Raw genomic sequence first — 110,050 nt, 5'->3', positions numbered from 1 at the left:
ATTTTTAAATTTAATCTCTAAATTCAAATTTTATTACAGTGTGATGATATGACACTTTAAGGTTCTGTCACATCATCACCTATTTTATAAAAAATATATACATTATTTATAATTTTATAATTTTTAGATTTTATGTAATTTTTAAAACAAAATAAGGTCATCATCACACCATATGTAATTCAAATTTAGGGATCAAATTGAAAAAATTATAATGTTTCAAGACTAATATGGATGAAAAATTTACAACCAAGTAAAAATAATATTAAATTTAAAGACTAAATGTTATTTTATCATACCAATATAAAATAAATGGAAGGGTTTTTTCTTAAAATTTTCATCAATATTTTAATTAAAATAATTAATTATATATAATTAAATTAACTAATAAAATTATAAATTAAATGATTAAATTATTTGAATTAAACTATAATGAGGAAAAACCAAAATTTGACTAAAAACAAATTTATATGTTAATTTTTTTCTAACATTTCTTTTACAGTAATATCAAATATTTTACTTTTCATCTTTTAACTTTAATCTCAAACTTTTTTGCTTTTATAGGCAATTCTAAATTAACACAAAAGTGAATAAATTTATTTGTAAAAATAGAAAGGAAAAAATGGAGAAGAGGTTAAAAATGTCAGACAGACAGACATTTTTTCATTATTGGGATTTGCATCATTATTTAAAAAAAAAAAGAACTGTGGTGAGATTCTTGCAATTATATATAAAAGACTTTCTTTTTCCTTTTCTTCTGGGTGTGGTTAAAAGATGAGCTGCTTACACTGTTTTGCCTGTGACTTGATGAGATAATACGGATAGGTATTTATAAGTCGGATTAGATAAATTTTAATTTTAAATTTAATTATAAAACAATTTTTTATTAAATTTAAATAATAAAATAAGTTGATTTAAATAAGTGGAAAGTAAATATCGAGCAAATTGTTCTACCCATAAATATTTTTAAATAATAATTTCACCTTTTATTTTTATATTTTTTATGTTAAATGGTTTAGGGTTTAATAAAATAAAATAAAATTAATATTTGATGCATTATAATTTATCATAGAATAAAATAAAAACATTTAAATATTAATATAATTGTTTCTTTTTGGTTTTTAAATTTAGGGTTTAAAATTTTACGATAATATCTTGAAAGAGAATAAAAAGTAATAAGTATAATTAATATTTAATTATATTTAAATAAAAACATTATTTATTTATAAATGCTCTTTTATTAATATTTTCAATATTTAAAATTAAAATAATATATAAATAAAAATAAAAGCAAATACTTTTCGATCTGATTACTACATTTTTGATCGATTTTCTAATTTCTCGAAAATATTTTTTGATTAAAACTCACAAAATCGGTCCTCAAACTATATTATATTTCTTATTTAGGTATCGATATTTTTTATTAAAAATGAATACTTAGTCTATTAATTTTGTCTCGTTTACTTAAACTCACAATACCAGTCAATTTTATTCGATATCGTACATTTTTTTATATAAAATAAGATTAACTTCGAAAAAAATTGGATGCTTAAATGAAAAATAGTATAGTTTGAGGGGCAATTTTGCAGTTAAACCTATTTATTAAATCTATCTTATTTTTAAGTTCATGAAAGACGCACTTTATCAGGATGAGCTCACGCGCTCACGGGTGCGGCTGGGAATTTGCAAGTGGAAGAGTTGAAGACAGCACAGCATGAGGCAGGATGTAATAAAAAGACACAGATACATACATACATAGTGTACCATATCTTTGTCCTAAAAATCTAAGCATAAACCAACTTAAAATATTTTTTTTCCTTCAAAATCTAACTTAAGCTATGTTTTTGGGATTTGGATTTTGGACATTCTCTATGGTTATAAATATGTTAGAAAGACGTGACTTCGAGTGCGCTGAAGTATATTATCTTCTTATTTAAGGGTTGAAAGGAGTTATAAGCAGTTATAAATATTGTATCGAAAAATAAAAATTAAGAATCGTGATGCCTCATATAAAAATAAATATATATATATATATTTATAGAATAATCTTATTTACTAATAAAACTCGCATTTTCAATATATTAAAGAATAGTTTAATTTTTGTACATGAGTTTTATGTATCATCACTAAATAATAACATTAAATAAAATAAAAAATTGTCACTTATAAGTAAATACTAATATTTTTATTTAAACCTAATTAAATACCAATTAATTATAATTATTGTAAATATTTATAACTCTTGGATTCGGTTTAACGTTTTAGTATTTATTTGTAATTAATTATTATTTAATTATACTTGATTAAAGTTATTAGTATTTGTTTAGGTTAAAATATGTAACTAGTTTTCGTAATTTGACAAATTTAATCTATGTATTTAAAAATTTAAAATTAAGTCCAAGTTATTTATTTAAAATCGAGTTCAATTATTAAAATTATAAGTATTTTCATCAAATTTTATCAATTTGATATGGTATTAGGTTGCTCTCATGTGACGTAACATATAATTGATGAAAATAAACATTCTAAGTTAACAAATTTTAATAAAAATATCAACTATGATAATGATTGGATTGGGTTTTAAATTGAAAAAGTTTTGTAAAGTACATGTAACATATCACAAACAAATTTTAACCATTTATTTTATAGGTGAAAGCACCTGCAAAGTCCTTTTATTATATGGACTAAATCAAATTAGTCCCTCTACTATTAAACAGATCAATTTAATCCATGTACTATTAAAAAGAATTAAATATGATCAAATTGGAATAGAATTAACATTTATGGTTTAAAAATGACATGAAAATGATTTTTTTATCTAAAGTTCAACTCCAAATAAAATATTTCATGCACAAAATCATAAAAAGCTTTCAAAATATAAGTACATTGAACACTAAATGTTTAATATTTGAAATTTGAACTTAATTTATTCTTTTTAATAATACAATGACTAAATTGATCAATTTAATAGTAATGGGACTAATTTGATATAATTTCTATAGTAGAAAGACCTATTAAGTACATTCACCTTTATTTATAAATCATTCATTGTTTTTTGTTTTATTCAACGTTTATGTGTAATGATATTAACACAATTAATTTATTTTTATGAAAATAATAATATTTTATTTTCCTCTATTTTTTAATAATATTGGGATTAACTATTATATCCATGATTTTTTTAAATATTTCATTGTCTAATTTGTTGGAGCTAGTATTTTTCATTTGGGATCAATTGCTTTCAAATTCAAACTTTCCTTTTCCTACATTAAAAAAATAATTGTCTAATCAAATAATAATAATAATAATTGGGGACAAACCATCACTTTCATACTAAATAATAATCTTTAATTTAGAAAATATTTTTGAAATGATTATTAAAAATAATAATATTAAATTTGGGTCTAATTATTTTTTGAACAATTTAATTATAGGTTCTCATCATATCTGCTATTTTTAAAATAATGTTTAAAACTGTCTATAGCCCATTCTCAATGCATAGATAGGAGGATAATACGCTTCAGCACACTTAAACTCACATTTTCTATTTTAACAATAATATTCATGTCGATCAATTAAAACTCAATCGAAAATAATTTAATAATCATTATTCATCATAACTAAACACATTAATCTTTTCACATAATAACATAATCATCATATTAATGATTACAAAATCTAATATAGTAATTAGTAATAAATGGAGAAGTTGAATATATTTATTTTTATAGAAAATGCCACTTTATTTGAAATTTGCCAAATACCAACAAAGTATATAAATGCATGCATTGGTTAGTTACCATAAACATGTGATTTCAGGGTATTAAAGGAATTTAAATGTTTTATAAATTAAATTAAGGAAACAAATAAACATAAACATCTCTACATCAAACTAGTCACTAGTCAAGTAGTTTGTTTTAGTTGTTATAAAAATGGTCATTTTACATTTTTAATCTCTTTATTATGTTTACATTTGAAATTTAGTTATTATATTTTAAAATATCATAATTTGGTCCTTTATTATGATTTACTTCCAACCCCAAAACTGCAAATATCTGCAATAGGGTATGCTACTACTATAAAATTATTGGCTTCGCCCTAGTATAGACAATTTTAATTTATCACTAAATAAGCATATAAAAATATTTTATAAAATAAATTATGATTGTTATATTTACATGATTTTATTACACAAATAATACTAGTTTTCAACTTTTAAAATATAAAATTTCAAATAAATTTCAACTTTTTTTCTAAGACCCTTCAGTGTCAAGTTAAAAGAGAGGGTGGACCAAATTTTCCAATAATTAACTCTATAAATTTGCCATTAGCCTTATATCAAGATGGTGTAATATGTTTTGATATGTAGGACCAAATCAAAGAGTAGTAGGAAAATGTCATTATATTTTTGGTTTAATATAATATTTAGTATTTGAATTTGATACTTTTTTTAATTTAGTATTTAAATATTTTTATTTAATTTGGTATCTAGACTTGACATTTTTACCTTTTTTAAACAAAACAACTCTATTGAAAAAACTTTATATATCTAATTACAAACTACACTTGTAATTGCAATTTTCCATTATTTGGTCAACCTTGTTATGGCATATAATGAGAAAAAAAAAAGAGGTACCATTTTGTAGCATTCAAATTAACTAAGTTAATTAGGATGTAATCGAATCGAGTTAAATTTAAATGATAGAAAATTTTCGAATGAATTAACATGAATATTAAAAAAAAATTTAAATTTATTGAACTAAACTGAACCCACACCCCTAAATTTTTTTTTTTGGTAAATAAAATAGCGTTGAGTGATTACAAAAGCAATCAAAAATCAAAAATTCATAAGATTCTTCTGAACCAGCTCCCGCACAGAATGTGGGGGTTCTATAAATATTGGAGTACCTACAAAACTTATAACAGTATGCTTGGCCATGAAATCGGCAACTATGTTAAGAGTTCTAAAAATATGACAGATACAAATCCTCTAATTCTTTTGGTTCAACTTATGAATAGCTCATAGTTCCATAAAATGATTATCAATACATTAATCCAGTCAAATTCTTTATCACAAGAAACTCATTATTACATTTAAGTTCAACATAACAATATCTTTTATCATATAATAAACGTGACCCTTTTAACTTTGACCTCCTGAGCACTTCGTCCTTCTTTAATACTATCGAATAGTCACGTATAAATTTTCATCAGCATCTCTAATGACTCTTCTAATTGTAGCTAAGTAAAAATTAAATGAATCTGCGTCATCATTATTGAACTTAACCCAACCACTTTTGAACTATTATCATTCTACATTTACTATTATTAAAAAATAAAAATTATATTTATTTTTAAAATATTAACAATAAATTTATTATAAAATTTACCGCTTGATTTAAATAAATCCAACATAAAATTACAAAAACTAGTCGGTGGGAATAGACCCATCCGAGCACATCAGATATTCGGGTACGATTTTTTGAAAAGGGCAAGAAAACCCGTGATTCGCGTGGGAAACGACACCTGTCAGTTTTCGTTCCTCGTGCCTCACTGTTCCACCGGCTATTGTCCGTCACCCTTCAAAGAGATGATGTTGTAATTACCTGTGAATATAAATTTATCCAATCCACTTCTGCTTTTACGGAATTACCCCTAAATTTTTATTTTTAATTTTTTTTCTCTGTAGCAAAAAAAGGGGCAGAATATTCATTGATCTATTTTCTTTTTTAAGAAAATAAAGAGAAAAAGGCACCAAAGAAAAGGGGTTTACCAATATTTTATTCTATTTTAAAAAATATTTTTTAGAATAAAAAAGTGTATTAATTCTCTTTTTTGTCGCCAAAAAGAACGTGAAAGGTAAAACCTTTATGCTCCCACCTACCCAAAAGAAAGGTCAAATATGTAATAGGCCCTTGTATTCTCCGAAAATTTAGAATTTAGTCTTATTATTTTTATTTTCAGAAGTTTAATCTATCTGTTTTTCAGATTTGAAATTTTAGGTGAAATTGTTGATACTATTAACATTAGGGGCAATTCCAGAGTTTTTGTCTGAATTGAAATATAACTTTTTTGTGAACCTAAAATAAAATTTTACCTTATATTCACGTACGATTTCATCACTTTTGAAAGGACTACATATTTTTCCTCATAATAACTTTTAATTCTAGCATTTATTAGGTGCCTCAAAATAATTTTTCCATCCGAGAGGGGGCCAAGCCCTAGCCTTGTGCCTACCCCTCTAAATTCATCCCTAGCTAACATTCTTCTATTGGTAGTATAATATTTTGAAATTAAAAAAAAAAACTCCTTCAGTAGTAATGTAATTGATCTAAATTTAATAAAAAATTAATAGTTTTAATTCAAATATAGAGGGATTAACTTCTTAGAAATAAAAGTGAAGTGACTAAATTTCAAACTTACAGAAAGTACAGGGACATTTAACAAACTTAACCAAACAAATCAAAAGACAAATAAGCACTAACCGAGCAAGTAATGGTGGTGGCTGAGTGGTGGATTTATCCTCTTTCTCTCTCTCTTTTTTCTCCCTTTAATTCAAATATTGCGTCAATAGGGAAAACTAAGAGCTACTTTAATTATTTTTTTTATTTTTTTATTTTTTTAAATAATAATATCCACAATTTGATTGAATTTTGAATTCAACAATAGGGCTCACGTGTATTACATAATTATATTTTTTTTATTTTATATCATTATTAAAACATAATTAAATCACACTAAATTATTACGACACCTTGTTGGTTAACGTGGAGGCCTCGGACCTTAAACAATACAAGTTCAAATCACATTATACATAATTACAGCGTGTGAATCTTTAATCTCATCGTGTATGTATATTATGTATGAGGTTTTTATGTGAATATTTGTTTTGATTTGATTCTATACTGTAGTTGCTCGAACATGTACAAAACGTACGAATTTATATATATTTATATTTATAATAATAAAACTTTCAAGAAAAATAAGGGTTAAAACACTTTTTGAAACCGAACCTTTTTTTTTTCCAACTTTCTCATACTGGAGGTTGAATATTTTTTCGAAAATTTTAAAGTTTTGGTCTCAACGTAACAACAATTGTTAAGTTGAAGCCTCGATAACAAATTCATGATCAATTTAGATAAGAAAATTCAAACTCTAATATAAAAAATAATTATCAATTTGATATATTAATTTAAACAAATACAAGAGTTAAACCCCAAATAATAATTAGACATAGCAAGTCATCCTGGATGAACATCCAGCTCATCCAGTTGTCAATCATGAAGTCAAATCACCTAGAACGGCAAGTATTTGTCAAGATCGAAAAATATTGCCAAGAGTGACCTTAAGCAACTTAGGTTATGGGAGTTAACAAACTGACTATTAAGTGACTTGGACAACCCAAAGTATTCCCGTGCCTCAAATTCATACAATATTTTCTCATTAGAATACAGGGAAAGAATTGTATTAATGTTGTAATAATTTAATGTCATGTCAATAATTTTATCCTGAATTTTAGAATTTTTATTTAGATTTAATTTTTTTCTAATATAAAAATACTGATATAACATTAAACTATTAGACAAGAGATATAAATGACAGGACATTCCTATTTCATACAATCATTTTTCGATACAATTATTATCTTATTTATGTTTAAAATTAGGTTGTTTTTTCATTTATTTTCATCTTTTATTGACTTAAATGTTAAAATAGTCCTCGTAATTCAATGTCGGTCCGTAAGCAACAAGGCATGAACATATTTTAAATGTATATATATATATGTATATTATTTCTCAAATTCTTTTTTACCTTGTATTCTTGTGAACACTAAAGTAGTAAAGGAGCATGTTTTTCTTATGGCTCTCCTTTATTTTTTTATTAAAAGAAAATAAATAAATAAATATAAATTGGTTTAAAAATTGTGAAGGTTAGGTGAGCCAACAAAATTGGAATGTTTGTTTGCAAATTAAAATTATTATATATATTTTTCATAATTTTATATGTTAAAAAGATATTTTAGAAAAGTGTCTTTTAAAGTATCAATTCAATATCTTTTAGTTAATGCTTTTAATTTAAAATATAATGTTTATGGGTATTTTTATTTAAACTTAATTAAATATTTTTGATAGATTTATTAGGTAAATTCAATATTTCAAAAGAGGTTGTAAAAATATTAAATTTGAAAAATAAGTTAAAAATATTATGTTAACTTCAATTTTGATAATTAAGATTTAATTTGATTCAATCCGATCCGATTCGATCTAATTTGGTTCATAAATTTAGTAATTACGTTTCACTTTGAGATTATACTACATCATCGCTTGAACATGTCAGACCGTCGACCCTTGATTCAACTAGTTTAATTTATTCGACCAGCAGACCAACAATAGCTTTATATGATAATAAAAACTTGATGAAATTTTTGTGAATATTAGGTAAGCCAACCAAATTGGACCGTTTGTTTGCGAACTCAAATTTAATAATGATAATAAAAATTTTAGAAAAGTTGTTCAAAAATGCAAAATTTTGAAAATTATATTTTCTAATTATTATTATAAAATCTCTTCTAATTAATGCTTTTAATTCAACTTTTTGACGTTTAATTTATTCATTTTAATAAAAATAGTTAATTACTTAATATTTTTAAGTGAAATTTAAATAAAATAAAAATATACTATTTATTAAATATTAATTAATTAATTTTATAGTCTTTATTTTTCATTCAATAATTTTCAATTAAAATATAAAATTATTTATTTATATTCTTTTAACAATTTATGTTCGGGTTTATCTATTGGCTCTATCAACAATGATTTATTAAAATATTTTAATTAATATTAAATTAAATTAATAATTATTTATATTCAAATATTCAAATATATTTTATGTAATATTTTAAGTTAATATATGTAATAAAATGCTTTGTATGATAATTATATTTTTGTCCACTCTTTTATTTTTATTATCTTTTTATGCAACATATGTTAAATGTTTCAAACTTAATTTTAATTAATTTATTATCAACATTTTTATATAAAAATAATAATTAACATTACTATGATTCTTTTATATTTTAATCAATTTATTTGCCATTAAAATCTTCTACATAAATGCAATTAGTTTATTTTAAAAATAATGATTTAATCTAACATTAATATATAATTAAACTAAACATAAAAAATAAATATAATTTAATTTTTATAGTGCTTTAATACGATCTTGCAATAATCGGCTCGACTCAAACTCGATTCTAAATCGTGAAAATTTATTTATTTTTGTGTCAAAATCCAAAGGTTAAAATTTTCTATTAGTCTTTTTAGTTTGCAAAAGTTGCGGATTTAATTTTTGTTATTTTAATTTGATCAACTTTGGTAGTTGCACTTTTTAAAATTTAAATTTCAGTCATCACTAAACATTAATCATTAAATTAATTAAGTTATGCTATTTTTGAAATTTAACGCGCCAAACATATTATTATATATGTAATATCATATCAACTTGTTATTTTCACATATTATTACTGGAAAATCTAGATAGAAGGTTAACAATTGTCATTTGTGTCATATTTGAAACTTCACAATTCAAAAAATACAGTGACTTAGAATGATCTAATTGGAAAACATAGAGTCAATGTACAATTGTACATATAGTACACGACTAATAATTAAATTTGACCATACGAATCCAGCTTCTACTATTTGGGTTAAAATTAAATTTTAAAAATTTAAAAATATCATGATTAAAATTGACCAATCTGAAAATATAAGAACAAAATTGATAAAATCAATGTACAAAAACTAGATCCAAAACTTTCATAAAATATAAAACTAATAGCAAAATTTAACCCAAAGTTAAAATATTATCAATTTAGCCCTTTCATATTGCAACTTTTTTTAAATATGCAAAAATAATAAATTAATATTTCCAAAGTTATTTGACATCCGCCCATTTGTAAAAGTAAAGACCAAGCAAATTAGTCAGAAATTATTAACAATCTATGAGGCTCATCCCTCTTTATTGTCCCTACATGCTTTATCAAATTCAAAGCTACCATTCATCATGCAAAAGGACTTAAAAGAATATATATATATATATATATATAATGGGTTACTTCAATTTTTACCTTTACCTTTCATTTTGGCTTTTAAAATTTAAAATTTTTACTTTTACCTTTCATTTTGGCTTTTAGAATAAGTAAAAAAAAAAATTAGCTTAATATATTATTTAGTATTCTGAGTTTAACATTTTTTAATATAGTAATTATATTATTTTTTGTTCAATCTAGTACCTATATTTGGTACCCAAAGACAACTATTTTAATTTTTCAGTGCTTAATTTGAGTTTTAAAATTAATTTGATGAAGGTTACTTGCTAATATGATTAGGTTTGGATTTTTCATGATATTATTAGTAGAATAAATTTAGTGTTAATTGTGAATTTGTTTAATTTTGTGTTTAACTTGTCAAATATCATCCAATATATTATATTTAATTACGGTTTTAGGATTAATTTAATAAAATTAATTACTAATATTATTAGATAATTATGATTTTTATCAAATCAATTCTAAAACTCAAATTAAACATTAAAAATTTAATATTGTTACTTTCAAGTACCAAAATGTATAACTTTTGTTAATATATATGTATCACATTGGATTAAAAATAACACAAGTATGTACTAAATTATATTATTAATTTTTATTTCTCAACTCATAAATAGGAGGATAATGCACTTCAATACGCTCAAATCTACATCTTCCTGCATTGACAACAACGTTCATACCAATCGAGCTAAACTCAATTGATAATTTTGAGTTTTAAAAAAAGAAAAAATTAGAATGGTATACAACATTGTGCCTTCCAATGTATTGCAATTTTATAGTAATTATATTAATAAATATTGTGATTGCTTTGAGAGATGAGAATGTTGGTTTGTATTTAATCCAATTTGGTGGGCTCCCTTTTATTATTCTTTCACCTATTGTTTTCTAAATTTATAAGTATAATTATATATATATATATATATATTTATATATTTATTTTTTAAGTTCCTTTCATTCTCTTAAGAAAAATAAGGTTAAAATTTTAAATATATATTATTATATTTAAATAAATTTATAATCTTTTAATTTGCATTGAATTGATTATAATAGAAATCAACTTCTTATTTAAAATATTTTTCACAATAAATATTACACATTTGAATAACAATTATTAAAATTATTAAAATGGTGAGACTTAAGTTAGAATAAATTTCTAGATCGAAGATCCACGTATAGTTTACATAGGGTGAGACTCGAACTTGAAAACTTTTAATCTCAACCTTGCCTTTAAGCCAAGACCTCCAAAGGTGGTAGAGCTTTGATCTCCTAAAATAAAAAGAACGAACTTTAAACTCTCTAAAATTTATAAAATTATACATTAGTTAATCATGGTAAAATTACAGTTTAAGTTCTTAAAATGATAAAATTTTAATTTAATCTTTTTAAAAACTGTACAATATAAGCTAATGCAATAATGAATTTACACTTTTACTCTCACATAAACATATTTTTTAATTTTACTCCTAAAGACCTCATTAGTTATTTAAAATAAAATTTTATTTTAACCCAAATATTTATTTTGTTCAATACATTATTTTTATTTTAGGAAAAACAAATTATTTAATATAAAAATAACATTTATTTCATTTGTAAAATAAAGCAAAGAACTTCATCCTATAAACTCATAAAGCTATAGATTTTTTAAGACATATTCTGTATGTCTAAACATAGGAAATTGTCGCCACTAATATCTTGTCTTATTTCATGTTAGACGGTCATATAATATGCTTTTATTCTTTCCTATTATCATCAATAATTGAAGGTTTCACATTTTTAATATATATTTTTATATAAAAATAAAATTATAAGCTTTAAATTGTTGAAAAGGATCAATCACTATAAAGTTTACACTAAAAAGAATCATATTTAAATGATATAATTTTGGACTGACTTCTTTTGTTGATTCTCATGTAATGTAAATTTACGTTAATTGAATTTTAATTTGATTGGTATAAATATTATTGTCAATGCAAGAGGTCGTCGGTTTAAGTGCGCTGAAGCATATTATCTTTCTATTTATAGGTTGGGAGGGGTTATGGGTAATTTTATGTATTGTGTTAAAAAATAGCATATACGATCAGAACCTATAATGAAATTGTTCAAAAAAAAATCTATAAAATTTGTTTATATGATAACACATATTTTTTATTTTTAAATAAAATTATATCATAATTGTTATAAACATTGAATTGAATAACTAGATAGAGAATAATCCATACATTATTTTATGTATAAATATGGACATTATAAGCAATGGAGGTAAAAATATCATAGAGATCTTTGTATTAGAATTAGATTGCATTGTGTTCCTCTACTAAAAAAAAGGGTAAAATAGTTTCTATCGTTAAATTAAAAAACAAATTGGTCATTTTATTAAAATTTTTATCTATTTTTACTATTAAAATTGATCATTGTATGTCAATATAAAATGGGTAAAATTTTTAATGCTAAAAACGGGTGAAATTTTTAATAGAAACAACTAGTTTGCTCATTTTTTGAGTAAAATGAGCAAAACGAGCAAGAAAATAAATAATTAAAGTAAATATAGAGAAGAATCTATGCATAATTTATATACAGTGAGATTCAAATTTAAATACTCAAAATCTCAATACATCAATGTTTACCGATGCAAGTAAAGCCTTATTAGCAATATATAAATATATAATTTAGTACCTGTGTTCGACATTTTTTTTTAATACACTTGTGTGATTTTTGGTTTAATGTGACACTCTTTGTAAAAAGTTATACATTCTGGTAGTACTTACTTCAGATTTTAGAGTTGTTTTGATGAAAATTCACTACCAATTAACATTCATTAAATAAACTCTAAAACCGAAATTAAATCGCATCTATCGAACTGTATTTGATAAATTAAGCGCAAAATTAAATAAATTTACAATTAACACTAAATTTATTCTATTAACAAAATTATGAAAATGTTTCAAACCTAATAATATTAGCAATTAACTTTTATCAACATAACTTTAAAAATCGAACAAAATACTACTAAAAAGTTACCATTGTTACCTTTTGATACAAAAATATATAACTTTTGTTAAATATAAATACAAAATTAAACCAAAAAATAACGCATATATCACTTTAAAAAACAAATTTAAATACCAAATAATATATTAATCCTATATAGAAAACAAAGTTTTTATTTGGAGAGAGGGTTATTAAAATCAAATTTAATTATCAACATGATTGGTACATCCGTACCTTACTAAAAATATTATATTAATTTATTTGTCTACTCAAATCTAGTTCATATCAATATATTCTTCAAAAATTATTGATGTAATCAACATAGAGGTGTTTATGAGTTAGGGTTTGGAGAGCTCGAGTTTATATTTTTAATTCTAGCTCGATTTGATTTAGCTCGTTTTATTATTTGTAAATAATGAGAATGTAAAAATTGATATTTATATTTTATGATTACATTTAAATAAAAATATATTTTTTTACTTTTAAATAATAAAATGAGTCTTTTGGGTGAGATGGTTTTGAGCTTGAAATTTTTTGGAACCGAGACTTGGTCCAATTCATAAATACCCCCAAGGTGAAGGGATATTTATTAAATTAACATAGATAAAACATGGCATAATTTTAATTTTTTGCAGTTAATTCCACCAAATTTTTTTAAATTATTGTCTAAAATTTAAATTGGTCTTAAGCTTTTGAATACCTGGAGTATTAATATTGTATCAACGAGGTCCTTTCGTCAACCTAGTCATCAATTTAGATGTTTAATGTTATTCGGATTTTATTAGAAGCATATTTAAAACACGTGGATCAGATTGTAAGCTTATATGTATTTTTCGTATTACTAGTGTAGATCTCACATGTTAGGAGAATATTTTTTTTTCCTTAACACATTGGATAAACGTTGTCTGTGCAATATGTACACACACATTTACAAATTGATCCAAATTATTTAAATATATTTCACATCACATTTGAGTGGCTATTTAAAACGCAAGATAATACTACGGTGATGGAAGGATTTAATTCATACAATTCTAATACTTTGAGGGTTTAATTAAAATATTTTAAAGTTTAAAGATTAATTTAAAATTTAGCTATTATTTGAAGACGTTTGATGTTAAGGACTTAATTGATATAATATTGATATTTTAAGAACTTAATTAAAATATTTTGAAATTGAAGGACTGAGGATAATTTAAGTACGGATGGAATTATTATTATTTTCGTACCAAATAGCTTGTTGCAGGTTTCAAATGATATGAATAGAATAAATTCAATATAATATATATATATTTATATTTTTCATAATTTTTCAAAGTTACAAAGAAGTCCAAGTATAGAATTCCATTCCCATGGCCATGGAAAAGCGTGAAGGGGTCCCTCAAAATTCAAACAAAGATGCGTTTGTCTTGTGAAAGTGATTCCCAGGTTGTCTTTTTCAAACACACTGTTTACTTACAATTAAAATTTAACATTAATGTCTTTAAAAAATTGTTGTAATTAAAATTAATTTATAAATTAACAAATATTTGGGGAATTGGAACAATATTTAAAAGGGTCATAGTTCTCTCTAACCAGCTGTATTCAACTCTAAGTATATATTTACGATGATTGTGGTACGATAAAATTTTTTTACTAGTAATTAATTTTATTATTATCATTATTTTTATTTTTTGGAAATAATCGCATCTCTCGTCCAAAGACTCTCTTAGTCAATGTAATAGATAGAAGTTGCTAGTGGTAAATGTCTTTATATTAACCGTTAGATTATATTTTATTATTTTTACTTAAAAAAGAATAAATTAATTTATATATGTTATATCAAAATTGAAGTTGATCTTTTCTTTTAATTTTTTCTTTACCTATTTGTATTGTTAAAACTAATATAATGATAGAACTATCAGAAAATGACACATGGTGTGTCATATGTATCTCATGCTGATGTACAATGGCTATTTTTTTTTACTGTAGAAATTGATAGAATTTTTAACAAAAGGGCCAATTTTTCTTTAATTTAATATACATGGATTAATTTATTTATTTTTTAGTAAGAGAAATGCAATTTGACCTCTAATATAGAGACTTTTATTGTACTTTTACCATTATTAGTTAGCCTTTAATTTAGTCATTTTACTTTTATAGTTTTTGAATTACGAAATTCCAATCCTAATCCAAATAATAATAATTAAGTAAGTTTGAAAATTTCGATTTTAAAAATAACTTATATTTGTAAAATGTCTATTTTTTTGAAATTTCGAAAAAAATATGATTTTAATATGAATTTGTTTAATTTTTGATATAAATTATTTAAAATTATGATAAATTTTTTAATCTTTAATAAGAATATAAATACACTTCAACACGATATCCACAGTGTAAGTTGGATTCTATTTGCTTACATTTATTGATGCACAATTAAAGAGACCATAGGATTGATCACATTTTCAACAAATTAAATATCATATAAATCAACAATATAAATTATGAATCACAAAGTGATAATTCAACAAAAAAAATACAAGAATATGAAATCAAAAAGCAAAAAGCGAAGCTTTTTACAATATTTCAAACACAAATCTCATTTCTTTAAACTTGAACTTTCCCATTCCTTTGATACTGTCCGCCATTAACGACACCTTCACGACCTTCAACAAAAGCATAATACCTCAACACAAATCCCAACCCTAATACCATCCATTCCAAACAAAAAACCGTCACACAAAGCCCACCAACAAGCTTCAATATCACGATCCCATCATCTTCCCTAACATAAGATTTCAAATACCCCAAGAAATCACTACTTCGGGTCAAGATCAAAACCGAAACGGATCCTTGAAATATCGATGTTAACACCATAACCACCATGTGAGCTGCGTAGAATCTGTTTGACCCAGAAACGGCGACGGAACAACCGGTGACGGCACCGGCTATGGTGATGGCGTGGAGAAGGATGAAGAAGAGACCACATAAGGAAGGGAGTAAACGGAGGGAGAGAGTGAGGAAGATACAACCGGAGGCCGTTCCCAAGAGGAAATAGCTGGCTATAAGGAAGGTTTTGTGGGTACGAGTGTGGGATTGGGTTACTGAGTTGTTAATTGAAAACCCCATTGATGAGAGCTTGGATTTGAATCGAAATTTAGGGTTTTGTTGGTGAAGAAAGGGAGGAGATGAAAGAGTGTATATATAGTGTTGGGGGTTTAACGTTCGAATTTAGAGCGCTAATAAAAATTTGAAGTCGAAAGCTTTTGTAACGGCTAGCCTTTTTGCTATTTGCTAAACTATAAAGTGTAATAATGAAGCATTATAAAATTGACAATTTGTCCCTTTTTTTCCTTAAAAAAAGGCCAAAATCATAATTTAAATTTAATTTAGATTCTTGGTTCAATTAATTGATTGGTTAATAATCAGCATTTGAACACGGATTTAGTTTAGAGAATTTAGAAGCTATGTAGGGGACAATAGTAGATAGTCATACAACAGACTTTGGCAACGGTTATGGAGAAATTATGATTAGATGTTTGGCTTAGGCATGACAGCACCAAAATAATTTTGTGATTGGTTCCAATTTTTTTATTTAAAAAAAAATTGAAATGTTAATTTACTTAAATTCATCATAATTTGGTTATCATGCTTTGATATTTGACATAAAAATTAATATTTTAATAATTTATATGTACGTAGTTAACAAAATAAAAGTGAAATCAAGCAATAGATCCATCAATTGACGTGAATGCATCCATGCTCGAGATTAGATTTGATCCATAAGTTTATCTATGTAGTAGTATGATGGGCGTATGAGTTTAAATTGTATAAAAAAATTAGCAAAAAGGTTAAATTATTGTATTAATTATTGTACTATGTGTAAGGTGTGAATTTAGACATTTTAATTAAATTTAATCATTTTTAGTTATATTCGAATTAAAATTTCGTGTGGTGTATAATGCCACGTAAACTTTAAATCTGTTTATCACTGCTACATGAACCGACGATAGGTTCATTAGGATGGAAGATGGTTTCGTTAACAGATCCTGTATGGCCAGGTAGCTTAAACAAGATGCGCCGGGATGTTGTATCCCAAATGTACACCATCCTATCTGAACTACCAGCTGTGACCTTGCTTCCATCGGGTGACCAGCCACATTTCAGCAAGTTCTTTTCGAAATTGTGTTGGTGCCCTTCGAGAATCTGTTCGCAACGATTCTGTGGTGCGTAAGGGCGCATATACCATATTCAGAGTTTGCAATCTATACCATTAGTTAGAAGATAGGAACCATTGGAACTTAAACTCATACCCGTTATCATATCTTGATGACCTTGAAGGTGTCATCGTTACTTCACCTTTACTATCGATCCCGCCTGTAAAGATCTTATCTGATGCATCAGATTTATCAGGAAATGTTTGGATAGCACCTCTTTGGTGCATATCCCAAAGTTTAGCCGTTCCGTCATCGGAACTACTAACGAAACAAGAGGTGGTCCTCTTCGCGATGGAAAGCATGAATTCACAGAAGAAGAGTGTTCCGCCATTTTTTGATTTGTTTTCCCGTTTCTACTCGGGGCTGGCCGATATTATCTAGGATCCATCCAATGAAGATCCAAGACTGCATTCGTGTGTCCTTTTAGAACCATAAGGTTTTTGCAGTCCCCATGGATATTCCAAAGAAAAATTTCTCGTTCATGTGATCCAAATGCGATGATGGTCCTGGCAGGGTTGAACTTCATCGTATATGTAGCACTCTATTTCCGGTTAGCAACGTTATTGGTGATTCCAGATTCGATGTATGCTCATTTCACCATTCCATCGACCTTGGACTCGACAGAGCATTTCCACCCTCCCTTGCTACAATTTCCATACCTCTGCTTAGTATTTAAAGGGTAGAAATATACACTTCTCGGAGCTACAGCCTGAAACGTAACATTATAAGTACAAGATTGTAGCATAGGCACATCGTCTGCCGGCCTAGACTTCACAACCTATACTGCAAATTTAACGAAAATCTAGTCGGAGATCCTATCCTTCTTCCCAGCAAGCCTAAAATAACATCACAACCATACATATCGGAAGCGAATAGGAGCATGAACTGTAAAGCCAAAAACATCTTACATTCAACTAATCGAAACGACATGACACGTCTAGATATGAAACAGACCGATGAACTACACAAATGGGGCAGTAAATAATCTATACTGAATACATGCTAATAAGCAGAAGGGTGAGCTGTAAAAGTACCATGGACGTCTTTATATTAAGAGTCAAATTATATTGTCTCCCTTTATTAAAAAATTGAATAAATTAATCCTTATAAGTTAAATCAAAGAACAAATTAGACCATTGTTCACTTTAAAGGGCCTTAAACAGCCTTTAACTAAAATATTTATGCTAAAAACAATCCTAATTGTCTAAATGGATCAAATTTAGTAGTATGATGCATTTTGGCATACCTGTAAATAAGATGCACCCTTCTCATCATTTGTAACATAGAAGAAAGCATAGTGAGAGCTACTTACGAGTGTGCTATAGTATAAGCTTTGGTGTAGAAATTTAGGCAAGGGATCTTGTCCCCCATGGAGCCTAATAAAGACCAAGGCGAGATGTTTTGTCCTTGATGAAAAATGGCTAATGCGAGGGTTCTAATTACCCTTGAAGCCAAGTGAAGACCAAAGTGAGAGGTGTTGTCTTTTGTGATGAAGAATGGCTAAGGTGAGATGTCTAGCTTCCCCATTAAAGCTTAATGAAGATCGAGATGAGATACTTGTCCCCTTGATGAAAAAATAGCCAAGGTGAGGGGTCTCGTCCCCTCTAGAGCCTAATCAACACCAATATGAGAGATATTGTCCCCTTGATGAAAAATGACCAAGGTGAGGTGTGTTGTCCCCATTGGAGCCCAATGAAGATTAAGGTAATAAGTTTGTCCTACTTGATGAAAAATGGTGATCAAGGTGAGAGATCTCATCTCCCTTTGAAGCCTAAAGAAGACTTAGAGGCATAAGGTTTGATCCCCTTATTTGTAATAAAACTACCTCAAAAAGTTGAACAAATTGTATGAAAAACTATTGTTGCCTATTTGAACTAAGCCAATCAATAAAATGTTTTGATTAAAAAAGACAAAATCATGAAACCAGTAAACAAAAAACAATGAAGAATGCAAAGTAGTTTCAGAAAGTAAGAAACTATTCCATTAATATTAACAAAATTCTTAGTACATAAATGCTATGGACTATAAAAATAGATTGTACTAATATTTTTAGATGCCTTGTCCTGTTCAAGGGAAGATGATTTACCAACTATCATATTTACTTGTGTAATGGTTTGTATCTCCTTAAGCTAGTTCTTCTATTCGAGCCTTAAAAGAAAACAAATTTCAAATAAAATTGGGATATCATACACCACACTCTACTTAATCCCTCGTAAGTAAAAAAGACCACAAATTATCTAAATATTAAACACGACGTTATCTTTAATATAACATATGCTTTAAGAAAAGGCACCCTTAATCTCTACACAGACCTCTTTAGTGCCCATCAGTGATTTGAATTTAATAAAGTAATTTGAATGTCTCGTTTCTCAATGACATTCCTTAAAGACTCCATATCAAGCCTACCACTGGAACAATGATAGTTTAAAATTTTGAAAAATTAATGTCAATTTTAAAGAATAAAATGACAAACACAAAAAGATATAGAATGAAAAAGGAAATCTCCTCGATAAAAAAATGAATGCAAAGAAGAAAATAAATCTTTTGAATTCATGAAGAAGTTTTATTTATAAATATTTAAGCGAGAATTTGAAATAACTTTAAAAAAAACTGTCATAACGAACAATTAGCGCAAAGGCACAACAATTGAAACATTAATCGTAATGCTTTAGAATTTTTTTTTAGCCTCATCAAAGATTTATCTTAATCCATATTTCATCTAAAAGGTAATTTTTATATTCAAGTCAAACACTCGATGTATCACTCAACACTTGAAAATAAAAATTGACGAAGCTTAACTTCATTAGAAGTTTAGTCTTAATCTCGTAAAATGTCATGTCAATGAAGTGAATATATGCAAACACTCAACTTAACCACCTTACATTGACACCGACGGTATTTTTAATTAACAACTCATCCATCTACCATGTATACCTATAAATGGGATGCTTGATGATTGGGATGTCTACAAAGTAAACCCTTTATCAAGGGTAGAGGGAGAGGGCAAGTAATGGCTTTGTCTCCTTTAAATGAAAAATTATTTTGATAATCCTTTTAATTTTAAAAATATAAATTAATATAATAATAAAATTATATTTTAACTCTCAAATTTTTATTATTTATTATTGATCCTTATAAAACAATAAGTTAATTGTTATAATAATAAAAATAAGTAGATTTAAAAAAGTTTTATTTTTAAAAATATTATTGTTTGTATAGGATTCAAACAAACTCACCATCAATCAAAATAGTCTAATTGAAAATTTTGATTATTTTAAAATCTCACAACTAGTCAATAGTGTATTGATAAATTTGGTACCAAAGTAAGACTTCACTATAATTATTTCAAAGAAAATAAAGGAAAGAAAAATCCACAAATTGCAAAAAAAACCCCCAAACATTTCCAATTGTTCTATTCATGTCCCTGGATTCAGCAGAAGCATCTCCTTCCTCCAGCAGGGACTGGTTCTTCCCTTCACCTTCCTTCATCCACTCCACTTCTAATTCTCCACAATCCCCAAATTACCCCCGTAAGTTCTCCACTATTCCAAGACACTCTCGCTCTTCTCATACTGATTGGAAGCCACCCAAAACTTCAACGTTCCGTAGCGTTTCCTCCTCTGGTTCCGCCGCCTATGGAGACCCAAAGTATGGTAGGGTTCGTCGGAGAATTGAACTTCGCAGGAGGGAGAAAATGGCAAAACAAGAAAAGGAGGACCCCGTTTTGGAACAGAAACGGGACGTTTCTAAGGCTGTTTCCGGTGTGAAAACAGCTATCGGCGAAATGGGTATTGGGGATTTCGGTCAACGGGTCAAAATCCGGTGGCAGATGGCCTCCTACATAGCTGTATGTTTTTTGTTTTTTCCCTATTTTGTTCTAGTTGACTTTCTTCTTCTTATTTTTTGGTCGATATTTGATAGTGTTTGTATACTTTGTTTTTACAGATTTTAATTACAGCTTTTGGTTCTTTAGTGCACAAGAATTTCTCTTTACATAATCAAGTCATTGACTTGCAGGTACATTTCCCTATAAAGCTGATCCTATTTTATAATTATGTTGTTTAATTAACTGGAATTATTCTATTTTAGTGCATGAACTTGCTTCAATGGCCAACAAGTTGGTCTTTTTTTTGTTTTTGGTCTTATGATTCAGTTTATTTTTACATGTTTATCATTTTTTTTTGTACTTTAAAGAGTTTTCAGTAACTGATTCTTACTTCTTTTAACTTGCATGAGAAGTTAATGCCTCAATGATTTATTTACTGAGACTATGTTTTGATTTTTACTTTTTGCTTCTGGAAAAATTGCTATGAAACTAACTATGGCAAATATATATAAAATAATGCACATTCAAACATATTTGTCGCATGAACTCGAGTGGTAGGCCCATTAGCTGAAGTGAGTTGATCCATACTTGAGACTAAGGTGAGCGTGTGTGTTTTTGAACTTGTATTGTATAAAAAAAGAACATATTTGTCTCATATAACATAAAAATGCTCCATAGTTTGTAGTCACAAATTTGGTTTCTTACCATGCAAAAGTATTAGTATGTGTTTTTGTATGGAAATGCATTTTTAGCTTCATTTCTTTGAACTAAGGAAAACAGTAATGACAAAATGAAGCCTCTGCTCGCAAATAATTAAGTGATAATTAAGTGAACGTGCATCTGCTCTTATTATAGGATCCATCTACGACTCATTGTCAACTAGTTAATATGAGAAAACTTGCTAAACAAAAGTTGTTTCTTGATTGCAGGACCAAATTTCAACTATGAATATTAGATTACAAGCTTGCAATACGTCAGACACTTTTGATACTATTTCTATATTGCAAGAGGGTGATCATCTTTCCAGTAAAGGATTAAAAATTCTAGCTCTGACTGTCTCGATTGCACTGTTATCCATGCCTCTCTTTGTTTTCAAGTATATTGACTATATCTCTAAGTTTAGATCCTCATACAATTGTTCTGAAAAGGTTTCTCTTAATAAGCAACTTGAATATCGGGTCGATGTCCTTTTATCAGTTCATCCATATGCTAAGGCACTTGCTTTATTGGTTGCAACTCTAATGCTTATTTGCCTTGGAGGATTGGCACTCTTTGGCGTCACTGATGATAGCCTAGCCGATTGCCTTTGGTTATCTTGGACTTATGTTGCTGATTCAGGTAACCATGCCAACTCTGAAGGAATGGGTCCCAGATTAGTTTCTGTTTCAATAAGCTTTGGTGGGATGCTCATATTTGCAATGATGCTTGGGCTTGTTTCTGATGCAATTTCTGAGAAGCTCGATTCGTTGAGAAAAGGAAGAAGTGAGGTTGTTGAGCAAAACCACACTCTAATTCTTGGGTGGAGTGATAAATTGGTAAACTTTTAATCAGACAATTTATCCATGGTTACAAATCTCATTGGGTTTGGTCTATTAAGTTTGTTCACTCTTGGTTGACGTAATTCATTTTCCTCTTGAATAAAGGCCAATCTTTCTAGTATTTGGACCTTTACATATATTTACACCATCTGCATATGTATTATATATTTTTTTAATGTCTGGTGATACAGGATGAAGGAAGTTGATTGAAGAAATATAATTAGTTATCCTTTGGGTTCAATCAGAAATTTTGGACACTTCTGTTTATATTTGACATTTTCCCCTTATGGTTGAGTTATAAGCACTTATGTTGTCGATTTCTGTTGTTGTAAATTACGATATTGAGATTTCTACCGTGTTGACTCTCTTTGTTTCCTTCTTTTTTTCCCCCTTTAAGAAAAAAAATTATTCTCTCTGGTTTTCCATCCCTAGTTCTTTTTATTTCTCCCTAATTTCTTCTCTCTCTCTCTCTGAAGTTTTCCTACAATCTCTACTCCCTAACTCTTTCTAGATTCTTGTTCTACATCATACGAACATATAAATTTGTCTTTGCACATACTATATGCAAGATCCAGGGCTTACCGCCTGATTTAATGTTCAGTATAGAATTACGTTTCTGAATTCAAAGAAGACACTTTGGCATTTTCGTTTAGTATTTTAAAAATTGTTGTATTCCACATTGATGACCTATGATTACCTCTACAAATTTCAGACTCAACTCTTATATATGTGACAGGTTTTATGCTGTTGTTCTCTACATTGTTGATTATTTTGTTGTCACTGCAGGGTTCATTGCTCAATCAACTTGTCATAGCTAATGAGAGTTTGGGTGGAGGGATTGTTGTGGTGATGGCTGAACGGGACAAGGAGGAGATGGAGCTAGATATTGCTAAAATGGAGTTTGATTTCAGAGGGACATCTGTGATATGCAGAAGTGGAAGCCCTCTAATTCTGGCTGACCTTAAAAAAGTACAGTTCCTTTCTTTTTTATTCGTATTTCAAAATAAGTTGGCTAAAAATCACACTATCAGATTTAGCAGGCTCAACCCTCTTTAAAGATAATCTAAAAATATAAAGCTGAATCAGCTAATGTAGTTGAGGAAACCTTACAACACTCCAGTGTGATAGCTGCAGCTTCATTTTGTTTTAATTTCATCCATGCATTTGGTGTTGAAGATATTTAAAGCTTAAAGGATTTGTACATACTGGGGCCACTAATTATTCTGCTAACATGCCAATTCTTTCAGGTTTCTGTGTCCAAGGCCCGTGCAATTGTTGTCCTTGCTGATGACGGAAACGCTGACCAGGTCTTTGCAAACGTGTTAATCTGATGTATCTCTGATGTTGGTTTGATGATGGATGCTGACTCTTGTTCATGGTGTAATGCAGAGTGATGCTCGTGCTTTGAGAACAGTTTTAAGTTTGACTGGAGTAAAAGAAGGTCTAAGAGGACATATTGTAGTGGAACTAAGTGATCTTGACAATGAGGTTCTGGTGAAACTTGTTGGTGGAGAACTTGTTGAAACAGTTGTAGCTCATGATGTTATTGGGCGCTTGATGATTCAATGCGCAAGGCAACCTGGACTTGCACAGGTTAGCTTCTCCAATTTATAGTGTGACATTTCTTGCGGATCTTTTTGGACTATATTTAGCATCCTATCAGTTATACCTTTAGTAATATTGGAGTGATAATGACAGATATGGGAAGATATCCTTGGGTTTGAAAATTGTGAGTTCTACATAAAAAGATGGCCACAATTGGACGGCATGCAATTTGAGGATGTGTTGATTAGTTTTCCTGATGCTATTCCTTGTGGAGTCAAAGTTGCTTCACGAGGCGGTAAAATTATCCTGAATCCTGAAGATTCGTATGTTCTACAAGAAGGAGACGAAGTTCTTGTTATAGCAGAAGATGATGACACCTATGCTCCAGGCGCATTACCTATGGTGATTTCATTTGCTTTTTTCTTTCTCTAAATGCAAAATATATTTTGTGGTTATTCTTGCTAGCCTTATCCATTTTTTCATTTTGTGGTTCTATTTGGCCTATATGTTGCCTTGTTAAAATCAGGCTGCCTTGAGGCTCAGTAGTTGGAGAAATCAATTTAATGAATAAACTAAATACAGAAACAAATAAGTGTAATAAAGAAAACATTCATGGCAAGAACTAGAACATAGTTTTTGTTTTCAGGTCTTCAGTCAGTTTTCAGGTAGTTCTTCTAAATTGTCTCAATCTGAAGTGGTCATTTGTATATTTATGCACACTTTATGAAGGAAACTGTAGATTTATGATAGATTTGTTGTCTGCCTTTAGTCTATTTTAACTAAATTTTGGCCATCACTATGTTCTGTGGTCAACACCATCAACGGTGGCACAAGAAACTAGTGGAAAACTGAACCAAGAACTGGAGAGAATTGCTTATTGATTGTTTCTCTTTCTCTCTCAGTCTAATCTGATAAAGAATCTGTTGTTATGATTCTGGAGTAATCTAGAAAACTGATTAAGAGAATTTAGGAACCAAAAGGGACAGGAAAAGGAGCTGGTATGGCTTGTCACAACAGGGTGGTGCCGATGATGAAATTTAATAAGTGGGGCATACCATAGTTAAAACAACTTACAAAAATATAATCAATTTGGTCATTCAGGTCAATGGAGCATCATTCATGCACATTGCTCGACCAGCAAGAAAGCCCCAGAAGATTCTACTTTGTGGATGGAGGAGAGACGTTGATGATATGATTGTGGTACGTTCTTTTTGTAGCTCCTAATCCTGTTTCTCTTCGGCTGAATGCTGCAGGTATGGAGAGGGAGTTTAGCTGGAGACTTTATTGTCCCAAAGTTGACGGAAAAAATACTTCTTTGTGGTTGGAGACGAGATATGGAAGACATGATTATGGTAATATTATGTGGAATCAAGGATGATACTCCCACTCTGCAAATTGTCACTCAATATCAGCTATTAACTCCAAGAAATCTTCACCAATTTCAAGACTCCCCCTTGTGTTTTTACTTTTGATGCACAAAATAGGAACACATTTTGTTCTTTGTCTTATGACGGATGTGTTCTCGTTAATGTTTGTTTAGGTTTTGGATGCCTTCCTAGCTCCTGGATCAGAGCTCTGGATGTTCAATGAGGTAGTCGAAAGTGAGAGGGAAAGGAAGCTCATTGATGGTGGTCTGGACCTCAGTAGATTGGTTAATATAACACTGGTTCATCGTGAAGGTAATGCAGTGATACGGCGTCACCTAGAAAGTCTTCCATTGGAATCGTTTGATTCAGTAAGTATCTTTATCAATGGTATATTATGATAGAAAATTACAAGGAATTTTCAGTTCATAATAATCTTGGTAATTGTTAGAAGGCGTGGCATTGGCAGCCACCTTACAGATTTGTCGTCATAACATATTTTAGATGAATGTCGGTTAATGAGCATTTTAAGATGAAAAAGGATTTTCCTCACAGCATGATTTTTTTTTTTTTTTGTGCTATTTGACATATAATAGGTCCTTTATACCCTTCTGAATTAGGATATGTCATGATTGAAGAGGTAAGTTTCAGGGATTTTTTTTTTTGGTTTCTAAATATATATTTAATGGTCTGTACAGATACTAATTCTGGCTGATGAATCTGTGGAAGACTCAGCCATTCAAGCTGATTCCAGATCTCTTGCCACATTGCTATTGATTCGCGATATTCAGGTGTTATGAGTTTTGATCTTTAAGTCTAGTTCAAATCAGTGGATTCTTTTCGGTCCATAGTTTTTCTACTTGCTTAGTAGGAAAAGCTTTCCTTGCCGTTGCTACTGCTCGACTCAATTTCTTTGTGAACTATTTGGTTTTCATCAACAAACTTTAAGCATGTTTTTAACTATTTATTATTATCCATGAAAACAGGCATATTAGTGAATCTTGATAGCATATTACATGCTTATACTTCAGATATCGGCTTCCGGTCTTTGTCTTTGTCAGCCATAAATTTGAATATTTTGCTTTTGGCAGGCTAAGCGTCTTCCTTATAGAGAAGCTATGGTAACCCGAGGTCAAAGAGGAAGTTTCTCCCGAGGTTCTTGGATTGGGGAGATGCAGCAAGCTTCCGATAGATCAGTAATAATTAGTGAAATACTTGATCCGAGGACTAAAAATTTATTGTCCATGTCAAAGATTAGTGATTATGTTTTATCAAATGAGCTGGTCAGTATGGCCTTGGCCATGGTTGCAGAGGATCGGCAAATAAATGATGTACTAGAAGAGCTTTTTGCAGAGGAGGTACTCCCGTAACCTTTATGTCGACTTTTAACTTGTGCAGAAGTTGCCCCTGATCTGCTAAATCATGTTATGAGACTTGTCCAAATAGCATTTATAGCATAACACTAAAAGTTTCGCTATTTATTACTGAGATGGGAATAAGAAATGAGTCGATTTGGTTCGAGGCAGAAGTTAATACCTCGTTGAATAAGATTGGATAGGATAAGCTTCCGTAAATCGATATCCTTTTGACTGAAGGACATTTAATGGCCCCAAAAACTGCCGAAGTTGAATAAGATTGGACAGGATAAGCTTCTTCATTTCCTTTTTTTACATATCAGATACAAGAATCGATCACCCTATTGAAAAAGATTTATACCATTGGCATGGTCATTCAAAGGATTAAAAGATAATGATGAAAATCCGTGTTGCTTTGACTCAGATGTGAGTGTATGTTTCTGATATTGGTATTTTCAATTTTTTCCCAATTATTTGGAGGATTTTTTGAGGTTCACATCTCCATACTCATGTTGGACACGGGTTGGAAATGCTAAAAAAGTCACTTAGGCTTATATATATATATATATATATATATATTAGGTTATTCAGTTCCTTGCTTAGGTTTATATGCTCTTACAACATACTTATCATGGGTAAAAGTATCATGGGTGGCCTTGTACTGGGTGCTAGATCGCATTTTGACTCTTCTACTTAAAAATAGGCAAATTAGAGCTTATAAGTTAGATTAAAGAGTAAACTGGCTATTTTATTAAAAATTTCATCCATTTTTACTAATAAAACTAGTATCGTCAGCATGAGTTATACGTGGCACGTCATGTGTTATTGTTTGGTTATTCCATCAATCATGTCAGTTTTTAACCGTACAAATGGATGAAATTTTTAACAGAAAAGACCAATTTACTTTTTATTTTAATGTATAGGGACTAAAGTTAATCATTCATGTAATTTTGGATACTCTGTTTTCAGGGAAATGAGCTGCATATTAGATTAGCAGAGCTTTACCTTCATGAAGGTGAAGAAATGAGTTTCTACGAAATAATCTTACGAGCTCGACAAAAGAGAGAGATTGTTATCGGTTACCGTTTAGAAAATGCCGAGAGAGCCGTTATCAATCCGCCAAACAAAAACGAGAGAAGAAGATGGTCAGTGAAGGATGTGTTTGTGGTAATCACTGAGAAGGAATGAGATTGCTTGTGCTATACGTCATGATACTTCAAGAGTTCATCCATGGCAAAGTAAGATTCAGTTTGAAGTTGTCGAGGAATCGAAGCTCTTACACACCGAGAGCTCACATATTAGATGCAGAACAGATCGAAATTCGGTCTTCCTTACCTCGGAAATCAATGGGAAAAGCACTGATCTTCCAGTTTTTGATTCATGGAAACGGCTCGAGATTCTAAACTGTATATCATCCCTTCTTGATGTATGTATGTTGCGACTGCAATAGCTTCAATAATCTCGAAAATACGAAATGATGTTTTTGTATTTAAACATGATTAATATGATATATTTAATATAAGTTCGAAATTTGACATATTTAATAACTTTCATCATGTTCTAATACAAAAGAGTACAATGTATGACTTGCTTATATGATGATACGAGCCTGAATATCTAGGGTGGGTTAAGCAAATTTATATAGTAAATCCGGTATGTTTGGATTGTTGTAACTTTTTAAATATGAGTGACCAAAATATAAATTTACTAATAATTTAGTTACTTTAGATGTAATTTACTAACTAGACTTTAATTACGGGCTGAGTCACTTGTCCAGGCACGAAGGTTTGCTCGAAAACTGAGAGGGTTTGGGTAAAAATACATATTTAAAAAATATATTTGGACAAAAAATAAAGTTTATTTTCTAAATGGTTTAAACATCGGGTAGGTTTTTTTGGCCCAACTTCGGCCCAATTCTACCTAAATTTTTTTGTTACTGTTTTGTTGTCATTTTACTGTTATATTTTTATTATTTTGTTGTTATTGTTTGGATATTGTATATCTGTTGTTTTATTGTTAATTTTGCTATTATTATAAAGACATTTGTTTGCTAAGCTACAACTATGTTTGTATTATTTAGTCTTACAACTTTACAAAAAAATCATTTTAACAACAAAAATGACGGAGGATTAAGATTTTAAATAAAAAAGAGTATAAGAACTCAATGTCTCAAAATTAAAATATATAGACTAAAATTTGAAGGTATAATGTTTTATTTGGCTTTACAACTTTATAAAAAAGTCATTTTAGTCGTCCTTTTAAATTTTTGCTTCTTTTATCTTTTAAATTTGAATTGTTTGTTAATCACCTTAAAATGGATGGAAAAATAAACTGTATTAACTTTGTTGATGTGATATCTATTGTGCATGTTATATCAGTAATTAATTAATTTTAAAAATTAAAAAGATTAAAAATATCTTTTAATCATTTTAAAATAATTTTATAAAAATTTAAAAATTAATTAATTCCTATGTGACAATCAGATGACAATCTAAAAATCAAAAAATTAAATGAATTATTGAAATGATTTTTTTTTAAAATTAAAGGCTCAAATAAATTTTTATTTAATAATAATAAAAGAGAAAATAGAAATCATTTTTGGGCTTTTGGGGCTTTGTTCAAGAGATGTTTCAAACAAAACAAAGTATCTGAATTTTCAGCCCAAATTTTCCAACCACCAGGATTTTTCTCTCCATCCAAACAGCCACAAATTATCATCATCAAGGTCCTAAAAGAAACCCAACACTTTAGATCATTCTAGAAACTAATCCACGTGTCACCACCTAACCCTCACACACACCGCACGCAAACATTCACACTACTCCCTTTGTTTTCTCTTTTTAAGAAAAAATATAAAATCCTATAAACCCTTACTACGCTTTTTCCCCCTTATCTTCTTCCTAGAAGCCTATCCCCCTTTGACCTTCCCTTTTATTAGTTCACTCTCTCTTTTCCCTTTGGGGTTTTGGGTTTCTCTCAATTTCTCAATCCCAATTGTTTTTAAAATGGCTTCTTCCACTGCTCAAATCCACGTACTCGGTGGCATCGGTTTCGCTTCTTCTCGAAAACCCAACCACCATTCACCCAGAACCGTTTTCTTCGGTCAACGACTTGGTAAACCGTCGCCGTTAAACGCAGCCTTCTTACGGTTAGCGAAAACCAATGGAAAACGGTACAATGTTGGGCCGGTTAGAGTTGTGAACGAGAAAGTGGTCGGAATCGATCTCGGGACTACTAACTCGGCGGTTGCGGCTATGGAAGGAGGGAAACCCACGATTGTTACGAACGCGGAAGGGCAAAGAACGACGCCGTCAGTGGTGGCGTATACAAAGACTGGGGATAGGTTGGTTGGGCAGATTGCTAAACGACAAGCCGTCGTTAACCCTGAGAATACGTTCTTCTCTGTTAAGAGGTTTATTGGGAGGAAGATGTCAGAAGTGGACGAGGAATCTAAACAGGTTTCTTATAAGGTTGTAAGGGATGACAATGGTAATGTTAAGCTTGAGTGTCCTGCCATTGGTAAACAATTCGCCGCCGAGGAAATTTCAGCTCAGGTACAGTTAATATTTAGGTTAAATTCTGCTATCAGTCCCTGTACTTTGCGGAGGTGATTGATTTAGTCCTTGCACTTAAATTTGTTCATTTTAGTCTTGCAACAGATGACAGTCATTAATCCAGTTAACTGGACTTTAGCGAGTAATATCTGACATGATATTATAAATATTATGATATACTTGTCCCTTCAGATTTTAGAAATATCAGAACTTAATGAATTTAACTGTGAGGACTGGAATTTTAAAATTTGAGAACTACAGGACTAAAAATGACTGAATCTACAACTTTTGTAAAGTATAGGGACTAATAGCATAATTTAAACGATAATTTACTTGATGTGTTTATTGTGTTCTATATTTAGTATATTTCTATGTTTCTATCGTTAATGGGTTGTTTTTACTTTTCGATGTAGGTTTTAAGAAAGCTTGTTGATGATGCTTCAAAGTTTTTAAACGATAAAGTGACAAAAGCTGTTGTTACTGTCCCTGCTTACTTCAATGATTCCCAGCGGACAGCAACAAAGGATGCCGGTCGAATCGCTGGGTTAGAAGTTCTTCGGATTATCAATGAACCTACGGCTGCCTCTTTGGCATATGGGTTTGAGAAGAAGAACAATGAAACCATCCTTGTGTTTGATCTTGGAGGTGGTACTTTTGATGTTTCAGGTAACTTTGCCGACTTATATTCGACTTATATCCGAACATGGATTTGGGAATGTGATAATACATTAGTCTTGGAAATATTGAATGTACCTATATTGGACATAATATATGTTAATCGGAATCTCAGTGAATGAGTAAAAGTACTATGGAGGTCTTTATACTAGGAGTCAGATTGTATTTTGCCTATTTACTAAAAAAGGGGTAAATTAGTCCATGTAGGTTAAATTAAAGAGTAAACTGGTCTGTTTTGTTAAAGTTTTTATCTATTTTTGAAAAATTGGTGTGGCTAACAGTAGAAATGTATGGAAACTGAAGGACTAATTTACTTTTTGATATAGCATACAAGGATTAATTTGCCCATTTTTTGAGCGGATTTCAAATTGCATTCCGAATCCTAATACAAGGATCTCTATGGTATTTTTTACCGGGGTGAATGTCAAATAAAGGGACATGGTAAAATTTTTTAAGTTTTTTCATGTGTTTGGAGTTTGTTTCAAGGTTATATCTCAAACTCATGTATTGGACACAAGTGAGAGGATACTAGCAAATGTTTGATTGTTCATGTGTTAATATGTTACAGTGCTTGAAGTTGGTGATGGAGTGTTTGAGGTGCTTTCTACATCTGGGGACACACATTTGGGTGGTGATGACTTTGATAAGGTATATTTATACATGGACCGATGATTTTTTCTTTAATATTAATTGTATTTTTCAGTGCTGAAGTATGTTGTATATGTTATGTTTTTGTGTGCAGAGAATTGTTGACTGGCTTGCTGACAGCTTCAAGAGAGATGAAGGCATTGATCTTTTGAAAGACAAACAAGCTCTTCAGCGGTTAACCGAGACAGCTGAGAAAGCTAAAATGGAGTTATCATCTTTGACTCAGGCAAATATAAGGTAAAATTGTTTGTCTGTATTTTCTTCTTGTGCATACTAGTGATTGTGCATTTTCTACATTGTGTTAATAACGTAACCTTTTCGTTTTCCAGTTTACCTTTCATTACTGCCACGGCAGATGGGCCTAAACACATTGAGACCACCATTACCAGGGTTAAGTTTGAGGAATTGTGCTCAGACCTTCTTGACAGGTAGTTTTTATCATGCTAATCTATATATATATACTGTTTGGTCTCTATCGTGTTAATCATTGAAGGTGTTAAGTTTCGGTATCTAATATATGCTATAGGCTCAAGACACCAGTGGAGAATTCCCTTAGGGATGCAAAATTGTCCTTTCAAGACATAGATGAGGTTATTCTTGTTGGTGGATCAACACGTATCCCGGCTGTTCAGGAACTTGTGAGGAAGATGACCGGCAAGGAACCTAATGTGACTGTCAATCCAGATGAAGTTGTTGCCTTGGGTGCTGCAGTTCAGGTGTGTTTGTTGTTTACTTGCTACAACTCATCTTACTAATGTTAAATTCTTGTTTTGATGTTTACCGTCTGCCCCTATCGGTTGTAGGCTGGTGTTTTATCTGGAGATGTCAGTGATATTGTGCTTTTGGATGTGTCCCCGTTGTCACTTGGTCTCGAAACTCTTGGTGGTGTCATGACCAAAATCATCCCAAGAAACACCACACTTCCCACCTCCAAATCGGAGGTGTTTTCAACAGCTGCTGATGGCCAGACAAGTGTTGAGATCAATGTTCTCCAAGGTGAAAGAGAATTTGTTCGGGACAACAAATCTCTTGGCAGCTTCCGACTCGATGGTATTCCACCAGCACCACGGGGTGTTCCCCAGATTGAAGTTAAATTTGACATTGATGCCAATGGCATCCTTTCTGTAACTGCTGTCGATAAAGGAACCGGGAAGAAGCAGGACATCACTATTACTGGTGCCAGTACTTTGCCAAATGACGAGGTGTGCATTTAAATTTAAATTGCTCTGAAACCCTTTCCGATGTAAGTCTTGATGATAAACTGTTTGCTTGATTCTTCTGTTAAAATATACAGGTTGATAGAATGGTAAAGGAAGCTGAGAAGTTTTCAAAGGAGGATAAGGAGAGAAGGGATGCCATTGACACAAAGAACCAAGCTGATTCCGTTGTCTACCAGACTGAGAAGCAGCTGAAAGAGCTTGGAGACAAGGTTCCTGGTCCAGTCAAAGAGAAAGTTGAGGCAAAGTTACAAGAACTCAAGGATGCAATTGCAGGGGACTCAACACAAGGGATGAAGGATGCCATGGCTGCACTCAACCAAGAAGTTATGCAACTAGGCCAGTCACTTTACAACCAACCTGGTGCCGGAGGCAGCAGTGCAGGACCTGCAGCTGGTGGTGAAACCGGGCCTTCAGATTCATCAAACAAGGGTCCTGAAGGGGATGTAATTGATGCAGATTTCACTGACAGCAAGTGAAAAAGCTCGGTTTTGAATCATTCTGGGTATTGGTGTGAAAGGTGGGGGATTGCATTACCTGTCATTTTTGATCCATGGTGGTGAAAGAAAACAAATGGATTTAGGATTTAATAGAGTATGAAGCAGCATATATATATATATATAGAATGTCCAAATAGTAATTAATATAGGGTGTTAGCCCTTCACTTGAACATTGTTTTGAATTGTTCAATATGCATGCCATTTCTTGAGTTTGACTCCTGGATTTAACCAATGTATGTTAAAATCTTTGGTGAAGAAGGAAGTGATTTTTTTTTTTTTTTATGAATCTCAGATTCATGACAGGATTCAAGTGTTATTGCATTGTATTGTTTTCTTACCGATAACCTACTTGTTGCAGTTGAATTTAAGTATTATTGCCCTGGTGCAGTGAGAAAATTATTAAAAGATCCTTTCATTTAAAAAATTGCAGGAATTTTGATTTAGACTTTACTGGCAGCGAGAACCCTCTATTTTTTTTTCTCTCTAGAACCCTCCTTTCTTCTACCCCTATTTTTGCTGTCTTGGCCGCCTTGTGAGCAGCCAACCTGGCTTTAGGGCTGGCATCGCTCACATCTCCGACTGCTATAGTAAGTTCTTTTCCCTTTGCCTTTATTTTCGATAAAATAACTCAAGCAGAAGTACTTTTTGTGTGGTTTTCCTTCGCCGGTAAAAGGTGGTGGTTTGCTTCTCCAAGGGTTCTTTTTTCGTACTGTTAGGCTGCTTATAGTTTCCTCGACTGCTGTTTTTAACGTTCCAATAATTTAATTTCTAATACAAGTGTTTTCATGGTACTTTTACCATATGTTGATTATCAACATCTGAAGTCTTTAAGTTTTACCTAAAACCTAAATTTTCAGTGTTAAAGAACTAAAGAAGTTCACCTATGGCTGATTTCAAGAAAGATTGCTAGTCCATGTATAGCATGATATTTTCAACTAACATAATCCCATTCCTTTTGAAACTTCTTTGTGGTTCATCAAGCATATCCTTTGGCAACTACCTTCTTCTCCCTTTTAGATATAAGGATGAAAGATGAAAGCTTTGAGAATTCGTTGGTTTTGCCTGTTAAATATTCGTTTAGTTGTATCTGGACAAAGTAACTACTTGAAAAAAAAATAGAGATAGAGATCAGAAAATTGTTTGCACAGTTCAAAAATTTCCGAGATCTTAGAAAGTAATTCACTATATTCACTATAATAATCGCTACAAGTTGTGCTTTTAAGTCCAACACACTCAAGCTAGTTACAGTCTCGCTCAATTCTTCTAACTAAATAATTCCCCCTCTTAGTCTTTCCCTCTTGAAAACTTGGACACAGTTCAGTTTACTTACAATTTTGCATTAAAAAACTAGTTCCTAATTTAACAAAAAAAAAAAATGCTCTAATTTGTACATACCTAAAGTATCAATACTTTTAATCAGGTATCGATGAAATTCACCTATGTTAAAGGGGCTAACAGTCACTAATTGAGGCATTAAATGGCTAAAGTATCCATATTCATGAAAAAATATTATCACCAATAATCCCCACAAGAGCATGAACCATCTTTAAAATGGTGGTATCTGTTGATGTCTCTCAAAATAATTTCCCTGGACACAATTTTACTAATGAATTTGAATGCAGTATGGCAATCCATGCAGACTCTAAGATTCTTTTTAACTCTAATTGGAGCTCCTGCCGGAGTGGCAATCAACCCGAAGGCTACTGCAAGTTTTTCACTGTGGTGGTATAGAAGTTTTTCCTTTTCATCCCGTTCCACATCATGAAGATCAATCTCCACCTTGGGGATGTACCCAGCTTTGCTCAAACGCTCACTTAGCTCATCAAGCTTTGCGTAGATTTCTTCACTCCAAACATGGCTTCGGTCTCCCGCTATGAAAGTGTATATCTTGTCTTTAACCTCAATCCAACTAACCCCGGGTTCTTTCTTCACGTTACAGTCTTTCATGAGTCTTCTCATCTTTGCTACATTATTCCACATGCCAACTGATGCATATATGTTAGCAAGAAGAACATGGGTACCGGATTTCTCTGGCTCAAGAATCAAAAGCATCTCTGCAGCACGTTGGCCAATCTCAACATTCTTGTGGATTCTAGCAGCACCAAGAAGTGCACCCCAAACTGAGCCATCCGCTTGGAAAGGCATGGTATTTACAAGTTCCATTGCCTCATCTAATCTCCCGGCTCGACCAAGTAGGTCAATCATGCAAGCATAATGCTCTTGCATAGGCTCAAATCCAAACAACTCCTTCATTGATCTGAAGTATTTTTGGGCTTCAGTAACCAAACCAGCATGGTTACAAGCACAAAGGACACTGACCAAAGTTATCTGATTAGGAGAAACACCATATTTGAGCATTTGATTAAAAACCCGTAGTGCTTCTTTCCCATGCCCATGTTGAGCTAGTCCTCCTATCATTGCAGACCATGAGACTATTCCTCTCTCAGGAATACTAGAGAATGCACGTTCAGCATCATCTATGCTTCCACATTTGGCATACATGTTCACGAGAGAATTTCCTGCAAAGTTATCATACATAAATCCATGCTTCAAGACATGAACATGCACTTGTTTCCCTTGTTCATATGCTGATAGATTTGCAGATGCATTTAGGAGTGAACTACAAACATATGGATCCGGCTCTATCCCTCTATCTAGCATTTCTAGATACAGCTTAAGAGCTTCTTCACCTTGTCCGGACTGAGAATAAGCTGTGATCATAGATGTGAAACCCACCAGATCTACAATCAAGCACTCTCTGAATATTCTTGTTGCATCTTCAAGAATGGCACATTTTCCATATGCATCAATAAGGCTGTTTACAACATAACGGTCAGACTGAAATCCTGATTTTGCAGAGAGTGCATGAACCTGTTTGCAAACATAGTTCACCTGCAAGCTGGCGATGGATTTGAGGACTGTCGATAATGTTGTTTGATTGAATCCAACTCCTGCCTCATGCATCAAAGGAAACAGCAATAGAGCTTCCATATCTTCCCCATTTTGTGAATGCGCAGAGATAACAGCATTCCATGCAATCAAGTCCTTGTCTGGCATCAAATTAAAAACCATTCTTGCATTATTCATCAAACCACTTTTCGAATACATGTCTATAAGTCCAACATGCACAAAAGGATCTGATCCTACATTCAGCTTTATCAAGTTACAATGCAACTGTCTGCCCAATTCCTTGAGACCAATGCCAGCACAGGCTTTTAGAGCACTCGACAAGGTAAACATATTTGAATGTGTTCCAGACAATGTCATTTGCCCAAAAAACTCTAAAGCAGAATCATGCTTATCATTAAGAACGCAACCAGCAATGAGAGCATTCCAAGAGACAATATCAGGTTTCGTCATCTCTTCAAACACGACAACAGCATCCTCAAGATTCCCTATCTTTGCATACATGTCCACAAGTGCATTCTTCGAGAAAGGATCTGAATCATAACCTAGCTTTATCAAGAACCCGTGAATTTTCCTTCCTTCACCACTATCCTCCAACCCAGTGCAGGCGTTTATCATGCTAGACAAACTAAATTCATTAGGCCTTATTCCACTCAAAATCATTTCACGAAACAACTCCACTGCTTCACCAAAGTAATCACTCTGCACATAACAAGAAAACAATGCATTCCATGAAACAACACTCCTTTCAGGTATATCCTCAAAGAGCCTCCTCGAATCACCAAATTTCCCGCATTTTGAGTACAAGACAACCAAACTGTTACCTACATATTCATCAGACTCGAACCCGTTAACCACCACAATTCCATGAACCTGCCTCCCTAACTCCAAATCCTTTGTAAAAGTACAAGCTTTTAGAACGCTAGGAAAAGTGAACTCGTTGCACTTAAGACCCAACAAATGCATATCATGGAAAGCCAAAATGGCATCTCTAGCAAACCCATTTTGGGCGTATCCAGAAATCAAAGCAGACCAAGAAACCAAGTCTGGTTCAGGACTTTCGTCGACCAGTTTCCTGGCATAGCCAAAAAGTTTACATTTTGCATACAAGCTGATCAAAAAGTTCCTACTTTTGGGGTCATTGGTTGAACCAAATTTGAGTGTATGGGCATGGATTTGCATGCCTGGATACAGAGTCTTGGAGGCATTGCATTTTGAAAAGAGTTTAGAGTAGTAGGGAACAGAGAATGACGTCGGATTGGGATCTTGGGTTAAGCTGAGGAAAGGGTTGGATTTTTTGGCGCGGCTTGAAGTAGCTGAGGTTTGAAAACGGTGAAAAGAAGAAGGGTAAGATCGTTGGAGATGAGATTTTTGGCATTGGAAGGAATTGAAAATACGGATTTTCATCATTCATTTGTTCATTAACCTGGTATGGTTAATCTTCTCAACCGCAACTGAGGCCACTACTCCCGCAACAGCACTAACGAAAGCTTCAGCCATCTTTGCTTCAAAAATAATAAGCTTGACATGTTAGAAAAAACTGTTAACCCTATATCAGAGAAGCGAAGAACAATTGTAAACGAAAAGCAATAGATGATTGAAATGAGTAAATTGCACTCAAGATCCTTATACTATTATTATGTTTACGTTTTATCCATTTAACTTTAAAAAATTTTCTTTTTGTCTTTATTTTTGGGCCCTTTTATAAAATTAACCCCAAAAATTTAATTAATTACATAAATAATGCATTTTTTAATTAAACACTTAAATGACCAAAAATCTACCGTAAAAGTTGGTGAAGCCAAAGCGTTTGGCGCCACCAACATGCCATGTCAGCAACCAGGATAAAAAAAATTAACTTTTCGATAGAGTTGTGTAGAACGACGTTACTTAAATAAATATTAGAGAAATATTACAATTTTAAAAATGAAAGTAATTTTTTTTATTTTTGATGGAGCCAAATAAATTGGGCCACCAGCTTACAAAGTTACCCACCCCTTTTTTCTTTTAAAATTTAAATATATTAATCCTTTTTACCTATTAAAAATATATTAAAATTTTAAAATTTTAAAATTGATTATACTTAAAATTTTTTAATATGTTCAAAATTTTAATATACTTTAATATATTGAGTATATTAAAATTTTAAATTAGTTATACTCAACATTTTCTTTAATATATTTAATTTTTTAAATTTTAAAATTTTAAATATATTAAAAATAATTTCTCTTTACCTATTAAAAATATATTAAAATTTTAATATTAGTTACACTTAACATTTTTAATATATTTAATTTTTAAAAATATATTAAATATATTAAAATTTTAAAATTGGTTATACTTAACATTTTTAATATATTTAATTTTTTAAGTTTTTAAAATTTTAAATATATTTAGAAAATCCCTTTTTCTTTACCTATTAAAATATATATTAATTATATTAAAATTTAAAATTAATTATACTTAACATTTTTAATATATTTAAAATTTTAGAAAAATTGAAAAAAAAAGACATTGCAAACTGGTTGCGCCAATATATCTAGCTCCACCAGAAAATAGAAATTTTTTTAAAGTCCCCTCATTTTTTTAAAATTTATAATATTTCCCTAATATTTATAGGTGGCACTATTTTACATGACTCCATTAAAAAATTAATTTTTTATCCTGATTACTGACATTGGCATGTTGGTGACACTAAATTTTTTGGCTCCACTAACTTTTACAATAGATTTTAATTCATTTAGATATTTAATAAAAAAAAAACCTTATTTTTGATATAATAGCTCGAGCAGTAGTTCTTTTTGTGCGGTTTTCCTTCGTCGATTAAAAGCGGTGGTTTGCTTCTCCGAGGTTCTTTATTTTTTTGTAGTGTTAGGCTGCTTTTAGTTTCCTCGACTTCTGTTTTTAACTTTCCATTTCCTAATACAAGTATTTTCATGGTACTTTAACAATTGATCATCAACATCTGAACTCTAAGCTTTTACCTAAAATCTAAATTTTCAGTGTCAAAGGACTTTGAGAAGAGATTTTGGACTGAAAGAAGTTCAACCATGGCTGATTTCAAGCATATCATTTGGTAATTACCTTCTTCGTCTCGCTTTTGGATGTATGGATGAAAGATGAAAGCTTTTATAATTTGTCGATTTTACTTGTTAAATATTCGTCCAGTTGCAGCTGGACAAGAAACTACTAGAAAAAAAATGGAGATGGAGAACAGAATATTGTTTATGCAGTTCGGAAATTTCCTACATCTACGGGCCTGCCTTGCTCATGTACTAATCCACTATAACAACACCTAAAAGTTGTGATGTCGCACTCCTATACTTCTAACTAAATAACTCCACCTCTAAGTATTTTCCTCTTTGATGAACACAATTTAGTTTACATACAATTTTGCACTAAAAATGTAGTTTCCTGATTTAACAAATAAAATGCTCTCTAATTTGTACACTTAAGCTACACTAACCGTTCACTATATATATAAAAAAGGGGCGTTCAAGCACATTCAATAACAATCACTAATCCCCCTAAAATAGTCATTTAAAAAGATCTTCAATAAAATGTATATTCCACAAACATCTGTCATCGAATTCCTTGAAGATCAATTTAAGAGAACTAGGTACTTGGCTTGATTCTCGCATGTAAAGTCTGCACTGATGTACTACCGTTGAAGCTGATAATTATAATTGGCACCAACAAGCTCTCTTTGATATAAATACACAGATGCTAGCTCCTTTTCCTGGTAAAATCCAAACACAGTATTTATGATAAACTAAGTTACTATTTTTATTTCTAATGGAATCCAATTGGTGAACTCAATAAGTTTTAGCTCCTAGACATTCTACGAAGGAAAAGTACCATTGTGAATAGCTTTTCCATTCATATTTGGTGCTGGTCCTCTCCAGTCATGGCTAAGGCCTTCTAGATTACTTCCCCATCAGATAAAGCAAAATCATAAATCTTTGCATGAAGCAAGAATTTTAACCCTTGGATTTGAATTTTAGTTGTTTTATCACTGACCTATGTGAAGCATGTCCGGATCTCTCATATGAAAGGGACTTCCTCTATGACCTTAAGTAACACCACTTCTCTACAGGGAGACACTTCGCCTGCAAAAATGCACAAGGCATAGGTTAAGAAGAGAATGGTGGTAAAGTGGCAAGATGCTGCAATGAACAAGCATACAATATGTTGTCAAGGACAGGTGAATTGGTAGCCAAGGTTAGTTCCATAACAGGGTGGCAATTGTAAGTGCTTCCGTTAGGACCAAAACAAGAATGGCTTTCAGGAACAGAACTAAATTCTGGTCGGATATCACGAGAAACCTTATTCACAATCCTTGATGCTTCAGACAAGTAGGAAAAACACTTGGGTGATGTTGCATGACTGAAGACAACAAGGCAAAAGAAGTGGTTAAAATACATACACAACTATAATTACCTAGTGAGTTGATATTTGAAAAATTTTCGTAAGCAGTCATCCTGTTTAGTTGACTTACTATAATAGTTGATGCCTTCTGGAAAAATGCAGCTTTTGCATAGCAAATTTGTCAGAAACATTTTATGTACAGCAAAACTAAATCTGTACAAGTAGTCACAGCTGACTTGGATCTTTTCTGTGACTGCAATCAAACACAGCTCAATAGCATCAAGTAGTCACACCATTCATGTATGGTGTATGAGCTTTTCCAATACCCCATGTGTGGTGCTGGGCCTCTCCGGTCTTGGCTGAGGCCTTTTAGCTCACTAGCTCATCTGATAAAGTAAAATCATAAATCTTTACGTAGAGAAAAAAAGTTTAATCCTCAGATTAAAATTTAAGTTGGTCATCACTCATCACTGACCTATCTGAAGCATGCCTGGATCTCTCATATTGAAGATTCATGCAAGAGACTTCCTCTATGATTTTAAAGTAACACCACTTCTCTGCAGGGAGATACTTTGCCTGCCAAAATGCAAAAGGCTAGGTTAAGAAAGAGAATGGTGGCAAAGCAGCAAGATATGATGAACAAGCATATGATATGTTTGTCAAGGACAACTGACTTGGAGAAACATGTAACAGGGTTAGTACCATAACGGGTGGCTATCCTAAGTGCTTCCATCAGGAGCTAAACAATAATGGGACTCAGAAACAAAGCTAAATTCCAGTCGGATGTCATAAGAACCCTTATTCATAACCCTTGATGCTTCAGACAAGTAGGAGATATATTTAGCAAATGTTGCATGACCAAAATGCATAAACAATGATAATTACCTAGTGAGTTGAGTTTTGAAAAAAATTTCGTAAGCAGTATTTTTGTTTAGTTGACCTACTATAATAGTTGATGCCTTCTGGAAAACAGAAAGAAAACGGAGGTAAAGCGGCAAGATAGGCTGGCTGCAATGAACAAGTACGTGATATGTTGTCAAGAACTGCTGATTTGGGTAAAAATGGAACAAGGATGGTAGTACCATAACTTCCATTAGAAGCAAACTAAGAATGGGCTTCAAGAAGACAAGAACGATGATGAATACGTAGTAATCCTTAATGCTTCAGATAAGTTGCGAAACCAAAGACTTCATAAGCAAGGTAAAACAAGTGGTCAAAACACAAAGAATGTTCAATTATATAGTTGGTTAAAATTTGAAAATAAATTTTTAAGTAGTCTTCATCAAAGCAAAATTAAAAGTTAATAAATTGCACAAGTGTCATCAATTACATGGAAAAGAAATTGTGACCAGGACTTACTTTTCGATGGATAAATTTAGTTTCTACGTTCTCTCTATGACTGATGAGTCTTTGAGCTGTACAAACTAATTAGAGAATCCTGCAAAATTAAGCCAAAAAATCTGTCATATGGATTAATCAACCAAATTTGTGAACAAATAACCTTTTATTTTTTAAAAAGAATTAAATAAAAAAGCCTACCAAGTTGAAGGGAAATATCTTGTCTAAATGGAGAAATCGACCAAAAACTTGAAAGAATTGCCAAAATGACTATATATATATACAAAGGGACTTCTCATATCCATGAAATGTTTATCAAAGCAAAATTAAAAGGTTGTCTACTAAAATGCAACGATAATCACAGGAAAAATGAACTGATGTAAATTGCATTGAAAAGAAATGGGGATAAAAAAAGAACTTACTTTTCTATCTATATATTTACTTCTGAGACGATAAGTCTATGAATCATTCATATCCATCCAAATCCTGTAATGGTCTGGCGAAAATGCCCCCCAAAAATGAAAGTTTAGTTTGAAACTAGACAAAGGAGTTTAGGAGGAAAAGAACAAGGAGAATAATTATAAGAAGAATTTAGAGAAAATTACATTCTTTTATCAAAAGCTAAAAGTACAGGTGTTTTGGTTTCAGATATTGAACTTACCGCTTGCACATAATTGAGATTCTACTAATGTGGGAGATCTTGGACCACTCAGGGCCGCTTTCCTTGGAACATCTTGCCTCTAATCGAGGACACGCTGAAATTATAAATGTTGTTAATTTGGAGAGGCTTCGCATAACATGTTCAGAAGGCAGATACATGAGCCTATCACATGAAACGATTCTCAGACACTTTACAGAGGAGAGGTTTCCCAACCAATCAGGCAAGGCTTCTATGCCGTGAAACCTCTGTATCTCCAGTTCTTCAAGGGCAGTGAGGTGTCGGAGTTGGTAAGGAAGAGAACTTAGCTTTTCCCATCCAAGCAATCGCAACTCTTTAAGGGAGGCACTGAGGTGTTGGATGGAATCAAAACCTGGGAATTGTTCTAGCTCTTCTGAGAAACCACCAATATCTAACCTTTTCAAGAAATTAAGGCTGCCAAGGAGGTCATTTGGAATGCTCCTCAATGTTGGACACTTTTTGATTGTTAAAAGAACATAAAACTTGGCCACCATACTTTCTGGAATCGATCTTAGATCAGGCAAATCAGATAGTGTCAGCTTGAGAAGACAAGCGTTGGATTGCAGCAAATCTGGTAACAGACGAATTAAGCCTTCGCCTACACCAGTGAAGTCTAATTCGAAGAGAGAATCGAGAGAACCATTATGTATTCTTGGAATGGGCCTCAAATTCGGGCAGTTCACTATCCTCAAATTTCTGAGACGAGTGAAGGTAATCAGTTCATCTCCTATTTGGCTTAAATTTTCACATGCATTAATTTCAAGCAGTTCGAGAGATGAGTTCCTTTCTGTTATTCGAACAATTTCCAGATTGTTGCAGTTTGATATAATTAAATTATGAAGAGAGGAAAATCCTTTTAAAACTGGAATGGAATTTAAGTTACCACAATGGGATAGCTTTAACTCCTTGAGGCAAGTGGCGGTAGACAACCCGTCTCCTATATTGCTTAATTTAGGACACCGGGAAATGAGAAGCTTCTCAAGAGATACACATCTTCCTCTTATCGGAACAGTTTCCAGTTTGTGGCAGTCTGATATATATAAAATTCGAAGAGAGGAAACTCCTTTCAAATCTGGAATGAAACGTAAATTAGGACAATTGCTTAACTTCAATTCTTTAAAACAAGTGGAGGTAGACAACCAGTCTCCTATCTTGCTTAATTTTGGACACGAGGAAACGTGAAGCTTTTCAAGAGATGAACATATTCCTCTTATCGGAACGGTTTCCAGTTCTTGGCAGTCTGATATATCTAAACTTCGAAGAGAGGAAAGTCCTCGCAATTTTGGAATGGAACTTAAATCAGGACAATTGCTTAACTTCAATTCTTTAAGACAAGTGGAGGTAGACAACCAGTCTCCTATCTTGCTTAATTTTGGACACGAGGAAACGTGAAGCTTTTCAAGAGATGAACATCTTCCTCTAATCGGAACAGTTTCCAGTTCTTGGCAGTCTGATATATTTAAAATTCGAAGAGAGGAAAGTCCTTCCAAATTTGGAATGGAACTTAAATTAGGACAATTGCTTAACTTTAATTCTTCAAGATTCGTGGAGGTAAACAACCAGTCAATTTCCAGTTCGTGGCAGTCTGCTATATCTAAAATTCGAAGAGAGGAAAATCCTTCCAAATCTAGAATGGAACTCAAATTAGGACAATTGTTTAACTTCAATTCTTCAAGACAAGTGGCGGTAGGCAACCAGTCTTCTATCTTGATGATATTTTGACAGGAGGAAATGTGAAGCTTTTCAAGAGATAAACATCTTCCTCTTATCGGAACAGTTTCCAGTTCGTGGCAGTCTGATATATCTAAAACTCGGAGAGAGGAAAATCCTTCCAAATCTGGAATGGAACTTAAATTAGCACAACCACTTAGCTTTAATTCTTCAAGACTAGTGGAGGTAGACAACCAGTCTCCTATCTTGCTTAATTTTGGACACGAGGAAACGTGAAGCTTTTCAAGAGATGAACATCTTTCTCTTATCGGAATGGTTTCCAGTTCGTGGCAGTCTAATATATCTAAAATTCGGAGAGAGGAAAATCCTTCCAAATCTGAAATGGAACTTAAATTAGCACAATCACTTAGCTTTAATTCTTCAAGACTAGTGGAGGTAGACAACCAGTCTCCTATCTTGCTTAATTTTGGACACGAGGAAACGTGAAGCTTTTCAAGAGATAAACATCTTCCTCTTATCGGAATGGTTTCCAGTTCGTGACAGCCTAATATATCTAAAATTCGGAGAGAGGAAAATCCTTCCAAATCTGGAATGGAACTTAAATCAGCACAATCATTTAGCTTTAATTCTTCAAGACTAGTGGAGGTAGACAACCAGTCTCCAATCTTGCTTAATTTTGGACACGAGGAAATGCGAAGCTTTTGAAGAGATGAACATCTTCCTCTTATCGGAACAGTTTCCAGTTCGTTGCAGTCTGATATATCTAAAATTCGGAGAGAGGAAAATCCTTCCAAATCTGGAATGGAACTTAACTTAGCACAATCACTTAGCTTTAATGCTTCAAGACTAGTGGAGGTAGACAACCAGTCTCCTATCTTGCTTAATTTTGGACACGAGGAAACGTGAAGCTTTTCAAGAGATGAACATCTTTCTCTTATCGGAATAGTTTCCAGTTCGTGGCAGTCTGATATATCTAAAATTCGGAGAGAGGAAAATTCTTCCAAATCTGGAATGAAACTTAATTTAGCACAACCACTTAGCTTTAATTCTTTAAGACAAATGGAGGTAGACAACCCCTCTCCAATCTTGCTTAATCTATTGCACTTAGAAATGCAAAATTCTTTAAGAGATGGACATATTCCCGCTATTGGAACAATTTCCAAGATTCCGCAATCAGAAACATAGACACTTTGAAGAGCGGAAAACCCATTTAAATTTGGAATTGAGAACAAACCTCGACACTTTACTATAGTTAGCTCCTCAAGAACCGTGGAAGTAGCTAGTCCATCCCCTATACTGCTTAATCGTGAACAATCCTCAATACAGAACTTTTTAAGAGATAAACATCGTCCCGTCAGGGGAACACTTTTCAATAAGGGGCAGTTAGAAACAAACAACTCTTCTAAGCAAGGAAACATGATTGCTGCTGTCGTTGCTGTCCATTCTTTCAGATTTAGCAGTCGCCGTAGGATGAATGTTTTTAATGCAGGAAACACCTCCTTCTGACCTTGATTACTTCCATCGCAATAAAACTCATTACCGATGCATTTCACCTTATCCATATTCCTCAGTGCAAGAAATTTGAGGCTGTTCAGTTGGCCCAATGGTGGAAGACTCTTACAATTGATGCAATTGTCTAATACCAACTCCATCAAATTGTCAAGAATCAGTGAACCAATATTAGAACCATGAACAGGTCTTGACATCCAAGATGGGAGCTTTTCTCCTCCATAATTCCAAATAATTAAGCTTTGCAAACCTGAGTGGGGTTGGAGACCTTCCAGCACTTCCTCACTGGTATCATTGCTAAAATTTGTCCATTCAAATATTACCTTGGTCAATTTTGTTTTAAGCCGTAAATTTGCTTTGCGAGCCTCTTCCTTGTCTCTAACACTTTGAAGATTGCATATCTTCAATTGGCCACCAAGTTCGTTGAGGCATCCTAGAGCATCAAGATGAAGTTCGTTATCCCTAACAAAAAACATTGGCAATGTTTGGAGAGAAATTAGGTGTCGAAGCTCAATTGGTTGAGAACTTCGCTGGTCAAAATGGATGTGCTTCAAGCTTATCAAATTTCTCAATCCATCTGGAATTGCGAGCTCCTTACTACCCATGAACCTTAATGTTTGTAACATGTAAAGTTTGGTTATGGATTGAGGCAGCACTTTGATAGAAGTCTTCGAGATGTCCATATACCTCAAGTGCTTCAATTCGCCGAGGGAAGCAGGCAACTCAAGAATATCAGCACCGGAAAATTTTAGGACTCGTAAGCTTGTGAAGGTTCTTGACAATTTCTTGAACACATCAATCTCTGAGAACAAAGAGTGCAATTTTGGAGCAATAGCTGTTAAAATTATTGGTAAGGATTCCCCATCATAACCAATACTGAGATGCCGAATATGAGAAACTTCATCTGTGCCGGAACTGGAATTTTCTTGGAAAATCAAAGTCTCAAATTTTGAGACAGACAAAGCCAGGTCATGCACCAAGTCATGCATCTTGCACGTCAAAATATTTCCGCATCTGTCCTTCCCCACATCTTGAAGTAAGGAATTTGATAACAATTCATGGAAATATTTGTTCCCAGTATCCATCATTTCTTTAGAACCGCCAAGAAATCCTTCAGCCATCCAGAGTTGGATTAATTGCTCCTTTCTAAAGCAAAAATCTTTAGGAAACATGGCGCAGTATGCAAAACACTTTTTCAAACATGGAGAAGACAAGTGATCGAAACTTAACCTCAGCACACTATAAACCGAATCCCATACATCACTTTTTTGAATTTTCAACCATGCAGCCCGACTCCTTTCAATTCTGCGCATTGTCCCTCCAATAACTTTTGCTGCTAAAGGCACACCGTGACATTGTTTAGCAATTTCCTCGCCAATTAACACTAAGCTTGGAGATATTGGGGAGTCTCCACATGCTTTTTCTTTAATTATGGACCAGCACTCCTCATCTTTTAATTTTCGAGGCTGATGCCTTTGATTAGGAAGTGTTTCCACTTTTAATGCCACATCTTCAATGCGGGTTGTTACAATAACTTTATTCCCCCGATTCTTATTAACCCCTTCCAAACACCACATTAGTTCATCCCATTGTTCAACATTCCACACATCATCAAGTACAAGAAGATATTTGATCTGTTCATTTCCCCTTTTGGCCTGCTCAATCTTCCCCTTCAGTTTCGCTGTTAAAGCATTCAAGTTTTGAGGTATCGAGGTCTGCTGATAATTCATATCATGCTCCAGCATTTCTCTTAAAATTCTTTTCACATTGAAATCATCCGAGACACACACCCAAAATCTTACATCAAAACGCCTTTCCACATCCACATCATGGTAAACTAGCCTTGCTAAAGTAGTTTTTCCGATACCCGCCATTCCAACTATAGGCACAACAGAGACAGTTCGATCATCTTGGGGACTGACTAACATGTCAACAACTTTTGAGACATCATTTTTCCTTCCAACAATGTTTGAGTCATCCAGGAAGGAGACTGTCTCCACATTTGATGGAATAAAAATTCTTTGATCTATGGCTAACTGTTGGAGACCATAATCTTTGGCTATTTTGTTAAGGTCATCCAAGGAATTAAGGATGTCCTTAACTTTATTAGCCATGTTGTGCTGAAATGTGACAGTAGATGGAGTGTCTCGTAGCTTTCTCCATATCCGATTCCCAATCTCCACTTTCCTTCTGAGAAACTCATAAGCAATCTCATCCAGGACCTCATCAGCCTCATAAGCAACATCTCTGAGCCTCTTCAACCAAAGCTTCACTGAGTTCATTTGCTTTTGGTTTCCCTCTGCATCTTGCAAGAAAGTTCCAATCATTTCTAGTGAGTTACCAAGCGTCTGCATCTCATCCTTGAAGCCCCATCCAAGGCTTATCATCTCAACCGCAACTGACGCCGCTTTTGACGCCACTTCTCCCACAACAGCACTAACGAAAGCTTCAGCCATCTTTGCTTCAAAAATAAAAAGCTTGAAATGTTAGGAGTCTATATTAAAGAAGCGAAGAACATTTGTAAATGAAAACGAATTAAAGCAACAGATAATTGAAATGGGTGAAAGATCATACCGAGTTAAGGAAAGGAAAGTAGAAGAGAACTGAAGATGAATTGCTTTTGGTAATTGTAAACTGAAAGGTTCCCTCTTTGATGAAAAAAAGCAAAAACAAATCAATGAGCTTGTCATCCAAAGTCAAAAAGTAAAGCAAAATAAAGCCATCAGCCGCCCCTTCTGACGAGAATTACGAAAGACACGGCGTGATTAGGTGACCCACATGCTTTTTATTATTGCTCGGCTTTTTACCCAATTAATATAAAATAATGAATCAATTATCGAAGTAGGATATGAAAAAAATTAATTATTAAAATAAGTATTTGATACATTAACTCGACCAAATGATGGCACCTCCTCCGCTTTTCCCTATTATTAATCATGTTTAGTTAGCAAACACATCCTATACTCATCTTCAGTTTTAGTTTCAAATGATGGCCTAAGTCCATACCATTGGGTAGTCAGTTTGACCTGCATCAATGCGAAGTTCCACATGATATCAATTTATGTTTGTAGAAGTGGGGCTTGCTGTATTTTTCCTTTTTTTTCACCTCAATTGTTGAAAATAAAATCCCCACTATTGAATCCCTTAACTCATGCTTTGGTGTGTATGGTGTGTGTTAAAAATAAAATAGAATAAAATAAATAAAAATAAAGAACACATAAATTTTACGTGGAAACCCTTTCGGGAAAAAAACCACGGGCAGAGGAGAAGAAAATTCACTATGTCGAAAAATTTTTTTACTCAAATACAAGAGGAATAGACTATGTCTATTTATAGGCTTGCAAAGCCATATTCTAGTAGGATTGAAACACCTTATCCTAATCAATATAAAATAGATGGAGTTTAATAAGGTTTAAAACCTTATTCTAAAAATAAAATAAAAGAAGTCTAGTTCTATATGGATTTTACTTTTATTTTATTTTCCATCGTATTTTATTTAAATAAGAATTTGGGTCACTTAATTCTAACAATCTCCACCTTGACACAAATTCTCAATGAACAAGTTCTTCATCGCGAACTTTCAATAAACAAGTTCTTCACCTCTTCCAAAAACCCCTTAAGGGTTTAACTTCAACAATGAACACCAACCAAGTCTAAGCAATGCTCAAACTTGGTTATAGGAAGTGACTTAGTCATTATATCTGCAGGATTTTCATGAGTGCTAATTTTGCTCACAACAATATCACCACGAGCAATAATATCACGAACAAAATGATACCGAATATCAATGTGTTTTGTTCTCTCATGAAACATTTGATCTTTTGTAAGAAAGATGGCACTGACCGTCACCCTTTGCAACAAGCCTTGCTTTATATCCGGGTTCTTCAACTCCTGAGTCCCTTCTTTCTTTTTAAACACCCATTTACAACGAATGACCTTTTTACCTTTAGGAAGTTTTACAAGATCCCATGTTCTTTTTTGTGGAGTGATTCCATCTCCTCTTGCATAGCAAACATCCACTTTTTCGAGTCTTCACACTAATCGCCTCGGAATAATTAAATGGCTCTTGATTCGCATCTATATCTTCACCACATTTAAAGCATAAGCAACTAGATCAACCTCGGCATACTTCTTTGGAGGTTTAATTTCTCTTCTTGTCCTGTTTTTGGCGATAGAGTATTGCGGTGAAGAAGCAACTCTATTCTCAATTTTTGTATCGGCTTGAGGAGTTGATTACGTATTAATCGATGCTCCACATGCTTTTGGTTTTCTTTATTGGAAGAGTCTTTAAGAGATAAGTTAGGTAGCATAGCGTTTCATCAAAAACAACATCTCTGCTAATCACAACTTTTCTATTTTCAGGACACCATAACTTATAGCCTTTTACACCACTTTATAACCAAGAAAACGCATTTAATGGATCTTGGTTCCAATTTTCCATTATCAACATGAGCATACGCAGGACACCCAAAAATCTTTAAATCGAATAATTAGCGGGATTACGGACCATACCTCTTGTGGAGTCTTTTTCTCAATGGCAACGGATGGAGATCGGTTGATCAAAAACATGCGAGAGAGGTCGCTTACGCCCAAAATGACTTGGTAAGTTGGCATTTGACAACATACATCGAACCTTCTCCATGATCGTTCGTTCATTCGCTCGCAACGCCGCTTTTGTCAGTAGAGTATGACGAATCGTCAAGTGTCTCATGATCCTTCGACTTGCACAATCTATTAAACTCATCGAGCGAACTCTAAGCCATTGTGCATGCGGAGGTATTTTATCTGCTTTTCCGTCTGCTTTTTCAATCATAATTTTCCAAGACTTAAATGTGGAAAACACATCGCTTTTCGCTTCGTGAAGAACGCCCAAACTTTTCGGAAAAATCATCAATAAAGGTTAGCATATAATTAGCTCCACCTCTCGAAGGCACTGGACGGCCCCACAGATCGAATGGATATACTCCAACGTTTCCTTCGTGTTATGGATTCCTCTAGTGAATCGAACTCTCTTTTGCTTCCCAAAAACACAGTGCTCACAGAAATTCAGTTTGCAAATTCCTTGCCCATTAAGAAGTCCTCTTTGCTTAATTCGCCATGCCATTCTCACTCATATGCCCTAGGCGCATATGCCAAAGTTTAGTAATATCATCATCGACAAGGAAGAGGAAGCGACAATTTGCATCACCGAGAATGAGAGAACCTCAGAAACATATAACTTGGCAATCTTTCTTTGCCCTTTCATCACAACAAGGGACCCTTTGAAATCTTTAAAACCCCACTTTCAGTTGTGTATCTGTACCCTTTTGAATCAAGAGTACTCAACGAAATTAAATTTCTTTTCAATTCTGGAACATGCCGCACGTCACTAAGTGTTCTGACAACTCCATCAAACATCTTAACTTTAATTGTTCCAACACCTGCGATTTTACATGAAGCATTATTTCCCATCAAAACAACACCTTCAGATACTGTTTCATAAGTTGTAAACCAATCCCGATTGGGACTCATGTGGAAGGTGCAGCCTGAATCAAGTATCCACTCTCGCTTACTTTAGAATCATTGATGAAGCAACTAGAAGTTCACCATCATTGTAGTCTTCTACAACATCGCCTTCACCGGAATTTTCATTTGTTTTCCTTTTGATTCGCAGCCTCCTTTTAATCTTATTTTGTAGCTTATAGCACTCAGATTTAATGTGCCCTTTCTTCTTGCGAAGTTGCAAGTTTTACCTCTGTTTGAAGATTTCGATCTACCCTTAGATTTACCACGAGGATTCCGTTCTCGTGTTCTACCACGATCATCATCAACATTCGGTCTTGTCTCCCACGAACAATGAGACCCTCTCCCCGAGAGTTGGGTTTAACCACAAGATGCTTCATCTTATCATACGAGGTTAAAGAATCATAAACCTCATCAACTGTGAGAGACTCGGCTATATAAAATCGTGTCTCTAAAGGTTGAATAAGACGGGCAACGAACAAAGTAGAATCAACCCTAGATCTTCCTTATCATACCGAACCTCCATGGCCTCCAAGTTTGAGAGAATTTCTTTAAACACATTAAGTGTTCGTGTCTGACGCACCTTCCTCCAAACGATGAGCATAAAGACGCCGCTTCATATGCAACTTGCTTGTTAGAGTTTTCGACATACATATTTGTTCTAGCCTCTTCCATAATGCGTGGCAGTTTTTCTTTCATCACATCCCGCAAAATTTCGTTGGACAAATGCGATGTAATTGTGTTAATGCCTTTCGATCCTTACGCTTCTTCTCTTCATCTGTTAATGTCGAAGGCATCTTATCTATCCTAGCAGGGCATCCTCTAGATCCATCTGCAAGAAGCGCTTGCATCTTAATTTGCCACAACGCAAATCGGTGTTGCGATCCAACAATGAATTTCATACTTCAAAGACGCCATTACCGTGATCGAGATGAATAACCGGAAGCTCGATACCAATTTGTTAAAAATAAAATAGAATAAAATAAATAAAATAAAGAACACATAAATTTTACGTGGAAACCCTTTCGGAAAAAAACCACAGGCGAGAGGAGAAGAAAATTCACTATGTCGAAAAATTTTTTACTCAAATACAAGAGGAATAGACTATGTCTATTTATAGGCTTGCAAAGCCATATTCTAGTAGGATTGAAACACCTTATCCTAATCAATATAAAATAGATGGAGTTTAATAAGGTTTAAAAACCTTATTCTAAAAATAAAATAAAAGAAGTCTAGTTCTATATGGATTTTACTTTTATTTTATTTTCCATCGTATTTTATTTAAATAAGAATTTGGGTCACTTAATTCTAACAGTGTGCAGAGGAGAAAGTTGTCAGAAGAATCTTCAAGTAACCCTACAGATGCTTTGACAAAAGCTAGTTTGCCTGATGATTCCAGTAGTAAAGGTATTTGCAGTATACATCATCAATTCATTTTTTTCATATATCCGCATCAGATCTCGATCTAATTGGTTCAAAGCCTAGAACTATTCAAATATCATTGCATTTTATTTAAAACAACACCTTACTAAAATACGTGAGCACCAAGGCTTCACCGTCCCATCAGTGCTTTCTGGCAATCTTGCTAACCACCTAACGCTTGTTATTACACCATCTCTGTTGTTGACTGTAAGTGAATTACTGATGTTCAATCCAAATATTTGCAAAATCTATCATCGTATGTATCTGAAAAGATTCAAAGATCCTTGAAATAAAATTTTGGAAATGACTGACTGACTAATGTTTATAACTGTTTTGAATTAATATATATTGATTTTGTATTACGAATATGATAATGAACGTATTTGTTCGTTAACAGAAGGTCCAAGTGGTTCGGGGAGTCGTCCATTCAAGTTATCGGTGATAATCTCGGCTGTGAAGAAGAAACCAGAGAAGAAAGAAGAAGAAAAAGTTACTAAAGATCATACAAGTATTCGTCTCCAATCCTTATGCCAAAACTACGGTGAAAGCGATGTTGATTAGTGCTACTTTATTTTATTAGAAATGATAACTAAAATATTATTTTTTTTGATGATGTTGGCATGACAATTAGTGTGATACTCAATGTATATTTCATCCTGATACGGCACGATTTATTTTTTATATGTTGACAAATAATTTAAAAATAAAAAAAATTAAGATTATAAAAATTATGAAGAGCATTAAAAAAAAAGAGAGAGAGAGAGCTTGAAGTAAGTGTAGATTGACATGCAAATTGTTATGTTTAAAAACTGTAATGTTTTAATCAATATTTCTATTATAAACAATAAGTCCGGCTTTTTTGAAAAATTGGTGGTGAACTATACCTCTCTTTGAAAAGTTGAGGTTAAATTTAGCTAAAAAAGTAATAATTATATTGATAAAAATATAAATATTAAGTGCTAAATCTATCAATAAGAAAAATAAAATGTCAATTTATGTATTAGTTGTTTGGTTACCTTTCGAATACTGAAATTTCAATCCTAATTTAAAAAGTAATAGTTAAATTTATTTGGTTGAGTTTTATCATTAAACTTGCATTATGTGTAAAGTTATAAATTTAATTCATATTTTCATTTGGATATTTTAATTTTTTACTTCTCAATTTTTCAAAAATTTAATGTGTAAACAAGATCTATTAAATTTATTAATTATTTTTGAATAATAAATGAAAATAATAAAATGTACATATCATTTCATGTGTAATAATACCGAAATTTTACAACTCAAAAGATATAGGAATTAAAATGGACCCAACTAAAGTATAGAAATAAAATCTATAATTTATGGATAATATAAGGACTAATAGCACAATTTAAACCAAATAAAAACAGGTTAAATACATCATGGCGATGTATCACTGGATAAGACTCATAAAAGTTCCTGCATACGACCGCAGAGAATCTTTAATTCATTATTGGTCACTGTTTAAACATTTCTCCAGCATTTTCGAGAAAGAGTTTGGAAATTTCCTACGAATGCAGAGCCTTATTCAGAGGCAATTCACTCAGCAAGTTACAACTTCACTACTATACTTCTAAGTAAATAACTCTCCCTCTAAATCTTTTCCCCTTCAAAGCTTAGATCCAAGCTGATGAACACAATTCAGTTTACTTCCAGTTTTGCACTAAAAAAGTAGTTCCTGATTTAACAAATAAAATGCTCTCCAATTTCTACAATTAACCTCATAAAAGGGGCGTTCAAGTACAACCAATGACATTCACTAATCCCACTAAAAACATCTTACTATCATCAAATTCCTTGAAGATCAAAACTTTTATTTAAGAGAACTTTGATTGTATTGAAACAATCTTTACTTGGCTTGATTCTCGCATGTAAAGTTTGCACTGACGTGCCACCGTTGAAGCTGACAATTATAATCGGCACTAGCAAGCTCTCTTTGATATAAATACAGGGTAGCCAACTTTTTTTTCTGACTATTTTGGATTATGAGATGGAAGCTCAACTCTTCAACTTAGCTCGATACACAGATGCTAGCTCCTTTTCCTGATAAAATCCAAACACAGTACTTATAATAAACTAAGTTACTATTTTTATTTCCAAGGCAATCCAATTGGTGAACTCAATAAGTTTTAGCTCCTAGAAATTCTACGAGGGAAAAGTACCTTTGTGAATAGCTTTTCCAATCAAATCTGGTGCTGGTACTCTCCGGTCGTGGCTAAGGCCTTCTAGCTTACTACCCCATCAGATAAAGCAAAATCATAAATATTTACATGGAGACAAAAATTTTACCCTTGGATTTGAATTTTAGTTGTTTTATCACTGACCTATTTGAAGCATGTCCGGATCTCTCAAATCAAAGAGTCTTGCAAAAGTCTTCCTCTATTTACCTTAAGTAACACCATTTCTCTACAGGGAGACACTTCGCCGGCAAAAATGCAGAAGGCATAGGTTAAGAAAGAGAATGGTGGTAAAGTGGCAAGATGCTGCAATGAACAAGCATACAATATGTTGTCAAGGACAGCTGATTTGGGTAGCCAAGGTTAGTTCCATAACGGGGTGGCAATCGCAAGTGCTTCTGTCAGGAGCAGAACAAGAATGGCTTTCAGGAACAGAACTAAATTCCGGTCGGATATCACGAAAAACCTTATTCACAGTCCTTGATGCTTCAGACAAGTAGGAGAAATACTTGGGTGATGTTGCATGACTGAAGACAAGAAGGCAAAAGAAGTGGTCAAAATGCATAAACAATGATAATTACCTAGTGAGTTGAAATTTGAAAAGTTTTCATAAGCAGTCTTCCTGTTTAGTTGACTTACTATAATAATTGATGCCTTCTGGAAAAATGCAGCTTTTGCCTGTTTGATTTGTCAGAAACATTTATGTACAGCAAAACTAAATCTGTACAAGTAGTCACAGCTGACTTGGACCTTTTCTGTGACTGCAATCAAACACAGCTCAATAGCATCAAGTAGTCACACCATTCATGTATGGTGTATGAGCTTTTCCAATACCCCATGTATGGTGCTGGGCCTCTATGGTCTTGGCTGAGGCCTTTTAGCTCACTAGCTCATCTGATAAAGCAAAATCATAAATCTTTACGTAGAGAAAAAAAGTTTAATCCTCAGATTAAAATTTAAGTTGGTCATCACTCATCACTGACCTATCTGAAGCATGCCTGGATCTCTCATATCGAAGATTCTTGCAAGAGACTTCCTCTATGATCTGAAGTAACACCACTTCTCTGCAGGGAGACACTTTGCCTGCCAAAATGCAAAAGGCTAGGTTAAGAAAGAGAATGGTGGTAAAGCAGCAAGATATGATGAACAAGCAGATGATATGTTTGTCAAGGACAGCCGACTTGGAGAAACATGTAACAAGGTTAGTACCATAACGGGTGGCTATCCTAAGTGCTTCCATCAGGAGCTAAACAAGAATGGGATTCAGGAACAAAGCAAATTCCAGTTGGATCTCATGAGAACCCTTATTCATAATCCTTGATGCTTCAGACAAGTAGGAGATATATTTAGCAAATGTTGCATGACCAAAGACATTACAAACAAGTTAAAATAAGTGATCAAAATGCATAAACAATGATAATTACCTAGTGAGTAGAGTTTTGAAAAATTTTCATCAGCAGTATTCTTGTTTAGTTGACCTACTATAATAGTTGATGCCTTCTGGAAAACAGAGAGAACGGAGGTAAAGCGGCAAGATAGGCTGGCTGCAATGAACAAGTACGTGATATGTTGTGAAGAACTGCTGATTTGGGTAAAAATGGAACAAGGTTGGTAGTACCATAACTTCCATTGGAAGCAAACTAAGAATGGGCTTCAAGAAGACAAGAACGATAATGAATACCTCACAGATGTGACTAGAGCTTTATACGTAGTAATCCTTAATGCTTCAGATAAGTTGCAAAACCAAAGACTTCATAAGCAAGGTAAAATAAGTGGTCAAAACACAAAGAAAGTTAAATTATATAGTTTGTTAAAATTTGAAAATAAATTTTTAAGTAGTCTTCATCAAAACAAAATTAAAAGTTAATAAATTGCACAAGTGTCATCAATTTCATGGAAAAGAAATTGTGACCTGGACTTACTTTTCGGTGGATAAATTTAGTTTCTACGTTCTCTCTATGACTGATGAGTCTTTGAGCTGTACAAGCTAATTAGTGAATCCTGCAAAATTAAGCCAAAAAATCTGTCATATGGATTAATCAATCAAATTTGTGAACAATTAACCTCTTATTTTTAAAAAGAATAAATAAATAAATAAGCCTACCAAGTTGAAGGGAAATATCTTGTCTAAATGGAGAAATCGACCAAATACTTAAAAGAATTGCCAAAATGACTATATACACAAAGGGACTTCTCATATCCATGAAATGTTTATCAAAGCAAAATTAAAAGGTTGTCTACTAAAATGCAAAGATAATCACAGGAAGAATGAACTGATGTAAATTGCATTGAAAAGAAATGGGGAATAAAAAAAGAACTTACTTTTCTATCTATATATTTACTTCTGAGACGATAAGTCTTCATATCCATCCAAATCTTGTAAAGGTCTGGCGAAAATGCCGCAAAAAAAATGAAAGTTTAGTTTGAAACTAGACAAAAGAGTTTAGGAGGAAAAGAACAAGGAGAATAATTATAAGAATTTAGAGAAAAATGACATTCTTTTATCAAAAGCAAAAAGTACAGGTGTTTTGGTTTCAGATATTGAACTTACCGCTTGCATATAATTGAGGTTCTACAAATGTGGGAAATCTTGGACCACTCAAGGCCACTTTCCTTGGAACATCTTGCCTCTAATTGAGGACACGCTGAAATTATAAATGTTGTTAATTTGGAGAGGCTTCGCATTGTTAACATTATGATTAATGGTAGACAATTTTAATGACAAACAATCCAAGTGGTGCAAGTTTAGCACCCTAAAGTTGACTTTGAAAAAGTGGCATGGGATAATTTTTTTTGGTCCTTTAGATAATAGGCTATTTATTGTTTGGTCCTTGAACCTCAACTATAAATAGGCCTTCTCATTTCTCATTTCAATTCATCCCAACCAATCTTTCTCTCTTAGATTTCTCTCTTCTCCCATTTGAGAATTCTTAAGGAATTCTATTTGTTTGTAATACTTTGGAGATAGTAAAGTTATCATCTGGTGTTAGTACCCGAGGACGTAGGTATAATTTACCGAACCTCGTTAAAACTCTTGTGTTCTTTTTTTTTTGTCCTATTTTTCTTTCAATATTTGAGGGTATAATAGTAGTATTTAATTGTGCTATTAAATTACTATAAAAGGGATATTCTGACTAAGGAAAGACTTGGTATTTAAGAGATCCCTGTGATCCACCTCTCTTCCTTGGGAATTGAACTTTGTGTGATTTTTTAGTACAATAATTTACACGCTTCCGACCCTATTGAAACAATAAGTGGTATCAAGAGCCGAAGGTTAATCGTAGTATGCTCTGTGGTTGCAGTTTAAACTGATCTTCCACATCAGAAAAGATTTCCTTAGGTATATTGAAAGATTATGGAAAAAACGGTCGGTTTAGGAGCTTCAACATCATCCATGTGGACAAGACCGACAATTGCAAATGCAAGATTGGCCGTGGAGATCTTTGATGGCACGGGCCATTTTGGTATGTGGCAAAGTGAGGTTCTAGATGCCCTTTTTCAGCAGGGTCTAGACATTTCCATTGATGAAGAGAAACCAGATGATGTACATGTAACGGCCTAATTTTCAGTGGTGTCGGAAATGGTGATTTGAGATCACTAAATTCGACAAATAAGATTGAACAAGATAGTAATTTAATATTTATGAGTCAAGTAAGAATTTAGAAGAATTTGTGAAATGGTGAAATTAGTGAATTAAAAGAATTTATTAGGTCAAACGGGTCAAAAATGGGGTATCGAGACCTCAAAGTTGAAAATCGAGCTATAAATATTTTTATAAATATTTATGGAGTGTCATTGAGTTAGTATTAAAGTTTCAGTTAGAAAATTTTAACGTTTGGATGGCTAATTAATTGAAAAGGATTAAATTGAAAATAGCACAAAATTTGTTAAATTGTGAGTAAATAGCTTAAGTATTTAAAAGATGGATTTAAAGAGCAATTAGACCCAAAGGTTAATGGCTGGACGGTTTGGGTATGAAATAAGCAAGAAAACAATGTGAACAAGGGGCAAAATTGGAAATAGATAAAAGTTAATAGTTAAATAATGATGTAATTGAAAAATCTAGACATTTTCTTCATAATTTCTCAGCAAAACGCCATAGAAGGTCTGGAGAAAGCTGGTTTTCATATTTTTACATCATGTGAGTCTAATTCTTGCTTTTTCTTGATAATTTTATGTTTTTATGACTTTTACAATTAGGTCCACTTGTAGAATTCATTAGTTTTTGATTTTATGGGTGAAATTGGAAGTTACCCTGGATTGATAAGGGAATTTTATGATGAATTATTATGAAATTTAAGTTCTAATTTCATATTAAGGTGGTTTTATTAAGTGATTTTGATAGGAAATGATATTTAGGACCTAATTGTGAAAAAGTTGTGAATTGAAGGTTGCTGTTGAAATTCAGAATATAAAAGATTTTGAAATAGTTTATAATGATAAAATAAAGTGTTAATTGAGAAAAATTAGTTCAATTGATGGGTGAATTGAGTAGGGACTAAATTGTGAAAACTGTAAATTTTGGGGTAAAAGTGCAATTTCGAAATTTGAACAGCATAAATTGTGAAGTGAAATAGAAATCAAATAAATGCTAATGAGTAGAAATATTTTATATTATAGATCAAGAATCCAAAGAAGAACGAGGAAAAGAAAAAGTTATGAATAGTCCCTAAATTTCAATATCTTCTACAAATTAGCGGGTAAGTTTATATGGTTGAATTTAGATGTTTATTTGTGAATGATTGAAGTTTATAATGTGTTATTATATACTAATTTGTTGTGGGATTGTGTAGATTTTGTTAATGAAAGAATAAATGTGGAAATGCAAATTAGGAAAACGCAGGATTGAGTACATTCAGTATCGTGACGTGTGATGAATTGACGGATAAGACCATGGTTGTTCCATGGCAAAGTGTGAAATGTAGGTATGGTATCATCCATACTGAGTTGTGAAATGTGGGTATGGTATTATCCATACTGAGCTGTGAAATGTAGGTATGGTATTATCAAATCCATACCGAGTTAAAAATGTAGGTATGGCATTTCCCATACCGAGTTGAAAATGTAGGTATGGTATTTCAATGAGGAAAACCATACTGAGTTGTGAATCGTGGCATTGAGCAACGACGTACTCAATTTCGTAAGTCGTTTCCTAATTTGATTATAAGAAATAAAGAGAAGTGATCCAAATGGAAGAGATTGAGTAGTTGTTCTTGTTGAGCTTAACTATGTGAATTATTATAACAATGGTTGTGAATCGCAGGAAACTTTAGTAAGTGTTTTGGTATTGTTTGGAAATATTATGTTTGGTAAGCATTACTTTTAACCTATGAACTTACTAAGCTTCAATAAGCTTACTTGTGTGTGTTTAATATTTTTATGTAGATTGACTTGAAGTGAAGTGGGTAGATCGGATCAACACAACAAAGCACACTATCCAGATCAATTCCGGTAGCTTTTGTTTTAAGTTTGAAGATTTATATGGCATGTATAGAGTTTGAATGAATTGAAGTAAAGATGTTATAAACTAGTTAACAATATTTGTACTAAAACAGTTTTCGGTAAGTAGTAGTAGTTTGACTTTGAAAATCACTAAAAATAGTAGAAATGGAATTAAATAATGAATAAATTATGGAATCGAATCTCGATGAGTCTATTTTCATATGGAAGAAGCAAAACAGGTATATGAGCTATATTTTATGAGATGTTTAAATTTTTGTGAAACAGGGCCAGAGCGATTTCTGGATCCCCTGTTCTGACTTTGAAATTCACCATAAATTTTACAAAGATAATTAGAAGTCATACTTTATATGTACAGATTCCTTATTGAGTCTAGTTTTATTAGAGACAAACGGCATAGTCATTGAATTCTGTACAGAGAGATATCTGATTCGTAATACACAAAGGTCAGAGTAGTCAAACCCTGAAACAGGGAGATTTTAAATAATAAACTGTACTAATTGGCTTGACCAAAATTCTAGAAAAAATTGGTAAGTAGATATATGAGTATAAATTCAGAGAAAATTTACGGATTTGGATTTGAGTTTTATAACTCGAGATATGAATTATTTAGCAACTATGACACAGTTGGACAGCTTGTCTGGAAAGTGTGATATAAATTGTTTGAATTTGTTTAAGTGCTCAAATAAGTTTAGTAATGCCTCGTGCTCGACTCCGGCGACGGTCTCGGGTAAAGGGGGCGTTACAGTACAGGAGAAAGATTGGAAGGCGATCAATCGGTTGGCATGTGGCACAATTCGATCATACCTTTCTCGAGAGCAGAGGTATGCCTTTTCAAAGGAGACTTCTGCAAATAAGTTGTGGGTGGCACTTGAAGAAAAATTTTTGAAGAAAAACAGTCAAAATAAGCTCCACTTGAAGAAAAGACTGTTTCGCTTCACTTATGTCCCAGGTACCACAATGAATGATCACATCACCAAATTTAATCAGTTAGTCACTGATTTGCTAAATATGGATGAGACATTCAAAGATGAAGATTTGACTTTGATGCTATTGGGGTCACTTCCTGAGGAGTTTGAGTTCCTAGAAACTACTCTACTTCATGGCAGGAGTGATATATCTCTGAGCGAAGTCTGTGCGGCCTTATACAGTTATGAACAGAGAAAGAAGGACAAACAGAAAAACTCAATCGAGATCTGAAGCTTTAGTAGTCCGAGGTCGTTCATACACTCGGAAGAAAACTCGAAGGGAGATCAAAGTCAAAGTCCGACTCGGGAAAGATGAATGTGCCTTTTGTCATAAGAAAGGCCACTGGAAGAAAAATTGTCCAAAGCTGAAGAATAAGGGAAAAGCTGCTGTAGATGCTTGTGTTGCAAAGCATGATACTAGTGACTCTGAACTATCACTGGTTGCATCATCATCGTCATTTCATTCAGATGAGTGGATTTTGGATTCGGGTTGTACCTATCATATGTCCCCTAATCGGGAGTGGTTCTCTGATTTAGTAGAACTAAATGGAGGAGTTGTTTATATGGGCAATGATAATGCCTATAAAACTGTTGGGATAGGTTCAATCCAATTAAAGAATCAAGATGGATCAACCAGAGTTCTGACTGATGTTCGGTATGTGCCCAGTTTGAAGAAAAATCTCATCTTATTGGGAGCTTTGGAATCCAATGGTTCAGTTGTTACTATGAGAGATGGGGTTTTGAAAGTGACATCTGGCGCACTTGTAATATTGAAGAGCATTAGGAAAAATAACTTGTATTACTACCAAGGTAGTACAGTTATTGGAGTAGTCGCTGCAGCTTTCGGTAACAAAGACTTGGACTCAATACAGTTGTGGCATATGAAGTTGGGACATGCCAGCGAAAAATCCTTGCAAATTCTGGCAAAGCAAGGATTGTTGAAAGGTGCAAAGGCTTGCAAATTAAAATTTTGCGAGCATTGTGTTCGGGAAAGCAAAGAGAGTGAAATTGACACTGCTATCCATAATACAAAAGGTATTTTGGAATATGTTCACTCAGATGTGTGGGGGCCTTCCAAAACACCGTCGTTGGGAGGAAAACACTACTATGTTACTTTTTTTGATGACTTTTCCAGAAGAGTTTGGGTGTATACCATGAAAACTAAGGATGAAGTGCTTGGAGTTTTTCTTAAATGGAAAACTATGATCGAAAACCAGACTGGCAAGAAAATCAAGCGGCTTAGGACAGACAATGGAGGGGAATATAGAAATGATCCGTTCTTCGATGTGTGCCAAGAGTATGGTATTGTTCGACACTTCACAGTTAGGGATACACCACAACAGAATGGAGTGGCAGAGCGTATGAATCGAACATTGCTGGAGAAAGTTCGATGTATGTTGTCCAATGCTGGGTTGGGCAAGTAATTTTGGGCTGAGGTTGTGACATACGCTGGTCATCTTGTTAATCGTTTGCCATCATCTGCATTAGAAAGAAAAACTCATATAGAGGTATGGTCTGGAAAACCGGCTACAGATTATGATTCCTTACATGTGTTTGGATCCACTGCATATTACCATGTGAAGGAGTCAAAGTTAGATCCGAGGGCAAAGAAAGCTCTCTTTATGGGAATCACTTCTGGAGTGAAGGGATTTCGTCTTTGGTGCTTAGGCACAAAGAAAATGATCTGTAGCAGAGATGTTACCTTTGATGAATCTGCCACATTGAAAAAGGTAGCAGATAAAGATATTCAGACGAGCGATACTCCACAACAGGTGGAGTGTACTCCAAAACAGGTGGAGTTTGAGCAGATGGGGATTTGCCCAGTTAATAAGTCTAATTCTCCAGCCACAATGGAGGAATTAGAGGTTGAAGAGGTTCTGACCCAAGAACCATTAAGTACACCAGAACCAGTTGCAGTTGCAAGGCCAAGGAGAGAAATTCGTAAACCTGCTCGATTTACTGATATGGTGGCCTACGCCCTTCCCGTTGTTGATGATGATATTCCTGTCACTTATCAAGAAGCAATGCAAAGCTTAGAAAGTGACAAATGGAAATGCGCCATGGATGAAGAAATGCAGTCTCTCCGGAAGAACAATACTTGGGAGTTGGCGCAATTACCGAAAGGTAAAAGGGTAATCGGATGCAAATGGGTATTCGTAAAGAAAGATGGATCTCCTAGCAAGAAAGATATTCGCTACAAGGCAAGATTGGTAGCTAAAGGCTACGCTCAGAAGGAGGGAATTGACTACAATGATGTATTTTCCCCTGTAGCGAAGCATTCCTCCATTAGAATTTTGTTGGCCTTGGTAGCACAGTTAAATTTGGAGCTAGCTCAACTTGATGTTAAGACGGCTTTCTTGCATGGTGAGTTAGAAGAGAGATCTATATGACTCACCGAAGGATACATAAATGCTGGTGGTAGAAATTGGGTTTGTAAGTTGAACAAATCGCTATATGGATTGAAGCAATCCCCGAGGCAGTGGTACAAGCGATTTGATAGCTTTATGAAAAGGCAGAAGTACACAAGAAGAAAATATGACAATTGTGTGTATTTGCAGAAGCTGCATGACGGATCTTTCATTTATCTACTCTTGTATGTTGATGATATGTTAATCGCTTCGAAGAGCCAAAAAGAGATAGATAAGCTGAAGGCTCAGTTGAATTAAGAGTTCGAGATGAAAGATCTAGGTGAGGCCAAGAAGATTCTCGACATGGAGATAAGTAGAGATAGACAGAGAGGCAAGCTTTGTTTGAATCAGAAGCAATATCTGAAAAAGGTATTACAATGTTTTGGTGTAAATGAAAACACTAAACATGTAAGTACCCCACTTGCTTCTCATTTGAAACTTAGTGCTCAATTATCTCCGAAATCTAAGAGAGAAAGATTGGTTGGGATGAATTGAAATGAGAAATGAGAAGGCCTATTTATAGTTGAGGTTCAAGGACCAAACAATAAATAGCCTATTATCTCAAGGACCAAAAAAAATTATCCCATGCCACTTTTTCAAAGTCAACTTTAGGGTGCTAAACTTGCACCACTTGGATTGTTTGCCATTAAAATTGTCTACCATTAATCATAATGTTAACACGCATAACATGTTCAGAAGGCAGATACATGAGCTTATCACATGAAACGATTCTCAGACACTTTACGGAGGAGAGGTTTCCCAACCAATCAGGCAAGGCTTCTATGCCGTGAAACCTCTGTATCTCCAGTTCTTCAAGGGCAGTGAGGTGTTGAAGTTGGTAAGGAAGAGAACTTAGCTTTTCCCATCCAAGCAAATGCAATTCTTTAAATCTGAGACGTTGGATGAAATCCATACCTGGGAATTGTTCTAGCTCTTCTGAGAAACCACCAATAACCTTCTCAAGAAATTAAGGCTGCCAAGGAGGTCATTTGGAATGCTCCTCAAAGTTGGACACCTTTTGATTGTTAAATGATAAAGAAAACGCATGTCCCCTAGACTTTCTGGAATCGATTTTAGATCAGGCAAATCAGATAGTGTCAGATTGTGAAGGCAAGCGTTGGATTGCCGCAAATCTGGTAACAGACGAATTAAGCCTTCGCCTACACCAGTGAAGTCTAATTCGGCGAGAGAAGCGAGAGAACCATTATGCATTCTTGGAATGGACCTCAAATTCGGGCACTTCACTATCCTCAATTTTCTGAGACGAGTGAAAGTAAGCAGTCCATCTCCTATTTGGCTTAATTTTTTACATGCAATAATTTCAAGCACTTCGAGATCTGAGTTCCTTTCTGTTATTCGAACAATTTCCAGATTGTTGCAGTTTGATATATTTAAAATATGAAGAGAGGAAAATCGTCCTAAATCTGGAATGGAATTTAAGTTACCACAATGGGATAGCTTTAACTCTTTGAGGCAAGGGGCGGTAGACAACCCGTCTCCTATCTTGCTTAATTTAGGACACCAGGAAATGAGAAGCTTCTCAATAGGTGAACATCTTACTATCGGAACAGTTTCCAGTTCGTGGCAGTATGATATATCTAAAATTTGGAGAAAGAAAAATCGTTCCAAATCTGGAATGGAACTTAAATTAGCACAATCACTTAGCTTTAATTCTTCAAGACTAGTGGAGGTAGACAACACATCTCCTATCTTGCTTAATTTTTGACATGAGGAAATGTGAAGCTTTTCAAGAGATGAACATTGTCCTCCTATCGGAACAATTTCCAGATTGTTGCAGATAGATATATCTAAAATTCGAAAAGAGGAAAATCCTTCCAAATCTGGAATGAAACTTAAATTAGGAAAATTGCTTAACTTCAATTCTTTAAGACAAGTGGAGGTAGACAACCAGTCTCCTATCTTGCTTAATTTTGGACACGAGGAAACGTGAAGCTTTTCAAGAGATGAACATCTTCCTCTAATCGGAACAGTTTCCAGTTCTTGGCAGTCTGATATATCTAAAATTCAAAGAGAGGAAAGTCCTTCCAAATTTGGAATGGAACTTAAATTAGGACAATTGCTTAACTTCAATTCTTCAAGATTAATGGAGGTAAACAACCAGTCAATTTCCAGTTCGTGGCAGTCTGATATATCTAAAATTCGAAGAGAGGAAAATCCTTCAAAATATAGAATGGAACTTAAATTAGGAAAATTGCTTAACTTCAATTCTTCAAGACAAGTGGCGGTAGACAACCAGACTTCTATCTTGATGATATTTTGACAGGAGGAAATGTGAAGCTTTTCAAGAGATAAACATCTTCCTCTTATCGGAACAGTTTCCAGTTCGTGGCAGTCTGATATATCTAAAATTCGGAGAGAGGAAAATCCTTCCAAATCTGGAATGAAACTTAAATTAGCACAACCACTTAGCTCTAATTCTTCAAGACTAGTGGACGTAGACAACCAGTCTCCTATCTTGCTTAATTTTGGACACGAGGAAACGTGAAGCTTTTCAAGAGATGAACATCTTCCTCTTATTGAAATGGTTTCCAGTTCGCGGCAGTCTGATATATCTAAAATTCGGAGAGAGGAAAATCCTTCCAAATCTGGAATGGAACTTAAATCAGCACAATCATTTAGCTTTAATTCTTCAAGACTAGTGGAGGTAGACAACCCGTCTCCTATCTTGCTTAATTTTGGACACGAGGAAACGTGAAGCCTTTCAAGAGATGAACATCTTCCTCTTATCGGAACAGTTTCCAGTTCGTGGCAGTCTGATATATCTAAAATTCGGAGGGAGGAAAATCCTTCCAAATCTGGAATGGCACTTAAATAAGCACAATCATTTAGCTTTAATTCTTCAAGACTAGTGCAGGTAGACAAACAGTCTCCTATCTTGCTTAATTTTGGACACGAGGAAACGTGAAGCTTTTCAAGAGATGAACATCTTTCCCTTATCGGAATAGTTTCCAGTTTGTAACAGTTTGATATATCTAAAATTCGGAGAGAGGAAAATCCTTCCAAATCTGGAATGGAACTTAAATTAGCACAAGCACTTAGCTTTAATTCTTCAAGACTAGTGGAGGTAGACAACCAGTCTCCTATCTTGCATAATTTTGGACACGAGGAAACGTGAAGCTTTTCAAGAGATGAACATCTTTCTCTTATCGGAATAGTTTCCAGTTCCTGGCAGTCCGATATATCTAAAATTCGGAGAGAGGAAAATTCTTCCAAATCTGGAATGGAACTTAATTTAGCACAACCACTTAGCTTTAATTCTTCAAGACTAGTGGAGGTAGACAACCCCTCTCCAATCTTGCTTAATCTATTGCACTTAGAAATGCAAAATTCTTTAAGAGATGAACATATTCCTGCTATTGGAATAATTTCCAAGATTCCACAATCAGAAAGATAGACACTTCGAAGAGCGGAAAACCCATTTAAATTTGGAATTGAGCACAAATTTGGACACTTCACTATAGTTAGTTCCTCAAGAAGCGTGGAAGTAGCTAGTCCATCCCCTATACTGCTTAATCGTGAACAATCCTCAATACAGAGCTTTTTAAGAGAAAAACATTGTCCCGTCAGGGGAACATTTTTCAATAAGCCGCAGTTAGAAACAAACAACTCTTCTAAGCAAGGAAACATGATTGCTGCTGCCGTTGCTGTCCATTCTTTCAGATTTTGCAGTCGCCATAGGATGAATGTTTTTAATGCAGGAAACACCTCCTTCTGACCTTGATTACTTCCGTCGCAATAAAACTCATTACCGATGCATTTCACCTTCTCCATATTCCTCAGTGCAAGAAATTTGAGACTATTCAGTTGGCCCAATGGTGGAAGACTCTTACAATTGATGCAATTGTCTAATACCAACTCCATCAAATTGTCAAGAATCAGTGAACCAATATTAGAACCATGAACAGGTCTTGACATCCAAGATGGGAGCTTTTCTCCTCCATAATTCCAAACAATTAAGCTTTGCAAACCTGAGTGGGGTTGGAGACCTTCCAGCACTTCCTCACAGGTATCGTTGCTAAAATTTGTCCATTCAAATATTACCTTGCACAATTTTGTTTTAAGCCGTAGATTTGCTTGTCTCTAACACTTTGAAGATCGCATATCTTCAATTGTCCACAAGTTCGTTGAGGCATTCTAGAGCATCAAGATGAAGTTCGTTATCCCTAACAAAAAATATTGGCAATGTTTGGAGAGAAATTAGGTGTCGAAGCTCTATTGGTTGAGAACTTTGCTGGGCAAAATGGATGTGCTTCAAGCTTATCAAATTTCTCAATCCATCTGGAAATGCGAGCTCCCTACAACCCATGAACCTTAATGTTTGTAACATGTAAAGTTTGGTTATGGATTGAGGCAGCACTTTGATAGAAGTCTTCGAGATGTCCATATACCTCAAGTGCTTCAATTCGCCGAGGGAAGCAGGCAACTCAAGAATATCAGCACCGGAAAATTTCAGGACTCGTAAGCTTGTGAAGGTTCTTGACAATTTCTTGAGCACATCAATCTCTGAGAACAAAGAGTGCAATTTTGGAGCAACAGCTGTTAAAATTATTGGTAAGGATTCCCCATCATAACCAATACTGAGATGCCGAATATGAGAAACTTCATCCGTGCTGCAACTGGAATTTTCTTGGAAAATCAAAGTCTCAAACTTTGAGACAGACAAAGCCAGATCATGCACCAAGTCATGCATCTTGCACGTCAAAATATTTCCGCACCTGTCCTTCCCCACATCTTGGAATAAGGAATTTGATAACAATTCATGGAAATATCTGTTACCAGTATCCATCATTTCTTTAGAACCACCAAGAAATCCTTCAGCCATCCAGAGTTGGATTAATTGCTCCTTTCTAAAGCAAAAATCTTTAGGAAACATGGCGCAGTATGCAAAACACTTCTTCAAACATGGAGACGACAAGTGATCAAAACTTAACCTCAGCACACTATAAACCGAATCCCATACATCACTTTTTTGAATTTTCACTCATGCAGCCCAACTCCTTTCAATTTTGCGCATTGTCCCTCCAATAACTTTTGCTGCTAAAGGCACACCATGACATTGTTTAGCAATTTCCTCGCCAATTAACACTAAGCTTGGAGATATTGGGGAGTCTCCACATGCTTTTTCTTTAATTATGGACCAGCACTCCTCATCTTTTAATTTTCCAGGCTGATGCCTTTGATTAGGAAGTGTTTCCACTTTTAATGCCACATCTTCAATGCGGGTTGTTACAATAACTTTATTCCCCCGATTCTTATTAACCCCTTCCAAACACCACATTAGTTCATCCCATTGTTCAACATTCCACACATCATCAAGTACAAGAAGATATTTGATCTGTTCATTTCCCCTTTTGGCCTGCTCAATCTTCCCCTTCAGTTTTTCCGTTAAAGCATTCAAGTTTTGAGGTATCGAGGTCTGCTGATAATTCATATCATGCTCCAGCATTTCTCTTAAAATTCTTTTCACATTGAAATCATCCGAAACACACACCCAAAATCTTACATCAAAACGCCTTTCCACATCCACATCATGGTAAACTAGCCTTGCTAAAGTAGTTTTCCCGATACCCGCCATTCCAACTATAGGCACAACAAAGACAGTTCGTTCATCTTGGGGACTGACTAACATGTCAATAACTTTTGAGACATCATTTTTCCTTCCAACAATGTTTGAGTCATCCAGAAAGGAGACTGTCTCCACATTTGATGGGATATAAATTCTTTGATCTATGGCTAACTGTTGGAGACCATAGTCTTTGGCTATTTTGTTAAGGTCGTCCAAGGAATTAAGGATGTCCTTAACTTTATTAGCCATGTTGTGCTGAAATGTGACAGTAGATGGAGTGTCTCGTACCTTTCTCCACATCTGATCCCCAATCTCCACTTTCCTTCTGAGAAACTCATAAGCAATCTCATCCAGGACCTCATCAGCCTCATAAGCAACATCTCTGAGCCTCTTCAACCAAAGCTTCACTGAGTTCATTTGCTTTTGGTTTCCCTCTGCATCTCGCAAGAAAGCTCCAATCATTTCTAGTGAGTTACCAAGCCTCTGCATCTCATCCTTGAAGCCCCATCCAAGGTTTATCATCTCAACCGCAGCTGACGCCGCTTTTGACGCCACTTCTCCCACAACAACACTAACGAAAGCTTCAGCCATCTTTGCTTCAAAAATAAAAAGCTTGAAATGTTAGGGAAAGCTCTTAACTCTATATCAAAGAAGCGAAGAACATTTGTAAACGAAAAGCAACAGATAATTGAAATGGGTGAAAGATCATACCGAGTCAAGGAAACGAAATGCAGGAGAGATTTGAAGATGAATTGCTTTTGGTAAATGCAGATTGCATGGTCAATGAGCATTAAACTATCAGCTGCCCCCACTGACGAGAATTACAAGAGACCATTAAACTATTATTTAAGCAATTTTGGATAGGGTAAATTACACTCAGAATCATTATACTATTATTAAGTGTCAGTTTTGTCCATTTAATTTTAATAAGTTCTTAATAGACCATGAAACTATTTGAAAGTTTTCGTTTAAGTCATTAATCTATTTAAAAGTTTTTATTTAAGTCATTAAGTTATGTTCTTTTTATTAAAAGTTTAGTTAGCAAATTTCAAGTGGTGGTCCGATGGTCGACACAATGGATCAATAACTATCGACGAGTAGAAGAAGAAAGTTGTTTGGATTTTGGTTTGTAGATTTATGACATTCAAAGTTATTTCATAAAAAAAATGAATTGTAGAAAAGGAGAATGAGATTTTTTTTTATTAGTGTAGTCGGTGCGAACAGAAAACTCCACACAATAATGATTTTAACAATTCAATGACTTAAATAATATTTTAGTGATCATTTTGTAACTTTTTAAAGTTGAGTGACTAAAACATAATTTACTAATAATTTAGTGACATTTGTGTAGTTTACCTAAAATATTTTCTAATATTATTTAATAAATTTTATTGTAATAAAAACATAAGTTAATTCAAAGTTAATATATATAATAATTATTTAAATATTAGTAGTTAAATTGTGATATTAGTCCCTATACTTTGTGAAAGTTGTGAAACTTAGTTCATGTACTTTAATTTGATCAATTTTAGTCCCTTTACTTTTTAAATTGGTTGGTTTAATCCTATATTTTTCGCACAAAAATAGTAGTTAAATTTAATTGTTTAAATTCAATTACTAATTTTGTATTATGCATACAATTGTAAATTTAGCCCGCTTTCTCCATTTGAACCATTCTAAGTCCTAATACTTTTTAAAATTTTAAATTTCAATATTAATGGAAATTACAATAATTAATTGGATTTTTGTGAGTAATATCTAAAAATAACGAGCAACATAACATTACACATATAATAATAATTTTGACTAATTATATTTTGACAATAGGAAAAACTTAATAAATTTAATAGCTATCATTTTACTAACTTAAATTTTAAAATTCAAAAAGTACATGGACTAAAAATGACGAAATTAAAGTTTGTAGATTAAATCCATAACTTTCATAAAGTACAGGGACTAATAATAGAATTTAACTAATAATAATATATCTAAATCATATTCGTATAAGATTTTATCCAAATAAATAATATTTATATTATACCAATCGACAAAAGACGTTTATCATCCTCCCCTCCCCTCCCCTATTTTCTCTTCTTTCTATTCTCAAAACCCTAAATTTGATTTGAAGATTGAATTTCTCCTTTTTATTTATAAGATTTTTAGTTATCTTCGGCTCTACCTCCGCCTCTGCATCGCTCTGCTATATTTTGATTTGAGATCCCGATCGAAAATCTTTTTGATCTTCAAAGATGGGAGAAAGAAAAGTACTGAACAAATATTACCCGCCGGACTTCGATCCGTCGAAGCTTCCGAGGGTTCGGCGACCGAAGAATCAACAGATGAAGGTTCGTATGATGCTTCCGATGAGCATACGTTGTAATACCTGCGGAAACTATATTTATAAAGGCACCAAGTTCAATTCACGCAAAGAAGATGTTATCGGCGAGGTTTGTTTTGAGCTTTCTTTACACTTTGGCTTCGGTTTACTTGTTTAGTTATATTAGTTTTTTTTTTTCATTCTAATTTTAAATTTAAGAAAGAGTCCATAGAAGCAGCAATAATTAGAAGTTATTTTATGCTTTTGTGAGATTATGTTTGGTTATTATAATGTAATAGTAATTAAAATCATGCTAATTGGTTGAAAGATGAGCAAACAATTGTAATGCAATACTAATTGTAAACTCATTGTTATATATGAAAGTAAAATCTTGCATTTTATTTTAAAAAGGAACTTTCACATGCCTTGTACTATACTCACACATAGTCCAAATAACGTAGTTAAATGCTGTAGTTAGTACAGAACTTTCAGGTTTTCACTTCTCTCTAATTAATGATTGAGAGTTTAATGTTTTAGTGCATTTAGTTACTTTTTTTTCTTATTTGCAGACATATTTGGGAATCCAAATATTTAGGTTTTATTTCAAATGCACCAAGTGCTCTGCAGAGATGACGATAAAGACTGATCCACAAAATTCAGATTATGTTGTTGAATCGGGTGCAACAAGAAATTTTGAACCTTGGCGTGCTGAAGATGAGGTGAGAGCTTTGTGTATCAAGCTAAATGTAGCTATAGTTCTTTTAACATTGCTGGATATGTATAATAATATTCTTTCATCTTTCCTATTGTTAGGAAGCGGAGAAAGAGAGACAGAAAAGGGAATCTGAAGAAATGGGGGATGCGATGAAATCTTTGGAGAACAGAACGTTGGATTCAAAAAGAGAGATGGATATCCTTGCTGCGCTTGATGAAATGAAGTCTATGAAGGTAGCTAAACACTTAAACCAACTTTTGTTTAATATGCAGGAGATAACTGCAACATTACTGTCATAAAAAGAAAATAAAGTTTTTACCTTGTTTTTGATTGTTGTGGATGTCAAATGAACCAGATTTTTGAGTCTTTTATTTTTAGAATCTGAAGCTAGGAAGAGCACATGTTGAGTTTCGATTGATTAGACCAAAATAATCTGTGGTAACGGGTCTACTGTTAGACATTTGTCTATCAAAATGGGAATAGGTACAATTTTCTTTTCTCTGATGCTAATGGTAGTCTATCTTACTATCTTATATTGCAGTCCAGACATGCTACGGTGAGCGTAGATTCAATGCTGGAGGCCTTGCAACGCACTGCTGCAGAAAAGGTAAGATACTTCCTACTTATTTCTTAATAGCTTAAGCGGCTTCTTTGAATAGAAATCTCATGATTGTGTTTCGTTTGTATTCTATTTGAAAATTTCCAATTTCTTCTAAATCAAAGGTGCGTCTTTGGCTGCAATCGCGAACCCGAATGGAATTTATGGTTTCGCTGAGAACACTTTTGTGCTGCATTTCTTTAATTATACATAATCCTAGAAAATAGGGGAAAAAGTTGAATTTGCTTTCTATGGATAAATCCTTCCCTGAAATATGCCAGCTTAATTTTATCATGTCAGGTGTTATTAAGATAGTCTTCTTGAATTATGCTTAATGAACGGAATTTCTCTTAAATCTGAACTCTGATATTAGAATCTTTATGAATGCTTGCATTATTTACCTTAATACTTGATGTGAGAGGGAGATGAGTACGAATACATACAAATGTGGATTGAAGTGATAAGTAGTAATCACGTTGCCTAGCATGCTTATATTTCTTCTCTTTTGTGATTCTGACTACAAGGTTATAATGCTAACAGGAAAAGAAAATAGAAGAAGAAGATGAAGCCCTCATTAAATCGATTTTCCAGGTTAGAATTGGTGTATTGCTTTTAGAATTGGTGTATTGCTTTTAGTATCACCATTTGTGATTGCTTCTTGTTCTAGGCGGGCATGTTTCTAACATTGTTGTCATCTTTAATGCAGAAGCCAAAGGAATTTGTTCGAAGGATTTCAGATGATGTTTTCAACGATGATGAGGATCTGACCCGTTTATTGAGTGGCAATGGTGAAACCTCAAATGATGGCTTAAAGGTATATGGTGTGGATTTAGTTAATAAACACATCCTATACTCATGGTAAAAACTTTTAAATGCATACAAGTTTTAAGTAAATTATCCTTAGAATAATAGTTTTCATGTAATATTGAAGATGGAACAATATTTTCTAAGGTGGGTAAAGGGTTAACAATATTGCATAGACTAAGAGGGTCAAGTGTCAGATATGTTTAATGTTTTACTATACGTGAAGGGTCAAGATCCAAAATACAATGTTTACTTTGAGTTGTTGAAATCAGCAACTATAGGAGCAATTGAGAGTCGGTTTAATATAGAGAAAACCAAGCTGTCCGAATGAATTATTATCTCATGAAAAGATGGATGTGCTTGAACTTTCAGTTTTAGTTTCAAAATGGAATAGGCTTGTTCGAGAATATACCATTGGGTAGTCAGTTTGACCTGCCTCAATGCAAAGTTTCACATGATAACGATTTATGTTTGTAGAACTGGGATTTGCTGTATTTTTCTTTTTTTTTTTTTTACCTCAATTGTTGAAAATAAAATTGCCATTATTGAATCCGTGAACTCATGCTTTGGTGTGTATGGTTTGCAGAGGAGAAAGGTGTCGGAAGAATCTTCAAGTAACCCTACAGATGCTTTGACAAAAGCTAGTTTGCCTGATGATTCCAGCAGTAAAGGTATTTGCAGTATTCATCACCAATTCATTTTTTTTCATACATTCCATAGCACCGGAATTGTAAAGAAAACTAAACATTTTATCAATGATTTTAGAATCGGACTGGGGGTCGAACTCGTCTGGTCATTTGTTTGTGGGTCTGACCAGTCTGATTAAAAATCATTAAATCAAAAATAAAAAAAATACAGTTCAACTGGTTTTTTAGCTGGTTCAACTGGTCCGCACTAGTTCGAAACCTTTCCCTGGACCGGTACTCTGGTCGATTCAAATATCACTGCATTTTATTTGAAACGACACCCTGCTAAAATACGTTAGCACCAAGGCTTCACTGCCTCATTAGTGCTTTCTGTCAATCTTGCTATCCACCTACCGCCTGCTATCACGCACCATAGTTTGTATCTGTAAGGATTCAAAGATCCTTGAAATAAAATTTTGGAAATGATTGACTGGCTAATGTTTATAACTTGTTTGAATTGGTATATATTGATTTTGTATTGCGAATATGATTCATTAACAGAAGGTTCAAATGGCTCGGGGAGTCGTCAAGTTAAAGCTCCGTTCAAGTCATCGGTGATAATCTCGGTTGTGAAGAAGAAACCAGAGAAGAAAGAAGAAGAAAAAGTTGGTAATGACACAAGCAACGGTCTCCTATCCTTGTGCCAAAGCTATGGTGAAAGTGATGATGATTAGTGCTACTACTTTATTTTAGCCAATATTCTTGTAATTTAAAAACCTGATTTTCCAAGTCCGAGTACTTTTTATATTTTTCTACCATTTACCAAACATGTAAACGGGACAATGATTTGAGCATTTGAAGAAGATATAAAAACAAAATGAAATTTAGAAAGATGATACAACCTTCAAATAAATTACAATTTAAAAAGTTGCTAATGATACAAGAACTGGTCTCCTATCTTAGTACCGAAACTATGGTGAAAGTCATGATGATTGGTGCTACTTTATATTTTTGTGACAATGAATTGAGCATTTGAATAAGATATAAAAACAAAATGGAATTTACAAAGATATACAACTTCAAAAAGAAAAATAATTTATTTTTATAATTTATAGAAATGATAATCTAGAAAGCTTGTAATGGAAAAGAATCATAAAAAAATTAATGGTATAGTGAAAATTTTAGCTCTCATTGTTTAATATCAGTTGTTATTGTGATTTTTATTCTTTTTAAGAGCTAAATTTTGGTTATTAATTATCTAAAAAGTCAAATTGTCATTTTATTAAAATGTTGACTAAAATATTATCTTTTAACGATGTTGGTGTGACAAATTGTTTAATAGTATATGTATATTTCATTTTGATACGACATTATTTTATATATCATATAGACAATTAATTTAAAAATTATAAAATATTTTAAAATAAAATTTATATAGAGTTTATAAAAATTCAAAAGGAAAGCTTAAAGTATGCATGGATTGTCGTGTAAGTTGTCATGTTTAAAATTTGTGATGCTTTATTTTGTATTTCCATTAAAAAATAATTCGACTCTTTTTGGAAGATTGATGATTAAATTCCTCTCTTTTTAAAAGATTGAAAGCTAAATTTAATTTAAAAAAAGGAATAATGACCAAATTGACCAAAGTTGTAAAAGTTAAGTGCTAATTTTATCATTAGGCAAAAATAAAATGTCAATTTATGTTATAAATTGTCAGTTTATTTTAGAATTTTGAAATTTCAATCCTAATCTAAATAATAACAGTTAAATCTACTTGGTTGAATTTTATTATCAAACTTGAAAAGTTATAAATTTAATTCATAGTCTTTAATTGAATTATTTTTAATTTCTATACTTTTCAATTTTTGAAAATTTAATCTTAGACTTAAATAATAGCTATTAAATTTATTAATTTTTTGTGCATAATAATAAATAAAAATAGTATGTTGACATGACATTTCATTTATAATAACATGTATGTTATATTAAAATTTGAAAATAATAAAATTTAATGAATTCAACAATTATTGTTTCGTTGACACTGAAATTTTAGAACTCGAAATGTATAGAGGGTTAAAATGGACTCAACAAAAATATAAAAACAAAATCTATAATTTACACATAATATAAGGATTAATAACATAATTTAAACCAAATAAAAACAGGGTTAATAAATCATGGCTATGTATCATTGGATAAGACTCACAAATGTGTCTACATACGACCGCAGAGAATCTTTAATTCTTTATTGGTTACTGTTTAAACATTTCTCCGGCATTTTTTGATTTTCCCCGCGCTTTTTTCTCTGCGATGCTGGATGCTCTAACTTTCCGCTAAGTTCATCTTTTACTTTTCAAATTTTAATTTTATATTTCATTAATTATGAGAAGTAATTTTATTGCATAATTTTTATTGTCAATGCATTCTTTGATTTGAGATTGTTATAGAAGATCATGAATCAAGCGGTCTTAGTTTTAGATAAAGTATTTCCTTGTTTCTTAATCTCATTTTTTTTCCTTTTTTTTTTTGGCATGCTTTTGATGTTAGATTGAGAAATTCTGAATCTTGTGATCTTGATTTAGTGAATTTATTTATTCTTTATATTTAATCAATTTATTGATCGTTGTAATTGATTTTGCATTTTGATGGATTTATTGGTTATTTGACAGAGTTCCACAATTTGTTCACGTAAATAAGAGAAAAGTAGAGAATTTGAATTTTTTTTCTTTTTTATAATTTGTGGCTTAGTGTGGTTTTGAGCAGGCTATTGAATTTCTGCTTTATGGATACTAAAAATTGTGGATTTTCGGGAAGTTTTAAGCTAGTAGTTTCATTTTAAGAACTCATGGAATCACCAGGTGATAACATTTATGTATTTATTGCGCTGATTTAATCGTGTTATTAGTGATTGGTTTAGTTGATTGTGTTTATTTTTACTTGTAGTCGGTGGTTCAAGAAACACATCAGTTGTTGTGGTTGGGGTGGATCCTGGTGAAGTTTATATTGTTGTTAGCTTGTCTACTAGGATTGACACTCAGGTGATTTATGTTGATCCAACAACTGGGGTGCTTCGTTATCATGGGAAATTTGGCTTAGATGTTTTTAAGTCAGAGAAAAAAGCTTTAGATTATCTTACAAATGGATCACCCTGGTTATGTAAGAGTAAAATCCATGCCAAGGCAATATTGGGCTATGCTGCTTTGGGAAGTTATGGGTTACTTCTTGTTGCTACAAGATTAGCTGATACCATTCCCTCTTTGCCTGGTGGGGGATGTGCGTTTACAGTCATAGAGAGTCAATGGATCAAAATACCACTTCATAATCCTCAACCCCAGGGTAGAGGGGAAGTAAAGAATATACAAGAATTGACTGAGCTAGACATTGATGGGAAGCACTACTTTTGTGAGACAAGAGATCTTACTCGACCTTTTCCAAGTCGGATGCCTGTGCTTAGTCCTGATCATGAATTTGTTTGGAATGGATGGCTTTCAATGCCCTTTAAAAACACTGGGTTGAAGCAGCACTGTGTTATTCTTCTACAGGTTTTGCTTCATACTCGTATCTTTATTTTAATGCTAGTTTTCTTAAGAAGTTACAAGCTTATGACTATGTCCTAAAATCCTTTTAAAGTTTTTTTCTCATCTCTAGTTGTTTACACTCCCCTTTTAGTCCTTGTAACCTGTGTTTGGATAGTTTAACTTGTCTTTTCTTACATTCTCTGCCTAATCTACTACTTTAATAATGGTTTATCATTGTTTACGACACAATGCTATGATGTATTAGATTTACTTGATATTTTGATACTTCTTACTTTATATTAATGTATAGGGTTTTGCAGAAAGTCGAATTTTTGGTAGTTCAGGTCAGGTAGGTGTTGTTGCTCTCATAGCTCGTCGAAGCAGGCTGCATCCCGGTACTCGATACTTGGCTAGGGGTATAAATTCATGTTTCAGCACGGGTAAGATAATCTGTCTTAAAACAGATCCATTCTCTTAGAACCTTTCCAGTCGTTGGTTATCATGAGGAATTTTTTTTTTCTTTTATACAAATAGTTAGCTAGGTTAATCAAAGCATTCTCTTATTGTAACTGCTTTCTTTTTCCTTTTCGGTCAGCTTTTTGTATTTCAAACTAGGAGGAGATTGACAATAGCTTACAGTGCATAGCTATATTGTTTCTTTGGGTTACAATGATGATTAGTTTATCTACATAAGTAGCATGCATGAGATGTGGCATGGCACCTTCTGTTAGAGCTTGATTTGTAAATGTTTTCAGCTTTATGCAACATAACTGGTTTTGCAATCTCTTAATGACAATACCCCTGATCTATGTAAGCTATTTTGAGCAACTGGAATGGAAACAAAAAAATGAGTTCAAGATGTGTATAACCTGAACGTAAACCTTCTATTCTAGTTGTTGAAATATGTATATATTTTAAATTTATTTAGTTAGATAAATCTTATTTAGGTAGATAAGTTTTATTCATATTCTAGGAATATTTTATTTTATCTTTTAGTAGTTTATTAGGACAAGGGAACTATTTTCTTTTATATTTTAGTAGTTTATTAGAATAAGGGAACTATTTTCCCAATTAGGATTAGGACTCTTTTCTCTATTTAAGTTCAATTCTTCAATTAATAATATAGAATAGTTTTATTAAAAGCTTTCTTAAAAACTTTCATGGCATCTGAGCTAGGTTAAAATCTCTAGTAACATCATGGTTAAAACAGCTTTCACTAGAGATAAGAAAAAACCTTGGTGCGATCACTGCAAAAAATATTGGCACACTCGAGAAACGTGTTGGAAGCTCCATGGGAAACCGACAAATGGAAAGAAAAAGAGTGGCAATGGTCGTGGTTCACAATTAGGGGATTGCAGAGCTTTCCAAACAACTAATGGAAATTATAAGGGTCAAAGTTCTCTGGAAGGGTCTCCATTCACTAAGGAACAATTAGAGCATCTACACAAGTTTTTCAATCACCACAATTTCGAATGAATTTTTCAATTCCTAACTCATCCAATAATCTTTCTTCCTCTGTTGCCCAATCAGGTACTGATTTTTCTATTTTTTTCAGTGTCAAGCCTTGTAAAACAAACACATGGATCGTTGATTCTGGAGCTAGTGATCACATGACTAGTAGTCATTTTCTTTTTTCAACTTACACACCTTACGCAGGAAACAAAAAGATCAAAGTAGCAGATGGGTCCTTCTCGGCAATAGCCGGGAAAGGCACTGTTAAAATTTCATCTTCCTTGGTTTTACATGATGTTTTACATGTGTCAAATCTAGCTTGTAATCTCATATCGGTCAGTAAATTATCTCAGTCCTCAAATTGTCATGTTATATTTGACTTCTCTATGTGTAAGTTTCAGGACATGGTCTTGGGGAAGATGATTGGAAATGCTAAAGAATTTGGTGAAATTTACTTTCTTGAAGACGACCATCTAAGTCAACCAACAACTACTTTATGTTTAAATTCTGTTTCTGATAAGGTTATGATTTGGCATTATAGGCTTGGACATCCTAATTTTTACTATTTAAGATATTTGTTACCTAATCTTTTTAAAAATAAAAGTTCTTCATATCATTTGAATTTTGTGAATTAGCTAAACATCATCGGTCATTCTTTCCACCTCAAAAATATAAAGCCTCCAAACCTTTTTCGTTAATTCATAGTGATGTTTGGGGACCTTCAAGAGTCTCGACCTTTTCAGGAAAACGTTGGTTTGTCACTTTTATTGATGATCATACTTGACTTTGTTGGGTGTTTTTATTAAAAGATAAGTCTGAAGTTAAAAATGTGTTTCAGTCTTTTTATGCTATGGTGAAAACACAATTTGGTGTGAAAATAGAAGTATTTCGGACTGACAATGGTGGGGAATTTTTTAGCGACCAATTAGGTGTTTTCTTAACTAAACATGGAATAGTCCACCAAAGTTCTTGTACAAATACACCACAACAAAATGGGATTGCAGAAAGAAAAAACCGACATCTTTTGGAAGTAACTAGAGCCTTGATGTTCACTAGTCAGGTACCACGTTATCTTTGGGGCGAAGCCTTGTTAACAGCTACATATTTTATTAATAGAATGGCCAGTAAAACTCTAAACTATAGAACTCCTTTTAATCTTTTTAAAGATAATTTTCCTAACTCTAAATTGATCACAGATTTATCCTTCCGAGTTTTTGGGTGTAGTATTTTTGTTCATCTTCACAACCAAGGTAAACTAGATCCTAGAGCAAAAAAATGTGTCTTTGTTGGTTATGCTTCTACTAAAAAGGGTTACAAATGTTATGATCCAATTGATAGGAAGATTATTATTACTATGGATGTCACATTTGTTGAAACACAATCTTATTTTGATTCTAATCTTCAGGGAGGGAATTATACTAAGGAAGATTCTATAATTGATCAAGAAAAGATTAGGAATATACAACATAGGGATTCTAATAATGGGGAAGGCGAATTTATAATTAACACAGAAATTAATGATGTTAATGTTAATAAAAAGGAGGATGAAGGTGTAGAGTCTAATCATGAGAAAAAAACAAACAAAGGAGTTAATTGTTTATTCAAGAAGAAATCGAAATCAAGAAAGTGGAATCCACCAGATTCATCACCAAGAATCCGACCCGCAAGATCCTATCAAAAGTCCAGGTAAAACTCATAATCTAGTCAATGAATTTTCTGATTTAGATATTCCAATTGCCAAAAGAAAAGGTGTTAGAAATATTGTCAAATATCCTATGTCTAACTTTGTATCCTATAAAGCCTTGTCTTCGACATTCTCAACCTTTGTTTCGTGTCTCGATACTGTACAAATACCCAAAAATGTGAAAGATGCTTTACAGGTTCCTGAGTGGAAGGAGGCTATTTTAGAGGAGATGCGCGCTCTTGAAAAAACAGGTACATGGGAAACAATGGAATTACTTGTAGGGAAAAAAACAGTGGGCTGTAAATGGGTGTTCACAACCAAATTCAAACCAGATGGATCTTTAGAAAGATACAAAGCTCGGTTGGTGGTTAAAGGGTACACTCAAACATACGGGATAGATTATCTTGAAATGTTTGCTCCAGTGGCCAAATTAAATTCCGTTAGAGTTCTTTTATCAATTGCTGTTAATCTTGATTGGTCTTTACAGCAGTTAGATGTGAAGAATGCTTTCTTAAATGGAAAACTTGAAGAAGAAGTTTACATGGATCCTCCTCCAAGTTTTGAAGAAAAATTTGGAACTCGAGTATGTAAACTCAAGAAATCTTTGTATGGTCTGAAGCAGTCTCCTCAAGCTTGGTTTGAACGATTCACTCAAGTTGTTAAAAAATAAGGTTACTCACAAGGGCAAGCTGATCACACAATGTTCTATCGACATTCACAAAAAGGTAGAATAGCAGTTATTATAGTTTATGTCGATGATATCATTCTTACAGGAGATGAAGTGGATGAAATAAGGCGTCTCAAGGAGCATCTAGCATTGCAATTTGAGATTAAAGACTTGGGTCTTTTGAAATACTTTCTTGGAATGGAAGTTGCTCGATCAAAGAAGGTCTTGTGGTCTCTCAGAAAAAATATGTGATTGATTTTTTAAAAGAGGCTGGGATGAGTGGTTGCCGCTCAGCTGACACCCCATTGATCCAAATGTAAAATTCAGAAATAAAGAAGGTCGATTAATTGATAAAGGGCAGTACCAAAGATTAGTTGGTAAGTTAATTTACTTATCATATACAAGGCCAGACATAGCTTTTGCAGTGAGTTTAGTGAGTCAATTTATGCATTCCCCAATGGAGGAGCATGAAGAAGCAGTGTTTCGAATTCTAAAATACTTAAAGAGTTCACCGGGAAAGGGCTTATTCTTCAAGAAATCCGAACAAAGAGGAATTGAAGCTTATACAGATGCAGATTGGGCAGGCTCAATAACAGATAGAAGATCTACATCAGGATACTGTACATTTGTTTGGGGAAACCTTGTGACTTGGCGAAGCAAAAAACAAAGTGTTGTAGCAAGAAGTAGTGCAGAGGCTGAGTTTAGATCAATGGCACAAGGAATTTGTGAAATGATGTGGTTAAAAAGAATTATGGAAGAGTTGAGGAAACCAATAACTTCACCAATGAAGTTGTACTGTGATAGCAAAGCTGCCATTAGTATTGCTCACAACTCAGTCCAACGTGACAGAACTAAACATGTTGAGATTGATAAACACTTTATCAAGGAGAAGATTGAAGAAGGCCAAGTGTGCATGCTGTTTGTTCCTTCAAAACAACAGATTGTTGACATACTCACCAAAGGACTCTCTAAGACAAACTTTGATTATCTTGTAAGCAAGTTGGGCATGATTGATATATATGCACCAACTTGAGAGAGGGTGTTGAAATATGTATATTATTTTAAATTTATTTAGGTAGATAAATCTTATTTAGGTAGATAAGTTTTATTCATATTCTAGGAATATTTTATTTTATCTTTTAGTAGTTTATTAGGACAAGGGAACTATTTTCTTTTATATTTTAGTAGTTTATTAGAAGAAGGGAACTATTTTCCCAATTAGGATTAGGACTCTTTTTCTCTATTCAAGTTCAATTCTTCAATTAATAATATAGAATAGTTTTATTAAAAACTCTCTTGAAAACTTTCACTAGTGTCTCCATCCGACTGCATCTCGTATAACTCTGGATTTGTATTTTATGTCATGTCATGTCATGTAGATCTAAGTTTCTTTATTTTTGTTTAAATTAACTTGTTTTTCATTTCATTTTGCATTGCTAACTTTATCATAAATTTTCATCACAATTTGTTATTGCATGTTTTACTTGTAACTTATCAAGAATGTTCACATTCATAGGGAATGAAATAGAGTGTGAACAACTTGTATGGGTGCCTAAAAGGACTGATCAGAGTGTACCTTTTAACACATACACTTGGCGACGGGGCACAATTCCGATCTGGTGGGGTGCAGAACTAAAGATCACTGCTGCTGAAGCTGAAATATATGTTTCAGATCGGCATCCTTATAAAGGAAGTCTACAGTATTATCAAAGATTAAGTAAACGATATGATACTCGTACCTTAGATGGTGATACTGAGGAAAATCAGAGCAAAAAGGCTTTTGTTCCAATTACATGTATCAACTTGCTTCGAAATGGTGAAGGAAAGTCTGAACGCATTTTAGTTCAGCATTTTGAGGAATCATTGAACCATATTAAATCCACTGGCAGACTTCCTTGTACCCGAATTCATTTGATGAATTATGATTGGCATGCTCGGATAAAGTTACAAGGTGAACAACAAACAATTGAAGAATTATGGAAACTCTTAAAGGCGCCCACACTGGCTATAGGCATTTCTGAAGGTGATTATTTGCCATCACGACGGCACCTTAAGGATTGCAGAGGTGAAATCATCTACAATGATGACTTTGAAGGGGCTTTCTGCTTAAGATACCATCAAAATGGCGTATTTCGTTTCAATTGTGCAGATTCTTTGGATAGAACCAATGCTGCTAGTTACTTTGGGGCACTGCAAGTGTTTGTGGAGCAGTGTCAGCGGCTACAGTTATCTCTTGATAATGATTCGGCATATGGATACCAGTCAGTTAAGAACTATGATGGCTATACTGCACCACTCCCACGTGGTTGGGAGAAACGATCTGATGCAACAACAGGGAAAACTTACTATGTTGATCACAATACAAGGACCACAACGTGGAATCATCCATGTCCAGATAAACCATGGAAGAGATTTGAAATGACATTTGACAAGTTCAAGAGATCAACAATTCTATCACCTGTATCTCAGCTAGCAGATCTTTTCCTGCTTGCTGGTGATATCCATGCAACACTATATACAGGTTCCAAAGCCATGCATAGCCATATTCTAAACATATTCAATGAAGAAGCAGGAAAATTCAAGCAGTTTTCCGCTGCACAAAATATGAAAATCACTCTTCAAAGGAGATATAAAAACGCTGTTGTGGATAGTTCACGTCAAAAGCAGTTAGAGATGTTCCTGGGAATAAGGCTTTTCAAGCATCTTCCATCTGTTCCAATTCAACCTTTGCAAGTAGGTAATTCTAGTGCATGTCTGGATTTTCAGGTTATTGTTACAATCTGACCATGATGATAGTCTTGTACTGTCCTGGGATTGCAGTACATGTTTGGTTTTTCTTTTACTTCATATGCCTTTTCTTTATTATATATTTAGCTTGACCTTATATAGGTAAAAGGAATTTTTCAAAAAAATTGAAAATGGCCTTGGATACTAAACTCTATTGCTGAACCAAACTCATTGCTACCTTGTCAGCTACTTTTGGTGCTAATTGGTTATAAGAAGACCATAAGCCAATATGTTAGTACATGGATTTAGTATTCGGAGTTACTTTCTGCGTCCTTTTAACTTGGAATATTAGTTTTAACTTATTAGAGATTTTGATTTTGTTTTAAGTGTACATTTTGTTTCATCATGAAGGGTTTTTGTTCTTGTCTAAAACAATTTTCGATTTGGAAAGAAAGTCACAGGTGATTTTGCTGTTTATTTGTATCAGCCCGCATTACTTATCATGCTGTTCATCACAGGTACTTTCTCGTCCATCAGGTTTCTTTCTTAAGCCAATCAGAGGCATGTTTGAAACCTCTAATGGTGGAGATAGTCTGCTGAGTTTCAAGAAAAAGGATCTAATCTGGGTACTTACAGTTCCCTCTTCATCATCTAGGAAAATTCCATGCAACTTAGCAATTGTTATTTGCAGGGAGATATACCCTTCTTTATTGTATTGTTTTTATTCTATGTTGGAATGCATTTGCAGGTTTGCCCTGAAGGCGTTGATGTTGTTGAAGTTTTTATCTATCTTTGTGAACCCTGCCATGTCTGTCAGCTGCTACTCACAGTTTCCCATGGTGCAAATGATTCAACATATCCTTCAACTGTCGATGTGAGAACAGGGCGCAGCCTAGATGGGCTTAAACTGGTTGTTGAGGTTTGTGCACTTATATTGTTGCCCTCTGTGAATTGCCCAGCTTACTTTGGCTTATCATATTGTAGCTTAAAGTGTCTACCTTGAAATTTATATAAACTTCTCTAAAGTTCCCTCCCCTAAAATAGCATGGTTTTTTCATACTTTCTGATTTATTTGAATTCAACTAGTGTTCTAATCTTATTTTTGACTGTGTTGACAGGGGGCTTTCATACCCCAGTGTGGAAATGGGACAAATCTTTTGATTCCCTTAACTGGCCCAATTAGTGCAGATGACATGACTGTCACTGGAGCTGGTGCATACCTTCCCAATGAAGCTACATCTTTATCATTATTGTATGATTTTGAGGAATTAGAGGGAGATTTGGACTTTCTTACCCGTATAGTGGCACTTACATTTTATCCTGCTGCTTCTGGAAGTCCTATAACTCTTGGTGAGGTAACAATAGTCCTCAGAAATATGTTGCTTGATGTACTTAATGTCTTTTGTTCTAAGTCTGCATCTCATTGTGCAATTATAATAAACGTGTGCCTGCTGAACTGTGTGGCATCTGCATGTAGGTAGAAATCCTTGGAGTTTCTCTCCCCTGGAATGAAGTGTTTGCTAATGAAGGGCGTGGGGCCAAACTAACTGAGCTTGCAACGAAATATCAAAAGGAAACCAATCCTTCTTTGTCTGGTTCTGACACAAACCCCTTTTCTAGCACTAGTATATCCGATGAAGCTGTGCCAGCATCAGAAAAACAGGGTGCTGCCTATAAAGGGTTTGACCTCTTAACTCCTGGTGACCTGTCCTCTGAACCTGTTACTTATCCAGTTACAGATCTCGACCAAGCTTTTGTTGGTGGCTGTCATGGTCCTGAAACAGATTGTAAATCCTCTACATCCCAGGATAGTAAGCCTCAAGAGAATGGTTCCGAGAAGTACTTAAATTGCCTAAAATCCCTTGCTGGGCCAAATATGGTATGTGACTACTTGTTGCTTGTATGTTTCCTTGACCTCATATGTTTCCTATGAAACACTAAATTGGTCCTCACTGAGTCAACTGAGTGCTACTTATGGTTCCTTCTTGTCTCTATTTACCTTTTTTTTATCTTCGGTCATTCCTGTTTCTTGATGAAGTGATTGCTCTTGTGTATTAATGGGTTTATAGATGAATATTTATATATATTCAACATCCTATATCACAAATAGAAGATAAATAAGAATTGGTCATGGAAAGCACATGATGGGATAACATTCCCATAGTTATCATATCTGTATTGAAGGTCATCTCTGATTAGAGATTTGCTCAATGGTTTGTTGTTTCAATTTATATGCATGCACATGAGGGAGTGTGAGGATATAAAGCTTTGAATTTTTCTTCTCTGAATCCTCTTACATTTTTTACTTGGAATGATCTCTACTCCATTATTTGTTATCACTTTGCTATTTTGGCTGATCATCTCTTTTCCCCATCCAAACAATCTTTTGCTGATGAAAAATACTTTTAACGAAAAATACTGTAAAATGATCAGTAGTTAAACTTGAAAATAATCCCTTAAGCAAGAATTAGTCTCCAATGTGAAAGATCTGCTCAATTGAAATTCCACTGTATCTCCTCGTCATCAACTCTGCAAGAGATGTGCTGAGTTTTTCTTTCTTCTTTTTTTGGTCACAGTCATTTTTAGCTTTTCCTTTCTGCAATTAGCAATGAGCTCCCTGTTTGTTTGAAGCATAACCCAACTAGCTCAAAAAATGAGATAAATTCCTAGGAACATTGCTGTGAGGCTAAAGATGATATATCTAGGGGCTTCAGTTCCCTGCTTATCTCAATAGCAGTATCTCTTCTAAATTAATGTTCAAAATGTTATGAATATTCCACCTCTTCCACTTTTGGATTTCATTGTACCACATTGCTTTCAACGTTTTCAGTGCTGCATGATCTGAATGCATGTATTTTTTTATCTTGAGGATTAAATAATGCATATTATAATCATTTGGATCACTTAAGATAGACGAATATACAATTTTTAGGTGCCAATCGTCGACCTGATTGAATATAAAACTTGCCATTCAATTTATCCAATTTTGCAGGAAAGAAACTTACACTTCCTTGAAGCAATGAAATTGGAAATTGAACGTCTCCAGCTTAATCTTTCTGCAGCTGAAAGAGATAGAGCTTTGTTGTCTATTGGAACAGATCAGGCTAGCGTAAATCCCAATATTTTGCTTGATGAATCGTACATGGGAAGATTATACAAGGTTGCAAATATCCTTGCATTGCTTGGACAAAATGCTCTTGAGGACAAGACGATTGGCGCTATTGGTCTTGGGAAGATCAAGTATAATGTTATAGATTTCTGGAACATTAGCAGAATTGGCGAGAGCTGTTCTCGTAGGATGTGTGAAGTGCGTGTTAAGACTAAGGCAACTATATCTTCATCCTTGATGGTGTCATATAAAGAAGGCTCAGAGTCTGTTTTCATGTGTTCTCAATGTCGGAGAAAGGCTTGTCGAGTTTGTTGTGCAGGGGGAGGAGCCCTTCTTCTGCAAAATTATATCCTGGAAGAAACAAATTGTAATGGCTTGTTAAGTCATGGTAGCCAAGTTGATCGTACAGCAAATCATTCAGTGATACTGGACACTGTTATTTGCAAGAAGTGCTGTCATAAGATAATTCTTGATGCATTGGCCTTGGACTATGTTAGGGTGTTGATTAGCTCACGAAGAAGAGCCCGTGCCAATAGTGCAGCCAATATGGCTTTGGATGAGGTAATGGGATCCTCATTCCTGGATGGCGTTCCTGACAGAAGTCATCCCTATCGTAATCAGCAAGGAGTTAAAGTTTTGGAACAATTACTTTCTGGGGAGGAATCACTTGCTGAGTTCCCATTCGCCAGCTTTCTACACCCGGTATAACCTCGGCTTCTACTTTGATATGTTTGTTCATTGTTTTACTATTGATGTGATGTCTGGATAGGTTGTAGGTTGCTTCATGCTTGGTCTAACCACTTCCAGAAAACTGTAGGTTGAGACAGCTAAAGATTCAGCACCGTTCTTGTCATTACTCACTCCACTGGATTCTGGATCATGGCATTCATATTGGAAGGCTCCCCTTAATACTACCTCTGTTGATTTTGTTATTGTGCTTGACACACTTTCAGATGTCAAGGGAGTCATATTGATTGTAAGTCAATGTGGTTATTCTGAAGCTGATGCTCCCATGGTAAGTGTAACTCCTCTTTCTATACTTCTATCTTGTTAAAGGCTATGGTCTAGTAGTATCCTATCCATAATAAACCCTTTATTGTGCATGTATAATTCTTAAAAGCAACTTGAAATTAATATCTATGATCTAATGTTGAACTTTGGTTGCCGTCTTAAGTTAGTACCTTTTCTCTGTTATGTTTTAACGTGGAAATGTTGAGCTTTAGTTACAGTACATGAGCAAGGAATCTATTTGTTTTTGTTATATTACATATGAAATGAGCTACAATAGGAATATAGGATAAACCCTCTCCAAGGCCATTAGTCCCCATTCCCCTCTTTAATATCCAATCCAAAGACCTCTAATTGAGAAATGAATTTGATATTGCTATCATGGCTTAGAATGATTCTTGGATATGCTTTCTTTAAGCTGTTTTCATTCTCAAATATTAAATTCTAAATCATTTTTGCCCTAAAATTTTCTTATAAAGGAATGCAAGATAGTAATTTAGTAACACATTTGTATATTCATGTTGTGTTCGTGCTATAGAGGTTGATGCTTTTATGGTCAGTCATTCCCTGTCATTTCTTTTTGTTCTGTTTAAACATGCGTCGATCTTGTTTCATTGCTCAATGTGTCATACACCTTGAGTTTCTTTTCCTCTTGTCTAGCGATTGATTTTGGTTCAATTTCTCCTATTATTCCATAGGTGCAAATCAGGGTCTGCAAGAAACTTGAGAGGGAAGAAAGGTCCTTTATAGGAAAATGGGATGTCCAGTCTCTGATCAGCTCTTCACCAGAGTTTTACGGACCTGAAAAGTCCGGTAGAGACAATAAGCTGCCTCGGCATATAAAATTTCCTTTCACAAATCCTGTTAGATGCCGCATTGTTCAAATAACACTAAGCCTTCCCCTTCTGCGGCCTGGTTCAAGCTCCGTGAATTTTGATAAAGACATTAATCTCTTGTCTCTAGACGAAACTCCCTTTCCTCAAGAAACTCGACGTTCATCTTTCGAAGCAGCAATGCCACGGGATCCATGCCTTCATGCCAAACGAATCGTGATAGCTGGAAGCCCTGCAAACGAAGAGATAGGACTTAGATCATCACAAAGTACTGATCAAATAAATTATATAAACCGGTTGAACCAAACTCCGCAGTTAAGATTCAAGGTAATAATTGTGCTTTAGTGATCTCTAAGTTCATACTCTGTGTGTGTGTGCATTGCTTTTGTTAATCCTTTGTTCACTTTTAGGTTCCGATTGAGGCTGAGAGGCTAATGTACCATGATCTCGTCTTAGAACAGTATCTGCCTCCTTCTTTACCGTTGCTTGCCGGATTCCAACTGGATGCTTTCAATGCGATAAAGCCTCGAATTACTCATTTACCGTCTTCAGATGCAGATATCTTGGATATATCACTAACAAGCTTAGAGGACAGGCATATCTCTCCAGCTGTTTTATGTATTCAAGTATCTGCAATCCAGGTATCTCTCAAACCTACCTTTATGGTACTTGTAAATTTTTACATGGAAATTGATGAATGGATCTATGTGTCCGACATGGTATGTTCAATTCTTTTCAAGTTTTTCATGTATTTGGAGAGTATTTGGAGGATTCTATCTCTAAACCCCATATCGAGATATATACTAGGCATGGTTTTTCCAACGTAGCTTTATTCTCGTTCTTTTTACTAGAGGAATGCACTTTTTAGTGACAACCGGGCAATGGAAAGATTCCTTGGCAGCTGAATCTAGCAGGTCACAGTAGTTCAACTTTCAATAAGTCTTTGACTTTGCTAACTCTAACTCTTAGCCCATAGCCAATTTTGAGACGGTAACGGGGCGGGTTGGGTAGCTTTTTGCCCGCCCCAGTCGTAATAAACCCAACATATGAGACCTCGACTCAACCTGAAATTAGATATTAATTTACCTATTTTGAACTCGTCCCAAAAAAACAAAACTATACCGACTCAGTCCAGTCCAAAAAATCAAAGCTATACTCAACTTCCAGTCATCTCTAATCATAGAGATATAGTTTCATATCATGACTTATGACTGAAATAATACTAATTTATTCAGCTGTGCTTAAGGTCATTGACTGCCCTATTACAAATGTTGCCCCATTGACTAAACTTGGGAAATTTTCATTGTGCGGATTAATAAAAGTTATTCGTATTTTCGATATAAAAAAAGAGTTACAAATATTAAAATTTAAATCATAAGAATACCAATTAAGTTATTTCTCCAAAAATACAATCCTCCTATTCACTAGCAATTAGATTCAATCTCAACTTAACCCTGCTTTTATTTGTTTGTCCCTATTTCCTACAACTTACCACATATTTGCAGGAAGGAAAAGGATCCAACATGGTACCTATTGCGGAATATAGATTACCAGAGACCAAACCAGGAACACCTATGTTCTTTGATTTCCCTAAACAAATACAAACTCGAAGAATCTGTTTCAAACTCGTCGGAGATGTGTCGGCATTCGCGGACGATACAACGGAGCAGGATGGTTCGGGTTTTAGAGCTTCACCTGCAAGTTTATCTCTATCAAACAAAATCAAGCTGTATCACTATTCATATAATCATTACGATACCGGTACGTATCGTTACTAAAATATGTACACGTATTAGATTATATATGTTTGTACTCTATAGTTTGTATGTTAAGTATCGGTTCATATGGATAAGTATCTATTTATATCGGTTAATACAAGAATTTGATTTTTACTAAAATATAATATTTTTAATTGATATAATATATATGTTGGATTTATTTGAAATTTTATGCATATATCAAGTATACTAAATTTGATAAACGAACTATGTGAATAGAAAATAAAAATATACAGTAGAATTAGTCATTAGTTGCGAATAAATTCGACCGGGATGAGTGAGTGTCAATTAAAGACTGTTGTTTTTGTGGAGTTTTTGAATGTCAATTCGAATATCAAATTTATTTAAATTAAATTTTGACTCCTTCAAAATATAACTAGCCTATATGTATAGCATTCGCTCATGCTCACAGATCAATTTAATCTTATGAAAATATGCTCAGTTTTAAACTTTATTTATAGGAAGCTTGCTAGAATATTTTTAACCTTATCAAATTGAATCAAGTTATATAGTTATTCGTATAATTAATATGATACCAATATGTATCAATATTATAAAATAATATATATTTGTATATTAATATCGATCAGATTCAATATATAAATATGTACATTTTATACATTTACAAATGATGATTGTACTATTTAGTACAAACTTTTGATTTTATTTTTTGTTTTTTGTAAATTTTTAAACCAATATCTAATAGTGTAACACATTATAAGATGTTAAGTTTAATTTGGCAAAAGAAAAAAATCAATTTAACTTCTATAAATTTTAAGTATTATAATAATTCTTTCATGGAATATAAGTAAAGGGTTTTATTTTATATTTAAAAGCTATGTTTTTTTAAATTTATTTTAATAATATTTATTATTTATTTTATAAATTATAATTATTTCTAAATAAATATAACTTAATTAAATAATTTCTTGAATTTGATTTAATTTAATATTAAATTGAATTTAAAATATTCGAACAATCGACACAAATAATAAAAATGGAAAAATATAAATAATTTAAAATTAATATGACTTAATCAGAATAACTTAAACTTAAAAATCTGAGTAGATTTAGAAATATAAAATGATTTAAATAATTTAAACCCAAATTAGTATAAAACTTTATAAGAATCGAAGTGCAAAGTGATCAAAATTTGAATTGATTTAAACATAAAATAATTTAAAAATTGTAAAGCTCGAAATAATTTGAATCAAATAAATCATAGTTGTTAATGATAACTTTTTTTGTGTTAAAATTGTTCATGATCGGGTCGAGTTGAAACTCTATTATAAAAATATTTTTAAGCCTAAACCTAGTTGAGCATAGCTCAAAAAAAAAAAAACTTAATTATGACCCTAAAATTGCAAAAAAATCGTTATTCAAGCCCAGCTCAAAGCGGATCGAATAAAATGGGCCAGTCCGGGCCACTGGCCCGAAAGCAGGTATGTTCTACCCATCATCATGGGCCTTCATCTTTAGGGTTTTAAAGTTCTGTACTTCGCCTTATATACGCTTCTCTTCTCTTCTCCCTCTCTCTCTCTGTTAGCCGTCTCTTCCTCCTCCACTTTGAGATCATCAAAACCTTCGACAATGGTAACATCACTTTCCCTTTTTAACTGAAAAAATGATTCTTCTTTATGAAGGGTTTTAAGCTGAGTTCAAATTTCTTCTTTTTAAACGATCTTAAAACAGCTTGAATGTAGTGAAATCTCATGGAATTTTTTTTATGTATTTGATCATTTTCCAATCTGGGAATTTTTCAATCTTCCAATATTCACTTCATAATTTGCTTATTAATGGACTTTTTCTTCTGGCTATTACATTACAGTCATTTTATTCAAAAAGTTCAAACCTTTTTGGTTTCTATTTCTTTGATAACAACAGTGGATGTTTCTCTTTGTTGATTGTAGGGCTTTGTTAAGGCTCAAAAAACCAAAGCTTACTTTAAGCGTTTTCAGGTTCCATTCAAGAGAAGGAGAGGTATTAAGTTCATATTTTTTGTGATTATTTTGTGTTCAATTTTTTTCTTAGAAATGCTATTGAATTTTGGAATGTTGAACTTTTTAGTCCTTTGAATGCCCTTATAATGTTAATTATTTTTTGAATTTATTGTGTGTAGAGGGAAAGACTGATTACAGGGCTAGGATTCGCTTAACCAATCAAGACAAGAACAAATACAACACGCCTAAATACCGATTCGTTGTTCGATTTGTATCCGAAAATCTGCTTGTTCTAATGATATGTTTTACTGATTTTATTATGTATAGAGAGTACATAATGTATGTAGCCTTTGAAATTGATATGTATTGACTGGACCGGTTAGTTGGACCGGTTGGATTGAGAACTGGCTGGGGTACTGGTCTGAGAAGATGTATTAGATTGGTTGACCTGGGAACTCGTACGGACTGGTTGAATTGGAATTTTTTAATGATTTATTTAATAGAACTGGTTAAACCAGCAAACCAGTGGCCTGACCAGTTTGAGCACCAGTCCGATTTTGAAAACTTTGGGCAAAAGCTTACTAGTTCAAACAGTTGCATTAGGTTCTCTAAACTGATTCGTTGTTTCGATTTGTATCTGAAAATCTGCTTATTTTTTACAGTGTCTTATAACTTATAGTTGATAAATCTTTTGTTTTCATACCATGGTTTTATGTTGTCTAAGCATAGCTCGTTAAGTAATTTAATTATGCAACCGTTGCTGACATGGATCACCATGTCTTTGTTGGGTTCAGTTTTCTAGTTTGTAACTTTATTTTGATTTATGTTTCAAACCTTAACCTTTGTGATTAGAGCAACAAAGATATCACCGCACAAATAATTTCTGCCAATATTACTGGTGATATGGTTCTTGCTTCGGCTTACTCACATGAGCTTCCTCGTTATGGACTTGAAGTAGGTCTTACAAACTATGCCGCTGGTAAGCTATTAATTTGACGTGGATTGTGTATAGATAAATCAGTTCTATTTCTCATATATACATTTGGCCAGCTTATTGCACTGGATTACTTTTGGGACGCCGTGTCCTTAAGTTACTGGAAATGGACGATGAATATCAAGGCAATGTGGAGGTATTTTACATATACGATCTCGCTACCATATTATGGTCCATTTCGTGTAGTTTCTTTATTGAAGGTTTATATATTCCTAGGCTACCGGAGAGGATTTCTCAGTTGAGCCAACTGACACAAGGAGGCCTTTCCGAGCTCTCCTTGATGTAGGACTGATCAGGACAACCACTGGAAACAATGTTTTTGGTGCACTAAAGGTATGATAAAAATTTAATCACAAGTGTATCTGTTTTAGATATAAAGCTGTTGGCTTATAGATGTGATTCAGAGTGATCGTTTCATTTCTTTTTTTGTTGTGAATTGTCCACTTTTGTGATGCAATGGCTGTTAGTTTGTACTGTTTTTCCTTTGAGTTCCCTTTTCTTTGTAAGCTTGGATCGAGGTAAGAGACCAATTCATAGCTGAAACATTTATGCGTGCCTTTTAAGCATTTGATTTTCATTTTTGGTCAAGAATTCAATCTAATGTAATCGGTTAGGGCTTTTGATTTACTCGAGTTTTAAACTATCGAGTTAATAGAATTTGCTTTTGTCAGGGAGCTTTGGATGCCGGTTTGGATATTCCTCATAGTGATAAGAGATTCGCCGGGTTCTCCAAGGATAGTAAGCAGCTTGATGCTGAAGTTCACCGCAAATACATTTATGGTGGTCACGTAGCCTCATATATGAGGGTAAAAAAAAGCTATCTGTATATCATTGTTCATCCCATTTATATAGTTTTGTTAGTTAATATAATATATGTTCTTGTGTAGATTTTGATGGAAGACGAGCCAGAAAAGTATCAGTCTCACTTCAGCGAGTATATTAAGAGAGGAATCGAAGCAGATAACATCGAGTCCTTGTACAAGAAGGTTCACGCTGCAATCCGTGCCGATCCCTCTGCAAAGAAGTCTGAAAAGGCTCCTCCTAAGCAACACAAGAGGTCGGTTTTCATCTGCAACCTGTTTCGTTCAGATGCTACGAAACTCGTACAGCTTGAAATTTCTCTATGCTTTGTTTTACCGGGTTCGTGTTTTCTAATTGCAGGTTCAACTTGAAGAAGCTGACGTACGAGGAAAGGAAAGCTAAGTTGATTGATCGATTACACACCCTTAATGCTGCTGCCGGTGCGGATTCCGAAGACGAGGACTGAACGTAGGATGCTGATTACGAAAAATACTGAACTTGTTTACCTGCTTTTAATTTTACTGTTCTACTGCTGTTCTATAGAGAACTATTTGAGGTTAATTTCTTTTATTGTTTAGGTTGAGCTTATTTACTTCTCAATTTCAATTTTGTTATTAGGAGTTCTGTACTTTTTTTTTAAACAGTTTTTGAAGGCAACTGAATCATCAGATTCTTGTGAAATGCGAATTTGGCTTTGAGTCAATTTTATAGAGGTGCAGATTTTTTTTTTTGCATTTTTGTGGGTAAAGATTGTAAAATTTATAATCCAATCCATCTTTTTTTTATCTGTGAGCAACTTAATGATTAAGGGCGAGTAAAATCTGATTTGATTCAAAAATTTTGATAAAAAATTTAAATTTTAATTAAATAGTTCGAGTTATTTGAGTTAATTAAGTTATTTGGATCAATTTAAACTAAAAATTTAAGTTTTTCTGTTTAACTTGAATATGAATTATACAATTTGAGTTATTTAAAATTTGAATAAAAAATATAAAATTATTTCGTTTTGATAAATGTTTAGTCATAAAGTTAAAAATAAGATTATTATATTATTTATATAGTTAAATAATCTTATATTTTGTCTACTAGTTAAATAATCAGTCTATGTAAACGAAACATTAGGTATAAATAATAGGATTCATTAATTTGACTCAAAATTTTTGACTTGATTCAAAAAAATCTAAATTGAGTTCGATTACAAAAATAGTATTAAATCAATTCGACTAAATTGAAAATTTTTAACTCAATCGAATAAACACAACATTGAGTATAAATAATAATATTCGTTAACTCGATTTGATTTGACTCGAAATTTTTTAATTAGATTCGTAAAAAATTTAAATTGAATTGGATTGTTAAAATAGGATTCTTCAACTCAACTGACTCGAAATTTTTTAACTCAATCAAATACTCACCGCCAATATTTTGTATATGGTGTTTTTGTGATTGAATTGTCAAATATGCAAGCAACATGTGATTTTATCAATAATTTTCAAAAATATGTATAGAAAATATTTATAAATAAGGTAAATTTTATTGAAGATCATTAAATTAATTAAAATTATAATTTAAGTTATTGAACTGTTAATTTTTTTATTTTTTTACAGTTTAAATTTTTATAAAACAATTTTAAGTGATATGAAAGTGTAAATTAAAATTCAAGAAATCTTTTAATACTGACCATCACAATGATACAGTGATGTGAAGCACAAGCGTTAGTGGTGTGAGTTCTATAATCAAATCAGGAATTGGTGGTGTGAGTTCCATAGTCAAATCAAGGGTGTTGATGTCCCATTATCTTCAAACATCAGTTCATTACAGAGAGTAGTATTCTAACAAACTAAATTCTAGAGTTCTTAAACTTTCATCTTCAATGGCCTGTCTTGAACCAAAGTTAGTAGCCTGTAACAGGAATAATGGTTATTGAACTATTCAAAATTTTTTCTATTTATAAGAATGTACAAATCTCCATAGCTTAATATTCATTTTCTCTCAAAGCTTCTTGTGTAATGTACAAATCATAAAATAGTTATTGAATTATTTAAAAATTTTACTTAAATTAATTATAATTTTATAGTCTTTTGAAATTAATTGAGCGAAATATAGCGTAATTTACTTTTCCTTATTTAAATTTAGTAAAACAACCATTTAAATTCAAGTAACTTAACATAAACAAATCAAATTTCATGTAATCTGATAAGATTTAATTTTTAATGATATATATGTTTTGATCTCATTTGCTGATATGTAATTTGATCTATAGTGTCGATTTTGACAAATTTAACTATAAATAGAGAGTACGCACCGATTTTGACATTTAGCGCTAAATTTTTGTATATCTAGCTGCTTCTACAAAAGCAAAGATCTTTCTCTTCCTTCCTTCTACACTAGCCGATATTGTAATTTGATCTATAGTGTCGATTTTGACAAATTTAACTATAAATAGAGAGTCCGCACGTTTTTGACATTTAACCCTAAATTTTTGTAGTTCCGCCACCCACGGCCGCCATCAGAGTTCGAAGCCGGACATAAGCTAGTGAAGCCGAACCACAAAACAAAAGCGAAAACTCTCCGTTTCCTATCGCCGGCCGTCGGACAGGTCTGCAGTTTTCTTATCTTATAGCGATGTGTTCCGAAGACAGAATCAGTAGTTTCCCGGATCATATTCTTTGTCATATTTTGTCTTTCCTTCCTATTAAAGAAGCAGTTCGAACCTCTATTATTTCAACCAAGTGGAGATACCTCTTTCCTTCAATTTCTACCATTGAATTTGATCGTTGTTTACTGAGTGGTTTGACTGACAGAAATGTTGACAGCTTCAAGAACTTTGTTGATAGGTTATTGAAATTCCCCGATCAAGTAAGTTTAGATTGCTTTAGGCTAACTGATGGGATTTCTTCATGGAATGATGAAGATCATGATTTTGATGTTTCTGGTTGGATATGTGCCGCACTGTGCCGTGGTGTTAAGGAAATTGATTTGCAATTAGATAATCTTGGGGATGCTCCACCTGTTTTATTCACTTGCCATTCACTGGTGAAACTGACATTGGAAGGAAAAGGTTCTAAGCTTGAGGTCCCACCTGACGTTTGTTTAGGGAATCTGAAGACTTTGTGGCTTGAACACTGGGTTCTTTTCGGTGATTCCATCAATAGATTGATTTCCAATTGTCATGTCTTAGAAGATTTGGCTTTTACTGACTGTTCTGTTGCGAATACAAGTGAGCTTACCATCCAAAGTCCTTCGCTTAAGCAACTGGTTTTAGATTTTTTTTTCGGAAGACGTCGGAGGTTTCAATTATGTGCTGGTGATTAATGCTCCAAATCTGGTTTATTTTCGATATTACTCCAAAATAGTTAATGGTTATACTCTGAGTAACATGGACTCCCTAGAAAATGCCGATATTCGCATCGACGCGTTTGATTTCGAAGGTGATGAAACAAGTGATTCCGAAGATGATGAAACTACTGCAACTCATCTTTTCAGTGATGATGAAATAAATGCAACTCGTCTTATTCAAGGAATTTGCAATGTTCGGTCTCTAACCTTAGTCATTGATGGACTGGTTAGTAAACTTAGTATTCATGTGTTTTTCTTTCTTTCAACATTATATAAAAACTCCAAATTTTCGTGTGCGCAGATTCCCCCAACAAGTCCATTTCCTATGTTTGACAACCTTATTGAATTCAATTTTTATGGGAGAGAAACTTGGCTTGTGGAGTTTCTATATTGTGCTCCTAATCTAAAGACACTTAAATTCAGTTTTTCGGTATGTACGTAAGTCTTTGTTTAAGCATGTGTATTTGTTGCAATTGATTGTTTTAGTGTTGGTTATATCCACAGTTACGATAAACTTGAAAGAAATCGGTAGCATGCGAGATCACCTAAATTCATGGTACAAATCAAATAACTTTTCTTCTTTTGTCATGAGTTTAGGATGTTGTAGGAACTCGGTGGAAGACTTTACTTACAGAAGTTCCTTCTTGTCTGTTATTTCACCTCAAGGAGATTGAGATGCAAATTTCATACTCTGAGAGGCATATATGATTAGTTATTTCTTCGATAATGCAATAGTTCTGGAAAAGCTCATAATAAGAGTGAGGGGTCTGACTGCGACACAAAGAGAGAAAGCCCGCAACCAATTATTGCAGTTACTAAAAAATTCAAAGAAATGTCTAATTGTGATTTTGTAGTACTAAATTACCATGTGAAATACAAATTCAATTTTAAGTCGAAAGATTTCAATTTAATAGGGGTTTGGATTTTTTTTTTTTTGCATTTTTGTGGATGAAGAAATTTATATTTTATTAATCTTTCTTCTCTTATTTGCTAGCAACTTGTGATTTTATTAAAATTTTTAGAAAATATGTATATAAAAATAATTATATATAGGGTAAATTACATAGGTGATTAAATTGGTCACTTAATTGAATTATTTAAAAGTTTTAATTGACGTCATTAATCTGTCGTTAATCTGTTAAAATAATTGATGTATGATCTTTTTGTCTTTGCTACACCTTTTTTTTCTTAATTTTTTCAAGGGCTCGTTTTATTTAAAAAAATTTATCATCCTAATGACTTGAATAAAAATTTCAAATAGTTTAACCATTTTAAATAACCATTTTATAATTTTTAAATTTAAGTTAAATAAAGAATTTCAAATAATTCACTAATTCAAAACAAAATTTTGAATATTTCAAAACCATTTTTAAACTTCTCAAAATTTATATATACAAAATCAAATTGGTTGCCTATAAATTCTATCCATAAGATAAAATAGTATCAAGAAGCCCCTCTAATGTAACATAACATCGACAAGAGGCTGAAGGTCCCTGTCAAGAAAATCGTACTCTAATAAGCTACTATAATTTTCACAATACATAATGAAATTTTTTGGTGGAAGTACAATCAAGGCCCCTCTACTAAGGTCTGTAGTTTTCTTATCTTATGGCGATGTGTGTGGAAGACAGGATCAGTAGTTTTCCAGATCATATTCTTTGTAGTATTTTGTCATTCCTTCCCATTAAAGAAGCAGTTCGAACCTCTATTATTTCAAACAAGTGGAGATACCTCTTTGCTTCAATTTCTACCATTGTATTTGATCGTTCTTTGCTGCGTGTGTTTGACTGACAGAAACGTTGACAGCTTCAAGAACTTTGTTGATAGGTTGTTGAAATTCCCCGATCAAGTAAGTTTAGATTGCTTTAGGCTACGTGATGATGGGATTTCTTCATGGAATGATGGAGATCATGATTTTGGTGTCTCTGATTGGATATGTGCTGCATTGTACCGTGGTGTTGAGGATACTTTACCAGCTGTTTAATTCACTTGCCACTCACTGGTGACACTGAAATTGAATGCAGAAGGTTCTAAGATTGAGGTCTCATCTGACGTTTGTTTAGGTAATTTGAAAGCTTTGTACCTTACAAGCTTGGTACTTTTCGGTGATTCCATTAATAGGTTAATTTCCAATTGTCATGTCTTACAAGATTTGGCTTTTACTGAATGTTCCGTTGCGAATGCAAGTGAGATTAATATCCAAAGTCCTTCGCTTTCGACAGACCATGTGGTGGTGATTAATGCTCCAAATCTTCGCTTTAGAAATTATGCTGTGTATTTTTAGATTTTATCAACTCTTTTGCATTTTTTTCTTCTCTTATCTGCTAGCAACTTGTGATTTTATCAAAATTTTATCAAAATATGTATATATATAGGATAAATTAGACGGATTAACAAGTGGATTGCGAACCTGTACTTGTCTTCAGTTTGAAGACATTGAAATTGGGCCCTTTCTCACAAGAGCTAGATGAATTCCCACCACCTCCACTCTTCCCTTGAAATTTTGACATTGAATGGATGAGATTATCTTCAACACCTAGCCGCACTCAAGTATTTAATTATTTCTGGATTTGATGGAGTCACAACTTTACCTGAGTGGTTGGGAAACCTCACCTCTCTTCAAGATTTGACAATAGATTTTTGTCGAAATCTGGAGCATCTGCCATCTAAGGGAGCCACATATCATCTCTCCAATATTCAACTCTTTCTATTGCAAACTGTCCACCATTAAAAGGAGACCGGATTTACATCAGCAAGAGGTTAGATCCCTGCCAACCAAATACAAGTCTATGAACATTAAGAATGTAAGTTAAAGTCTCATCGATATGCGCCTATAATATTCACAATACATCCTAATGAAAGAAATTTCTTTCATGCAACACTCATATTTTGACTGAAGGATGCACCAGAGAGATGACGAATTCCTAGGTTGCAGTCAACTTCAACATCCCCGGTCACCACCTCAACTCATCTCATCGAACCCTTGGGATTGAATGGATCGGAACAAGAAAGCTCTCTTCCATGTCAACTTCAACATCTCACTGCATACCGGCATAGAAAGGACTGAAAAAGCTCTCTTCTGCTTCAGTTTTGAGAATTTATTTAATCGAACAAGTTGAACCAATAAATTGATGGCTTAAACATCATATTCAAATTATCTATGTAATAGATTATTTAAAGTCCATTATTAAGCAAATATTTTAAGTGGTCGTTAAAAAGAAAAATAATGGAAAAAAATGAAATTCAAGTACTAAAACTTTAACAAATTTTAATTGTACCTCTTACAAAATTTGTAGTGCTTAGATCAAAGATGATTGAGTCTAGGTTGGCTTCTACACATCTCTTTAATGAGCTTCCTTTCTATATCCAAATTATTACTTCCATGGGAAATCCACCAACCCTGTAAATATTATTAAATTATTTACGAACCCATTGAGCTGGTTGAATCTAAAATTAAATTAATTAGAACTCAAAATAACTCGAATAAGTAAACTCAAGAGCAATGTTGGTGTGAGGTAGGCACCTAATCTTCCAAAATGAAAATTTTTACTTTTGGACCTTTAGAATTGATAAGATTTTAAGTTAGTATATAATAAAATTACACTTTGACCTCTCATGATAAAAAAAAAAAGATTAGTTGCCAAAGTAGGAAAAAGAGTCAAGTTCGAGTATTAAATTAAATCCCAAAAATATAAGTTCCAATTTAAGAAAAAAGTCAAATTTGGATACTATATGGACAAAAAAGATATTAAATTAAGAAAATGTGAAGTTTAGATACCAAATATTATATTAAAGATTATTTTAAGAACCCATTATTAATTGGAAATTGATTTCTTATTATTTTAAATGAATTACCCAACTATTTTTAAATTTTTATTAAATTTATAATATATTGGAGCTATGTAATTTGATAAAATTTGATTTTGTAATATAAGAGATTAACATAATTTCGATATCTTTTGATCTCATCCACCGATGTAACTCGATCTATACTTCAAATTATAAATAGAGAGCCTCCCTCACCCATGCGACCAATTTTGACATTTAACCCTAAATTTTTGTATCTCTAGCAGCTTCCTATCGCAGGGGGTCGCGCCGGTGTAGTTTTCTTATCTTATGGCGATGTGTGTCGAAGACAGGATCAGTAATCTTCCGGATCATATTCGTTGTTATATTTTGTCATTCCTTCCCATTCAAGAAGCAGTTCGAACCTCCGTTATTTCAACCAAGTGGAGAAACCTCTTTGCTTCAATTTCTACCGTTGACTTTGATACTTATTTACTGTGTCGTTTGACGGACGGAAACGTTGAAAGCTTCAAGAACTTTGTTGATAGGTTGCTGAAATTCCCCGATCAACTAAGTTTAGATTGCTTTAGGCTACGTGGTGATGAATTTGATTCATGGAATGACGAAGGTCATGGTTTTGATGTTTCTGGTTGGATATGTGCTGCAGTGTGCCATGGTGTCAAGGAAATTGATTTGTACTTAGATAATTTTTGTCATACTTTACCACCTCTTTTATTCACTTGCCACTCACTGCTGACACTGACATTGGTGTTGTTCCAATAGGGTCAGAAGCGTGTAAATTATTGTACTAAAAAATTTCACAAAGTTCAATTCCCAGGGAAGAGAGGTGGATCACAAGGATCTCTTAAATACCAAGTCTTTCCTTAGTCAGAATATTCCTTCTAACGTAATTTAATAGCACAATTAAATACTACTATTATACCCTCAAATATTGAAAGAAGAATAGGACAAAAAGAACACAAGAGTTTTAACGAGGTTCGGTAAATTATACCTACGTCCTCGGGCACTAACACCAGATGATAACTTTACTATCTCTGAAATATTACAAACAAATAGAATTCCTTAAGAATTCTCAAATGGGAGAAGAGAGAAAACTAAGAGAGAAAGATTGGTTGGGATGGTTGAAATGAGAAATGGTTAGGCCTATTTATAGTTGAGGTTCAGGGACTAACTTGCAAATGGCCTAAAAAATTAGGGACCAAAATTGCAATTATCCCATTCAACTTTAAACAACTTGCCTATCACTTTTTTTCTTTCGGTGCCACTTGCACCTCCCAATTTTGACTTTTCAACAATTGGTTGCAAAAGATTCTAAGATTTTTGAGGTCCCATCCGAGGTTTGTTTAAGGAATCTCAAGACTTTGTCCATTACAAACTCGCGACTTGTCGGTGATTCTCTTAATAGGTTAATTTCCAATTGTCATGTCTTAGAAGATTTGACCTTTTATCAATGTTTTGTTGCGAATGCAAGGGAGATCAATATCCAAATTCCATCACTTAAGAGCTTGTATTTAGATTTTTTTCTTCCGATCGAAGGTTTAAATTATGTGGTGGTGATTAATGCTCCAAATCTTGTTTATTTTCGATATGATTCCATAATAGTTGAAGGTTATAGTTTGAGTAACATGAAATCCCTAGAAAAAGCCGAGATGTGCATCTCGTTTTATTCCAGTAATTATGAAACAAGTGCAACTCATCTTTTTCAAGGAATTTGCAATGTACGGTCTCTAAGGTTAAACATTCATGAAGTGGTTAGTAAACTTAATATTCATGTGTTCTTTTTTTCTTTTAACATTATATAATATAACAGTTTAAGTGTTTGTGTGTGCAGATTCACCTAACAAGTGGATTTCCTATATTTCACAATCTTATTGAATTCGATTTTTATGGGAGTGAAACTTGGTTTGTAGAGTTTCTACATTGTGCGCCTAATCTAAAGACACTTACCATCCTACTTGAGGTATGAAGTCTTTGTCTAAGTACGATAAACTTACTCGATATCATGACCTAAATTCATGGCCCAAACCAAATAACTTTTCTTCTTTGTCATGAGTTTAGGGTGTTGCGGGAGCTCGATGGAATATAAATGTTCCTTCTTGTTTGTCATTTCGCCTCAAGAAGATTGAAATTTCAGACTATATCATAGATATGATTGAAATAGTTCGTTATTTATTAGATAATTCAATGGTTCTAGAAGAGCTTATAATAAGGATGAAGGCCATAAATGCGACACCTGGAATTAAAGCCTGCAACCAATTATTGCTGTTACTAAAGAGTTCAAAGAAATGTCAAATTGTGATTTTGTAGCACTGAATTATCAGATTCTTGTGAAATACAAATTCGGTTTTGAGTCAAAATATTTTTATTTAATAGGGTTTAGATTTTTATTTTTATTTTTACATTTCTGTATCTTTCTTCTCTTATTTGCTAGCAATTTTATTTAATTATTTAAAAGTTTTCATTTAATTAATCAATTAAAATAATTTATATATAATTTTTTTATTGCCCTCGCTTATAGAATCGATTGCTCTTATTCTCTTTTTCTTTCTCATTTTTTTTCATAGAGCTCGCTAAACTTAAAAAATAAAATTAACATCACAATGACTTACATAAAATAGTACCAAAAAGCCCCTCTACTATAATATAACATGGACAAGAGGCTGAAGATTCCTGTCAAGCAAATTGTACTCTAATACGCTCCTATAATATTCACAATACATAATGACAGAATTTTTTTGGTAGAAGTACCATGAAAGTCTCTCTACTATAATATAACATGGACAAGAGGCTGAAGATTCCTGTCAAGCAAATTGTACCAAAAAGCCCCTCTACTATAATATAACATGGACAAGAGGCTGAAGATTCCTGTCAAGCAAATTGTACTCTAATACGCTCCTATAATATTCACAATACATAATAACAGAATTTTTTTGTTAAATTCTTTAATATTTTCATTTTTATAAAGTAGGTGGAATAAAATTGAATTTAACATTTTTGTTTTATCATCGATTAAATAAATGTTTTTAGAATCAAACTAGATCATTTGGCTAAAAATTTAATTGATTGCAGTACTGGTTCGAAGATAAATGTTGAATCAATTAGCCCGGGAACTGAAACAAATGACGAAGCTCAGGAAAATCTATGAACTAGTTGACTTGTTTTTTTCTATTCTTTAAATAATTTATTTTTTATTTATGATTTTTTTTTAAACAAATAACCCAATCTTAAACCTCCCGCCAATGCAAGTCCGGTCTGCCTTTAATAGTCGACAGTGTATGATGGTAAGACTGTATATCGGAGAGACGACACACAGCTCCTTTGCGCGTCAGATGGTCCAGATTTAATGAATCGCTAACTATTTAAGAGAGGAGAAATTGTTATCTCTAATGTTTCCAACCTTGTGAATTCAGGTAATGCTTCCTCTTATCTCTTATCTTACTATGAACATGTCTGCAAATGGTAAGAGTTAGGTGATGGACATAGGTAATCTGCATATGTAATGTAAGTTAATTGAAATGTGATCATCACAGAAGTTAAAAACTTAGGTCCTTTACACTATGGCTTTTCTAGTCTAATATGAGAAATGGATTGTCCAATATCATGTTAATTATGCATCTTAGATCTCAAAAGCTAGCTGTTGGGAACCATTGTTTTTAAAACTGTACGAGCTAGTTGGACCAGGTTGAATCGTCTGACTTTCACAACGGTATGAACCAATTGAACCAAACGTTGGAGTAAAAATCTTAAAAATCTTATTGGGAACTTATTCTAGGCTAAAGTTGGGTTCAGTCAAGTTTTTGCAATAACTTCTATTAATGTAACACCTCCTAATCCCAAACCGTCGCCGGAATAGGGTTACGAGGCGTTACCGAACATATTGGTTAATTTACAAACAATTTTATGAATAAACAACAAATATATTAAAATTGAATCATTAAGTCTCTTTTATGAACCCTCGAGACATAAATCATGTATTATAAATTAATAGGGACTTATTCAAGTACTCCGAAAATTTTTCGTAATATAATAATAATAATTATTTTTTTAAAAAAAATTTCAATATAACCCTTTTAGAAACATCTAACCTTCCCTGCAATTTCAAATTTGCAACTAACTCAACACAACAACAACTCAACAAATACAATCTTCATCCAAATCATATTCGTTTTATAACAATATCACTAATCCTTATTTTATCTAACATTATATCCATTCATACTTTCTATTTAAACATCTTAATTAATTTCCATTCATATCATATATCAACTTATATTAACTTAACTAATATATTCATGAGTTGATACAAAACATAGTCACATCAGCTCCTATACATGCCATATAAACCATTTAAAGTAATTGTAACAAAATCTACCGGAAAATCGAGATAGTGTGACTTGAGCGTGATGATTCGATCCTCTGACCCTCCCGTTAATCTACAAAGAGCAATAAACATTACAGGTAAGCTAACTATAGCTTAGTAAGTTCGTCGGCTTAAACCATAAACCTTACCAATATTAGTTTCAAAAATTCAAATCATATGGACATTTCAAGTAAGTTACTTTCATCCTGTAAATCATAATCTCATTTTAAAAATAATTTACTTAATTGAGCTCAAAAATAACGATAACATTATTTACATTTCTTTTTCACACGCTACAATTACGACTTCATCGACTTGTCAATTTAAGGAACGACTTACGGATTTGAGTACATCGTGATCTGAAACCCGAAATCTAACTGAAGCACAAAAGTGCTAAACGGAAGCCCGAAGGCTAATCAAGCACATAAGTGCTAAACGAAGGTCAAGGCTAATCAAGCTCATCGAGTGAACTGAAACCCCAAAAGGGTTAATCAAACTCATATGAGTTAACGGAAGCTCGTAAGAGCTAAACAGAAAGCCAACACGAGAGTTCGCAACAAATGCTGAATCTCGGTTTACTTGGGTGATTTACCGTCAATTCATCTTTTTCACCGAACAATCGTACTCATTTCCTGCGTTCCGTTCCTCCGAATTACTCAGTTCAATTTCGTAACTTTTGTACATGATTTAATTATTTTCAACAATTAACATACATAAATATTAATCACCATTCATAAAATAACATTGAAATTTAATAATTTAACCGTACGAACTTACCCGGAACAATTTGCAGTAGTTGTAGAGATTTCTTGAACTATTCCAGAATTTTCTCTTTTCCTTGTTTATCCTCAATTTCTTGATCTATAATATAAAATTTTCACTTATCAGTATTGACTTCACATTCATTCTATTTCACATCCTTGGTGTTTATAACCCGCTTACAAAGTAACATTATCTACAATTTTACTATTTACCTATGTATATTCAATGTTATTCATCCATGTCATAGTCACTAAATTATTTTTATCTTGAGCTACAGAACTCCAAATTAGGATCCGCTAATTTTCACTGAAACTAGACTCACGTATCTTCTTATCATAAAATTTTCAGAATTTTTAGTTCAGCCAATAATTACAGTTTATTCTTTAAAGTCACCCCTGTTCTGCTGTCTGACAGTTCTAACTTTCTTCACTAAAAATTAATTATCTCTTCATACAGAATTCGGATGATATTCCCGTTTATTCTTTTGAAAATAGACTCATTCAGAATTCTTGACATATAAATTTAAGTCCCTAATTATTTTTATTAAATTTTTTATGATTTTTCAAAGTCAGAACAGGGGAACTTGAATTCATTCTGACCTTGTCTCACAAAATTAATTATATCTCATGATTTACAAATCCTTTGCTTACACCGTTTCTTCTATGAGAAACTAGACTCAATAAGATTTAATTTAATATTTTTTTCATCTTCTAATTCGATTCCTACAATTTATGGTAATTTTTCAAAATTAGTCTACTGCTGTTGTTCAAACTGTTTTAGTGCAAGCTGTTTATTACATTTTTCCCCTAAGCTTTTAATAAATAACAATTTCGTCCCTACTCAATTAGCCTCTCAATTGAGCTGATTTTTCTTAATTAACACTTTATTCTATCACCTTTAACTAGTTTACAACCTTTAGGAATCCAAATTTCAGAAATAGACTTTAATTCCAAACATTTTTACAATTAGGTCCTAAAAATCAATTTCTATTGAAATTACCTAATAGAATCATCTCATAAACAAATTAATGCTTTAATTTCATTCTATTTCATCATAAACTTACAGCTCGACCATGGTGACTTTCAATTTCATCCATGAAATCAAAAACTAATGAATTTAATAGTAGGACCTAGTTGTAAAAGTCTTAGAAACACAAAAATTACAAGAAAAAGGCAAGGATTAACTCACTTGGTGCAAAAATTATGAAATACCAGCTTATAGAACCCTCCTATGGCATTTTTAGCTGCTGGAATTGAAGAGAAATGAAGAGAAATCTAGATATTTCCTATTTAGTCCTAGCTTTATTTAGTTAATTTTTCAATATTCCAATTTTGCCCTTAATTCATCAATTTTCCTGCTAATTTCAAACCCCTTGCCGTCCAGCCCAAATAGACCTTGGGTCCATTTGCCTTTTAAACCCTCTTTCTTTTATCATTTAAGCTATTTAATCATTCTTCATAATTTTACATTTGTTACAATTTAGTCCTTTTTATTCAATTAACCATCGAAACTTTAAAATTTCTTGACAAAACTTTAATACTAACTTATTAACACTCCATAAATATTTATAAAAATATTTATGGCTCGTTTTAAAAATTTTCAAACTCTCGATACCTCATTTTCGATTCTAATTTTTTTTAATATTTATTTCTAGTACACTATTCGCTATTTCAAAAATTTTCCTAACTTCACATTTAACTTATATTCATTAAATTATTAATATTTTTCTACTTATTTGTCGGATTTAGTGATCTCGAATCACTGTTCCGACACCACTGAAAATTTAGGCTATTACAATTAATAAGAGGAGAAAAAGAGAAATATTATCGTAATTGTGAATATTGAAAATAATCAATTGCAATAAATACGAGTACTTAAACAAAACTTCATACTAAATCGAGGATAAGTATATTTAAATTAGATACACCCATTGGAGATGTTGAGGATTACATCATACTTGATCAATTAAGAAAAGACATGAAGGAATAGTACAGGTATTAAGTTTGACATTTACTTTGTATATGTATTACATTGCACACTGGGCAAAAATTAAGGGATTAATTTTGATATTAACCCTAAATCTTATATACAGCTACGAAAATAGTGGTCTCTTTTGACATTATAATTGTCCTACAATTATAATTGATATTAATCCTAAATCTTATAATTGTGTTACAAAATCGGTAGTGCTTAAATCAAAGATGATTGAGTCTAGGTTGGCTTCTACCCATCTCTGTAACGAGCTCCTTTCTATATCCAAATTATTACTTCCATGGGAATTCCACCAACCCCTGCAAATATTATTAAATTATTTGTCAATCCATTGAGCTAGTTGAATCAAAATTTAATTTAATTAGAACTCAAAATAATTCGAATAAATAAATTCAGGGTCACTGTTAGTGGGAGGTAGGTACCTGATCTCTTAAAATAAAAATTTTCACTTTTGGACCTTTAGAATTGATAAGATTTTAAGTTAGTACATAATAAAATTACATTTTGACCCTTCATGATAAAAAAAAAAGATTAGGTGCCAAATTAGAAAAAAGAGTCAAGTTCAGTACTAAATTAAATCCAAAAATATAAGTACCAATTTAAGAAAAAGAGTCAAGTTTGGATACTAAATTGGACAAAAAATAGATATCAAATTAAGAAAAATATGAAGTTTAGATACCAAATATTATAT

General features: G+C 33.0%; 13 protein-coding genes, 2 long non-coding RNA genes and 1 pseudogene across 20 annotated transcripts; 9 read left to right on the top strand and 7 right to left on the bottom strand.

Annotated features, from left to right (window-relative positions):
* Positions 1–15,534: 15,534 nt before the first annotated feature.
* Positions 15,535–16,408, bottom strand: LOC108475482 (uncharacterized). The gene has a single exon (XM_017777450.2). The coding sequence runs from the start codon at positions 16,199–16,201 to the stop codon at positions 15,680–15,682; it is 522 nt and encodes a 173-aa protein (XP_017632939.1). The 5' UTR covers positions 16,202–16,408; the 3' UTR covers positions 15,535–15,679.
* Positions 16,409–17,047: 639 nt separating this feature from the next.
* LOC108475865 (uncharacterized) lies at positions 17,048–17,946 on the bottom strand (annotated as a pseudogene).
* A 2,583-nt stretch (positions 17,947–20,529) lies between these two features.
* LOC108474704 (ion channel CASTOR-like) lies at positions 20,530–28,464 on the top strand. 2 transcript variants are annotated; one of them, XM_017776705.2, is made up of 12 exons: positions 20,530–21,136; positions 21,235–21,306; positions 22,045–22,650; positions 23,440–23,622; positions 23,901–23,960; positions 24,043–24,246; positions 24,352–24,600; positions 25,452–25,550; positions 25,739–25,933; positions 26,261–26,353; positions 26,654–26,920; positions 27,887–28,464. In XM_017776705.2, the coding sequence occupies exons 1-12, from the start codon at positions 20,708–20,710 to the stop codon at positions 28,103–28,105; spliced, it is 2,676 nt and encodes an 891-aa protein (XP_017632194.1). In that variant the 5' UTR covers positions 20,530–20,707; the 3' UTR covers positions 28,106–28,464. The 2 variants fall into 2 exon arrangements, with proteins under 2 accessions (XP_017632194.1, XP_017632195.1); XM_017776706.2 differs by lacking the exon at positions 25,452–25,550 and adding an exon at positions 25,300–25,398.
* Positions 28,465–29,764: 1,300 nt separating this feature from the next.
* Positions 29,765–33,769, top strand: LOC108475980 (heat shock 70 kDa protein 6, chloroplastic). Its single transcript, XM_017778007.2, has 8 exons — positions 29,765–30,471; positions 30,885–31,137; positions 31,715–31,794; positions 31,889–32,031; positions 32,124–32,222; positions 32,321–32,510; positions 32,598–32,996; positions 33,089–33,769. Exons 1-8 carry the CDS (start codon positions 29,923–29,925, stop codon positions 33,488–33,490), a joined length of 2,115 nt encoding a protein of 704 aa, XP_017633496.1. The 5' UTR covers positions 29,765–29,922; the 3' UTR covers positions 33,491–33,769.
* An 898-nt stretch (positions 33,770–34,667) lies between these two features.
* Positions 34,668–38,031, bottom strand: LOC108474735 (pentatricopeptide repeat-containing protein At5g04780, mitochondrial-like). Its single transcript, XM_017776745.2, has one exon. The coding sequence runs from the start codon at positions 37,826–37,828 to the stop codon at positions 35,024–35,026; it is 2,805 nt and encodes a 934-aa protein (XP_017632234.1). The 5' UTR covers positions 37,829–38,031; the 3' UTR covers positions 34,668–35,023.
* A 1,149-nt stretch (positions 38,032–39,180) lies between these two features.
* LOC128290471 (uncharacterized) lies at positions 39,181–39,910 on the top strand. Its single transcript, XR_008280332.1, has 2 exons — positions 39,181–39,268; positions 39,422–39,910. It is a non-coding gene; the product is annotated as an uncharacterized LOC128290471 (long non-coding RNA).
* LOC108475835 (putative disease resistance protein RGA3) lies at positions 39,743–48,790 on the bottom strand. 5 transcript variants are annotated; one of them, XM_053026098.1, is made up of 10 exons: positions 48,558–48,790; positions 42,786–48,444; positions 42,547–42,620; positions 42,146–42,224; positions 41,262–41,362; positions 40,917–41,172; positions 40,604–40,804; positions 40,439–40,527; positions 40,277–40,347; positions 39,743–40,157 (listed from the first exon to the last, which is right to left on the bottom strand). In XM_053026098.1, the coding sequence occupies exons 2-3, from the start codon at positions 48,437–48,439 to the stop codon at positions 42,590–42,592; spliced, it is 5,685 nt and encodes a 1,894-aa protein (XP_052882058.1). In that variant the 5' UTR covers positions 48,440–48,444; positions 48,558–48,790; the 3' UTR covers positions 39,743–40,157; positions 40,277–40,347; positions 40,439–40,527; positions 40,604–40,804; positions 40,917–41,172; positions 41,262–41,362; positions 42,146–42,224; positions 42,547–42,589. The 5 variants fall into 5 exon arrangements, with proteins under 5 accessions (XP_052882058.1, XP_052882056.1, XP_052882060.1 ...); XM_053026096.1 differs by having other exon boundaries at positions 42,786–48,439; positions 48,558–48,784; XM_053026100.1 differs by having other exon boundaries at positions 40,277–40,339; positions 42,786–48,439; positions 48,558–48,784.
* Positions 48,791–54,344: 5,554 nt separating this feature from the next.
* Positions 54,345–55,624, bottom strand: LOC128290470 (uncharacterized). Its single transcript, XR_008280331.1, has 3 exons — positions 55,253–55,624; positions 55,091–55,161; positions 54,345–54,971 (listed from the first exon to the last, which is right to left on the bottom strand). It is a non-coding gene; the product is annotated as an uncharacterized LOC128290470 (long non-coding RNA).
* Positions 55,625–64,868: 9,244 nt separating this feature from the next.
* Positions 64,869–67,877, bottom strand: LOC108475119 (putative disease resistance protein At4g19050). The gene is made up of 2 exons (XM_017777114.2): positions 66,017–67,877; positions 64,869–65,959 (listed from the first exon to the last, which is right to left on the bottom strand). Exons 1-2 carry the CDS (start codon positions 67,875–67,877, stop codon positions 64,869–64,871), a joined length of 2,952 nt encoding a protein of 983 aa, XP_017632603.2.
* Positions 67,878–68,943: 1,066 nt separating this feature from the next.
* LOC108475118 (putative disease resistance protein RGA3) lies at positions 68,944–70,347 on the bottom strand. Its single transcript, XM_017777113.2, has 2 exons — positions 70,240–70,347; positions 68,944–70,124 (listed from the first exon to the last, which is right to left on the bottom strand). Exon 2 carries the CDS (start codon positions 70,117–70,119, stop codon positions 68,944–68,946), a length of 1,176 nt encoding a protein of 391 aa, XP_017632602.1. The 5' UTR covers positions 70,120–70,124; positions 70,240–70,347.
* A 1,200-nt stretch (positions 70,348–71,547) lies between these two features.
* LOC108474488 (uncharacterized) lies at positions 71,548–75,481 on the top strand. Its single transcript, XM_017776429.2, has 8 exons — positions 71,548–71,975; positions 72,415–72,564; positions 72,659–72,793; positions 73,102–73,167; positions 73,699–73,749; positions 73,865–73,972; positions 74,549–74,633; positions 75,150–75,481. The coding sequence occupies exons 1-8, from the start codon at positions 71,778–71,780 to the stop codon at positions 75,320–75,322; spliced, it is 966 nt and encodes a 321-aa protein (XP_017631918.1). The 5' UTR covers positions 71,548–71,777; the 3' UTR covers positions 75,323–75,481.
* Positions 75,482–76,883: 1,402 nt separating this feature from the next.
* Positions 76,884–91,489, top strand: LOC108475117 (probable phosphoinositide phosphatase SAC9). The gene is made up of 14 exons (XM_017777112.2): positions 76,884–77,071; positions 77,352–77,446; positions 77,532–78,130; positions 78,417–78,546; positions 83,426–84,642; positions 85,155–85,262; positions 85,385–85,555; positions 85,755–85,991; positions 86,114–86,515; positions 87,629–88,447; positions 88,563–88,760; positions 89,452–89,913; positions 89,997–90,227; positions 91,092–91,489. The coding sequence occupies exons 2-14, from the start codon at positions 77,434–77,436 to the stop codon at positions 91,362–91,364; spliced, it is 4,860 nt and encodes a 1,619-aa protein (XP_017632601.1). The 5' UTR covers positions 76,884–77,071; positions 77,352–77,433; the 3' UTR covers positions 91,365–91,489.
* Positions 91,490–92,847: 1,358 nt separating this feature from the next.
* On the top strand, positions 92,848–95,802 carry LOC108474474 (60S ribosomal protein L5-like). The gene is made up of 9 exons (XM_017776411.2): positions 92,848–92,957; positions 93,275–93,344; positions 93,484–93,575; positions 94,157–94,283; positions 94,355–94,434; positions 94,515–94,631; positions 94,970–95,104; positions 95,186–95,355; positions 95,460–95,802. The coding sequence occupies exons 1-9, from the start codon at positions 92,955–92,957 to the stop codon at positions 95,563–95,565; spliced, it is 900 nt and encodes a 299-aa protein (XP_017631900.1). The 5' UTR covers positions 92,848–92,954; the 3' UTR covers positions 95,566–95,802.
* A 1,922-nt stretch (positions 95,803–97,724) lies between these two features.
* Positions 97,725–98,414, top strand: LOC108475725 (putative F-box/LRR-repeat protein At3g49150). The gene has a single exon (XM_017777713.2). It carries the CDS (start codon positions 97,725–97,727, stop codon positions 98,412–98,414), a length of 690 nt encoding a protein of 229 aa, XP_017633202.1.
* A 19-nt stretch (positions 98,415–98,433) lies between these two features.
* LOC108475726 (uncharacterized) lies at positions 98,434–99,172 on the top strand. Its single transcript, XM_017777716.2, has 2 exons — positions 98,434–98,664; positions 98,740–99,172. Exons 1-2 carry the CDS (start codon positions 98,479–98,481, stop codon positions 98,878–98,880), a joined length of 327 nt encoding a protein of 108 aa, XP_017633205.1. The 5' UTR covers positions 98,434–98,478; the 3' UTR covers positions 98,881–99,172.
* Positions 99,173–102,354: 3,182 nt separating this feature from the next.
* Positions 102,355–103,469, top strand: LOC108475115 (F-box protein At1g19070-like). The gene has a single exon (XM_053026405.1). It carries the CDS (start codon positions 102,555–102,557, stop codon positions 103,005–103,007), a length of 453 nt encoding a protein of 150 aa, XP_052882365.1. The 5' UTR covers positions 102,355–102,554; the 3' UTR covers positions 103,008–103,469.
* The last annotated feature ends 6,581 nt before the right edge of the window (positions 103,470–110,050 follow it).

The sequence above is a fragment of the Gossypium arboreum genome, chromosome 3, assembly GCF_025698485.1.
Source record: "Gossypium arboreum isolate Shixiya-1 chromosome 3, ASM2569848v2, whole genome shotgun sequence".
Taxonomy (NCBI): Eukaryota; Viridiplantae; Streptophyta; class Magnoliopsida; order Malvales; family Malvaceae; genus Gossypium; species Gossypium arboreum.
The sequence above is the reverse complement of the archived record's forward strand: the minus strand, read 5'-3'. Positions and strand labels throughout refer to the sequence as shown.

Coding starts and splice junctions, on each gene's coding strand:
- LOC108475482 (XM_017777450.2), bottom strand. CDS start 16,201: ATGGGGTTTTCAATTAACAACTCAGTAACCCAATCCCACACTCGTACC.
- LOC108474704 (XM_017776705.2), top strand. CDS start 20,708: ATGTCCCTGGATTCAGCAGAAGCATCTCCTTCCTCCAGCAGGGACTGG. Junction 21,137..21,234: donor AGATGGCCTCCTACATAGCT/GTATGTTTTTTG, acceptor TTGTTTTTACAG/ATTTTAATTACAGCTTTTGG. Junction 26,354..26,653: donor TATTGATTCGCGATATTCAG/GTGTTATGAGTT, acceptor TGCTTTTGGCAG/GCTAAGCGTCTTCCTTATAG.
- LOC108475980 (XM_017778007.2), top strand. CDS start 29,923: ATGGCTTCTTCCACTGCTCAAATCCACGTACTCGGTGGCATCGGTTTC. Junction 32,511..32,597: donor CCTTGGGTGCTGCAGTTCAG/GTGTGTTTGTTG, acceptor TATCGGTTGTAG/GCTGGTGTTTTATCTGGAGA. Junction 32,997..33,088: donor GTACTTTGCCAAATGACGAG/GTGTGCATTTAA, acceptor TAAAATATACAG/GTTGATAGAATGGTAAAGGA.
- LOC108474735 (XM_017776745.2), bottom strand. CDS start 37,828: ATGATGAAAATCCGTATTTTCAATTCCTTCCAATGCCAAAAATCTCAT.
- LOC108475835 (XM_053026098.1), bottom strand. CDS start 48,439: ATGGCTGAAGCTTTCGTTAGTGCTGTTGTGGGAGAAGTGGCGTCAAAA. Junction 42,621..42,785: donor ATCTCAATTATGTGCAAGCG/GTAAGTTCAATA, acceptor CATTTTCGCCAG/ACCATTACAGGATTTGGATG.
- LOC108475119 (XM_017777114.2), bottom strand. CDS start 67,877: ATGTCAAGACCTGTTCATGGTTCTAATATTGGTTCACTGATTCTTGAC. Junction 65,960..66,016: donor AGAATTGAAGTTAAGCAATT/GTCCTAATTTAA, acceptor TTTGAATTTTAG/ATATATCAGACTGCCAAGAA.
- LOC108475118 (XM_017777113.2), bottom strand. CDS start 70,119: ATGGCTGAAGCTTTCGTTAGTGTTGTTGTGGGAGAAGTGGCGTCAAAA.
- LOC108474488 (XM_017776429.2), top strand. CDS start 71,778: ATGGGAGAAAGAAAAGTACTGAACAAATATTACCCGCCGGACTTCGAT. Junction 73,168..73,698: donor AACGCACTGCTGCAGAAAAG/GTAAGATACTTC, acceptor TAATGCTAACAG/GAAAAGAAAATAGAAGAAGA. Junction 74,634..75,149: donor TGATGATTCCAGCAGTAAAG/GTATTTGCAGTA, acceptor ATTCATTAACAG/AAGGTTCAAATGGCTCGGGG.
- LOC108475117 (XM_017777112.2), top strand. Junction 85,263..85,384: donor AGAAAAAGGATCTAATCTGG/GTACTTACAGTT, acceptor ATGCATTTGCAG/GTTTGCCCTGAAGGCGTTGA. Junction 88,448..88,562: donor TCGCCAGCTTTCTACACCCG/GTATAACCTCGG, acceptor AGAAAACTGTAG/GTTGAGACAGCTAAAGATTC.
- LOC108474474 (XM_017776411.2), top strand. Junction 93,345..93,483: donor TCCATTCAAGAGAAGGAGAG/GTATTAAGTTCA, acceptor TATTGTGTGTAG/AGGGAAAGACTGATTACAGG. Junction 93,576..94,156: donor ACCGATTCGTTGTTCGATTT/GTATCCGAAAAT, acceptor CTTTGTGATTAG/AGCAACAAAGATATCACCGC.
- LOC108475725 (XM_017777713.2), top strand. CDS start 97,725: ATGTGTTCCGAAGACAGAATCAGTAGTTTCCCGGATCATATTCTTTGT.
- LOC108475726 (XM_017777716.2), top strand. CDS start 98,479: ATGGACTCCCTAGAAAATGCCGATATTCGCATCGACGCGTTTGATTTC. Junction 98,665..98,739: donor CCTTAGTCATTGATGGACTG/GTTAGTAAACTT, acceptor TCGTGTGCGCAG/ATTCCCCCAACAAGTCCATT.
- LOC108475115 (XM_053026405.1), top strand. CDS start 102,555: ATGGCGATGTGTGTCGAAGACAGGATCAGTAATCTTCCGGATCATATT.